The sequence below is a fragment of the Pteronotus mesoamericanus genome, unplaced genomic scaffold (genome assembly GCF_021234165.1).
Source record: "Pteronotus mesoamericanus isolate MK-2021 breed Mesoamerican mustached bat unplaced genomic scaffold, CSHL_Meso_final scaffold_167, whole genome shotgun sequence".
Lineage (NCBI taxonomy): Eukaryota > Metazoa > Chordata > Mammalia > Chiroptera > Mormoopidae > Pteronotus > Pteronotus mesoamericanus.
The window spans coordinates 27,868,751-28,012,929 of record NW_026555308.1 but is presented as its reverse complement, the minus strand read 5'-3'; positions in this window follow the sequence as shown (position 1 = coordinate 28,012,929).

The following is a 144,179-nucleotide window of genomic DNA, read 5'->3' as shown; positions in this document are numbered from 1 at the left end:
TATGAGGACACTAACCCCTTGTGTCATGGTGCTCCACCCTCATGACCTCACCTAAATCTAATTAGCTCCAAAGGCCCACCTTCTAATACTGCCATAGTGGAGGTTAGGGCTTCCACAAATAAATTTGGTGGGGCGGGGGACACAAACACTCAGTCCATAACAAAGAGGCAATGGAAAATTCTCATCTTTTTATCCTCTGGCTGAAAATGACATCTGTCTGCATAGAAAAAGAAGCACTTTTTTTTTTTTTTTTTTTTGCCTTGTCTATTGACTTATATTACTTCTTGATACTTGGTCACTGATCTCCATAATAATGCACTATGTGTGGTTCTCAGTAGTGGTAATCTGGATTAATGTTGTCTCAGGCTAGCACGAATTTCATGCTATTGTGATTTTCAGATTCTCAATCTCAACTAGAAGAACAAGTTTTAGGAAATTTTATAAACAGTGAGTTTACATTTCTTGATTGGTTGTTAGTTTATCACAGATGAGGTATAAAATTTAGCATTTTAGACGATATTTTTCTCAAGTAACAATAATTAAGCATGACTAAAAGTTAGACTTTTATGGTAGAAACACAGGTTCTGAGTAAGTATATTTATTAAATGAATACATTAAAAATTAAAATACTTTAGCTAGCTAGAAGATTTCAATAGTCTTCTTCCAGGTTTGTGGAAAGTGGGTGAATAATATAATACATAGTCAAAAGTTAGAGAATTCCTTATTTTCCCTATTTGTGTTACTATTTCTCTTTATCCTTTTTTGGTCATTTTTTGGGGGTCACAGTTTATAAGCTTTCAGAACTCTTTCATAAAGATGGAATTTTATGGAATTTATACTTCTATTCTTTTGCGTTTGAGGTCTGTCTAGAAAGTATGCATCCATGTCGTATGAAACATAGAGCCATTTAGTGAAGAAGATACAAGTATAAGAAACATTGTACAAAGGACAATGAGGCCACTGTGCCCTTCAAAGTAGGCACCTTGGGACCTCGCAGTTCTTTCAGTTGCCATCAGCTGACCCACAGTATTTCCTGAATCTCACTGACAGTCTGAAAATCTCTTCCCTTTCAAAGGTGATTTCAGTTTTGGAAAAGACTCTAAGTCACAGGGTGCCAAGTCTGGGCTCTAGAGGGTGAGTCACATGGATAATTTGATATTTTGCCAAAAAACTCTGCATAAGACCTGATGTATGAGTAGATGTATTGTTGTGATGAAGCTGCCAATCACCAGCTGCCCAGAGCTGCAGCCTTCTGAATCATCTGAATAGTTTCCCAAGATGAATGTTCAAGCTAAATGCAGAATTTGAGGCAAGTTCATTGCTCTACTCGCTTAGTCACTTTGAATGTGACAGCCACACAGTACACAGGCTCACTCAACAGTGTCCGCTGGCCCCAGTACTAGGACAGTGAAGCCATCATTGTTTGTGCATACATATTCCAGTCCATTCTCCTTGGCTGCCAGGTTACACTGATGTCACCCAAATCGTTCTCGTTATATTAACAATGGCTGGACTTTTTCCAGAGAGACCTTGTCATATATCATGATACACACGAGAACTAACAAGTAGGTGAACCAGGAAGCTGAGAATAGAAAGCAAATGTCAGTCTTTCATGATATTTCTCTTTTATGTTTATGCTCTTTCTCTCTAGCTGTCTAGGTCTTCTGTAATATAAAGTCAGGTAGTTAATTTTTCAGAACAATGTAGTTGGATCAGGATAGAATAATATGAATAGGAAAAAAAAATTCAGAGAAGCCACTTCTATAGGCAGAGCATCCTCTGGTTGTTTTAAACTGTAGTAAGTTGCAAAATATATTCAAGACATTTATGACAACAACAGCTAATAAATATCAAATGTTTATCATGTGTCAGATACCACTGTAAACACTCATGTGTATTACTTCATTTAAAATACAAAGAAAACCTGTTTTACATAAGGGTCCAGACCCATTTATTAAAACAGTTTAGTGAATTATGACTGGCATTAAAAAAAAAGAATGGATTAGAAGAAATCATTGCAAATCACATATAATAATGACAAAAAACGGCTTCCTTAAAATGTTTCTTTCAGTATAAGTGTGAATATTTGTGTATGTATTGAGCCATAATATAAAGTGTATTTTCTACTGATGGACATGAATAAAAATTTTATTTTTATATCATTTTTACTTACAATTAGACATCACAAAACTTGATAAATGATCATCCCAATAAATCTTGCACCCTTTAAAACTCTGCCCATAAGGTAATGTTATTATATTTTAATTTTAGAGGAAAAGTTAAAAGATTTAGCTTTATAACTATAATTTCTGAAATTCCCAAATGAATGAGCTTCTAGAGTTTTTAATGGTGCCTAAGATAACGGTTATCGCAGCACGTTGCTTCCTGTCTCTCTGATGTTTGCATTTACTTAGCATCAAGGCAGTCCTAACACAGGGTGATTAAATCTCCTCAGATCAGGCCATCTGTGCCATTGAGTAAGTGAGATACTTCAAATAAGTGAATGATGAATTCTGTTCCAGACTGTCCCATAAAATTATAATAAAAATAATAATGAAGTGCTCTCTAATAAAAAGAAAGTCGTTACAAATACTGTGCTATTGATTTCAAAGGGCAGTAATTTTAGAAGAGCTCTTTCATCTGTGTTATAAATCTTGGCAACCAGTGGAGAAAATGTCAGGATTTTAAAAGCAAACAAATAGAAAAAAATCTCTTCACTGCTCATCTTTCCTGCTGTTTTGAGTAAAACTAAGGTAGCACAAATATTTAAACAGATGGCTCAATGATATGCTTTTCTCTTTACTAATCATAGTTATTAAAGCACTCACTTTATTTTTATTGTGTTTTAAACGGGCAGAGAAAATCTGAGTCTGATAATGACCTTTGTACATCATGCTGCAAATTGATTTTGATGACCTTTCACTCTCCAATAATTAGGCTGGTTTCATGCACATTCATCCCCCTCCCTCTCCTCTCCAAGAGCACAGTGCTGTTTTTTCCTGCCCGTCTCTTAAAACCCGATTCTCCTCCCCATATCCCTGAGCTGTGTCTCCTTCATTTCTGGGTTGGGTTTCTATCTCTGCCCCGAACGCCACAGAGTCTTGAATAAAGAATAAATAGAGGCATTGAGAAGCTGACAAAAAAAGAAGAATAGTTACTTAACCGATGTTTTGAATGATCGAATATCTGAGTTGTCATGTAATTATGACCATTACAATGATGTCATTGCCATAGTCATTTGGCAATTGTGTACATTGTACAAAAGACTTATTACCACATTGAGTTATATCTCTGTAGTTTAGTGAATTTTATAAGGGTGTTTCTTTGTGGCTAATGTGAACAGATGGTAGAAGTGGAAAAGAAATAAACTATGCCTCATTTTCCTTTACATTTTCTTTATTATGCTCTGAAATTAAGAACATCAGACTACCACACATTTATACACCCATATTTTTAAATCATAATCTTTAAAATACATTTGTCAGATAGCTCCAAATTCCATATTTTCTGTTTTCTTTACACTTATTATTTTAATGTTTTATTATATTAACAGATATAACATATAATTTACCACTTCAACTATTTTTAAGTGCACAATTCAGTTGCATTAAGTATATTCACAGTATTTTACAACCATCATCACTCTGTATTTCCAAAATTTTTCATCACTGCAAATCTTTAGATGTAATATTGAGGCAGCTACCTTTTTAGTCCTTTAGAGAACTTCTCTCTCTCGTCCTTATGTGAGGTTCATTAAATCATATTCCTAACATATCATTTATACATGAACCCCCTAATCTTGAAGTTAATTATAAATATGTTTTCTTCAGAACTACAGAATTCCAGAGAATAGTTTTCTGAGGAATATTAGTACAAGAAGCTTTATAGGTGATACTAGCTAGCTTTTGTGGGACATTTTGTTCTGAATGATGCATTACGCTAATTACTATACATGTTAAGGAGAAAAACACAGTAACAAAAGATTGCTTAAAACATTTCTTATGGCTAAATTGATGTTATTATTACCTTGATCTTTCCTACAAAAATATAACAGCTGAGTTTTTCATGTATATGTGCACCAACCCACAGTAAGAATCATAAGCAAATTGGACCCAGTCTGCAGAGTTTGCAGGTCCCAGGACTCTCTGTTCCCTTCCCAACTACTAGAATGGAACCAGGGAAACAAAAAGACTATCATTTTTAAATGGAAGAAAGTTAATACAGGAAATTGAGTACGCAAGTGATGGAAATGTTGAAAAGCTAACAGGAGGTGGCCAGGCAACCCAAGTATTAGCAGCACAGGAGCCATTACTAGGCCCGAGGACCAAAGAGGTGATTCAGTGTTACAGGGGCCCAGGGCTAGGAGTCACCTCATGGCAGCCGGAGCCATGAAGAATATATAGCCATGGCTGGAAAGAGAGGAAGAGAAATGTTCTTATTTTTCTCCTGTCTCATATGTTTTAATCTCCCTACAATTACTCCACTGGCCAAACCTAACCAGAAACTATGTAACAAAGTAGGGACATGGCTTGGAGAGAAGAGCAACAGCATTGCCCTACCCCAGCCCCTGTGGCGCGACAAAAAACAGAGCAGAGGAAGGGACTTGAGGGCAACTCCGTCAAAGATGGCCCTGACTTTCCAAATCAGGAAATGCTGGACGCTCTTCTAACAACGTTGAGTAGAGGAAAATGTAGAAAGATTTATGGAGGGCATAATGAGCCATAAAATGACAGCTTTGAGGAAGCTTTCCAAGGAACAGGTCATCTCTCTATCACCTTTGTAATCCTTGATTCCCTTCTTTTCCTCATTCCTCACACCCAATTAGAAGCAAGTCTTATCTGTTCACTCCAAGATGTGTTTTCCATTCAACAACGTTCACCGCCTCCATTGGTACCACTATTATTTCTCACTTGAATTTTTGGAAATACGTGCTAACTGGTTTTACTCTTTTAATTTTTCCTACTCATTAAAAAACAGTGAGGTAAATTTTGCACACAATAATATACACAGATCTTACGAGCGTTCTGATGACTGTATCTGCCTATGTAAACAACACCCCAATCGACATAACAGAACTTCTCCTCAGAAAGCCCCCTCATGCCCATCCAGTCCAGTCAAACCCCACCTCTCCTAGGCAACCTCCATTCCACTTTCTAACACCATAAATTTCTTTTACCTGTTATTAAACTTCATTTAAATAGATTCATACAATATGTATTCCTTTACATCTAACATTTTTATTCATCATGTTTTTGAGATTCATCTATGTTGTTATCATTAGTTCATTCTTTTATTAAATTCTGATGAGTATTCCATTTCATGAATATACTACAATATGTTTACCACTTCTCCTGTTGATAGACATCTGGACTATTTCCAGTTTTTTGTTATTTTAAGTAAAGCTGTTATAAACTTTCAAGCACATTCTTTTTGTGGACATATGTTGTCATTTCTCTTGGGTAAATTCCCAGGAGTAGAATTGATTGATTGTATAGTAAATGTATGTTAACTATAAGAAAATGCTTAACTGTATTCTGAATTTGTTATGTCGTTTTACACTCCCACAACCAACATTTGAGAATTCAAGCTGCTCCACAATTTTCAAGACATTGATATTGCCAGTATTTTAATTTAGCTATTCTAGAGGGTATATAGTATTATTTAATTGTAGTTTTAATTTGCATTCCTTGACAGTAAATGATTTTGAGATTTTCACATGCTTTTTGGCCACATATAGATTTTCCTCTGTGAAGGGTCTCTCCAAGTTTTTGTCCATTTCTTATCTATTTCCACCTCTTATTGATCTTAGGCTTGTATTTTTATTTGCTTAAAACTGTGTTTTAGGTTTTAATTTTGATGAGGTCATTTTTTTAAATTTTTCTTTTATGGTGTCTACTATGTCCTTTCTAAGACATCATTGCCTACCCCAAGGCCCTAAGGGTATTCTGTTATGTTTTCCTCTAGATGCTTTAAGGTTTTAGTTTTTACATTCAGGCCTCTAATACATTTGGACTTAATTTTTTGTGTAACATATAAGACAGGGGTGGGAGGTAGCAGGATTTATCTTTCTTTCACACATTTATCTGGTTGTTCCAAAAATATTTGTTGAAAAGAATTTTTTCCACATTTAATTGCCTCAGTCCTTTGCTGAATAACAAATAGACCTGTTTACAAACTCATATATTTTGGATTCTCTACTCTGTTTCATTGAACTATTTCTCTATCCTTGTTTGTCTATCACTTTCTTGATAGTGTACTGTAGCTTTATAATGTCTTGCAAAAATAAATGGTGTATGTCCTCCAACTATCTGTAAAGAATATTTTAGTGTTTTTTTTTTGCATTTCCCTATAAAGTCTATAATCTACTTGTTAATATCTACATGAAAACCTCATTCAATTTTGATTGAAATTGTATCATACATCAGTTTTGGAGAAAATTGACACTTTTACATCACTGAGCCTTCTAATTCATTAATATAGTGTGTCTTTCCATTTATTTAAGAATTCTTCAATTCCTTTGAGCAATGCTTTACAGTTTTTGGTCCAGAGTCTTGCACACATTTTAAGTTTATTTCTACACTTCCAAATATGGTTTTTTGTTTTGTTCTGTTTTGTTTTTGTTTTGGTGCTGTAGTAAATAGTAGTTGTGGTCGTCAGCTTCCAAGAAAGTTCCCAACGATTTTCACTTAGTGCGTTTGCCTTCGTATAAGCATTCCCTCTTGAATAAAGCTGACTGTGTAACCAAGAGGACGCTGGGAGGGTGAGTATGCGGGGCTTCCATGGCTGAGCCATCAAAGAAACTATGGCTTTTGCCTTGATCTCTTTTGAACCCTCATTTGCTTTGGGGGAAGCAACAGCCCTATCAGAAGGAACACAAGAAGTCCTTTGGAGAGACATATGTGGGAGGGAACTAAGTCCTCTTGCCAATATCCAGCATCAACTTGCTGGCCACATGAGTGAGACTTCTTAGAAGTGAGCCCTCTCTTCCAGCACAGGCCGGCCTTCAGAACACTGCCACTCTCACTGACGTCGCGGCTGCAGCTCCCAGAGAGACTTCAAGCTGGAATCACCCAGCTAAGCCATTCCCAGGTTCCTGATCCATAGAAACTGTGTGAGATAACAAATACTTATCGTCGTTTTAAGCCATTATGTTTACGGTAGTTTGCTATGCAGCAATAGAGACTATAATACATTTTATAAGTTTTGTTTTCAAATTTTCTTACTAGTATATAGAAATAAAATTGATTTTTATATATTGACCATGTGTTCTGCGACCTTGCCAAACTCCTTTACTAATGATAGTAGTTTGTTCTATAGATTTATTAGAATTGTTTATATGTAAACAATCAAGCCGTTGGCAAATAAAGATAGTTTTATTTCTTTCTTCCCAGTCCCTATGCTCTTCATTTATTTTCTCCCTACTGCAATGGGCAGGACACAAGTACAACATCAGCTAGAAGTAGTCATAGCACATGTGCTTGCCTTGCTCCTGATTCTGAAGGAATTGTTCAGTTTTTCATTGAACATAGTTAGGATGTTAGCTATAATTTATTATAGGTGACTTTTACTGGATTGAGGGAATTATCATTTATCTATAGTTTGCCTAGAGTTTCTGTCATAAGTGGGTGATCACAAAAGGCAACTGTTGCTGTCTTTTAAAGAAATCATCAAAAATTAAAAAGAAAGTCTTCTTGCATTTATCCACATAGTTACCTTTTCCTCCATCTGGCGTTATTTCTCCTCATGCAGAAGAACAAACAGGCAGATCTACTGGTAACAGATTCTTTCAACTTTTATTTATCCGAAAATGTCTATTTCATATCACCTTTTTAAAAAAGTTTTCTTCAGAGTACTTTACACTGTCAACACATTTCATTTTCTCATGTTTCCTCATACTAGATGAGTAGAGATAAGTTTTATGAGGTCAGAAGCCTTGTCTTGTTTACTTCTGTATTCACTTTACCTGTTCCTGTGCTTGTCGCATAGTTTTGGCCCATTTCTTTGGAAGAAAGGATGGAAGGGAGGGAGGGAGGAAGGGAGGAAGGGAGGAAGGAAGGAAAATTAATTGGTATTGCTATTTATGGCCTTTATGTAAATGTTTGGGTTTGACAGTGTTTTTTGAAATATCTATTGTATTTACCCGGTGTTTGAGTGGCACAAATTAGTTTGCTTATAATAGCAATAAAAAATATTTGGGAGGAAGAGGGGAAGGAAGATGCCCACTATATATAGATCTCCAAAAATTTATAATGCATTTAAAAGTGCAAAATAACAATCTATTATGAGTTTGCTGTTATATATGTGTGTGTTTGTGTGTGCGTATGTATTGATCTATAGGTAGATAGATTACGGAACATATTTCCCATTTCATATTCCATATAGAATATATTAATTGAAAGTTTATAAGTATAAAGGAAGTAGATAAACTTCATTAAAAACACTACTAATATATACATAATTATGCTTAAAATGAGATATAAAAATTATACCACTTATTCAGAATGTGCATACAGTGATTTTGTACCTAATGACAAGAAAATATCCACAGGGCCTGGGAGGAAAAGACTGGTGGAGAAGGCAAGGGTAAAGGTGACAGGCTTAACATTAGAGGCGTGTGGAAGAGTAGGTACCCAATAGTCAATTGACAAAGAAACTTTTGATAGAAAATATTTTGAAAACACACACAATTCTAAACAACTGTTTTAGGCTAACAGTGATTTCTTACCTTGCAGAAGGAAAATAAGTTCTAAATAATGTCATTTATAATGTTCATAATGTTGATTATAAACAATCAAGAATCCTCAGCTAGGAAAGATCAGGCTTAGGCTGCACGGTGGTGAAGTTATATTTTCTGGGAAGAAATGCCATGGAATTCAAGTTATAGGCTCTAGTATTCTGTAAATAATATTCTAGGATAAGACTAGAAACACTGAGGTTTGGGTCATTAAAAGGTGCCTGGGCAGCCCTGATGAGTGTGGTCTGAGTTGGGTATCATCCCGCAAACCAACAAGCTGCTGGTTCAGTTCCCAGTCAGGGCATGTGCCTGGGTTGTAGGCCAGATCCCCCTGTTGGGGGCTTGAGAGAGGCAACCAATCGATGTGTCTCTAGCATATCGATGTTTCCCTCTCTTTCTCCTTCCCTTCCCCTCACTAAAAATAAATAAATAAAATATTTAAAATACATAAAATGTGCCTGGGCTAAAGGCCATAATATAAGCTGTACATATCAACCAATTCTGTGATACAGATGTCAGCCAGGTGAGCAAAGGGGGTTTATTCATCCCTAATTTTGATGTTAGACAATGTTTGATACAGCACTTTATGAGGTTACAAGAAGGTGTGGGTCAGATTCTGAAAGGTAAGTGACGGCAGAGTGCAGGTTTTTGAGACAGAGTAGGTTCAAATGTAGGATGACCTTTCTCCCTTGTTTGCAATGGCAGAATTCGTTTAAGCCTTTTGTCCCTTTCACTCTCAGTAGTATCCTGAGTTATACATTAAATTATACTGTTACCCAACCCAAATGTCAATTCTATTACTGTAAGAATATAGGTGAGATTTTAAGCTTTGAAGTCTCAGTTCCTCCTTACTATTTAAAATGATAGTAATGATATCCAATTCTTTAGCGGGTTAAGAGGTTTAAATGAGATATCTCAAGAAAGAACCATCTTGTGCCCAGCTGGTCAGTTCACAACAAACTGTTATTTCCTTATTGTCTGTATCCTCCTCAGTAAGACAATTAAAGTCCTGAGTAATATAACCCCAGCAAGTCCTTTTCCTTCATTTATCTTCAACTTTAACTTCATCTGCCTAAAACTTCTCAACTTTTTCCAACTCTTAGCCTTGGGCATGCTGTTTCTTAGCTTGAAATGCAATCCTCTTTTCTTCCTCATTGTCTTTAAATTCTCTGTACTTTTTAGGGGTCACCTTTCTTGAACATTTAGAGCCAGAAGTAACATTTCCCATGCATAAGCACTTTTTAAAACTTTATTTTATTGCTTTAATGCTTCAAAATTATTTAAATATTTAATTAAGTGATAACATACTTTATATTATTTAAGTCTGCCCCCATTTTTTATTGATTAGGTTGTACATTATTATACTATCTAGAGATACCATAACTTATTTTAAAAATTTCTTACTGAATGATATGCAAGTTGGTCCCAGTTTTTAATTATTAGAGTTTCCTCTAATTATTCATCATTATATTTTTAATTTATATTATAAACTATGTATATATACCTATATGCTTTTGCTTCATTGTTTTAATTTGAATTTATTTTAATGGAAATGAAGCTGAAACTTTTTCATACACTAGCTAATTACTTTTTTCTTCTTCTTCTTCTAAAGTTCCCCCTTTTGTTCATTTACTATTTGGGGGGCTATTTTTGTATTAGATTGTTCTCTTCTTTAAAAATCAATTTGTAAGCTTTTTCTAAAATTAAGAAAATTATTTTTTGTCATGTGTTTTTTGTTTGTTTAGAGCTTGCTGAAAGGTTTTTCTAAGTGGTGTCTAAATTATTAAATTTATGGTTTCTGTGTTTTTGTTTCTGCTCAGAAAGATCATCCCCATCCCAAGGTTATAAATAAAATCAGTCACTTTTCATCCAATACTTTTATGGCTTCATTGTTTACTTTAAGTCTTTGATCCATCTGGAATTTACTTTTATGTAAGTGGTGATTTGAAGATATGGCCTTATTTTTTCCAAATGACTACATCATTGTTATTATAGATTTACTGAAAAACGTCATCTTTACCCACATTAGTTTGGGAATGCTCTCTTTATGCTAATTTCCATATGTATTTGGGTCTACTTCAGAACTAATTTTCTGCCATTGATATTTTTGTATATTCCTGAGCCATTATTAAAGTAATAAGCATATGTTATATTATCTGGCGTGAGTCTTTTCTTCTTCAGAACATTTCTAACTAGTTTTGTGTGTTAATTTTCCAGGCTAATATGATAACATGGTTTCATTTTGTAGATTTAAAGTATTTTTAATTGCTATCATAACTATATTGAGTCATTTCTAAGAACAGGATAGGTTGTATTTCATTAAAGGCTTTTATATTTTCAACTTGTAATGCCCTACAGATCCTTTATAAAGTTGTTTCAGGAACACCTTTCTGTTTCAGACTATTATTGAGATATTTTCTTCCATTATATTTTTAATTGGTTATTATTTATATCTAAGAATTTATATTTATTTATAATACAAATATCATGTCTTCATTTGTAATAGCTTTCTAGTTTTTTCTTTTTTCAAATAATTTGCAATCTTATATCTGTAAGTAATAATATTTTACATTCTCTTTTCAAATATTGATAGTTTGTTTCAGATTGGGATAATTGATGTACTGATAGTTCTACTCATCCAGGTTCAAATTCAAACATTGCTAAATTAATTAAACATTCTAATCCTTAGTTTCCTCATCTGTAAAATGCACAGACTAGTAGTACTTACCCCATAGGGGTCACGCAAAGGTCAAATTGGTAATGTGTGTAGATCAGCAAAATACCTAGAATATAGTACACTTTCAGAAATGTTAATCATTGTTTTATTTTTCCTCAAAGTTATTAGCTTAGTATTTTATTGTCACCATTAAATAATATTAATAGCCATTTTAAATTACTTTAATTGATGATGTGTGGAATGGCCTAATAGTCTATTTGTAGTATATTGATTATAGTACAGTAAACATATGGTTTAGATTTACCAGGGTTGCAATTATATAATTTTAAATAAACACAATAAGTTTTATGAAACTAAATGGCTCTTAATTTTGTGTTTTTGGTGAGATATGAGAAAATTAACAAATTAAAAAAGAGTGATGATAGTGGGAAGTCTTATTTTATATATCTTAACTTTAATAGAAATATTTATCAATTTACTTTTGTACTGTAATATTTATTTACATTCTCTCTTTCCTGATAGAAAAGGTAGGTCCACACTAAGCTGACTCATCTGCATAGTCAGTTTGGGCAACTGAAAAAACCTGTGTTGAATTGCCCAAGGTAGGCATTCAATAAACATCCTTTAAGTAAAGACATAAATAAATAAACTGCACCATGAAGAAATAAATGAACTCATAGACTATATATTTTTCCAGGTTCCAGTTTCCAAGCATTGTGTTATCCCATCCTCAGCTGACAAGAGACAGTATTATATTTCACCTCTCCCTAATACGTAACATTCTTTAATAGGAGAAAATAATCAGGAACCATTATTTACAAAATATTGACTAGAGGCTTAAAATGTTAAATGCTCTTTCATCAAGGACGATTTTTTACCCCTTAATGTATATGTATTAAATCTTACTCTAACAGCTAATTTTTGTCTTTTGCTTACAGTGGAAATTGCAGATATCTTGCTTTTTCTGTAAAACCTGATTTAGATGCTTCAGCTAAATGCAGGGATTTCATTTATGAATGCTAGTCAGTGATTTATATCACTGTTTTCGTTTTGGATAAGTCACTGCAAAATAATTTTTTCCAAGCAAGATAGTATTAACCTTTTCCAATTGCAAAACCGCTCTTCTAGCAGTATCAATACTACTTCATCACACTGCCAGTTACTTTATTACATTTGATAAACAAATAAATACAGCCCCACATATCAAAAAAGTAAAATGACTATTTTGAGGATTAGCTCTTTGATAACCACCTACAACAGATGACAGAGCCTCTACAATATTTCAAAGAATTGGCCTTTTTCCCGTTGATACCAATATTGGGATTTGAGTTAATTGCTGATGCATCTCAAACAACACAGCAGGTGGTAGTAGAAAGAACATTCCCTGTATTTTCTTTGTTATTTATAGTCAGAGCTCTTCTGCGCTAAACCCTTGAGCAGGCTTTTTAGAGCCCACTGTATAACAATTTCATTCACTTTCATGTCAACAAGCTTTGGCTTGATAAATTAAAACAGAAAAATGCTGGCTAGAGCACCACAGCCCTACATGGTTCATCTTGCTGCAAGGTTCTGGCAGCCGCCCAAGAATGACCCGCTATCTTCCTGGTGTCCTTATCATTTTCCCATCTGGAAGGGGCTGAACCTTACTTACACTGGGGAGTTGAAGGCCTGTCCAGGCTGCATTTAAAGGCCATTAACAATCATAACTCTAGAAATCATCACCTTCTTTCAGGCAAGGTTAACAGTAGTCTATAGGATAGATAGGAAGGCCAATATTTTGCTTTTATTTAAATAAATATAAGGCAAACTGCAGGATTTCTTTAATGATATAGAAATGCATGCTAATCTGAACCATTATATCTTTAGATTTTGGAATCTTCCTTAAAATTATCCAAACTTCTTTTTGAAGACCCTGAAATAAATTAAGGAACTTCTGGTATTAGTTGTCAAGTTACTATTAAACTGAGTAATTTTTCTTTTATACAACTGGATTTCTCTTAAGAGGTCTTAGACTGGATAGTTATTTCCATAATTACATCAGCAATTAACTATTAGAATGCAAAACTCATTAAGGGAAAATATTAAACGTATTTTTGAAAACAGAGGCTAAATGATAGCAGAATCAGTTTAAACCCTAATATTTAATTTTAGCAAAGTTTGAAATTTATGTGGTTTTTTAAGTTATGACTATATGTAGATTAAAAGTAGATTGATGTCAAACCTGATACTGATGGAGCATTTTATCACCCAAGAAATTATCAAAGTTTGACTATAAGGCTGTGAATTCTAAACAACTATAATTTTTAGAAAATGAAAGCTCCCTTACTACCTAGATATTTAAACTAATGACTTACACCTTTTAAGAGTTAACTTACAATGCATGTTGGTGATTGTTAGTGTTATCTGTGAGGTGGAAAAGATGTAGAGATGAACAGAATCCTTGACCAGCCACCACTGCTACATTTAATGAGCAAGACCTGAGCACAGTGGGCAAATACCCACTCCTTAAAAAAGGAGAGACGACAAGAAAAAGCAGTCAGATAGACTCCCCATTCCCTCGCCCCAAATAGGTCATTTGGTCAGGAATATCACCACCTGTAGAGGCTACCTGGTGGCTAGAGAAGGTCAGAAACTTGGATCTTGAACCCTACCTGGCCACTGAAACATCTGGGGGCTGAGGAGGAACAAAGAGGGAGAAACTGCAATTTTAAAATTGTGTTGCTGAAGTTGAAAACTCGAATTCTGCTTAGGAAAATGCTTATATCTGGAGGGAAACTCTAATAGGCTTTTGTTTGTATAAAGATAAAGCCAAGATCTAATTCTGGCATGGAAACTGAGAGTTAAATGCCTGTAAGTAATAACACAAATTCTTTGCACTGTGGGCAGATTTGAGCCAGTGGGGATAATTATATACTCAGGGTGGCAGGTCTGAGAATAGCCTATCAGTCTCTCTGCGAGAATTAAGACTTTTGAGGTGAGGGCATTAACTCCAGTGTCAGAAGAATATAGTCAAAGACCACCCCACTGCATGGGAGATGGCCTGAAACCTGCAACTTTTTATTCAGTCATTACTAATAATAAACTAATATTTATTCTTTGGGCACATACCTTGTACTTACATTGTCCAAGTGGATAAATGTATATTAAAGAGCTCTTGGGGTTAGGGAATGTAAGAGCAAGAATTCTTACATTAATTTTCTTCCTTCCTCCCTCTCATCCTGCCTCTCGCCCTCCCTTTCTCCCCCACTCCCCGTCTCTCCTTTTTCTTCTTTCCCCCTTTCTCTCTTCCCTCTTTCTTTCTTGGTGTGTTTCAAGTCCCCTCTCTCTTCTCAAACCATCACCCAAGTTTTATTAAACTCCAAAACCTCATCTTTGTGGTTAGGGATTTTAAGCAAGGGATATTTTTCAGCCTAAAAATAAAGTGACTTGGCTGTATAATATCACAAGCATAAAGAGAGAAGAGAATCGCTTTATGTGATGGCAATAGATGATCAGGGAGAAAAGGGTAAGATGCCAGCTTCCCAGGGTGACTTGCTCAGAACAAAGTTGTGAGACATACTAGCCTTCATCAAGAGAGTCGCAGAAATGTCTCCAGAGGGGGGGTCTGATGGCTAATACTGCCCTTAGACCCAGACAAGTAGAGTCCCTTTGATGCCCGGGACTGGACAGGCCAACAGCATTATCAGGCCAAGGTACCCTGACCCCAGACCAGAATAGAATGAGCCCTGCCGTTATTCCCTCTTTCATGGTTTTCTCCAACCATTTACACCTGCACCTCGCCTTTAATGGTTAACCAGTAGCTGAAGTTGCTTCAAAACTAGTTGCAGAAAAAGAAGACATTCAAATAGCCATCAGGATCGTCACCTAGGAGACATCCCAGAGCCCTGTAGTCAGGGTCTAGATCCCAAACAGTAGAGGGAAAACAGATTATTCCCACTGGCTAGCCTAAACTTTCTTTGTGGGATTGTGTAAAATTGATCCTGGAGAAGGATGCTGATATGCTAACCTGTTCCCATTGACACAAGACAGGATGAATTCAGGGCCCTGGGCTACCAACCTGCTTGGACTTGAATTGCATGTGAAGGCTTGTGTATTGGCTCTTTGAGTTTCCACTACCATGTCTCCAGAAACCAAGGGTGGCTGTGATTCACTCTGTGGGCATCCCTCCCAGAGGCACCCTGGGCTGTCCCTCCACCTTGTCATCACGCAGTCCCAGGGAGAGCATGCTTATTGCCTCTGCAAGGAGACAAGGGCTGCGCAAAGCCAACAGGCCCTTCAGTTGACATCCACTTTTCTTCTGATTAATGTGGTTGTGTCTTTCTCTCCCTGGTCAGTCTTCAGTTGTGCCAAATGAGGGACAGGCATTGCCTGTGAGAAAGAAATTATATATAAATATATATTTTTTTACTCCACTTACAGGTCTGTACCTCTTAGTTGTGGAAGTCAAGGGAACAGTCAACATTGAAAAAAATCATGTTATAGAAATGCTGTGATACAATCCACAGAGGCATTATTAGAAGCTCTATTATCCTATATTTATATACGGCAAAATTTTGTGGGGTAAATTTAACATGACCAGGAAAAAAGTGTGGTTCATATTTCCTGCATACTCCTTGTACACGTGTATGTGTGGTCATATCTGTGAAGCTTAGTAACCGTCTTTGAAATGGTCTTCGGGAGCCAGTGTTCACAGGCTGCAAGGTGGATGATGCAGTGTCCAGAAAAGTGATGGAACCAACAATAAATAAATAATGTTTGGGATTTACAGAGGTAAGAACTTGTTTTAATAGAAACAAGTTCTGAAGAGCATGGTATTGTCTGTAATAACAGTGTTGCTACCTCTTTTCTCCCAGCAAAAGAGAAGAAATTAGACAGGATGCTGCATTTGACAATAAGGGCCACTGGAGGTGGTTCACGTGTCTTACCTCATCTTGGGCACTATCTGGCCGACCTCATCCTGTGAGGCTGATGTGGCTGAGGATTTTCTTAGCTTGGACCAAGTGGACCACAAACTTTGAATTAAAATTATTCTCATTTCTTCAGGTCCATTTCCTGTTATAGCTCTTGAGGCTACCCAGTGCTGAGAAGGTGGAGGAGGAGAAGGAGCGAGGAAGGAGGAGGGGAGGGAAGGGAGGAGAAGAACATACCAGGGGAAAGAATGGTTCTTCCTAAGTCAGGTGTCAAACAACTGATAGCATCTAAGGGTCTTGACAGGCTATGTAGATGAGCGCAGCTGTGGGCTGTCTGAGATAATAAGGCAGGTGGAGGTGTTGGTTTGTTCATGCCTGTCAATGTGGTGCAGCCCCATTCAGCTGTAGGTCATTATCACCATGAAAGTCGCTGGGCCCAGTTTTGCCAGATCTTTCCGTTTTTCAAGAGATGCCCCAAATCAAACCTTTATATAAAATCTCCCTAGTTTTAAATGTTTGAAATTAATTGAAGTGTTAAAAGTTCTGTGCAAACCATAGAAGATGTATGTAGCTAGTAGCTAGTTTACCGACTCAGCCCCATGACCCGGGGAACAGAATAGGTTAATAAGCCAATGACATGTAACCCTTCCAAGAATAGATATTTTTCTGAAGAAGATATTTAAATAGCCAAAAGGAACATGCAAAGGTCACCAGGCAAATGTAAATCAAAACCACAATGACATATCACATCACACCTGCTAGCATGGCTATTATCAAAAGGACAAGAGATAGAGCTGGCAAGGATGTGAGAAAAGGGAATGCTCATACACTGTAGGGCATGTAAGTTGGTGCAGCCACTATGGAAAACAGTATTTATTCAAAGGAAAAAGAATTACCATCTGGAAGAGATAGCTGCACCTCCATGTTCTTTACAGAATTACTTATAATAATAGCAAAGATGTGGAAACAACCTAAATGTCTCTGGACAGGTGAACATTATTTAGACACAAAAAAGATGCAAATTCTCACATTTTTGACAAAATGAATGGAACTTGAGGGCATTATGCTAAGTGACATAAGTCAGACAGATAAAGACAAATATAGGCAAAACCTAAAATAACCGAACTCATAGAAACAGCACATTGGTGATTGCCTGGGTTGGGGTGCAGTGGGGGACGTTGGTGAAAAGGTACATACTTCCATTGTAAGTAAAACAAGTCCGGGGACTGTAATGCACAGCATGGTGACTGTAGTTAACAATACTGGATTGTATATTGGAAACTTGCTGAGAGAGTAGACCTTCAAAGTTCTTACCATACACACATACAAATTTTAATTAAGAGAGGTGATAGATATGTTAACTAACTTTATTGTGGTCATCATTTCACAACATATACATATATCAAATCATCACATTGCAAATCTTAAATTTTCACAATATGTCAATTACATCACAATAAAGCTGAAGAAAGACAAGACATATGGATCAAATGTATTGCAAAGACATCATTTTTGGCTTTTGGGATGAAGAAGATTGGAGGGAAATCCTCCAAAGCAGCTAGCCTGATAAAGAAAGAAACAGTTGAAGAATCACCCTTCTCCAAGCATTCGCTCAGTGGGACCAGGCTAGCCATAGAAACGGATGAGGGAAAAATTACATTGCCTGCACTCAGTCATCCAGCTTGGTTACACATGTTAATAGCTGACTTATATGCATACTTTTTTCTGTGCATCAAAATTAACTATGAAATAAGCTCAGTGGACACCCTTGGGAAATTATAGCCAATGCTTACATAGCATTACCGTATGTTCTCTGCTGTTTTGCATTTATTAACTCAATTTCCACCACAACTCTAAAGGGTAGGCACCATTTTTGTAATCCTTTTTCAGATGAAGCAACTGAGGAAGAGAGAAATTAATCACTTGCCTATAGTCCCATAGCCAACAAACAGGAAACCCAGAAGACCCAGGCAGGTTTGTGCAAAGTCTGAAACATCAGCCAGATGATTGATCTATAAGAGTACATCTATTTTTTCACTATAGACTTATTTAAGTTGTAAAGTAAAACCAACTGCTGATCAACAATGAGTGAGGTTGGTTAATCAAAAGAAAAATAAGGTCATAAAGTTCTCTCTCTCTCTGACTTAGGTTATTTTTATCCAGGGGGCAGAGACATGGTGTAGGAGCTGAGACTTCAAGGACAAGTATAACTCTTGCTGTGGGAAATAACGCAGTCTTTCCTGTGCTAGAGGAACAGTTCTGGGAAACAGTCACTGCAGAGGCATTTAATAGGCAGAGAAAATTAAGCTCTTCCCTCTTATAAACAAAGAAGAATAAAATAGTAGTCTAGAGCTGAGAAAAAGCTTAGAACAATACTGAAGGATAGAGGTAATGCTAGGTAAGCAGATTTTAATGGCTGGGTTTGACATTTTTCTTCTTTAAAACTCTTCTCTTCCATAGCACACTGTGAAAGATTAAACAAAATATACTTAGTTGGAATAACCATTTGTTGGACAACAATGTTTGTTAATCTTTGCCCTGGCTTTAGAATCACAATACTAGTCCTCATACGTATTGTCCATTTTACTAAAGAGGAAGTGAGATGCAATTTAAGTGACTTACTTACGACCACACAGCTAATAAAGAGCTGAGCTAGAGGCTTTAAGCCTCTAACTACTGGGTCCATGTATTTGTGTTATAATCCTAAATTTTCTAGTGATAGGACTATTCCCTATCCAAATAAACAAGTGGTGTTTTGTTTGGTGGTGTGGGGGGAGTGGATTCAGTTTTTCTAGTAGAAGTGAGTTCACCACCACCAGACCTTATTGTAACAAATCTGTGTGAGTTTTTACTATGGAAAATGAAAGCAGATTTTTAAAAGATTGTCTTCAGATTGTAATTTCCCTCCTCTTCTCTATAGAGAATGGCAACAGATGGATCAATAGTTCATGAAACACAGTGGCACTCTGTCTCTTTTCTTGGGGCAATGGCCACCATTCCAAGCAATAGATTATAATAATTTTCTTACAAATGATAGAATTAGTATTTTGAAAGTGTACACAAAAAACTCTACCCATACAAGTAACTTTCTTGGATCAAGAGCCTTTCTGTGTAGTCTTACAGTGAGGTGTACTATAACTAGAGTATCTTTCCCTTTTGATTCCAAGATACTGTTTTATGCAATGCTTGCTTTTTTTAAAAAAAATGTTTTTAAAATGATTCTTCCAAGTGTCTTGGTCCCATTGCAAATCTTATGGCTCAGGCTTGTCTGTGAAGAACTGATCCAGCCTCCCAGTGATGTTCCCTGATTGCACATAGTTGAAAACCTATTATGGCTGCGTCACAGCCAAACATTTGAGGTCCTGATCAATACTGGAAATGCAAGAGAGAGAGAGAGAGCTGAGGGGACCTTAATATCACCAGTTGTTCTTCACTTTGATTCAGCTCTAGCAGCATTAAAGGAAATTTAAACACCCCCCAAAAGAAGAAAACACTGAGCCCCACATTGAAAAATATATCTTTCCCTATAGCCCTACCTAATCTGTCAACATCCCATATATTTCTTCTTAGTAAATCAACATATCAGAACAGCCTTGTAGATGCAAGCTTAGGTTCCTAGGGGCAAATTATATGTGTTTAGTTCTTAAGGAAAAGAATTCTGCCCTGTAATTATTACTGTGTCAGTTTTGTTATGAAGGAACATGCACCATCTTGCTTCGCACAAGGCACTTGGAAGATTAAGGCCCTCCGCCACCAGGGACTTGACAGAAGACAAGGAACAATCAGAGTTTACAGACTGTAAACAAAACAGAGACATCAGTGTTTGTTATCTGAGCATCAGTGAGATTTACAGTTCTTAAAATATGCAAACAAAACATTTGTGGAGCCGATAGAGAAGACTGCAAAACATCCAAAGAGACTGCTAATATTAACATATAAAAGAAATACCACACTGAAACATGTTAACACTAATGATTTAAATTGCTACTTGCACTTTCAATGGCTGTCTTATGAGCACATACATTTTCACAACCAGGAACAATTACTAGAATTTTTTAAAGTCTGTGTTAAATATGCAGTGTCCGGGGTTACAGAAATAGCACTGTGAATTTAATATCTTGCATATGTTTAAGGATCTGAATTGGGAATATTTGATATTTATTTGATGAGGGTAATATAACACAAGGCTGAGGAAAAGCACATTTTAATACAAAGAATGAACACTAAAGGAAGTGAAATGGAGATATGAAAAAGCCAGAGCACAGAAAAAACTAAAATAAAACAAAATAGAAGTGTGTCACATAAAAATACTAACTTCTGTATTCTTTTTCAGCTGCATAATTGACATCATTTAATTTATTTTTTTGTAGGCCAAAATGTAAATATTTTGATTTTAAACTAAAGAAGATGCTGGTAGTGTTGTTATAAATAGGAAATAAATTTAGATACTTTTCTTCTACAGAATACCTTACTGAAAATTTTAATACTATTTTTAAAGGATGCAATCAACTTCCAATTGTTCTTGTGCTCATTCTACGCAATCATCTAAGCAGAGGCTTTGGAAGGAAATCCTTGGGAGAGGCATAACTTATAGATCTGTGACAGAAAAAAACAAACTTTGTTCTTCTTATAATTTGCATGCATTAGAGGACTCTGGAATTGCCCAAAAGACAGGAGAATGAACAGGGCTCTATTGTACCTGGTAGCATGCAGAGGTGACAATAACAGCAACAATAAATATAAACCTGACTTATTACAGACTTGGGTTAAGGTCTGCATTTCCAAGAAATATAGACCTTATATTTCTTGGGTCTATAGGCATATAGAGCCTTCTGTTTCAGGGACTATTATTTCCTCATTTTTAAAGAGACTCTATATTAGTGTCCAGATTCATGTTGTCTAGGTCAGGACTCTTCCCTTTTACTGTGAATACTACCCTATAGCCAGGCAAGGCTTGACGGACTCATTGGTAGGCATTGTTTTCAGGGAGAAACTCTCATTTATTAGGAGCCAGGCATAATGCCAGGGACTTTACATGTCATAGCAGTCAGGGTCCTAGAAACAAACAGATGGCATGCTCAAACAGGGGTAATTGAGGAGAATTTAATAAAGGGTCTATTTACTAAGGTATCGATGGGTTTATTTTAGGGAAACTAGCAAGGGAGATTGTAGTACAATAGGAGTAGCAAACGTGGGGAGCCTTTTCCACCCCTAGACTTAAAGCAACATAAAAGGGAGCACCTAGCAGAACCCAGAAAGGGAAGGGCTACATAACCAGAACTGCGGTCTGCAGTCGATTAATGCATTTTACCCCCAGGCACCAAGCAGGGAAAGAACTGGGGAAATACCCTGACCTCACTGCCCTGTCTACTCAAATTTCTTTCAGCGTCTTCTCTCCCCCAAGCCAAGTCAGAAGGCAAAAGGCGAGGTCCTTCACTGAATTTAGTTGGTAAATGTCAGTACCTAGGGCACAGAAGGGTATAGAAAATGGGAGAGTAGATTGGGGGGCCAGAGACTGAGAACATCCAGCACATGTAACATCTCACTCACCCTTTACCAAATCCTAACAAGAAATATGTTGTTAGTTTCAGCAATTTATGGCTAGAGAAAAGTTCAGAAGGTCAAGGAACTTTTGCAAGAACACACAGGTGACAGCAGCAAGATTGAAACCTAGAACTTCTCAATCCGAAGCTCTTTTTTTTTTTTTTTTTTTTTTATGACTGCGAAAATTGTGAAGTTTTTCATAGGAAAGTGAGAAAGGTTTGAAGGCAGGAATGGAAATTAGAAGCACACGGAACAGGAGAAAAATGAGCTAGGGAAAGAAAGTAGCTGACACATAGTGAGCTCTGGTTATGTCCGAGGCATTGCGTTAACTTTTCAAAAATGTGCAGGATCCCTTTAAACCTTTCATCAACTGTGTGAATTAGGTACTGTTACCCCATTTCACAGAAGAGGAAGCAGAGCCTTTGGAAGGCTTCGTAAGTTATCAGAGTCAGCCAACCAGCAAGTGATAGAATTTGAACCTGCGAAGATTCTGAGCTCAGATTATAGAGAATGTGGGAGGCGAGGGGGCCAAGATGGAAGAAGTCTGAGTGACTGCCGCAGTTGCCCAGAACTCTCAGCTGTCCTAAAAGTGTTTTCTCATGATAGGAAAGTCACTTTTTAAATTTCTTTCTTTTCTGCTCATTTTGCTATTCATGCATTATAATGTCAGTAGTGGTGGTGGTGGCAGAAAAGGAAATGAAACTCAGTTCAGGCCCTTTTATTATTTTAAGGACACCTATGTAAATTGAGAGGTGTACTCAAAACCGAATTCACCCACCATATTTCCTTTTAAACCTACTCCTTGTTTTATATGTTGTCTCAATGAATGGAACAACCTCCTTTTCATTATCTACAAAAATCTGGGCCCCTTTCCAGACGACTGTTATTAATATTTACTAGATTCCTCTTTGAGTGATTCTTTAAAATTACTCCACATCATCCTAAAAGCATTGCATCCATTTTTGGAATATTTATTTCCCTCTTTTGAAATACATGTATATCTGTTATCAGGCACCATGTCTTTGCAGGGGTTTCTCAGTCCCTCTGCCTGATACAAGTGCCTCAATAAATGGCTCTTAGATGACCAAATGGAACTGGGCTTCTGTAACTTTTCTACATAAATAAAAGCATTTGTCTTGCTATGAACATAGGAATATACTGAGAAGTGGATGCCTCAGAGTTTCCAGACTTTCTTTCCAAGCAAAAACCAGGTAAAGCTGTGATTGCCTGACTTTCTTTTTCATTTTCTTTGATATCTCACCTGATGTAAAAGACTTACTTATTCCAGCTTTTATAAAATAATGTCTAAGGACATTTTAAAATAAAATTGTTAGGTTTCTAGGTTTGTCTATACACACACACATATGTATATATATATTCATTTTCAAAAGAAATTATTATTTTTTATAATAATAAATTATTGTTATAATAATTTAGTAATTACATATTATATATACACACATTCACATGTGTGTATATATTCATTTTCAAAATAAATTATTAAACTTTAATTTGCTTAAAATTTAAGTACTTGTATAAAAAGTGTAACAAAAACTTTTCAGGATCATATAGTCTAAAAAGTTATTTAGTATTAAAAGTGACTTAAGTTTGTTGGCTTAATTTAAAAAGACATGTCTTTAGATTTATTAAAATTTAACATAATATTATAATATAGCCCTGCTGTTCTTCAAATGTCAGACTGACTTGGAACCAGTCTTATAATTTTCATGGGGTTTGCAGATACTGAATTAGGTGCATTTTGATTATCTTTGTTTCTATTTTCAAGAACTCTTCCTAGAGGATATGGGTCAGAACATCCTCAAGGTTAACTGATATTCATATGATATTTTTCAACCAACAAGGCTATATTTTAAACTCTGAAATGCTTTGGACACCTAGTTTTGGCACTTGTCCCTAACCTTAGTACTGATTTCAAACCAGAGTGATTGGCAAAGAATTCTTGAATCAAAGGTACCGAAGAAGAGTTTCTTTAAGATCGCTGAACATAAAGCAAAATCTTTTTAGCTTGCAAAGGAGCGCACAGCTTGCTCTGAAGAAAGAAGCCTTCAGGCTACACTCTGCAGGCTTAGAATGCTACTTACAAGGTCTCTCCTGCCACAGAGGCAGATACATTCTAAATCAATCTCAGTTTCTCTCTCCCCCTGCCCCCACCCCCCTTATTTTTCAGCAAGCCATCTTTCTGAGAGAAGGACCCAGACCACTCTGCCCTGCCTGGGTGCTGTAGCATTTGCGGTTAGTGGATTGCTTTCTGTGTGTGGCAGCCTTTCTTATTGAACTGACATTCCACCCTGCTCGCTGCTCCCAATGTCATCTGTTATATCAGCATTTGTAGCAGTTGCTGCTTCTTCTGGATGAAAAGTCTCAGTGTTTGCCTTTAAAATGTCATTCCTTCACCTGTCTCAATATTCAGACTCACTCATGGTTCATTTCCAGCTGCCCTAAAATGTATTCAGAACAAATGATGCACAAAGGACAGTTTAAACACAGCAAAGCAGTTGTAGGCAAGGCATCTCCAGTTCAAGGGGCTGTTCTTCCTTCACAACCAGTGTTACATTGTCATTTAAATACATTTCTGGCACAGAAGACTGTGGCTGTGGATCTGCTTTGGCAACTGGAGAATGTTTAGCGGTTGCCAGGCAAAGAGGGAAAAATAGAATGAATGAAGAAGGTAGAGAATGATCAGTTAATGTGAGTTGCCTTTCCTTTGTTTCTCAGATTCACTGCCCCCACAACAAGCTGGTCTTTACCATGGCAAAAGCTAGTAATTTCTCTCTCCCCTGCCCACAGCAACTTCACCATTTCTCTCCATGGAACCTTGCACTTGGACTACATTAAGTCTTGCTTAAGATTCTCATGTTTGATGTTTTATCATTTCAAAAATTAGACTATGATAAGGCCAATGGAAGAGGGTTTTGTGGGTGACATATGCATGAGCACCCACATATGAGGTATTACCATGCAGCAAGCATGCCAGGATCTCACCCAGCATTTAGTTCTTAACAGTTCAAACAATGGTCTGTTGTGCAGGCATAGGAACAATGTAGCTCAATTTATAATTCTCCAAGTCTCCAATTCACTTATTAAAATGACAGCCCTGCCTCACTGCCATGAGGACATGACTTGGAATTACTTCTCCAGTGGATAATTGATAAGTAACGCAGATACATTTCCACCGTGTGGTTTGCCTCCTTTGTGATCTATTTGCCCCGTAGTTAGTGAGGGCTGAAGGCTCTGTCTGTGGCCAAGAGCAGGGTGAAGAAGGCATTTGACCCATCTGGGCATTAAACCCATCACTTCAACCTCATTAGATATAACTAACCACAATATAGTCATTAGAAAGCAAAACTTCCATCCTTGTAAGTTCAGTTTTAACTTTTGAAATCAAGAGGGATGAAAAATAATTATTTTCAAGTCTAAATCACACCATAAAAGCTGCCTTGCCTTCTTCATTAGCATAGTATTGTATAGCTCTTACTATGCACTAGAAACTTAAGAGCACTAAATGTTAAATTAGTTAATTCCCATAAAGCTCTAAGAAATATCTACTATTCCAGTATTACAGATGGGGAAATTAAGGCACTTTAGCAATTCAGTAGATTGCCCATTTGCACGTAGTAAGTAGTAGAACTAGGATTTAAACTGAGGTTGTAGCTGAAGAGACTATGCTCTTGACCACTATACCATCCTACTCCTCAGTCCCATTGACCTTGAACTACCCCCATCAACAACAAGTACCTGGACCAACACATGCGTTCTCTTACTTTTCCTTTTTGTTATGACTCTTAGCATTCATGGTCCAACTCAAATGCCAGCTCTCTCAAACTCCTTTGCCTGAGGCCCTCACCCAAATAATAATGATATATTATTATTATATTTAAAGTAAAATGATTATCTATTTTCTTCTCTATGTCACTGATATGCCTTGGACGTGAACAGTATCAGAAGTAGTTTCTGTCTTTCTAGTTACCCATCGTTATCCGCTCATATGTAGACATGAGTAACTCCTCTCAAGGGGGTAGATAATGAAGGAAACTAGCAATCCCTTCTTCTTAAAGATAAGAACACATTTCTATTTGAGGATGTAATTAACAGTTACCCTATACTGGTTAATGATGAAATTTCAAACTTTTCTCTTTTTCTATTTACCCCATATATTCCATTAGTAAGACTTGTCAGCAAAACCTTAAAATATATACAAAACCTGATCATTTTTTTTTACGGCTGTCACACTAGTCCATGGCGCGTCTGAGTTTATAGTCTTGCTATATAATAACCTTTCTCACTTGTCTTCTGGCTTTCACTCTTGACCTCTATTCTCCAATTGCAGCCAAAGTGATAACTTGAAATTATGAATCAAATCACATCACTCTTGTTTTCAACTCTGCATTGACTTCTATCACACTTAAAATAAAACCTAAAGCCATTACCATAGCCCTACATGATTTGACATTGGATGTCCCTTCAAACTTGCTTTCTATCACCCTAACTCTTACTCTCACCACTGGAAATACACTGGAGTCTTTGATGATCCTTGACTGTGCCCAACACATCTTATTCCAGAGTCTCTGAGCTTGTCCTCCAGGTTCCCTGCTTGGAATGCCCTTACCCCCACACATTCATGATGTTCCTGTCTGTTTAACTTGTCACCCTGCTAGAAAATACCTTTTCTAAAAATATACCTCTCAGTTATATTCTATTCCTGTACCTATTTCATGTTTCTTCACACTATTTTGATTTATTTGTTTATTGTATGTTTCCTACTAGAATGTAAATTCTCTGTGATCAAGGGCTGTTTTTTTCATTATTTTATCCCTAGCAAATAAATATTGTAGGTAGTCCAAAAATATTTGTTGAATGAATAAAATTCAGTTTAGTTCTAGATCTAAAATATGAGTTTTAGAAAGCTTCATTTTTAAAAGTATATTTTATTGATTATGCTATTACAGCTGTCTCAATTTTTGCCCCTTTGCCCCTGTTCTTCCCCATACTCTCCTTCCCTCCAGCAATTCCCCCCTTAGTTCATGTCCATGAGTCATGCATATAAGTTCTTTGGTGTGTCCATTCCTATACTACTCTTAATATCTCCCTGTCTATTTTGTACCTACCAATTATTCTTCTTAATCCTTGTACCTTTTACTCCACTCTCCCCCTTCCCCTTCACCACTGATAACCCTCCAAATGACCTCCATTTCTATAACTCTATTCCTGTTCTAGTTGTTTGCTTAGTTTGCTTTTGTTTTTTAGGTTCAGTTGTTCATATTTGTGAGTTTGTTGTCATTTTAATATTTATAATTTTGATCTTCTTTTTCTTAAATAAGTCCCTCTAACACTTCAGGTAATAAGAGCTTGATGATGATGAATTCCTTTAGCTTCACCTTGTCTTGGAAGCACTTTATCTGCCCTCCCATTCTAAATGATAGCTTTGCTGGATAGAGTAATCTAGGTGGTAGGTCCTTGCACTTTGAGAACTTCTTGTCAGTCCCTTCTTGCCTGAAAAGTTTATTTTGAGAAATCAGCTGAAAGTTTTAGGAGAACTGCTTTGTAGGTAACTCTCTGCTTTTCTTTTTCTGCTTTTAAGAATATCTCTTTATCTTTACCCTTTGGCATTTTAATTATGAGGTGTCTTGGTGTGGCCCTCTTTGAGTCCAACTTGTTTTGGACTCTCTGTGCTTCCTGGACTTGTATGTCTATTTCGTTCACCAAATTAGGGAAGTTTTCTTTCATTATTTTTTCAAATAAGTTTTCAATTTCTAGCTCTTCTGCTTCTCCTTCTGGCATGCTTATGATTCTGATGTTGTCTCTTTTGGAGATGTCCCAGAGCCTCCTTATACTCTCCTCATTTTTTGAATTTTTTTTTTCATTCGGTTCTGGTTGAATGTATATTTCTTCAAGTTCCAAATCATTGATTTGAGCCCTGGTTTCCTTCCCTTCACTGTCAGTTCCCTGTGGATATTTCTTTATTTCACTTAGTGTAGACTTCATTTCTCCCCTTATGCTTTTTTTGTACTCAATGAGTTCTCTGAGCATCCTTATCACCAGTGTTTTGAACTCTGCATCTGATGAGCTAGCTATCTCCATTTCATTTAGTTCTTTATATGGCGTTTTTTTCTGTTCTTCCATTGGGCCATATTTCTTTGTCTCCTCAATTTGACAGCCTCCCTGTGTTTGTTTCTGTGTACTAGGTAGAGTTGCTTTGTCTTCCTGTCTTAGCACATGTGTTAAGTTGTATGGGGCAGTGCCTTGGGTATTTGCCAGGGCGGAGCAACCTGCTTTATTGCTTTGTGTCTCTGTATGTGGGAGAGGGGTCAGAGAGGGGACAATGTCATTGCCTGGCTGCTGGAGGCTTGCTCAGCACTTACCCCATTTCCAGGCAATTCATCCACTTCCCATATGTGACTAATGCCCTTCTAGCCATTGCCCTGATGGTGGTTCCCAGAGTAGGCAGGTTTGGGTATGTTATAGGACCATGTGGGCACTTTAAATGGACCCTCCTAAGAGATTGGCTTTTTATTCCACCACACCAACTCCCATTGGTTTTTACAGCTTTACTTTCCTGTGCTGGAACCCTGGACTGCGTGGTCTGGCCTGGGGCTGGGATCACTCGCTCCCAAGGTATTGCCCCCCGCCCCTGAGTTTTTATCCACCACATGTGAACATGGGGCTGCCCATTCTGTTTGCTGCCACTGCCGCCACCTCACCACCATTGCCTCATTGCTGCAACACCACACCTCCACTCCAGCTCTCTCTCTCTACCCCTCCTACCCATCTGGATGAATATGGCTTCTTTAAATCATTGGTTGTTGGACTTCCATACAGTTTGGTTTTCTGGCAGTTCTGGGTGTTTTTCTGTTTTGAAATTAGTTGTGATCCTTCTTGTGGTTACACAAGGAGGTAAAGCGTTTCTACCTATTCCTCTGTCTTGACTGGAAGTCAACAGTGTTCTGTTGGAAAGCTTCTCTGTTTAGTGCCATGAAATTTGAGTGGCTCAATTTCAATAACTACTAGTAGTAACCTTTTTGGAAAATTCATGAAAATATTCATTTTTTTGTCTTTGAAGAATGTTACTGATCTAAAATATACAGCAAAAAATTAGCAGAATGGAATTTGGGTTTAGGGATACAGCAATAGAGAGACAGCAGTTGAGAAAGAGCCTGAAAAATGGGATCCCTCTTATTTCAACAATTTAAAATGTGAATACTGTGTTCATCCACTTAGCATACCAAGATCCATTGAAATCTTGTTAGTATGATCACCATGAATGATAGGATTACAGATTTAGATCTTTTTAAGCCTTATTTGGAAGTCAGTAGATTTGAGGTAATACTTTAGACTTTAGGCTCTGACAAGGTTTGGCAAATTACAAATCTTTTGGAAAATGCTGTATGAGCCTGGGCATCTGGGAGAGATTTACAGAAGTTGAATGCTACAGATAGGAGGAGTTCTCTGCAGTTCTTGGGGGTTGCACTTGGGCTGTGCTGGAGGTTAGAGGCCCTCAGCGTCTTTCACTTTGAATACTTAGTTGCACTTAAACTCCATATAAAATGATTTGTACAGAAGTAATGTGTGCTGATAAAGCCCAAACTCACATAGCTCAAAGCTTTATTTTGGAAGTCTCAATTGCATGAGTACTCAGTGATTTCCTAAAGGAATCTATTTGGTATGCTTATCATATCTTATACTCTCCATGTTATCTATGATGAAACCACAGCTATATATAGGTCGGCAGCAGCCCACTGTTCTGACTCTGGTGATGGCATTGACAATAGTTCAGCAAATGGCTGAAAAATCACAGATATCTTTCACATGCAGATTTGCTAATAGGTTATAATCTTCCACTCCTGGAGAAATGGAGATACATAATTTTGGAGCAATAAAAGACTTTACACTACTCAGACTCCTCCATTTTATAGTTACAAGAAACTAGTCTCCAAGCAGTGCAGTGGCAACCTATGCTCATCAATAAATTAGCTGGCAGTAGAGGTGACAATGGAACTTAGTGTTCTGGTTGTTAGCTAGCCTAACCTTTTTTGGAGGTGGACTTTATTGCAAAAATTTATAATCATGATAGGCAAGATTTTGGACCCTGATGACTATAAGCCCTTGGTGTTATACCCATAAATACATTCTCTCACATGGCTAAAGGGACTTTCCAAATGTAACTAAGGCTGCTAATCATCTGAGATTAACATAGGGGCCTTACCCTGGGTTATCCATTTGTGCACAGTTTAACACACAAGCCCTTAACAGGATAACTCAGAGAGATGAGAAACCCAAGAAAGGTCAGATGTCCACTGACAGTTTGAAGATGGGCGGGGCAGGGGATCATGAGTCAGAGAACATGAGTGGCCACTAAAAGCCTTGGTCCCACAGCCACACAGAACTAAATTTGGCCAAATATCTGAATAAGCCTGGAAGTGGGTTTTTCTCCAGAGCCTCCAGAAAGGAATACAATTCTAATATCACTTCGATATCAGAACCCAGGTGAGTCATGGAAACTGAAATAATAGATGGATGTTGTTTTAAACCAGAAAGGTTTTAGTAATTATTTTTCTTTTTCTTTTTCTTTTTCCTTTTTTACAGCAGCAATAGAAAATTAATACAGTTTGTCAAAATGCTTCTTGCATGCTTTCTCAAAAGTTTAGAGGTTAATGGTGCCCTATGTCCTCATTTTCTTCTCTAAGTAGGGAAATGACATATGTAAATGTCAACTTGCATGATAACTTCCAAACACACACTAATAGGGCTTTTCCCATCCCAGCAAAAGCCCCCAGATCTTTCCAGAGATGTCTAGTGGAAAGGGTCTTTTATAACTTCACAGTAATTACCTCTTTCTCCCCTTCTCTTGGCCCTGCTTGCTTGCCCATTTCCATTGCTTTGCCAGTGCCTCAGCACATGGGATCATTCATATCTAAGATAAATGAAGGTGCTGCAAGATGCTCCCAAACCTTCAAACCTCAGGAAGCTGAAGCTGTGCCGGCTCTGTGCAGAGGCAGACAGAATGCACTGCTCTGTCTCTCTGCTCTCCTCACAGCCGCTGAGCTCCAAGAAGCTCTCCCTGTGCTTGGGGGTCTCACAATGTCCTTCTACTTTCTGTGAGGAATCGCAAGACCCTTCATAGCTTCTGCTTGGTGTAGTCTCTTCCTACAGGGAGAATGAAAACCACTTCAGGGGAGCTGATACAGGAGCCCTGCCACCTTCTTTCCCTCTTTTCTTCCCTTCTTATCTTGGCTCCTCCTCAAGTGAAACATGTATTCTCCCCCCTCCCACATGAATGGAGAAAAGCTGATGCACAGACATATGTGTGTATGTATGCATGTATGTAATTATTTGACCAGCATGAATAGTCCTTATAAACTTATAAATTATTTGCACTTGGTTGAAATCAATCAGAGGTTTATAATCTCTCTCAGCACATTGTGGTAATAGACACTACAGTGCGCTAACTAGTGGTCCTTGAACAGTCATGTCCACCTCCTCACCCCCAGGAACCTGTGAATCTTACCTTATATGGAAAAAAAAAGTGATTAATTTAAGGATTTTGAGAGGAGGGGCTTATTCTGGATTTCCAGGTAGTTCCTAAGGCCAATGACAAGTATCCTTGTGAGAGTGAGGCAGAGGGAAATTCAACAGATGCACAAGGGGGAAGACACCAGGAAGAAGGGGAGGCAGCACAGCTGCGGAGACGGATGTCGGAGGTTCCACAGACCAAGGAATGCCTGGAGCCAATGGGAGCTGGAAGATGCAAGAAACAGAATCTTTCCAAGAGCCCTTGGAAGGAGTGTAGCCCTGCTGAGACCTTGATTTCAGACTTCTGATCTCCAGAGCTATGAGAAGATAAATTTCTGTTGTTTTAGGCCAAGGCTGTGGTGATTTGTTATGGTAGCTGCAGGAAACTAATGCAGAAAACAAACCCTTAGATTCTAAAATTGTGTAAAATACACAAAAATTTGCCTATTTTTAGATGCTTGCTTATAAATAGAGGAGTTCTACTGCATATAAACTAGTGTTCAGTGACTTTGTTAGGCGTTGAACTTACTAGACTATATGGCCACAGTATTTGTCAATGAGTTAGTTCTCCTTAAAACCTGTAACACTGTGTTGTATATCATTAATCAATTTGTATTTATTGAAAGCTTACTCTGCATAAATCAAAGCAGGATGCCAGGAACTATTGGGGAGGGGAAAACGGTAAAGAAAATAAAATCGTAATAATAATATGTAACACTTACATAGAACTCTGTGTCAGGCACCGTTCTAAGTACCTGGCACACAATTCATTTACATATTATAATATCTAACAGCCCTTTGCAGTTTGAGCTCTTATGATCCCACTGCACAAAGAACACCGAGGCCCTGATGAGAGTCAAGTGACATGTCCAAGGTCCCAGGTGTGGTTAGTGCCATTGCTGGGAGGCAAAGTCTGTACTCATTGACTGCCACCCACCTTGGGTGACAGAGTCATACTCCAGAGACCAACTGAAACTGTAAGGTAAGTCCAGATTCTTAGCAGATCTGGTAATAATAGCTTGTCCTAAGTATGTATTTTTCTCGTTAGGGCTCAATTTGGTTGAGGGAGCCTGGTGAGAGTGGGAAAATGCAGCAGCATTAAGTTCTAGGTTTGTTTTTTCTTCTTTCTTCTAAACTACACATGCCAAGATCCCAAAGTTCTCTGCCTTCCCCTGTTCTCAACACTGACAATCAAGGCTCTGTTTTTACAAATGGCTTGTGAGAGTCACACCCAGAACAAGATCCTTTTCATTGGCAGGATCCCTTGGCTGGGAGGTGAGGGAGGAGGGCATGGTAAGAACCGCTTGTTTTACCTCCCTGGGGCCCCTTATTTGGAGCAGTTTTGGATTTCCTGGCTGGTGGCACCAGCGGGGCAGATGTTTGAAGCCCTTGTGCTCTGTGCAGGTGTAGCTAGCAAGCAATCTCCTCGCGAGGCTTCTCTTTTCCACTGAATTGATGGACAAGAGGTTGTGAATTTCGATACAGCAAGAGTGAGGCTTGTGAGGGTTGAAACTGCACCAGACAGCAGCCTGCTTTACTGCCAGGAGGGGCCGGGAGAAGAGCTGCCTCAGTGGCAAGAGAGGACGGAGGGTGTGTGAGAAGGTGTGGCCAAAACAGTTAACAGAAACCAGGAAGGAATTTCTATTCTTATTGTTGGAAAAAAGGGAAGGGAACAGAGGAATGGAACTTTCGGTGAAGTCTGATAATTAAACTCAGGAGCGCTGACAGGGTAGTTGAAAACAACAGATAAATAACTACTTTCCAGTAATTATAAGCCAGAATGGAAACATATTAGACAAGCTGGTTCACTTGGTATTTTCAAGTCTGACATTTCGATTCTAGGGGATATTTGGATTTGTGTTAACAGATTTTCTTTTTCTCCATTCCATTTCCCTTTCCCACTCCCCACTGCTTGCTGGAAAGGAAATGTCATTTTAAGGCATCATTTTCCAGCATGTAAAGGTACCCTTTACATCACCCAGCACTGCTGCTAGAGGGTGTCTGCTTTTCTAAACACTGTTAAATATTATTAAAAAGAGCCCAGGTGTCCCCTCATAGGAAAACATGGTGCAAGTTACATATTGTATCCATAGGTGCCCTTCATTGGTCCCATACTGTGAAAGCTTCTAATAAATAATCTCATAGTGAAACACCTCATTTCACAAAGAAGAAACCGAGGCAAAGAGTCCTTTTCTAAGATGCACTATTTTCCATAGGAATAAAACAGACACTTAGGCCAAAGGAACAAAACCGTTCTTCTCTTTATGAACAGAAAGGACACAGAGACACCATTTTCCTCCTCTCTTTGAGGATAATGTTAGAATAGTTTTAACAGCTGAATTTACATAATAGGATAAAGATTTCACCCTTTCCTATGCGGTGTGTAAACTGGTGGGTGCTTTGGTCTTTAGTCAGAAATGAAAATGAATGCTTTTCCTGTGTCTCTGCGTAATGAAACCATCCCATGAAGAACTGAGAGATGTCCCTGCGGATCTTGAGCCTGACTGATCTGAGGTGACCTGACTCAAGCTCCAGATGGTTTAGATTTTACTTTGTTGACCCCCAGCCCCATGCTTTCTTTATTGTTTTTAATTCACAAAAAGCAGTGTCGTGATTTATTAATTTCTGTGGGAGCATCAACTCCCAGTGCCCGTCCTGTGGCCTGGCAGGGAGATATTTCCCAGCTTTGTTTGAGAAGACTGTCCACCCGCTTGGCACTTGAACAGGCTGAAACGGAATGTCTTTTGTTGTAAACACCTAATTTGTTCATTTTGAACTGTCTGAGTAACTAGATCAAAGACCAGTGTCAAATGCCCAAAGCAGTGTTTGTCAGCAGTGGACTTTTTTATTCTCCTTGTTCTAAAGCCACTGAAAGGGGGAGAAAAAAAGACTCTTACTGTATTTCCACAAAAGCTTCGAAGGGCTCATTGGCAGCCTCTTGCAACAGAATGAATACATGCTACTGAGTACAGACCATTTGTCTCCTGATTACAACAGACCCCAGGGGGACTGGTGTTGGCTTTGAATTCCACCTCGCTTTCTCTGCGAGCCGCCTCGCTGTGACAGTTCCACCCCCAATCCTCACAGCACACAGCACTGGGGAGTCAGATCTCTCCACTGTGGGTTTTAGTCTGCTCTCAAATTAAAATAGGCCTTTCTCGTTTGCAGTGTGTAGACTTGTCTCAAAAAAAAAAAGTATTTTTTAACCATTCTCATTTGGAATTCAGTGGTGGCCATAATGAAAGCATTTAATGTTCATGTGATTTTTACATGCATGACAACAAGGCCTACAATGTAGAGGAAGCAAACAGAGAAGAAGGGTCTAAAACAAGGTTTGCAGCCCCTAATATGGCAAATGGCGGTAGCGGGTACAATGGCATTTCTAGCTGTCCTGCAGCCAACTTGGTTTTTGTGCTTGTTGATTTATAAGGACTCACATTATGTTCTTCTCCTTGTAGGACTATTGTTCAGCAATGAGGTAGAATATGTCTTTACAATCCTGAAAGTACAGCTTTATTATTAGGTAATCTTGAGGGTTGCTGGGGTGTAGTCTCCTCAGTTACACATGTTTTCACTGATATTCTCTAAATTCTGCTCATGCCACCATTTGGGAGGCAAAGCTTAGGCTGAAAGTCCATTTCACATTTAGCAGAATTTGTAGTCATTAGCACCTTTTTCTTGTTTCGTTTTGTTTTATGGTTTACTTTCCTTTTAAGGAAAATATTAAGGAAAAATGTTTGCAAAAGCTCCCTCTATTTCAGATGATCCAAATGTGCTTTATACATTTGCCCTGTCTTCGTTCATATTCGCCCTCTATTTTTCCCCTTCACAATATTTTTCTTATATTAAAAAAAAGCAGAAGGAGGTGAGGAAGAGCAGCAGTCGCAGCGCACTGTCACTTGGCAGGTTCCTTGCCGCTGTGTTTCGCTGCTGGGAAGCCCCAGAACAAAGGCAGCCAGGGAGTTCCTGAATGGGAACTCAGCCTGCTGCTGAGGCTGTAATCAGCCTGTCTAGGAGGCAAGCGCATGCTTGACGGCACTGGGAGATTTTTGTATTTATCTTTGGAATGCATGCTAAGCCCATGAGGCCAAGTGACGTGTCGTAGCCATGTCCTCAGGTGGTCCACCACCTTCCTGAAAAGAGTGGAAGAAGTGGAATGTGGCCTGATAACCCTCAGTCAGTACAGAGTAGTCCAACAGGTGCTTTTAAAACCTAGATAGAGTCCCAGCTCATGGCAGTGTCAATTTTATCAGGGATTTAGATCCTGTCCTGTTCTGGCCAGATATGCATGTGGGGAAGTCATGCCGCACCAGCGGACATGTTACCAGTGAACGGTTCTTGAGGGGTGAGGACAAGTAGCAAGGAAGGGATGAACCAAAAAGGCAGTGGGCAACCTCAGCACTGGAGAAGGCATGGGAGTGGTGCGGTGGTTATTTAGGTCACACCGAAACTCCCTATGTAATGCACACCCCAATCCAGAATTAGATCATTTCCATCACAGGAGATCGAGTTTTCCTGTGTCCATTTCAGTCAACCCCCGCTTCCGATCCTACATGCCACCAATCTTCTGGTTTTTATCCCATAGATTAATTTTCCACATTTGCTTTTAAATTGCCAAAAAAAAAAAAAAAGGGTATGATACAGTACATGAGAAAAACAAATAGTACTGCTTTGAGAGTTGAAGTCTTATGTATAATTTATACAGTAGTTAGATTCATCTGATACTATAAGCTATAATTTCTGTATATTAAAGATTTGTTGATAATTGTTCTGGAATTTTCCCCCTGAACTATTTAGTATTAATGATACTTTATGAAAAATAGAGATTCAGCAGTTGTTATGAGTATTTAGTTTATAAACCATAAATGATCTCTGAAGTTAAGGATCAAAATGGCACAAAAGCTCCAAGTGTCTTAAGATGACAGTTTCATAGTACAGTAGCAACCCTTTTAACCTCACTGGATTAGCCAAAGTTCTCATTCTCTCTATAAAACACAGTGAATGAGCCTACTGTACTCTTCAAGCAACTGGCTAGTGGGCTGTTCTCAGTGAGTCTGTTTATCTGCCCCTCTTGTTGAAAAGGTACCTGCCAGACAGTTATTGTATTTATACTATATGTTTTTACTTCCTATTATTACTATTTAATTTAATGAGTATTACACCAAGTGGCCAAATATGAATGTGAAGAAAAGAATATTGAGTTTCTATGAAAAGAAATTTAATTCTGATGAGTTGATTAAGTTGATTTGTTAAAATAACAACAAAAATGCTAATGTCAAGTTAGATGGACTAAACAACTGTAAAAAGAGGAAAGAAGTTCTTCTTAAATTCTTAGCCATCCAAAGAAACTGAAGTGCAAGTCAAAGCTGATGGATTATGAAAATTTTTATTTTCATTTATTAAATAAGCAATTTCGTGGCCCTTTCAATGAGGAAGGCACAGTTCTAGGTGTTTTAGAAATCTTAACCCACTAAATTCTCATAACTACTCTGCGCTAGGTAATATGCCATTTGACATAGGAGGAAACTAAAACACAGAGAGGCTATGTACCTTCCCATAAGTCACGTGGCTAGTGAGTAGCAAAGCTGAGATTCAGAACCGAGGCAAATTTGTCTAGATTCTATTCTCTTCCCACTGCGTTACCCTACCTCTCTTTACCCATGACAGCCTATGAAACTCTCCAAGGGATACTTGACCTGCTGGAGTATAAAACCAAAATGCTGCAGCCTTCATCAAAAGACTAAGGAAGGAAAGTTAAAACCTAAATTATGGGTTTAAGTTCAAGAAAATTGCTTGTATTATTTTAGTTTCCCTCTTTTTGAATATCGGAATTAACCTATTGCTATACACTGATCCAATTCCACTGGAAAAATGGTCCTCTACTCTGTGAACATTGGCTTAATATATTCACTTCCCATCAAGTTTAAAAGAGCACAGCTGTTTACTACATTTGTTAGTAAGGCCAAGATTATCTGTAAAGTGAAAAAGAGTTGAACTAGATGATTTATCAGATCCTTTATAGAATTAATGTCTTGTGGTCACATATGTCTAGGCTCTTCGTGGCTTCATTAGCTTTACTTTGTTTTATGAATACAGATGTACGTACCTTTAACCTCACCCATCCATTTCATAATTGAAAAAGAGAAAATGAGGGTACTTAAATAAGGCCAAACCGTCTCCATTAGTGGCAAAACAACTGTTGACAAGTCATTTTCTTATGTGAAGAAACAAAACCTCTGTCTCCTTTGTTTTTGTTCTCACTATTATTTTCTGAATTAAGATGTAGTTTACAGTAATTCACATTAATCCAGTGAAACGCTCAGATCTTAAGAATACAGTACTATGAGTTTAAATAAGTATCTACAGCCATGAAACCTATACTTCAATCAAGTTGTGGATAATTTCCATCATCCCAGAAAAGTTCTCATGTGGCTTTTTCCAGCCCAGACCCCCTGTATCCAAGAAGTAACTGCTCTTCTGATTTCTATCCTCATAGGTTAGTTTTCCTGTGAACACATTTGCTTTGCAATTGTCAAACAATATAGTATAATACAATATATCATAAAATAAATAGTACTGTTTTTGGAACTGAAGTGTTAGGTCTAATCTATATATTTGCATTCATCTGACAGTATAAAATGTAATCTAGTAGCCAAATAATGCCATGCCGATGTCATCATCTGCTGAACACTGTTTGAAATAACCTCTGAGGGGGGAAAATGAGTTCAGAGAGCTGGCATTTCCAAGTTTTATCACTGTTTGTGTGTATTTTTCCAAATTGTGGACTCTCACATACCCTCTCTCTTTCCTCGTCTGCAAATTGAGAGGACTGGGTTAATGGCCTCTAATGAAAGCACCTAATGCTGCATTATTTTCTCAGAGTACAATATTTAAAATGCATTATAAATCCAAAATAAAGATATTACATTTAAAAATTGTCCTTTGGGTTTTGTGAAATCTATGTTGCTGTTGTTGAATGAGATATCTATTAAATCACAAATTACTTTCAAAGTCATTAGTTTAGTCAATTTCCATGTATTTATATGTTTTAGGCTATCACACGTCTCTTGGAAAGAATGAATGTTCCTGTTGTTTACTGCTGTGTGAGAAAATTCCACAAAGCTTGATGGCTTTGAATGATATATTTTAAATATTTCTCACAGTTCTGGGGGTTGATTAAATTCAGTGAGGCAGTTCTCTCTGGGTATTTTTCATGTGGTTGCCACCTAATGACTAATGGATCTGGGGTCCTCTGAAGGTTTCCTCACTCACAGGTCTTGTGTTGGGGCTGGCATGGGTGAAACGGCTTGGAATGGCTGGGTATCTCTCTCTATGCAGTTTCCCTCTGTGGTTCATTTGGTCTTCCTCACAGCATGGTGGTCTCAGGATACTTGGACTTTTTTGCTTGGTGACTGGTTTCTTCCCAGGGTGAGTGATGCTATTGGCAAAGGCAGAAACTTCTAGGCTTCTGTACGTTTAGCTTCAAGTATGAAGACATATCACTTATCACGTTCACCACATGCTGTTGGTAATTAAGTCACTTCACATACCCAGACTCAAGGGAAGGAAAATTAGACACTACACGTCAATGGGAGTAGGAGGGGAAAAATTGCAGCCATCTTTAATCTACTGCAATTAGGTTTATATTTTTAGAAAAAAAAATAAGATCTCTCTTTTATGGTCTTAACAAACTTTAACACATAATTCACTAATAATCAAGACATCTGTAAGTCAAAAGATCAGAGATCTCATAATTTTTAGAGATTACCCATCCAATTGAAATTTGAACTTTTTATCTATAAAGCCTGTCATTTCTCCCCTTTAGAAGAATTATATGGATCACTAAGATAACATATGTGAATGTTTAGAACTGTGAAAAATAATATAAATATAAAGTATTATCTTGGTTATCATTAAAATGACTCAGTTTATTCTGCAAAACAATGAAACAAAATAACTGCCTTCTTAAAGGTAGTTGAATTTCCCAAGACAATTCTAGACACTTCATTTCCTTTTGTCATGTAGACTAGTTTTACAGAGATTCCTTTTCTGACCTCTGACTTACTGTTTAGGTTGTTGTAGTTTTTTTTTTAATAGCATGAATACTAATCTCCAACTGAAATTGTACTATGTATTAATTCATCTGTTTGGGTATTTTTGTCTCCTCTGGAACGTAAGTTCCTTGTGGGCAGCGATCCGGTTTCCTCAGTATTTATAAAGGGCATATTTGGTGTCATATATTCAACAACATCATTGAGTAAATGAACTAGTGAATAAATGACTGGTGTTACTACTGTTATCCAATCTGGCATCTTCTTTTGGAATTTCTTTACCTTTATAGCTCTAACAGCTGTCACCTCTATTTGACTTCAACAATGTATCATAGTAGTCCTCTGACTAGTCACTTCTTTAAGTAACTCCTTTTCTCAGTTTCCGCTCTCTCAGTATGGCCTCTTACAGCTGTGATAAAATCCTATCGATCCTTTATGAGGCATTTCTCTGCAATGCGTCTCATTCTTTTAATTTTTACTACTGTTGTCTTGGGCCAGGGATTCATCATGACCTTTTACCTAAACTATTACAAAAACATCCTCCCTATTTTCTTTCTTCATCATTTTCCACAAGCATTAGCATCTTAAAACTTTGGTTTTGTAATGTTATTCTGCCCTTCAGAAAACCCCGTGTGCTCCCCCACTGTGCCTATATGACAAACTGCAGGCTCAAAGATGTTGTAGTCTAGTTATGTCCCTATCCATAATTTCTGTCCATCTTTTCCAGTGGCATGTACATCCAATATTCCAACAATGCAAGTTTTCTGCACTACTGTATTTTAGTCTCTAATGGGCATACAAATAACCTGGGGATGTTGTTGAAAAACAGGTTCTGATTCAGAAGTTCAAGGATAGAGTTTGAGATTCTGCATTTCTAGAAAGCTCCCAGGTGATCAAAGCTCTCTTGGAGTGTTCAAGCCGCGTGCTTCCACATACCTGTGCTGGGTTCTGTTCTCTTGCCCAGACTGTTTTTCCTGACCTCTCTGTCTGGTAAATTCTTATATCCTGGAAACCTAGATCAAATTTCATTTCTTAATGACTTTCTTTCTACCTTCCTTAGGAGGATTTAACTGAATCTTTATCTGTTTTCGTATAGTGATTTTGTTGACACTTGTTTAGTTGTATATGTTTCTTTCCCTTTAAATTATGAGTTTTTTGTAGATGGTTGCAGTGCTATTACAATTTATGCAGGGATAAAAACTTATACCCAAAGTAATTATTATATGATGTATAAAGCATAGAATATAAAAATATATAATATGTAGAGTGGATTAAAAAATCCTATGGAAATACAGAGGTATGCAAAATAATTTTTGTGTGTCAATTATGTGCTAGTTTACTACAAAATACCTTATGTAGCACTTGTACAATAAATATTTGTTAAAATGGTTTTAAAGAATGATTTTAAGTCCAAAAATTTACTACAGAAAATGCTGGTTTGATTATCAGACATTTTTACTCTCTGTTGGAGAATTTGTTAGACTATAAATTACCTTCCTGAAAAATATATAATATTTACTATCTAATTTAATGATCCAAAAATCTGTACTGAATCAGAAGTAGAAATGTTAAAGTAATTACATTGAGAAGTCAATTTAATGAATGCCCAATATGTGAAAGCATTATTTCTGTAATCTTTTTTATTGCCCAATTTATCATTTTTATTATTCTTTTACTTATGCTATATAGTTCTAGAATGAATTATAATCTCTATGCCCCCCATTTTTTCAAATATGATCTCTTAGAAAGCCAAGAAAAGCTTTTATTTGAGTTTTCATACTTGTTCAAGTGAATCTGTTTGATCCTTACGTGCTTTAAATAATTTCCCTAGAGTCTTCCCTTAATTATATCATACATGTGTTTAAACAAGCATTTGGTTTCTGGTAGTCTAAATTCTTTCAACTTGATCTTCCAGGGTGGCCAGAAGACTCAAATTGTGCTACTTGAGATCATTTAATCACTATGGTCTTCTAAGCACAGAATTCTGAGTTAGGAAGGCAGAGTATTTACATGGTATAAATATTTGTATCACACAAATATCAGGGAGAATATACAACCTGGCTGACAGGGCTAATTGCATGACTTTGTCTCCCCCACACCCACCCCAGATGCAAAACAAGAAGTAACATATGACTTGTCACCATGACAATGAAGGGATTCTTCCTTTTAGAATACACAGAAAGACATCTTAGTAAGAATGAATCACTGGCTTGAAGAAAAAAATTGATTCAGCTGCAGCTTTAGACTTTTACGAATTTCTTGCATGATTTTGGCCTAAACTGCAGTACATTACATAATCGTTATAAAAACCTGTAGGTGAAACTTTTCAAAATGCTTCCAAAGCTTTTTGGGTTATCTAACAAATCATACACAACAAAAGAAGAGTAATACTTCCTAGCTCCATGTTGATTATGTTAGAGAATTTTTAAGAATCAACCAAATATAAATTTACAAAGATACTAACAATTTTCTATTTTGAGTATAAAACAATTAATTTGAGAAGAAATTTAACAGTAATCCAAACATTTCTCAAGGTTTTTAAACCTGTTAAGAGTGACTGATGAGGCTGAAGGAAAATGGGAGGCTTTCAAAAAGAAAGCTCCAGAAAAGAGTAAGATGCTATAAAATGAATCAATCCTTTGGATTATTAGAGTTTGTTTTCAGCTTGGTTTATCTTAAAATAAATTTTATTTTGTCAACAAGCTACTATGAAAATAAAAATAATACCTGCCACACAATGTTATTTTAGAATTTGGGGGTGGGGGTGGGGGACAGAGCAAAGTTGTTTGTTGTGTTCTTAATGTGGGGGGAAATTTCTTGGAGGCTTTAGTTTCCAAACTGATTTTGATTAAAGAACTCGTGCCCTGGGTGGGTGGCTCAGCTGCTGGAATGTCGTCCTGTACACCAATAAAGTTGCAGGTTCCTTCCCAGACAGGGCTCATATGGTTGCATGTTCGAACCCTGATTGGGGTGCATATGGAAAGCAACTGATAGCTGTTTCTCACATCAATGTCTCTCTCCCCCCAGCCCCCGCCCCGCCCCACCTCACTTCTTCTCTACCTAAATTCAATTAACATATTCATGGGTGAGGATTAGAAAAACAAGAACTGGTAAGTGCCTTGCCCAATCATATAAACTCCTGATGTATCAATTTGGTTGGGATAGATCTGGAAGTATCAGTCAAGCAAATTACTTGGTAAATGTAATAGCCTGCATTGTGTCATGATGGCAACTACAAATTAGGGAGTGGACAGGCTTGTGTTTCCATAGGAAAACTGGAAATTTTCTTTCATGAATTTGGACAATGTGGACTAGAGTCATTTCAATACTGTCTGTGAAAAGGTATCTCGGTTTAATTGGAACATGCTTCTTTAGCAGCCATAGGAATGGCTACTACCTATGCTGTTTGAGTAGGTTGCTAACTTTCGTGTTTTTCACAGTAATGTATAATAATGCCCTTTTCTGTGCAACCATTCTGAAATTGTCCACAGTTGTTCTTTGTCAGGAACCAATAGAGAATTGTGGGCTAATTAGCATAAATACATCTAGGCTTCTATCTTTTGAGGCTAAATGCAATGTTCCTCTCACGGATAGTGATAGTAAAAATTATTAGTATTATACATGGAAACTATTGGAGATTTTGTTTCACATGTTTGTATATTTATTTGAATAATATATTGGGGATAAGGTACCCTAAAGCAAAGAAGAATGTACATTCCCTTTACCCCAGGCAAGGGTAGTAAAGAGAAGGGCTTCAAGACTGCAACCAAAGTGCCTTGCAGGACATTTAACCCTTTCCAAAACATCCATGGAGACATTTGGTCCATGACAAAAGGTCCTGTTTATAATTACTGGACCAATAAAACATGGTAGTATTTTAATGCATTAATCCTATAAACCAAGGTATAAATAAACATTAGGACTATTTGAACCCAGGGATGTTTTCTAAGTGAGGACTTTTAAGAAAACATATAGAAAGGGAGACCCAAAAAACCAAAATTATCTTCTGGAGGGAGGGCCCCTAGTAATATAGGCTTCGCCCACTAGGTGAGTGTTCTAGGAACCCATCTGTATCGGTGTACCAGCTGGTGTTGCTGTGAGAGGCTGCATCTGACTTCAGTGAATTATTTTTAAAGACTCTTTCAACGTGTTTGCCCATTTCATGATGGATAATTTATGAGCACACCTGCCCACACCACACTGAGTATTCAGCAGTTTTTGACCAAAAACAGCATGGCCCCCATACCCTACCCCCTATTCACTCAATCTCGCACTGAGCGGCCTTTTTGTTTGTTTCCCTGAATGAGAAAAGTCCTCAAAGGGAAAAGTTTTGCTGATGTGGAGGTGGTGAAACAAAAAACAGCAGAAGCACTAACAGGCATCTAAATCAACAAGTTCAAAAGCTGTTTTGAGCAGTTGCAAAAAATGTCTTGATAGGTGTATTGCATCAAATAGAGAATACTTTGAAGGTGACTGAAGTTTAAACATGTAAGAATAAATTACACAATTTTTTATGAATAAATTCCAGGTTTTTGGGGGTCTCCCCTTATATATATTTTTTATTGATTAATTAATTTTAGAGAAGGAGAGAAAGAGAGAGGAGTAACATCTACTTGTTGTTCCACTTATTTATGCACTCACTGGTTTATTCTTATATGTGCCCTGAGCAGGAATCGAACCTGTAACCTTAGAGTACAGGGATGACATTCTAACCAACTGAGATACCTGGCCAAAGCCTTAAGTTTGGACATTTTTGACAAGTAAGACCCATTTGGCATGGACCACATATGCACATAGATATTTTTTAAAATATTTCATTTATTTATTTTTTGAAGACATGGAAAGGGAGGGAGAAAGAGAGTGAGAAAAACACTGATGTGAGGAAGAAACATCAATTGGTTGCCTCTCTCACCAGCCCAGCTGAGGACTGGACTCACAACCCAGACACTTGCCGTGACAAAGAATCAAAATAGTGACCTCTCACTTTGTGGTATGACACCCAACCAACAGAGCCACATCTGTCAGGGCTACACATGGACATTTTTGATGGGACCAAATTTCAAAAACCTTTTGGCACAGACCAAATGTCTCTGCGGGGCATTTTGGACAGGACCAATGTCTGCTGATCAATGATGTGGAAAATTACAGTTTCATTGGGGATTGTGTATTATAGTGACTAGTATATGTGATTAATAATGAAAGAAAGTATGAAGAGGGAATGCCCTCCCTGGGAGTGGGGTTCGGTTTGTTTCCTTCTTTGTTTTATTCATTTGCTAAAGTAAGCACAGTACTGGAGAAAAAGAGAGTTGTTTTCCTCTTTTAAGGTGAAAAGTTTTGAAAGGAAACACTGCAGCTTAGCCTAAGAAACTAAGGAAAAGGTAGCGAGCAGAAGTGGCCCAGAGCTGTTACTAAGGTACCAAGAGAGGGTCCCAAGCCAGAGCATAGGACAAAAGGTCATGTCATACGCAATAGCCATAAGGTATAACTAATGAAGAACAAGAATGTTCTTGTTACTTCTAGTCACTTAGAGGCCCAAGAGATTGGGGCATCATGAGACATTTACATAGCATTTTTGTACTGCATGGTTAACACTGCTTTCTGCTAAATTTCATCCCAAAGCACTGCATTGTGCTTTTTTAAATAGCAAGTTCTGACTTATCCAATAGAAATCATTTCCCAGTTGCTGAGTGGGGTTTCATGTGAAGTGAAAAATCAAAGCCCCTTAAAAAATAACCTTGTCCTTTGGGCCAGGGCCATTTTAACACTAGAATTAAACTATATTAATATTAATTGAAATTCAAGGTAATTGGGTCATGTAATCCACTCATCATCCTCTACCTCTTTTGCCTGCAGAAACAGCCAGACAATAGCTTTGCTATAGGACAAACTCAAATGTAGGGTTCACATATAGTAATTCAACTATATTGCAGAGGAGATCTCTTAATTAATACAAACCATTTGGTTTTGAACTTGTCTCATGAATAGATTTCCTTGACATAAAATTTTGCTACATTGGTACACTTCCCTCCCCCTTCTTTCCCCTCCTCTCCTCTTCCCTTTTTTAAAATGATTTTTGCCAATACAGGATATAAGCAGCTAGATGCCTCACATTAATACCTCTAGCTCTAGCTTGTATTGTAATTCCAAGGCTGGTACTTTGCATATATCGGCAGCCTAATAACACTGATGGCCTCCAAATGGGTACAGGGATCCTGAATTATGGATTATCCTGAAAACTCTACCATCTATAGCTAATGTAATGAGGGAACACAAAACTATAGAAGATTCTAGGTTAGACTCCTATTTTGGAGGTTGGTGTTGGAAAGGAGGATGGGATGATTTCTTTCAATGCCTGTTCTCTTTTTGAAGTAATAACTGGAAGGCATTGATTGAAGCTATTGAATTAAAAAACCCCACAAAAACAACACATAAAACCCCAGAAACATGATTAGTCAGTGGTAAGAATGTTCCTTGTCAGTCACAGGATGCTAAGCTTCAGCCATTTCAAGTACATATAGCTCCTTGGGGCATTTTTTAGGGGGCTCGGTCTCATTCCAAAAAAAAAAAAAGAACTTGAAACATTGATCCTGCCAATGTAGATTTTACGAGGGATTTAAAGTCACCACCGCCTTCCACGGGGTTCATTCACGCTCAGTTGGGACAAATAATGGCTTAGCAGGAATTGGTTTACAATCCTGGTGGACTCCTGCAGAGCTAATAAGTCTAGAAATACCACTTGGATGGAAACCTATGATAATCATATGATTATCCTTAAAAAAAAATCCATTCCGTAGTCTCATGTATAAAAATAAAAAATGCACAGGGCTCAGACATCCCTTTATTGTATCAAATTAAATCGGATTTAATGCCTGGTTGTGTGTCATCCAGCTCAGACCCATTTGTACAAGGCTGAGGAGTGACGAGCTGGTTCAGATGAATGAATAGCTTTCTCATTACTTCACCCCATTCTGCTGTCTCTTTTCCTGTCCTTTGTATTATAATGGAGGACAGCTGTGGCAGTGAAGTGAATATTAACTAACCTCAGTGCCTCAGCAGATTGTGACTTTAATCCCTGCAAATACCACTAAAATCAAAATTTAATTACACTCAGAGTAGCTCTGTTAATGCCTGAAAAATATTTAACAATTAGTGGTTGGCTTAATTAAGCAAACTGTCTTTCACAAGCAACCTGAAAAGCCCTCCCAAGCCCTTCCCTCCTTCCCTCATCCTCTCTCTCTCTCTCTCTCTCTTTTTTTTTTTTTTTTTTTATCCCTTAGACTAATTAGTCTGATTTAAGCTCAGGGCACTTCATTTACTGTTACTGAGTCTGCTGCCTAGCTGATCTAAGCTCTGAGTTTAACAGTCTTTAATAGAAGGGGAAGTTGTAAAAAGAAAGAAATTGGGTTCACTGCACACAGCTACTTAACACAAAGTAATCCTTTTACTAATAAATGTTCTGTGTATGTGTATATATGTATATATATATGTAGCCTCATTCATATATATGTACTTATCTGTACATGTATGTATAGATTGATAGATACACATACAACAAAATCACTATATCTCAGTTACATTATTAATTATGGGATATTAAAAAGGTCAAATAACAAATTAAGACAGAATAACTTCTTTCAAAAATTATTCTCTGTACATAGAGATTGGAAAACTACACTTAAATTTGGAAGGGACAATGTATACTCTTGTTTGTAAACTAAACAAACAAAATCAAAAACAAATGAAGGATGAAAAAGCTGTTAAAATGTAGATTCTATTTTCAAATTGACACATGATACTACAAGACCCACTCAGTTCCATGTCCATTTTCTCATCCAAGCATCAAATGTTTACTGATGATTTAATGTGACATTCTGGGGAGATAAAAATGTTATTGTAAATCTTTGCCTGGACATCTATGCAATGTTTTAAAATACCACCAAAGCGTGGCTTATACTATCTATATGTTTAGTTTCATGTTGTACTCGAATTCTTAGGAAGGAACTTGTCCCTAAATAATTGAGAGAAAAAGATATAGTAATACTTCTAAAGGGGTTCACTCATTCAGCAAACTAAAAAAAATAATAATAAACAGAAATTAAAAATAACAACAACAACAACAACAAAATGTCTTGGAGAAGCAGAACAATTCCCTGAGTTATCAAGGAACTTAGAGACCAGAGAGTCCAACCTCATATTTTACAGAAGAGAAAACTAAAATTCAGAGTTTAAGTGATCATCCAGGGCCACACGAAGATCTGTCACAGAGGTACTATAGAGCCCACTTGGCCCCCACTCCAGACCTGTTTATGGAAAGATACACTACATACTTCCCCAAATAACAGCAGATTGAAAGCCACCAATGAGGTACTGGTGGAGGGTTTCTAGAGGCTTAGAGTTCAGATATGAAATACTAGAACATATGATAAAAGTTGGAACCTGCTAAGTAAAAATTTAAGTAACCTGGAAAAAAATGGTCTCTTGGTAACGTCAATGCCAGATACAAATAAGCATCCGAAAATTTTTTAGTCGCTAATACAACCCTTGCTGTCTCGGCCCATCTCACTCTGTTGCAGACATGTGCATGCGAGCGTGCATTTCCCTCCTTCGAGGCTTTTAAGACAATACCAAAAAAGATTAAGATAATATGTTAATCTAGTTATTTTCTTTTTGAGAACGTTAAAAGGAAAATATTTTTCTCTGCTCTTAGTAAGTTCTCACTGAGAATTTTAGAGTATATGATATGTTAATTTTTAATCTAGCAAAAACAAAATCCTGTAATCTCATTTTTATGGTACATTTTTACCCATATGGAGTTCGTCCTTTATACTTTTTTATTAGTCCTTATTTAAGGCTGGTGCTTGAGTATTTTGGCTGTGTCTTAATTCAATAATTAAGGGGGAAACAGAAGAAAACGAGCATCGTTCATGTGTATGCGTGTGAAAAGGTGTGTTTGGTACACCCATACCCACCTCTGCCAGCAATCTCCAAAGCATACAATTGTGTACATTTCCATGTAATTGGCAGGGTATGTTTCAAGTCCCATGGTTGGCTGGGAGTACATATGGGTTATGATTGAGATACTTGCATTTTGACTGAAGAATTGTGCAGCATCTGGCAGGTGTATAAATCCTCCGGTGGCAGCAATTTCACTCTTCATTTTTTTAATTTATTTTTAAAAAACATTTTATTTGTTTATTTTTAGAGAAGGGAAGGGAGGGAGAAAGAGAGGGCGAGAAACATCAATGTGTCATTGTATCTCGCACACCCACTACTGGGGACCTCGCCTCCAACCCAGGCATGTGCCCTGCCCAGAGAATAGAACTGGTGACCCGCAGGCCAGCGCTCAGTCTAATGAGCCACACCAGCCACGGCTCGCTCTTTAATAGTTGAGGAAATGGCACATTATAATTCAAAATTGATATGTTTTAAAGATGTGTTTTAACATGGTAACACAAATTGATGCAAAACCTTCTTATAGGTTTTGCAGGAATAATTGGTTTAATGGCATGTGCAACTTATGTTCTAAATTCTTTTTTCTATTAGTCACATGCATATATCTTTATTTGTTCTTGAATGTATGCTGCATAACTATTAACCAAATGTTTGTTCCCCATCAAATTCTGTTTCTTCAGTGTGTTTTCTCATTCAAAGAACATAATCATCCTCCTTAATGATACAAATAATCCACTTCTAATGGACTATTATACCTCTTTTCCATTCTTGAAAAGCATTATTGCTTTTAGTTTTTTAGTTAAATGCTATACAGTTTCAACATAGTATAATATACTTAATTGATCTTTAAGTTTCTCTGTAAAAGAGCAGCAAACATTAAAAGACAAACAAAAAAATTGCCAAAGTCAATTCACCTACAACTGCCAAAACTTTTCAGGTGAAAAATGAGTGGAAATGCTCTTATCTTTCAAGTAAGCATATTTGTGGGTGCAGTATTCTCTTTTGACTTTGCAATCATTTGAAAATAGAATAGCTTGTCCATGCTTGTTTTCTGTTTGCAAAATGTCAGCTGTATCTATGATGTGGTCACTGAGCCTCATCATCCTGACTAACAGGGAAAGAACTGCTCTCTTGGAAAGTACATTAAGTCTTTCACCCCAAATAACTGTAATGCTTTTCCTTTGTTTTCCTGATTTTTAACTAGTTTTCAAGGGTTTAGGAGTAAGAAAAATACATTTCTTGAAATATTCTGGGAAAGAATTTCCACATGGGAAAAATAAACCTAAGTACTCTCTTACTTCTTTGAAAGTGATACTCTCATGGTGGTAGTGGACACTTTGTTCATTTTTTATTATTAAAAATATAAAAATTAGAGTGTGCAAAGGACTACTGAGCATACATCACAGGTTCAGTGATTAACATCAGATGACTAATCTTATTTAACTGGTATACTTACCCATTCGTACTATCCCTGTCTCTTGGATTATTTTGAAGTAAATCCCAGACATCATATTGTTTTATTTCTTTATACTCTGTATAAAATGGTAAAAGAATAAGACTTAAAAGACAGGGTAGTACTGGTTTAAGGACAGACTTACAGGTCACTGTATTGAACTGAGAGTTCAAGAAAAAGACCCACATGCATGCATCTGTTGTCAAATGATTTTGAAAAAGATACCAAGACATTCAATGGGGAGAGAGACTAGACTTTTCAACAAATGGTGCCAGGCAACTGACTATCACATGAAAAAGGGTAAAGTTGAACCCTTACTTCACACCATATAGAAAAAGTTTGTTTAAAATGGATCAAAGACTTACATGTAAGAACAAAAACTATTAAAATCTTAGAAGGTCATATGGTATTTGTCTTCCTCTGACTGGCTTACATAAGAGGAAGAATATGAGGAATACTAAATCTTATGGTATTTGTCTTCCAGTCAGAGGGCAGACTTCCTCTGACTGGAAGACAAATACCATAAGATCTCATTTTTATGTGGAATCTAATGAACAAAATAGGATGAGAGGCATGGAACGTGGAACAGCCTGATAGATCTCAGAGGGGAAGTGAGTTGAGGGGACTGGAAGAGAGTAGCTAAAGAACATATATGCTAAGCCCATGGACACGAACAATGATGTGGTGAAGTCTGGGGCTTGGTGGAGGAAGGCAAAAGGGGCAGGAGAAATGAGGGACATCTTTAATAATGTCAACAATTAAAAAAAAACTTAGATTATGTGGTAGTTTCCTAGATATGATACCTAAAGCATGAGCCACCAAAAGAGATAATAGATAACTTGGGCTTCATTACAATTAAAACGTTTTTTCCTTCTTTTGTTAAATTTATTGGGGTGACATTGGTTAATAGAATAATACAGGTTTCAGGAACACAATTCTACAATACATCATCTGTATATGTATTTACCACACCAAGTCAATATCCTTTGAAAAATTTTGTTTTTCTAAGGATATTGTTATGAAAATGAAAAGACAACTCAACAAAATGGGAACAAAATACTTTCAAATCATATACCTGAAAACGGTCTAGTACCCAGAATATATGAAGAACTTTTCCAATTCATCAACAAAAAAGACAATGTAATTAAAAATGGATAAAAGGTTTGAATGGTCTTTATCCATAAAGATATACAAATAACCATTAAGTCCAAGAAATAATGTTCGAAATCATTTCTCAGTAGATAAACACAAATCAAAACCTTAGTAAGATAACTCTTCACACCTAGTACAATGGCTCTAAAAAAAGACATACAATATTAAGTGTTGGTAAGGATGTGGAGAAATTGAAATTCTCTTACGTTGCTGTTGGGAAGGTAAAGCAGTGCAGCTGTTTTGAAATTCATTTTGGCAGTTCTTTAAAAATTTAAGCATAGTGCCACTCTTAGATATATGGCCAAGGGAATCAAAAACATATGTTCACCTAAACACTTGTACGTGAACATTATTCATAAAAGCCAGAAGGCAGACATAATCCAAATGTTCATCAACTAATAAGTGAATGAACAAAATATAATATTAAGTATTATATGGAATATTATTGAAAGATGTTGGAATATATTGAATAATATTCATTCATAATAATGAATGAAGTATCAATACATCCTCTAATATGGACAAATCTCCAAACTTTCTGCTAAGTGAAAGAAGGCATAACAAAGGCTGCATATTGTGTGATTCCATTTTTATGGAATATCCACAATAGGCAAATCCACAGAAATAGAAAGGAGACCAATAGTCACCAGCAGCTGGGAGTAAGGAGGAATTGGAATGGAAGAGCTACTTGAAGGCAGGAGGAGGAGACAATAAGCTTGTATCCATTTTTCCCTTGATCTATATGCCTCCAGGAGCAGAAGACAGTGAAGGTACCAGCTTCTAATTTCCCTCAGTGCTTCCAGCACTGTTTGGTCTATGACTTTCAGTGGTTTGAGCACCGCGCCATGCCTCTCAGTGATTGAAATATCAGCTGTGCTCCCTCTCAATCACCCCATCCCCCCCTTCCAAACATCAGTTTTGCCCTCACATGCTGTCTACACCAGACTGCGCATCCTGGTGAGGCATCATCTCTTAGAGGTCTACATCTGAGCTGTGGGCTCTTCCCTCAGTGATCTGAGCAGTAACCATGGAAGCCACTCTCAGAGTTTCAAGCACCAATCCCACAAGGCTTCTATTTCAGCCTTCTATTTTGTGGTATCATAACTTTGTCCACATGTTGACTGCTTGTACATTGTTGATCTTTCCATATCAGCTTTCCCTCTTTGCCCTCTCAGACTTCCAACACCTACGTAACTAGTTTTCTCTGTTAAAGTCTTCTGTTTATAGTACCTGGGTGGTTTCTGTCTTCTGCTTGGTCTCTGACCTATATAACTACAGTGCCTATTTCAATAAATGTTAGTAGTAAATTTGATATGTTTACATTGAATTATACATCTACTTTTGCACTTTTCCTTGGTTCAGTATGTTGGGTAATATTTTGAAAAATGTCATACCTCTAGTTCCTTATTTTGAATGTAATTAAGATTTTTAAATCATGGAAACTCTTTTCTTTTCTTTCCCCTCTAAATTTTAGTGATTCTGGGTAGCATTATTTCAGCACTATAATCAGGCCAAAAATTAAAATAGAAAATGTTTGTTATTCAAAAATATTTTCCTAAATACCAAGTTAATTTTGTATCTTATCTCAGGGTAAGATGATTTAGAAAATAGCTATTCCTTTCTTAGATCATGGTTTAAAAATCTCTCTGGGGTTAGTACCTACCAGCTAGACCAAATAAACTTTCGCTTGAACATATGTAGGAGATAGGCACTTTAAAAGTTAAAAACAACAACAACAGGACAAGATATCCATATGACTTAATAGGATCTAAAAACATTAAGGAAAATTGGTTTAAGTTTAAATGAGAATAGATAAAAGATTCATGTGGCATTTTTGGACATAATTCAGACACAAAGCAGAAATAGAAAAGCAGTCCAAAATTGGAACAAAATGTTAAAACAAAAAAATGTACTTTAAAAATTTCAGTAGTTCTACATAGGTAAATAGCATAGTATGGAAGCACACTTTCATATAATATGTATGTATTCTTTTGTAACTTAAAATTATAAATAGTATATAAGTATATATGCTAAGATTTATATATGGATTAAGATTTGTTAAGATTTAAACATTGAGATATGTAATAATAATAATATTTAATATTAAGATATGTTAAAGTATATAGGTAGATCTCCAATCATAGGCTCAGTAGATGTATCAGCAGATTTTGATGACGTGTACAAAGCATTAAGAAGTAATTAGGAAGATATCCAAAGCTAGTCAGTACATTAATAGGTTTAGAAAGTTCACATTGGATTTTCTTATATTTGCTAAGTACTCTCATTTTCTGGGAATGGATTAGCTCTTTCAAAAGTTACCAATCAGCTTAATGTGTAAAATAATAAGACAGGGCCATGAATACATACAAAATAGCAATTGCCTCACTTTTACTTCTTATTTTTAGACTATTCTCTGTATATTCATTTCATACCATTTAGTATTTTTTCATTAAGTTGACATTCATAAATAGGTGATTAATCTCCTTTTTAAAAATTTGAGGCCCTAGAATCCAAATGATTCATTAATGGCCAACTCTTTTCTCTGACACTGAGTGTAATAAAAGCTTATGGCTTAAACCTGTGAGTTGACATCTTTTCTACTTCAAATGAAAAAAAAATTTCCTTGGGAAAAGGTAGCTATTACTAAAATAACAGCAGACTCTTTGTTACACATAATTTGTAGTATTTGCTCAAAGCACAAAACATGACCTCAAATGATTTAAAATATTATCATGAAACAGAAGAAACAAGATAGGGGAGATTTCTTGAACATTATCAGTGTTACAAAATACTTGAGAGTGAAATGGAGCAATTCTCGATTACTGTTATAGCTATAAATTCAGGACAGCGTTTTATAATTAACTGGACATTCAGTTCTTAGAATTCCTGCTTAAAATCTGAACAATGTACAGTCTCAAAATAGGTAAAATAGATGATGTCAGAAATTCCCAGGCAAATCTCTGTATTTGGTGGGAATGTTAAAATCAAAATTGTTTATCAGTATTAACCTAGAACATTCATATTAATTGGTAAATCCTTACAATCATTAGAGTAATTAGGATAATTAGTTATAACTCAGTTAAAATATACATTATCTTGAGGTTTCTTGTTATTGCTTAACTTTTCAACTGTTCACTAATCAGATGAGAGGGTCACAGTTTGAGGAAAACTGCAGTGTCTACCAACTGTTTACAATACTGAGGGGTGAACCATGGAATACAAGAGGCATTGAGACATGGTGATTATCTGGCTAATTGTATCAATGTAGTCTGAAGACAGTAATTCAGGAGAGGTGAAAACCTTTCAGATGGAATATATTGAGTTTGTCTCTCTATTGAACAAATTAATTAGATGATCTCCAAATCTCTACTGTACTGAACATTTTATTGACATAAACTTTGACCAAGAAGCATATAGATTTCAAAATGTCTTTTCTTATAGACAGGAAATCAATTTGGTTATTTTAATAAATACAATTGTTTACACAAAATATTTGTCTGGGCAATTAAAGGATATCTACTCTCCTTACTTGGTTGGTGTGGAACAGAGAACTAGTGCTGAACATGGAGAACAAAAGAGGAAAATGTTTTTGAAACTTGAAGTGCTATGAAGAAATAGTGATAAAGTAAAAGGACCAATATGATAATTTTGAGTTTATGCAGGAGTGTATATCATAAAAAACAGGGTTAGACTTTGAACATTTCTTATAATTTTTTAAATAAAATTCAATGTCATATAAGACAAAACAAATTTTACACTCAAACACTTTCTTGAAAAGATAGTAAGTTGTCTAAAAGATTGTTTCGAGTCAGTGCTGACTTCTTGAAGATGATGCAAATTGGTCATTAAGAGCCAGACTTCATGGGTTGGAATCTCAGTTTACCCTTTACTAGCCTGTTGTGCCTCAGTGACTTCTTTTGCAAAATTTGGAAAATAATAGTACTTCCCCATGAGGCTGTTGTGAAGATGTAAGGCTAACATACATAGAAATGGACACTTGAGAGAGGTAAATGTTTGATAATTTTAGTGATTATTATGTTTTCATCTTGAAATAATAAATGTATACTCCATTAATTTCCTAATTAATTATCATAATATCCTAAAAGCAACTTTCTAGGAAATAATTTTAAATTGAAAATGCCCATTTGATGGTTTTAACTATTTCAGTGTTAATTTCTTTTCATTGATTAGAAGACTATAATAATGGTTGTCTCAATTAATAGTTTGATCACATGTGAGAACATTAAGCATAAGAAAATTTAAAACCACTTAAATTTAACTTATATTATCATAGCCTTTAAAGTTACACTGCACATCTATGACAACCATTAAATATAAACTTAGCCTAAGATCTAACTCTAATTCAAATATTTAAAGGTTGTCTAAAAAGAATAATGAATTTTCTGATTACTTCTACTTTTTTGTTGGATGTGATTTAACTACATTTAATCACAATAAATTACTTTAAAAATAATATTTTGAGAAATACTTGCTTCTGACTGTAATTTGAGAATTCCTTAAGTCTACAAATTAAGCATTCATATAAATGCGAGCATTTATTTGAAAGCTTGGTTAAGAACAATAACACTAAAACTAAGCTTATGCTTTTAAATTCCATGTCTCCTCAAAAACATTAAGCATATTTGTTCCAATGATATTTGTTCTGCATACTGATAGTTCATATCATCATGTAATTCTTTCAAAATGACCATATGTGAATATAATATAAACTGCTATTTAGTGATGTTATTTTGCATAATTAAGTTATCATGACTGTTCTTTCAACAGAGTAATGAAAGCATATCTACACTCTATAACAGATGACCAATTGTGTCTCCAAATAAGGACAGAAGCATTGGTATGTGTACAGTTTTATTAGAGCAGAAGGGATTCCAAAATACAATCTCTTGAGTTCAATTATAAAACCCATATGCTTGAGTGAATGCATGGTAAAAATATGCAACTTCATTACACATTAGAGGCACTACAAATTTCAGCTTTGATTCAATACACACTCAGATTGCTAACTTGGCATATACTCTAAAAGGCTAATATCATTGCTGCATGGAGCAACAGGCAAGTGGAAACATCTGTATTTTCTCTGCTTTAAGAACATGGCCTTTTAATCCAAGGGCATATTTATGTGGAGGATAAAGACTGTAAAAATAAGGAATACTTATATCATAATACCTAGTGAAAAATGATAGCAAAGAAGAAAAAACAGATAGGGCTGCTTAATCTAAACAAATTATAGCTTAATCACCATTACTATAATGGAAAGAAAACTTTCCAAAATAATAATAAAAAAGATTTTTTGAGCAACTATGCCAGAACAGAAGCTAAATTATCTTTCTAGTCTCATTATAGAAAATAATATATCAAAATCACTATTATGTGAAGAAGTAATAAAAAATATGCAGCCAAACCTATAAGAAAAAAGTATGAAGGGTGGTGGTATATTTTATATTTGGTGTTGGTGGCATTTTTGAGTTTCTAATGTTTATATTTTTATGATTGATGTATTTTAAATATTTACTTATATATCTAATATTAAAATTACAATTTTTATTCTTTTTCTTAAATAGGGTAATCAAAATTGCGTAAGTTTCAAGCCTCCCAAAACCTAACTTCACTTCTGCATGCAAACCAGAAGAGGAATGATATTTTAACATGCTGCTAGCAGTTACGGTAAAGATGAAGGCTGATTAGGGTCCATTAGAGTTGGCAATATAAGATCATTGCTGATTTGTTTCCTTTATGTATACTCTGCTGATTTTGACAAGAATTATTTCAGAGAACTAATGTGGTCAGAAAACAGAGAGGATTAGAGTGTGGACGAGAAGGGCTAACAGCACGGTGACAGTGGTTATCAAGAAGTCCTGCAATGTTTGGTGGTGAGATTTGGCAAATAGATTAGATGGCAGTTGGAGGGGAATGCAATGCCATGGAAGTGTGCTGTTTGCTTGTTTGTTGGTTTGTTGATAGGAACAACTTCGTATGCTGACAGCAAAGTTCCAATAGGAAGAGAGATATTTATAATATAGGTTGCACAATGGTAACTGTGTATGGAGTAGCCGTCCTCCAAGATGACTCTCAGTGATCCCCCCTCTTGGTATTCACACCCTATATATACCTACCAGTTGTAACTGGATAGGACTATATGACAAAGAAGGACAAACCTCCACCCTCCTCCTGTGTTTCTCCTTTACTCTCACACTATTACAGTACTCACAACACTTCTGAAACCAGATGTGTATGGAGTTTTCCCATACCAAGCAATTTTCTGGGACACCAGCTGTGTGTCCTTCAATGGAGCTCAATTTGGACACCATTTACCTGGAGATAGCATCAGATCCCACAGGTTAAAGGCTCAGTTCCTTAAGACTGCCCCAATCCCACTTCAGAAGCTGATCTCAAATCCAGGTTGTCATGTGTGCTTCTGAGTAATTGGCTGTGTAAACTGGTTCCCATGATCCCCTCTTCAGGTTCAATTAATTTGCTAGAGTGGCTCATAGGACTCAGGAAAGGAAATGACGAGGGACATCCAGGTGGAAGAGATACATAAGGCATGGATCTAAGTCTCCCAGTCCCTCCAGGTATTTACCAACCTGGAAGTTTCCCAAAGCCCATATTTTAGGGATTTTTGCAGAGGCTTCATCACATAGGCATGATTGATCATTAAATCATTTCTATCTCCTCTCCCCTTTCAGGAGGATGGGATGAGGGGTTGGGCTGAAAATTCCAAGCGTCAAATTATGGCTTTGTATTTCTGGTGACCAGTCCCCATCTAGAAGCCCACCAAGAGCCACCCCATTAGAACAAAAGACACTGTTATCCTCAGGAAATTCCAAGAGATTCAGGAACTCTGTGCCAGGAACTGGGGTCAAAGACTAAATATTAATATAAAAGATGCTTGTAATGCTTTTATCACTTAGGAAATTGCAATGATTTTATGAGCTCTCTGCCAGAAACCAGAGGCAGAAAACAATATGTATTTTTTTCTATTACCTCACAGCCACCAAGAACATACAAGAGAAGAGATGGCATGTTTGCTTCCAAATTATTTTATAATGGACTACAGCTTCTACTTGTTTCTCTCTCTCTGTACTACTCTCTTTTCCTTTCTCATTCTCTTACTCTCTCGTTCTCTTTTCTTGTTGTAGGGGAAGCAAAGTGCCATATTGTGAGTAGTCTTATGGAGAGGCCCAAGTAGTGGGAAATTGAAGTCTCCAGCTCTGAGCCAGAGAAAAACCGACCAAAAACAATGTGAAAGAGACTGGAAGTGGTTCCTTCAGCCCTAAGCAGACAAATGCAATGACTGTGCTCTCAGATAGCTTGACTGCTAACTTATGAGAGACCTTGACTTGTATTTACCCAACTAAGCAACTCTTGGATTCTTAACCCTCAGGAACTATGAAATAATAAATCTTCCCTATTTTTAGCTGTTATTCTTCAAAAGAATTTGTTAGGCAACAACAGATAACTAGTATACCGCAGAAGCAAGTCCTCAAGAAGACAAAATAGGAAGCGATATACAGCACAAGTAGATAGATTGGCTATTACCAGAGGATGTGTCTGTTTTTAACAGGAAAGAAATAAAGCATATGGGTACAAATGTGAATTTGTGGATATTTTGCTCAATGATTAGAAAATTTTAATTTTATGGATTTTCTTTTCTCAATTATCAGGCAAGATTTTAAGTTGTAAGTAATGCAAAGGGGAAATGAAAGGAAGGCAAAGCTTAAGACTTGTAGAGAAAAATTATGAAATAGAGATCATAGTGACTGAGAAAGAACTCTTAGTAAAAAGATATAATAAAATCAGGATTAGTGTTAAATTCTATTTGAGATTTTTATGTTGTATTTAAAGTGACTTCATTCAAAAAATTGTGTGATTTTTCTGCAGCAATATTTAGCTGCTTGGATTCAGCCATAGAGAAGACAGATATATAGGTTTAATGAAAGCCAGTATTTGCTAAGTGAGTGCAATGGAGGGAGAAATGCCAGAGAATTGAAGGTACTTGTAAAAGAAGGATTTCAGTGGTGTCCCCTAGAATCCCATCCAGGGAAGACAGAGAAAACAACAGGGTTGTCAGCAGTGAAAAAGAAGTGGTGTAGTTAGTGAATCAGAGCTCTTGCCCAAGAATCACTCCACAAGACAGTACTTGAGTAAAAGAGGTAAAATGAGCTAATGTGGTAATGAAATGTGTAGCTGAGGCGGTGAGGTGGGTGGGGAAGTGTACTGAGGTTGCCTAGGAGAGGCCGACTATTGGAGTTAAGTAAATAAGTTCAAGAGAAAAAAAAAAAGTAAGTTCAAGAGGAAAAAGAAAAAACAGCTCCTGAGTTCTTGAGCTGCTAATACTTGCAGAAAATGTGGAATGATGAGCATTACTCGACCACAAGAGTGAGGGAGCCAAGCTTGTTGTAGTGCTCTGAGCAAATGGAGTCCAAGTTCTCAGTGGAGGCCAAACCATGCATAAAATGATTCTTGTTATCTTGGCAGTGGAAACCAAACCTTATTTAATGCCTTTTTACTGAGGAAACTCACAGACAAATACAATACAGCGTCATTAGAGGCCTGGCCACACAGTACTTCTCTAGTTTCCCATAGGGTGGCAGCTTACCAAGCAGCTTGGACACACAGAACAATGTCAGGAAGGGAAAGAATCTGAATGATAATAGTCAAGGGTTATTTCAAGTCCGTGTACTTGAGAGTTCTGGGGGCTGCTGACCAAAGCTTTTCTTTTGATTTTGACTAAGTCAGTGTTGCTCCTCTCAGCAGCCCTGAACCCAGTGAAAATATGCTGAGGTTGGACAATCTAGCAACCAGATAATTAGATCACTTTCCTGACTGCTACCATTTCTCAGAAAATCTGGGCTCCACTGCAAGGGGGTGGGGGGGAAGGGTGATAAACACTGTAAAGTAGTTTTGGTTAAGCTCATTGTTGACACTTAAAATTGTTAGATGATTAAATTAATGTAAGTGTAGATTGGTTAGAGCAGTGATTCTCATCCTCATTGGGGACACATTAGTGTCTAGGGAGAAAAATAAGTGTAACTTGAAAACATATGTTGAATCTCATAGTATAATTTTATACTTAGAAAATAAAAATATATTTACTTTTATTGTTATAAAATTTTTAAGTCATGTAAAAAACTATACAAATAATATAACAAACAACCATGTATACATTACCCACTTAAGAATTAGGGAGAATAAATATTACTGAAATTTTTTGCCCCATGAACCCAATTGCTTCCTTCTGAGAAGTAGCAATTTTCCTAATTCTGTTTGTTATCTTCCAAGTTCTTTTTGAAAATTTTGAATTATATGTGTATAAAAAAATATTCTGTTGTCTCACATGTTTTAAAATTATTTAAATGACTTCATATAGCATGTAGCATTCTGCAACTTGTTTTTATTACTCTCATTATTGTTACATGTAGCTCTGGCTCATTCATCTTGATTGATGAATAGTATTCCACTGTTTGCATCCATCATAGTTCATGTATTTGCTCCTCTGCTGATGAACATTTAAGTTAGACTCAGTTTTTCCATATTACTAGTGATACTACCGTGGACATTTTCAGAATGTGTCTGGGTGCACATGTATGATAGTGAAATTGTAGGGTTCTAAGGCATGCATATCTTCATTTTTTTTTCACTTTTTTAAAAATCTTCACCCAACGACATTTTTCATTACTTTTAAAGAGAAAGGAAGGGAGAGAGAGAAACATAAATTGGTTTCCAAATGCACTGGACAGGGGAATTGTACACTCCTGGACCAGAAATCAGGTATCAACTACTCAACCTTGGTATGTGTCCTGACAAGCAATCAAATCCACAACCCCTTGCCTATGGGCCAATGCTCCAACCAACTGAGCCACACTGGCCATGGCACAAATTTCTATTATTTTGATAAATTGCTCTCTAGAGTAGTTGCATAAGTTTCCTCTTCCCTCCACCAAGCAATTTATGACTGTCTCTGTTGCCTGGTGCCCTCTTCATTACTTTCAAAATTTTAGTCTGATGATTGTGAAATGGGATCTCATTCCTTTAATTTGAAGTTCTTTGACAACATGTAATTGTAATAAAGACAAACTCCAGAAAGCAAAGCTCAGCAAATATTTTTTGGCTGACAAGGTAACTCAATAGTCTGTGTCTGAGATTCCCAAGGAATGGGAGGAGATGGCATGCACCCATAGGGAGAGGTATGGAACATGCTGAGGTTGGACATCATGCATTTTGCTCATTCAAAGATGGCTTAGTTTTAAAAGTGGGGAATGCTGGGTAGAGGAAGCAAGGCCAGTTGCAATTGTATTGGTTCTATTACAAGATGAAAGAAAGGCAAACAGGGCAATTCAGGATGAAAGGGAGAAAATGAGAACAAAAGAGCTGCATGAAATTAGGAATGTTATCTCTGTTTCCTTAGAAATTGTCTTTTTGTATCTTACTCTCTTGGTTTACCCTTTAAAACACCAGGGTCTCCAGTTATGCCCTACTTAGAGTAAATGGCTTGTTGATAATAATCACAGCATTTTAGAATTATAGAGTGGATAAAATATTAGGCACTATTTCTTTTTATACACGAGAACCTGAAGTACAAAGAAGTTACACACTCACAATGAGGTTTTAATGAAACGATTGAAGAAGGAGACAATTGGGGACCCTGCTTACTGGTCCATGCTTACTGCGGTATTTGCCTGATGACCGTTGCAGATGAACAATACCCTTCTATGTTAAAACTGTAATATGGTGGTTGAGAATATTGACTTGGGATCAGAGAGGCTGGGCATGACCCTAGCTCGGCAAATGTTAAATGTGTGCTCATGATCAAGTAATTTAACTTTTTTAGCTTTAGTGTTCTTATTTCTATAATAAGGAAAGTTTTAATTCCTACTTTTTTTGCATGTTTTAAGGACAAGATTAGACCATATCTTAGTTTATAGCTCATACAAAGCAATTAATAAATGGTAGACATTATATTTTTATTTGAACATCTCAGTGTTTTAGACACAAATCAGTTATTTATTATTCTGACTTGAACTTCCAGTAGAACAAAGAGGAAGGTCGTGCCAGAGCTAACTAGGTCAGCAGAGCCTGGCCTAGGTCTCCGTCACAACACACCATTCCTGAGATGCTTTTGAGTGAGTGTATATGAATTTTTGCCTGAATTTAAAGATTTTTAAAACTATATGCCTCTCTTCTACTGACTCTCTATGCAATACCTTGGAATCCTCACAGGAAATGGAAGCAGAGTAGTCTGTCTCCCTACTTTTCTAGATTATTTCTTTATGGCTGGATTGAGAAGGCCCAATTTATCTATTTCCTTTCTATTCAAACATTTTATTTTCAAATTCTATATATGCACACATTATTTTTTTCCATTATTTTTGAAGAAAAAACAGTGATTATTTAAAAGCCTATTATGACTTGGTATCCTATCTCTTTTAACTATCATTCATGCCATCCCCTACTACATACCTTTAATTTAAATAATTGATTTTACTGTTATTTTTCTCCTGCTTTTATGCTTGTTGCCAGCTTCCACTTCAAGATGGTCAACTAAGTACATGTGTCCATATAAAGTTACCTTCCCTCTCTCCTAAAATTCTACTGGGAAAAAATTAAAACAAAAACGAAAAATAAGAAATATATAGTAGTACAGAAAAAAATCATGTCAGTGGACAATAATATTGGGAAAGTTAAACAAAATCTCTAAAGCTGATAAATTAGACTATTTTTATTTTTTATTTGATCCCACAAAGTCAAAGAACTGCTGACATCATACAAATATAACAGAGAACTGCTGAAATAGTGGGCTTTCCCAGAAGGGCCCCGAGTCAGAGTCATGATGAGGGAGAAGTGAACCAAGAGAGGGAGGCCCCTGCCTTGAATGCAAAATTAGAGGGGATGCTTAAAAACTCAGTAATTAAGATATGTAGTATTTAAAAAATCAAAATTAATAAAATATTCCATGTTTAAAGATCAGTACTACTGATTTTTTTCTTTTGCCTCATTCTCCAGTTGTAGCTAGGCATGGCTCTGTGAGTGCTTCTGTCTTTAGTGTTTTGATATTTTGTCCATCACAGGTTTTTGCATCATTTTGATTACTTTTCCTTTAAAACACTGCACTAAAATATTATTTATCCTGATTACTGAGTGCTTCAGAACCTGTTTAAATTTTGCTCCTGAGTCCACAGCCTCCCTAGCCTTGAACGTCTCACCTTAGTCTCGGTTTGTGTGCGGCGTTATCTTCAGATCACAGGCAGCAGGAGTGGACTATGGGATGGGCTTTGGGTGTGATTTAAGGGATTGTGAATCACTCAGCCAGACTCTACACTTAAAGCACTGGATCTGATCTTTGTTCCCAGGATAAAGTGGGAAGATATGTTCATTAAATTATATGGCAACTTTTCCATGGAAATTTTACAGAGCAGGCCTTGAGGTTAGAGAGAGAAACAAAGCAGGAATCTAAATAACTTTCACAGAATATAAGAATAACCTGTGTGCAGAAGATAAACTCCCAGGTACTTGGACTAAAACTAATTGAACAATATGTTCAACTGCTCCCCATACCAGGGCTTTTCCCAGGATATTTACTATGGATTATCTGCTACAGCCAGATGATCTGTGAAGGAAGGAAGACCTTTTTAGTCTACAATATTCATCAATCACCAGGAACATGAGAAAAGCCAACATAGGATAAAGCTATACCTAAACTATTTAAAAGGATAAGCTTTCATCTAAGTATATAAAGTTGACACCAGAAATAGAAGAACACTTTAAAATAGGTGTTCATATTCCTAGAGAGATTTGACATGTGACAGGATACTAAATTTATAGAATTCTGGATTGAAACAGGAGCAGTCAGACTTTGAGAAAATTTAGTGCAAGTTTCATTATAATTTAAATACAAAACCAGTAAATTGGTGGCGAGGGAAAGTCACAACCTGGGTGTGAGTTTCATTGGTTCAAAGATAGTTTTGCTCCTTACAGTATTACCAGCATCCAGATGAGTTCAGTACATGTTGATCTTGCCTTATCAGAGACACAGGCTAAAATTACTGTACTAAACTGTGCTTTGTCATCATTCCCATTCATTCTTGACTCTCTCTGTTGCATGTGACTTGGAAGCACCGTAAGATTGGAGGAGAAGGCATCACAACCCCCTTTATGCGATGTGCTTTGGCCAACGGGAGGTGAGCAGACATGAGATATACCATATCCAATCAAAAGCTTTGACAGTTTGGAGTACCTTAATTTTTCTATCTTGTTTTATTATTAATTTTTTTCTGTTTGCCAAAACAATGGCATGTCTTAAAAGGAACTGCTCCTTCAGCCTAGATTCTGGATGGAGGAAGATAGATGCAGAAGAGCCAGTCAACTTTCAGCCTTCACAGATGACATGAAACATAAGACAGAAATGAACTTTTTGTGGTAAACCACTGACGTTTGATGGTTATTTGTCGTCAAAGCAAATCTGACTAGTACAGTTAACTGGTTGATTTTTATGTTGTTAAAAAATGTATCCAAATCGTTTTGTGATTAATATATGGTAATTACTGGTAAAATATTAATAAAGTTAGATTCACCTATTAGATAAAAAATGAGAATGAGATAAAGTGTGACCAACCAAATAATTATCAGGGAAGGAAAAGTTAATAAGAATCAGGAAACAGAAAAGGAGAAAAAATATAACAGAAAACAGTAAACAAAAGCATAAATATTTTAGCAATAAAATGTTAACATAATAGATTAGAATTTCTTATTAGAAGATAAATAATCTCAGGTTGAGCAATTGTTATTGAGAAACAAAAACTAAAATCTGCTAATGAAAGCACTTAATTATGTTGTCTGAAATTTTAACTCAGCATTCCAAATTTAATTTTAGTGAGCATTTAGAGATACTTAGGCAACATCTGTGTTTTAAAAAAGTACTCAACCTTCGTCATTTTCATTGCTTTCATCAATCTTCTTAAGACAAGAAAAATATATGTACAAAGACATGTACACACACACACACATACCCTGAAAAACCTCTAAAGATAAAAAATTTCCTTATTATTATTGTGTATTATTTGCTTGAACATAGCTGGCTAATCTACATAGTTCTCTCAGAGATATTAAGAAGTAAAGAGAGATCTTAACCCAGGTGGTTCAGTTGGTTGGAGCATTGTCCCATGTATCAGAAGGTTGCAGATTCAATCCCTGGTCAAGGCACATATAGGAGGCCACTGTTCAATGTTTCTCTCTGACATGGATGTCTCTCTCTCTCTCTCTCTCCCCCCCTTCTTCTCTTTCTAAAAGCAAGAAAAAAAAAGTAAAGGGGGAAAATGCCTCATTCTAGTTAAGAGCAGAAATACCCTCCTAAAACTTACCCTGGTAAAACAACCAAAGCAATAAACAAAAACCCTCACATACATTTTTTTTAAAGGATTCTCACTCTTGTGACAAAAGAATAAAATATAACTGGAAAAAAATACACACAAATTATTTTGGTCAACAGCTCGTAGTGAGTGTGATCATATAAGGTCCCTGCATAATTATTAATAGCATCCCCTTTCACTATAAAAATTATTCTGGTTTTTTAATAAATTCATACTGTTCATGTACCAGCCTTACTATGACTTATTAGTATATATAATAAATGTAAATATAACTACAGAGATTGCAGCCAGATAGTTTTCTCTTTTTCACAATAGTATGCTATAGAATGTCAAATGATTCTGAGAGGAAAATGGTAGGTACACAGAATAAGGCCCTAACTGACCTGTAGTCTAGATCCATCACCATTGTTAAGTTTCTGTTATAGTTTAATCATTTGTAAAGTAGAGACAACGCATTATTATAGCAACTTTGTAATAGTTATCTAAAATTTGGATAATGACATGGAATCATTTTGAGTACTAGATTGTGCTTTAAACATTATAAATACATCCTTATTGTTAATCTAAACTTTTTTATTTAGAATACTTAGTATTGTCCTTTTTTCTCTTTGAAACTATATGTAAACTCATCAAGATCATAATATGTTGAGGCAATAATTTGAATAGGATAACATTGTATTTAGAACTCATTTTTGAGCTTAGTTAGTTTATAGTAGGAAGAATCATGTGGTTACTATTTCAGTCCTATGATTTCCTTAGAAACCATTTTAAGAAAGAACCTGAAGAGAAGCCTAAAAGACCATGTTATCCTCTTCAAGTCTGTTAGTCCCAATGTGAAAACAGCTCCCAAACAGTTCAAAATTTAGTCAACCAAAAGACATCCGGAGAATTTTTCTAATTTTCCAGAAAATGAATGGTTTATAGCATAAATGAATTATAGCATTCAATGAATTCTAATTATAATAAAATATACCTCATCGTTAATGATTTTTAAATTAGAAAGATGCAATAAAAGCAACAAGTAGCAAAGAGAATCAGAATTTAGTTTTCATCTCCCTATCATGACTAATCCCCAGAGTTTTAAATTAGTTGTCAAAATTATTATAGTCTAACTTTCCACCTACCAAAATAGCATGACTCTCTATATGTAATGAGTAGCCTGTTTTAACAAGACTTTTAAAGTACTTCTTAAACCCAGAACATTCCCACTTGAGGTGAGACTTGATTTGAATCGGCTCTGTCTTTGGCAAAGCCATCTCTGTTTCTCCTGCTGGAAGAGTACAGTTTCTGTGGATTTGTCTCATCCTGAGTATTCCAGGAGAAAGTTAATACAGAATAAGCACGTAGAGATGAGGCACGTTTGCCTTGTTCTTGACCATGCACAAACCACCAGTTTTAGTAATAGTTCCAAAACACTATTTGTATTTTATAAATAACAATGCTACTTTTTCAACATGATTATGAAGAACCTTTATAAAACAGAGCACTTTTTAAAAATGTAGCAATTGCTGCCATTGTGTGCAGTGATAGAGCAAGCCATTGGCATTGGTAAAATGCTCCAGAAAGCCTGAATAAACCATCTTGGTTGTTGAGGAGCACAGAGAAAGAGAAAACTCTTTCCACGTGATGTCATTTCAAAGCAGCACAGAGCCCATCACAAGAGAGGCATTTTTACCATTTAGGAAGGCCAGAGAAAAGACTACAAACCAGCTACCACCACCAAGGCAATCTTTATAAAGTAGTCCATCCCCCAGAATAATGAATGATACTAAACAAACTGTCAACAAATCTTAAGCCGTTTTCTGGTAGCTCTCTGGCTGAGAGTTAGACCTACGAACTCTCTCTGGTGCACGAGGAATTCCTTTAAAATATGGCAACTTCAACAATGAAGGACGTTATTACATCATCATTGCTGTAGTGCATTTAATGAGAGGAAGGAAAATGCTGTTCCTAAAAGAGTTAATTCTGCACCTTTCTTTACACCTAATTAAAACCAGGAAGGCTTTAGGCAAAAGGGAAAATAGGACTCTTGAGATTAGGTACTCTCATCTCAGACTCCAAGTAAACCTAAGGAATATCTATCTGTCAACCAGATAGACAGCAGTAGCAGTTAAGATTTGCAACCTGATTTTTACGTCCTCCTGTGGGGAAACGGATGTGAAGGCGGAAAAGGAATTTGCTTCAGTTAAGCTTCAGAGTTCTAGAAGATCATTAAATTAAATTCATAATCTCTGAGAAACCTAACAAATATTTGCTTTTGCATTTAGTAAAATCTCACTAATTTGGACTAAGAAAGAAGATAAATTTTAAATTAAACAGTATCTTTAAAGATATGATGAAGACTTGAAACCAGGTAAATAGAATGTGGCCTCAGGGGATTTAAATAATAATGACTTATCATTAGAATGTCAAGGTATAGTTAATTTATTACTTTTTACAAGGGCAAGAAATGACAGCTATCTACGTGAAGTTGTTATCCAGTAACAAGGGCCAACTTGTTTTACATTGCTCCAGAAGGCAAAGTAAAAATCCATGAGTTGGTTTCAGTGACCTGATTTTGTCTTTCTACTGAATATGAATTTATTGTTTTCCATGAGCAAGTGTCATGTAATTCCTGTCATGTAATAGTCTCATTACCCATAGACCATCAAAAAGGAATGCTGTGTAAAGAATTCTTGCATTTGGTAAGATTTTCTATTAGATCAGTACAATTTTTTTGCAACAGAAATTTTTAAAAATTGAAATCTTACTCAGAATTTCAGTATATAAAACAGATTAAAAAGAAAAACAGATGAAGAAGCTGAAATCATTCCTGGGCAAGTTAGAATTTTTACTACTTGAGAAGAATACACCAAGGTTCACTTGACTCTCCAGCATTTTATTGGGACCTCCATGCTTCATAGAGGGCAAAACAAAAGCTCACTCCAGGCCACATCTCTGATTGAGGAAAATAGTTTCAAAGTACAAGGATGATTATTTAATTGAAAACAAACAAAGAAACAAAACACCCAATATTCCTTGAAAATTCACTCCTTCAACTTATCAGATTCTTTCTTCTAAGTAAAAGAGCAGTTAACTTTAATGTATTGGTGAACTAAATGAGCATTTCAAACTGATGACTATGTCACAAACTAGATTCCAAGATGTGCTGATTTTCTAAAGAAAGGCTCACTAGTAATTGCAGCAGCCAGCCTCCAAGGTGCCCTCCCCCCCGCAATGGTTTTCACCTCCTGGTATGTGCCCTAGTGTGGTCCCTCTTCTATTGAATCAAGGCTAGTTAGTAAAACACTATGGATGGGATCACGTGTGTATTGTGAGGAGAGGTTATAAAAAGAGTCACAGCTTCCAGCTTAGCTTGTGGGATCACTTGCTCAGGGAGAAACTAGTGCCATGCCATGAGGACACCCCCAGCAGCCGTGTGGAGAAGCCTAGTGGTGGGAGCTGGAGCCTCATCCCAGCAGCTATGCATCTGAGAGAACTTACAAGCAAATCCTGTAGCCTGGTTGAGCCTTCAGAAGACCACAGGCCAGCTGACATCTGACTGCAACTTCGTGCAAAGCCCTGAGCCAGAATAGTCCTGCAAAGCTGCACCTAAGTTCCAGACCCAATCAAACTGAGATAATAAATGATTATTACTTTTTAAAGGCATTAAATTGTGTGGTGCTTTGTTATATAACTACAAAAAAAACAAAAATCATAATACATAAGTACCACTTCTTGAAGATTTTCTTCTAGACCCACTCGCTGTTCATGATGATTAAGAAGATGGCCTTAAAGATCTCTGAGTATCATGAGACTACATTGGTTTTTTTTTTTTTTTACCCCTGTATCCTCAGTATCTATCACAGTTCTATAGTTACGTAGATTCAATAACACTGTATTGAATAGGTGAACAAATAAACAAGATTAAATATTTTCAGGAACCAAAATTAATGAGGTCAAATTGAGCTATTTAATTGCTGTTTTATTATAAATTCCAAATTTCCATTTCTAAAGAAAGTACATACTTTTTTGAAGGAGGTAGAGAATTTTTCTAAATTATTAATTGAGTTTCTATGAAATATAAATAGCATTTGTATTGTAGTCAGCAAAGGCATTTCGAATGTGGTATGATTTAAAATCAAAGCTAGAACAACATATGCTCTTCCCTCTGCCTGAAATGAATCTTGCTTCCTTTCTCCAGGCTAAATTCACTTATCCTTCAAGACTCAGCATAGTTGTAACATCGATCTGCAGGGTAGCCTTTCTGGATTCCTTTTGTCTAATTTTGGTGTCGTGCTGCATTTGAAAGAATGACATTGAAAGAATTCAGGGTTGGGTTTTTTTTTTTTTTGCTTGTTTGTTTCTTTCCAAAATAGCTTTATTTTTTTTTTGTAAAAAATAAAACATTGTAATAATAAGAAGAGTAAAATAATATATGACATGAGAATGGATACTAAATTATTCTCTTCCTGCTGGTAAAATATTTAAATGAGAGACTGTCAAATCATAAGTTCTCACACCAACAGGTCTAAAAGCAGAAAAACAGGTGGCTAAAGGCTCTTGCACAGGTTTGTGTGGAAAGTCCTATTCATGTACATTACTATAGACAAACATTTCCAAGACTAGGACTCTCCTAAATGCCTGAGATTCATTTCTTTGCTTGTGCCTCATAATCTTCCTTCCCTCCCCTGACATACTGATTTATCTCAAACTGGTATATTATTTTAATCCCATTTTAGGGAAATCTATATTTTTGTAATATGAATGACATTTTAACTTCTGAACCTCTGTTTAGACCTCAGTAAATTTACAAAAGGAATATTCTCTAAGGAGGAACGAATATTTTCCCATACATGTAAATCGTGTACAGTATCTCTACCACTTCAAAGTGAAGAATAAATATTCAGGATGCTGTGATTATGTAGGTCAACAAACATTGACTGAATGCTTACTAAGTATAAGTCATTGTGCTACATCTCAGGTTAGGAAGATGAGGAAGGTAAATTCCCTTCCTTCAAAGAGTTCAGAGTTTAAGTAATTGAAGTGGAATATATCAACCAAGGCTGTGTGACTTTTATCTTACAGACTTTTGAAACAGCTAGACATCCTCTGAGATCCAGGTCATGGCAAGGGAATTTTGTCTGCTCATAAAAATGGTACAAAATAATTTCCAACTGGATTGTGTTGGCTAATTGACAATGGCAGGAAAGTCTCAATTCAAGCCCAGCTAGACTGTATGTTAAAGAACTTGAATTTTTTGAACTTATTCAGAATAATGATGGAAAAACTTCCTTAAACTCTGTCAGGTATTTAGGTGATCATTTATTGTAATGAACATGAAAGTTTATTTGATTAAAAATAAATTAGACCAAGTCTGTCATTGTCTCAATAGCTAAGGCTATAATACAGACCAGAAACATCTTTCCCTCCTCAGCGTGTTAAGAAGGCCATAGCAAGCTGCTGTACTTACTTTTCAGCTCTGAAATGATTTTATCAATACTCTACACGTTTGGCCTGAAATAAGCAGGGAGTTTTGTTTCGGTTTTTTTTGGTTGTTGGGTTTTTTTTAGATGGAGTATTCCTAAACAATATGTTATAAGGTGGAGTGTTGAATACTGAAATCAGGATAGCACAGCTGTCTGCCTGCACAAGGTTAGAGTGGGTAAAACAGTGAGCAATCAAATATATATTTCCTAGGAAGCACTGAGAGAGGGGATGGAATAGAGAAAGAGAGAAACATCAATGTGTGGTTGCCTCTCATGTGCCTCCTACTGGGGATGTGGCCCACAACCCAAGCATGTGCCCTGACTGGGAATTGAACTGGCCCCTGTTCGGTTTGCAGGCCAGCACTCAATCCACTACTAAACTAACATCAGCCAGGGCTAACATGTAAGTTTTTAAATGAACCAACTATTAGGATGCAGGACTAGCTAAAAACTACTGTGTGTGTGTGTGTGTGTGTGTGTGTGTGTGTGTGTACACACATATGCATATTTCTAAAAACTTCTATATATACACATATATATTTCAGTGTTTTTATAACTAAAGCAAATGTAATTCAAAAATATTTCTGTTCATTCTGTGGATAAGAGAAATACTACAGGAACATGTCTGTTTCTTATTTGGAAAGCTGTGTTTAGCACAACAAAAGAATAAGCCCAATCCTATATTTGCCATTATAGTAAAGCTGGTAATAATGGCTCTTAAATGGTCTTCTTGTATGTAAGGCTTATGATCCTGATTTGTCACGAGTGATAATTTGAATCAATATCTAGAGAAGAGAAAGTTTCAGCTGAGGGAAGCCTTCTATCTTTATTTTCACAGGTATATAAAGATGTGCATATTATTTTCATTCTTTCATGTAAATTAAATTTAATATGTAAAATAGAGTATCTGAATAAATAGCTTGTCAGGAAGAAAAATGTAGCTTGATTCCTGATCACTATAGGAGAAAGTATTTTAAAGAAATCAGAAATAATACAATTGCAAACTATTTTAGATCTAAAACATGACTCATGCTTTACTCAGTCATAAGGTAGGCATTTATGGCTGCAAAGAATAGTCACTGAAGGAAGTATATATATTTTACATTAACTCTACAGAATTTGCAGTAATAAGGAAACTACAGATTTCCTTCTTAATGTTCAATATGGAAACAAAAAGACTCATACTTTTATCTATTAAATACCATCTATTTGACTATTGAGTCTCCTTCCTATATTTATTTATGGATGCAAAACAATACAGGATTTAAGGAATACAGGAATCCTACAATTTTAGTTTTGGAAGGACAATATGATCATGCTGGCTCACACTGACATGTCACAGATAAGGCTCACAGAGGTTAAATGAGTATCCAAAGTCACTGAGCTAGTCAGGGACAAATCCAATGCTAGAACCGGGGACATTTTCCAGTATCCTAGGCTTGATCTAAGGCAATACATGTGCAGTTCAGTAGTTCTATCAATGGAGTTAGATAAAGCTCCAATACTTGTTCTGGTTCACAACAATGAGACCATCTGAGGTCATATTATTTCTGTCTCAAAGCTTTGTGGATCAGCACATTACCGAACTTCATTAATCTGCAAGGGGTGAGGAAACATGAAAAATAAATAATTGACTGTTTAGGGACATGGGGAGAAAACAAAGCTCTCTGGGTCAGCTGGAACTTTCGTCAGCCCCTGGGTATACCCTGCTAAGACAATTCACATGCCCATTGAGAACACCACAGTATTTTCTCTCCAAATTGTGCATTCTTTGAAGGTTATAGAATGTAAAACTGCTTAATCCAAACATAGAGCTATTTGGCAATGGCAGGCATTTAAAAGAGTTGGGCATTAGACAACCCACCAAGTAATCTGCTCCCCCAGAACTGGATGTACCATATTTCAAGCTATTTGTGTTGCTTGAGAAAGGGAATGAATTTTTGTCAACCTCCTTTAATTAATCTCGCCATAAGTCCTATGGTGGGATGGGTGAACTCTCAAACATTAAACAGTGGAATTACTCACCGGGTGGCTTTTCCCAAACACCCCCACCCCCAATTAAAGAGCTGTGTTTGGTTTGGGTTTCCTCAAATGGTGCTCTTGTTAACACTCATCAAACACAGGAAAAATAAAACAGCAATTTAACTGCGCTCACAGTGTGAAAGGCTTGTGCAAATAATCAGCACATTTCTAACTGGTTAGTAATAGGCAAAGTGCAAAAAAACAAATGACCAGATTTATGTCACTGGCCAGGTCTGAAAGCAACATTATAGCTGAAATATATTCATTTACAATTTAAAGCAAGCTTTTGGTGAACAACTGTTTACATAATAGTGAAGAGTGCTTGTGCTGCACAACTGAGATCCATTTACAATGTGTTAGCCAAATAATGCATGTTTACTAAAGATTTTGAGTTTGTTTTAGGAGAAAAGAATCATGGTACCCATGCCAACAAAAGCAGAGCAGTATGTACAGTTAGTAAATCTTTTCTTAGCTGTAAAATTAGTGTCAAGTTGCTTGAGCCTGTAAACTACGTCAGCATAAGTCCCTCTCATTAAATTGATGTTTGCAGGTAGCATGCTCAAGTAGCAGGTTGTGCCATTCTCTCTCTCTCTTTTTTTTTAATCAGTCAAATAGTGAGCCGGGGGTAGGGTTGCTTAACCAGACCTAGAGAAGAAGAAAGCAGAATCATCTTAAAACGGCCATCCTGGATTTAATAGCCTACAACAAAACCCTAAGCAGGTCAACTTCATGGTTCAGCAATTCCTAAAAGCCTTGTCTACTCTCCAAAGCTTATCGGTGATGGCTGGTGTATAAGAGCTCCCAATGAGGACTGATTTACAGCACTGAAGGGCTTTGTGGTGATAAAGGCAGGCCAGGGTCCTCAAGAGCTTTCTGTAGTTTTTCAGATCCCAGAAGACGATGTGGTTCTGTGATGGGAATCTCTTACACTTTACCAATGACATAAACAGGTCACGGTGCCTGCAAAGCTTATGCAGGAGTCAGGAACAATCTCTATCTCTCTCTTTCTCTCTCTCTCTCTTCTTTCTGGGTCAGAGTCAGATTTTATCGAGTCAAGCTAATTGAACACAAACCATGTGAGAGGACCCAAAAAGTGTGCATTAAGAAAGAAGCAGATTGGGGCCAGGTTTGTCTCAGGCTAGTGCAATTCCAGGGATAAGTTTCAGATGTCACCTGAACACAGAATGATTTCCTTTTGCTGAATTAAAAAAAAAGTCTTTCATTCAAGAAGGAAAAAATAAGTGAGAATTTTTTTTTTTTAAAGCACATAACACACAAATTTAGTTTCACGCTAGATGTATCTGCTGTGAAGCAATATGTTGGCTAAATAGAAAAAGTCAGGTGAGTTGAAGTCCTGTGGCAGCCTGATTTAAACCACGGCTACACAAAGCAGAGCCCAGTCCAGATCTCAGGAAAGTGAATTATATATAATAACACTTACAGTTTCCTAGTACTATTAGATTTGCCTTCTTACATAAATGCTTAAGTTATGATAAAAAACAGGGCCATGTCAGTTCCTTTCAGTCTCAGCACATTTGCTATTAGCATAAGAAATGCTGCTTATGGCAGAGCTAGTCGGGCTTGAAATTTCTGAATTAATGGATTTGATTTCCTCTTGAGACAAACCATCAGCCTTGCAGTAATGGAAATAGATATAGTTGGTAAAACAAATAAAAAGCTGGCATGCAGATAAAATGGGTTTCAGTTTAAAATAGTAATGTTGTAATTGAAGTGAACAATTACAGGGTTGCTCCTAGGCACAAAAGAAATACCATGAAAATGAAGTAATGTTTTTGTTAAGTATAGTCATTTCATGAAAATGTAGAGCTGCAGATGTCATTGTCTGCCAAAGGGAAAACTATACTTATTCTTCTATACAAAGATCATTTAATAACATTTGGCTAATTTTAATAATAATTGCTAATATTAACCCTATATTTCCCTGGGAGTTTGAAGACAAAGGCCCCCCGCCCCGGCCCGTTCTTTCCCTTCAGTTGGTAGTGAGCCAACAAGAGCAAGTTCCTGTAAAAAGCTATTGGCAATGAACTATCAGAAATCCCCACTGCGGCAGCAGCCTTCTCCTTTTTAATGTCTTATTTCTCTTTCTTTGTCAAGCATCTGTTATCAGAAATGGAGCCTGTGAGCTGGCAAAGGAAGTGCAGGAGGGACTGAGAATAAAGAGGAGATGGAGAGTGGGAACCCCCGGACAGGAAAGTAGGCTCTGGAATGTTCGCATCTGATCTCCTTCACTTTTTACTTCTCCTTCTTCTTTTTCTTTTTTCCTTCTTCTTCTTTTTTTTTTTTGTCTGTTTCAACTTGTCTGTGAACCATATGAAATTCAGAACAGAGGCTTCCATATTTAGAACTTGGTATCTCTTCATGTTCATACACACACAAACTGAGGCAGCCAAGGCCACAGGATGTCACAAGAAACCTAAGTGTCTCATTGAATCTGAAAGGCAGTGACACAAATACACTTCAACAAAATGCTCAGCTGGGGCCCAGCCCACCATTTGGCCTCCCCTCCCACGCCTCGGTTTTATTGCATTGCAGGAAGAGCCACGCACTATGTTCCCTCCTCAGGTTTTCGTAATTAAAACAATATTGTAGCCCAGTGAAATTTTAGTTGGAAATATACTGCGCTTTGTTTCCTACAACGCTGACTGCCACAGGCATTCTGTGTGGCTTATCTCTTTATCCAAGGGAAGCACTGTACCCTGGTTTGATGTTGTTTTTGTTTGTCTTTTTTGTTGTTGCTTTGTAGGGTTTTGTTTGTTTGTTTGTTTTTATACTGAAACCCTGAAGAAGCCACAGAGAAATGAGAAAATGAAAGTCCCCCCTAACAAAGGATTGAGCTGTGACTTAAGAGAAGAGGTTAAATCGACCAGCTTGTGTGTCTTGGAGTGAAACAGGGAGAAGAGCTGCTCCTCTTTTTATTCAGCCAGTTAGAATAATTCATAGCCTACTGCAGCCTACCTGTGACAGTCACAGGTGACCTCTCAGCCTGCTAAGCTCGGATGATTTCCCCTTCGCATCGCCCAAGTACAGCTCCTGCCAGAAGACAAATGTACTGCTGCAAGCCGGAGACGTATCTGTAGTGCAGAGGAAACGCAGCCTGTCTACATATGTCATTTTAAAGCCTCGCGTGGAGATTTTACTGCTTTCTTCACACTCTCACACTTACATAAATACACCCACACAGTACAGGCAACTTCCCGAGACTCCCAAACATTTCTCTTCCATTAGGAGACATTTTAAAACAAATTAGCACCCTCCCCAAAAGCCTATTGGCCTAAATGTGTTTATTACGTTGTTTGCTCTTTCAAAAGCTCTTCCTAAAGGCTTCAAATAAGACTGGGGAGTTCCTACAGAATGAAGCACACCCTTCGTCTGTTGAGGAATATACACATGTGACAAAGACTTAAATCTCTCTCTCTCTTTTTTTTTCCTCTTGACAGAGCGGCTGGTGACACATAAATGTGCTTTTTTTCTTTTGACAGAGTAATAAAAATCTCATTATCTCTGAATAGGCAGCAATTTCGTTATCTAATCTTTTTACCAAAAGGTTAGTTAATTAATCAGAAACAAATCCTGATTATTATTTCAATAGAATTAGAAAGACAAATCACCCGAGTACAGCTAAATAGGGCAGGCCTGCGGTTTCACCTGCTTCATTGCCACGCAGGCCCCTGATTGCCGGGCTCCTCCGGGCAGGCAGCCTTGGAGCAGCCGCCAGCAGATGGCTGCTCAGAGCGGCCAGCCTGCCTCTGCTCTAATGCCTGTGATCCCATTACCTCACTGAATCCGTTACCAGGGTAACTGTTAAATTGCTGTGAAAGGCATGGTAATAAAGTAACCTGTCACACTGGCAATAAAAGGAGCAGAATTTTCCTGTTCACTGAACTTTGCAGCTCATCAATACTCACTTGATGGAGAAATTCCCCACTACTCCTGGGTCAGCCACAGGAATCCCTCCACAAGGCTTCTAAAATGCAAACTAAAGTTCATGTAAACACAAGGAAGGTATAATTAAAAGCTGGATTCTTAGCTGCACACAGCTAATGCTTCCCCCTTTTCTGTGGAAGGTTATGGGAGCTTTAAGAACATCAGATTGCTCCTTTTGTTGTTGTTTTTTAATTTAAAGCATGCTAGATAAAAATAACCTTTGCTGGTGAAAGGCAGCTGTGATTAATTCAGGGCTGAGAAAACAAAGCACAAGAAAAAAATCCCTTGTTCCTAAAACCTGTCCTGCTTTTTCAAGGTCCTATTTTATTGGGTGTTTTCATTAAAGGGTCAAGCTATTTTTAAAAATGATTTGGATTGGAGCATTTTAAAGGGAAAAATGGAAAGCCTCGGTTTTCATAAGCATGAGGAGTTGAAAGCCACAACCTCCCCTCCTTCTCCCCAACCCAACAGGTAGTGTCCATCAGCCATAGCTGTGAAGAGATCAGCATGCACAGAATGTGCGCATATGGCTGTGTCTCCCTGTCCTTCTGTAAATGCACTTCGAGAGTTTCTGTGCCAAGGATTCTAGAGGTGACACTACCAGCTGTAAGATTTGTAATAATTAATTGAGGTTCTTGGAGGTAAGAAGAGAGAATAGCAAACACATTCTCAGCATTAAATTAAAGAATAGGAAGGAAGCAGAAAACTCCATTTACTTCAATTACATTTTGCAGCCAGCCCTATGAAAATACATGGAAAGTGGAGTGTATCTATCTAGCCCTCATTATTAGCCATTTGCAGACTTCACGCTTTTGGCTTCATTTGGTGCTGTCATTAATTAGGCAGTATTAACCTTAGAAGACTTTGGAGCTTGCCTATTGAAATAACTTTGGACACACTTCTCTTTCTCCCTCCCTCCCTCCTCTTGACTCGCAAGTGCTTACAGCTTGTTATTCAGAAACTGATAGTATTTCTTTGACCAGCCAGCAGCAAACATGAACCGCATTTCTGGTGGTAGGTGCAACTCCGGAAATGCCTGCGAGCAGGAGCAGTCCCCATTACAGGGTGCTCAGCACGGGATTGCAGCAGAGCCTCATTGGCAGCCACGTCAGATAGGGACTTTGATTGGTATCTTAGAAATAAGGGTGCTTTTCAGAATGAGGTGGCGATGCACTCCACACGGAGAAGGGGATGCGTTTTGAACCAGAATCAGAAGAACGAAGAACACAGTTTCATGATATCCAAATTTGTTTAAAAATCGAAACGTTTTCTGTCCTGAGAATTAAAAGTAATTCTCAAACATGGAGTCACAACACATGCACACATACACACAACATAACCTGTAAAATGTGTGTGTGTGCAGATACTGGATAGGACAGAAAGAAGTAGAATTACAGACCTGATTATGAACAACCCAAGCCCACCCATGTGTACCCATGGATTTCAATGGGTATCAGGGCTGTGGAAAATCTTTTTCTATACCAAAGACTGTCTAGCTAAGTTTGAAAGAATAAGAACCAATATAAATAATTATCCAAAGTGAATTAGACCTTTTGATCAGATGCCATAGATAGCAATGGGGCCAATGAATCAGATGTGAGAAAATGGGAGATGGTGGTCTTGTGGTCAACTGAATAACCTGTTCCCTATGTAAAGGTAACTATTTATTTTTCAATTGCCATATATTATTTCCATGCAGATGAGGGGAGTCCACCATTGTTAACTCTCATGATTTTCAAGGGAGTTCCCAAATAAGAACTTTTATTAGAAGTTTTCAATTTTTGAAGTCCAACTGAAATAGTGTGCTAGGCTGTCGTGACAAATTACCACAGACTTTGATGTTCTAAACAAATAAATTTAATTGCTCACAATTACAAAGGCTAGAAGTTTGAGATCAAGGTGTTGGCAGGCTTGGCTTCCTCTGAGGACTCTCTCCTTGGCTTGCAGACGTCCACCTTCTGCGTCTTCACATGGTCTCCCCCTAGTGCCTGTGTTCTACTCTCTTGTTAAAGGACTCCAGTCATATTGGATTAAAGCCAACTCTAACAACCTCATTTTAACTTAGTTATCTTTTTAATGACTCTGTCCTCAAATACAATCACATTCTGAGGTTCTGGGGCTTAGGACTTCAACATGTGAATTTTGAGGGGAACACAATTCACCCTATAACATCAGTGTAGGCCAAAAAAGAAAAACTTTATTGCAAGATAAATTGTGGCAATGATAATAATTATACAATGCTTACAGTGTGAAAGGCCATTTTGATTTATTAACTTATTGGATTCTTCCAGCCTCCCTAGAAAGTACATAATATTAGGATCTCTCTTTTACAGATGAGACACAAAATCAGAGAGAGATTAACTCACTTATCCATATCTGATGGAGCTAGGATTGAAATCCATGCGATATCCAAGGCCTTCATATTGCAGTTTCTGTTTAGATGGTTCAGAGCTTTCGCAGTGAGAAAATGTCCCACCATTACATTGGACTGGCAGAGTAGAAGGCACTTAACAGAGCCAGAGTCTTGTAATCTCTACAAAGGCAAACCCTCATAAAATCAGGCTTATATAAAGATCCTATAGATGCACACATATTCTCATACCAGTGGGTGCTGTCAGGCCTTTCTGCTGAGTCAACCAGATCTGAAATCATAAAGTACTCTATCACCTATAGAAGGTCCAGGGACTGAAGGAAAGCAGTTTGGTTAACTTCATGTGCTGGAGCAAAAGATAGCAAGAGTCTCTGGGTACTTAGGGTAATCACCCAGAGTTGGAAAATTTCTAGATACATTGTTTGTGTTTGTGTGTGTATAATTTTGCATTAGTATTTACAACTTCAGCCACCATTAACATATAAACTGACACTGAAAAAATAAAAAATCTCAGTCTATTTATTTATAAAATCTCTAAAGAAAGGATAACTTGGAGGTAACTAGTTAGAAGCTTGACTTGGGAGACCAGGACCCCAAGACTCACTAGTAGCCCTAAAAAGTAGAAATCTGCCCAGGAAATGTAGACAAAAATTAGAATTCTCTGAAAAAGAGGTTGGGATTTTAGAACTGGCAGCTGAGGCTTAATCAGGTGAAGAAGAAGACACCTTTCAGTGTTATCTCTCTCATAGCTTTGTGGAAGGGTAAAGCAATGGAAAAGTTGGGTTTTTCACACTTTCTCTTTCTGTTCCATTGAAATGAAGCAATTTCTCCACAGGGCCCATTATCCTTAGTTAACTGATTTTTCTAATCAGGCATTTTAGAAAAACAATTGAGATCTGTGAACTTTTGGATATTTTCCTCACTGAAGGCTTGAGAAGGCACACACCCACTGTTCTTTGTATTTTTAGACTGTATTATTGGAGCACAGACTAAGGCAATATTTTTCATGCCTTCTATTTACATGTAATTTTGTCCCCTGAGTAATATTTTTTCACTTCTTGTATGCTTGCATTAAGACATTACAGGGAATTGCAATTCTGTTTGGGGCCTCTGAAAATTAGCAATTTGAGGTTATAACGTCTAAAACTCTTATCACAGGCCAAACGGGACTGCCATAACTGTGATGTGTACCAATTTAAAGCAAGCTCCTTTCCCTTAATGTAAGAAAACACATTTGACTTGCCAGTCAATTATTTGATCATCCTAATCAGCATTTACTTTAACTTGGCTGAAATCATGTGTGAGGCTGAAGAGGAGTAAGCATGGGGAAGATGGAAGGAAATAAGTAGGGCAATTTTGATTGTATGTATTAACCTAATATACAGTGGTGTTTGTGAGTTGCATTTTATTTTACCTCTGATCCTCTTTTAAACAAGGTATACAAAAAAAAAAAGCAAAACAATAACAAAACAAAAAAGGAAACTTATTTACTAGCATTTAAAATATTGGAATTTGCAAGGGCGTTTTCCAAGTCTGTTATTTTTTCCTCCTAGCAATGATGACTGCAATTTGGTCACAAAGTGACAAATTAACCCTAGGGCTTTAGAACAAAGTTGATAGTAAAACACCTTAGCTGCCTGCTTACAAGTTTGTAAAACAGAAGAGTTATGCATTCAAGTGAGTGGCTAAAAACCACATTCATGCATGTGTATGTGTGTGATAAAAAGGCTGGATGGAGAAATGTTATATTACACTAATTTGGTTATTTTATGATAGCTGGATTATAGGTAATTTTTCTTTTATTTTATGCTCATTTCTTATTTTAAATCAGTAGATATAGATGGAGATATGAATATAGATGATTTCCCCATCAGTATCTCTAGTCTCAACATCTTTAAGCCATCCGCTCTTTCCATCTCCCATCTAAATGTCCCAACCTGGAAGTTCAAGTAAACTCAAAAGACTCCAAACTGCAGTTATTTTAGTATCCTAAAATTCCTGTTTCCCGTATTTCTGTTCATGTAACCTTTTTCCTTTTGGTTACCCAAATCTAAAGGCTGGCAAATATAAGTCACTCTTGACTTCTTAAAAGTGACCAGGCAGGTCTAGCTGTGTCATGTTAGGGTCCATACATCATGGCCTTCCCCTCTCTTATCTACAGGACTAAGTCATACTCCATTCTCTGCTATTTCTTATACGAACTCCCACATAAGCAACCAATTATCCAACTGGCTCTATGTTTTTAAAACATACTTCCCTTTCAAATTAAGATACTTGAAAAGGTTTTTATAAACAGTTCTGTCACAACCTCAGCTGAGGGTAATTAAACACATATAAAGTATTTTCCATAGATGTGTTAAATAATGATGAATAATTCTTCCAATTTGTAAGTTTTTTGAGAGGTGTAGGCATTTGAGTTGTAATCTTCGTTCGGGATAACTGTCTTCAAAAAACTTAATTCTAGTTGGTGCTAGTTTCCTGTGCTTGGTATTCTAAATATGTTCTTTCATGGATTCACACTGTTTACTTGAATATTCTAGTAAGATAGTTGAACCAAAGATTAAAGAAAGTATATATAATAAGTTCATCCATAGTCATTCCCAGTAACTGTAGTAATTGAAATCATTTTAATGTTCAGTTGGTTTGATAAAGGAAGATGAATTTGCTGAAAATCAACCATGGACATAAAATCGACTATGACGTGGTCACCATGTTCCACATGAATTGTTAGGACCATCCTGGGAGCAGAGTTTTATCTGACCAATATAAGTTTTATTTATAAAGAACTAGATGGGTCAAGTCATAGCTTTTTTCACCTTTAAGCAGTTAATGACAAATGATTTATTTAAAAAAAAATTTTTAAGGGGAAAGTCAAGGAACATATAGCAAGGACTTATGGACAAAACCAAAGGGGAAGAGCTGAGGGAGGGAAGGAGGGAGGGGGCAAGGGAAAGTGGTGGGGAGTAGGCAGAGACAAATGTATTTGAAAAAATAAACTAAAATAAAATTTAAAAAAAGAATTAAAAAAACAAAAAATTAAAATAAAATAATTTTTTTTATTGGACACACTTATAACCTTCCTAATCAACAAAAAATTAAATCATTGAATGATTCAGAAATTGAATGGTTATATAATAACCAAAGATAGATATTCTGGCCACTTCATGTGTCGCTAGTGGCTATGCAGCAACCAAGGAGAAATGTACCCTCCCTGTGGAACACACTTGCAACTTTCCCAAGAAAAACTGCAAAGGAGCATATATCTGCTTTCCTGCCTCAGAATCTGCTGACATCATCTGAATGCAATGAAGCCACAAAAGGCAGATCTTATTCCACATTGATTAAGACTTAGCTAAAAAGAGGCTCTGTAATTACTGAATTCCATTCTACCTTAAATTCTCCACAGTTTGCTTTCAAATTTAAGCATAAGTGTTACTTACAAAACCACTGAAATATTCAAATGCAACTTATTTTACCTTTCTTTCAAACATAAAAACAAAAATCTTTAGAAATTTTTGAAATTCAATCCAGTAACAATTATTGGGTTATAACCACACTTAGAGAACAAGTTTTTACTTAGAAATGCTTCCTACTTCTGTTTAACAATCCAGAAGTCCAAAATGGTGGGGAGAAAGTTGGGAGGGAAAAAAAAACTCCACAAAACATGCTTGGGGCTTTGAGAATATTGCCTTGGTATACTTATTTATTAGCGTTCATTTGAAACAAAAAGGGAAAAACCCTAGATGATAATTTGCTCTTTGAGCTGTCAGTGAATTCTGCCCAGATTATCTTCCATTAACTTATATTTTTAATTTTACATCTCAGGATTGCTGGTAACAAAACTTCTTTTTTCTTTTTCTTACTTTATTTTTAAATCATGTTTATTCTATTACAGTTGTCTCAAATTTTCCCCCTTTGCCCTCCTCCCCCCATCACGCCCTGCCCCCTTCTCCCACAGTCAGTTGTCCATGTCCCTGGGTCACTCATACATGTTCTTTGTCTAGTCCCTTCTTCTTCTTTCCACCGTTGTCCTCCTTTCCCCATCCCCTCTGGTCACTTTCAGTCTGCTCCATGTTTCCACGCCTGTGGTTTATTTTGTTCGTTAGTTTATTTTGTTGAATAGATTCCACTTATAGGTGAGATCATATGGTATTTGTCTTTCACCGACTGGTTTATTTCACTTAGTACAATATTCTCCAGTTCCATCCATGATGATGCAAAAGGTAGTAGTTCCTTCTTTCTTTCTTTTTTTTAAAATGCAGATTGATTTTATTTATTTTTTTAAATGTCAAGATCCATTATAAAATTTTAAAAATTTAAATCCATTATAAAGTCTCAGCAATTAAAACAATATGACACCAGCACAGAAATAATCAAGTAGATCAATGAAATAAAATGAGCCTTCTAGAAACAAATGTAAATATCTGTCTAACAATGTAATATATGATTAAATTGTTATTTCAAATCAATGGTGAAAATAAGGCTTATTCAACAAATAAGGTGCATGGGCCACTATTACTTGAAATAAAACAATTATAGAGCCCTATTTCACACATTATACAAAAAGTATTCAGGTGAGTTAAAACTTAATATGTAAAATTTAAGCAGTTTTCAGAGAAAATACAAACTAATATTTTTCTTACCCTTAAGTAACATATTCAAACCCAGAAGCTATAAAGTAAAATATTGATAATATGACTATATTAAACATTTAACTCTATATAGTAATATGTATATAAAAAGTTAAAGGATAAGTAATAGAATAGGAAAGTATTTGCAACACATCTAAAAACAGGTTAATAGGTGTTTTTATTTTTTCTTTCTTTTAGGGCAAAAATTCTACAAACATTTAATGGATAAAGAATACCAAAAAGTCATTTAAAGCTTTTTAAAAATAATAGAAATAGGCAACAAATATACAAAAACATGTTTAGTTTCAACAAATAATAAAGGAACAATGAAAATAACACATCATTGTCACAATCAGATTTATAAGTATTAAAAATACTGGTAAAATTAAGTATTGGTGACTGTGAAAGGAACTGGGTGTTCATAGTCTCCTTTTCTCCATCTTCTTAAAGCAGTCCCTTTAGCATATTTTGCAGTGCTGGTTTGGTGGAGGTGTATTCTTTTAGCCTTCTTTTGTCAGGGAAACTCCTTATTTCATCTTCCGTTTTAATTGAGAGCCTTGCTGGCTAGAGCAGTCTTGGTTGCAGGCTTTTGCTTTTCATGATTTGGAATATTTCTTGTCATTCCCTTCTGGTTTGCAGTGTTTCTGTGGAGAAGCCAGCTGCTAGCCATACCGGGGCTCCCTTATATATTACTACCTCTTTCTCCCTTGCTGCCTTTAGGATTCCCTTTTTGTCTTTGATATTTGCCATTTTAAAGATGATGTGTCTTGGAGTGGGCCTCACTGGGTTCCTCTTGAATGGGGCCCTCCGTGCTTCCTGGACTTGTGTGACTTTTCCTCTCCTCCAATTAGAGAAGTTTTCCATCATTACTTTATCAACAGGTTCTCTATCCCTCCCTCATCCTCTTCTTCTGGTATGCCTATTATATGGATATTACTATGTTTCAGGTTGTCCTGCATTTCCCTAAATGCCTCTTCATTCTTTTTGAGTCTTTTTTCATTTTCTTGCTCTTTCTGGGAGCTTTTTTCTACCTTGTTCTCCAGCTTGCGGATTCGATCCTCTGCTTCATCTAGCCTGCTTTTCATTCCTTCTACTGTGTTCTTCAATTCAGAAATTGTGTTCTTCATTTTCTCTTGTCTCTTACTGATGGTCTCTATGTCCTTTTTCATGTTGATATAATTTTCAATAAGTTCCTTGTAGTTTCCCTGTAGTTTTTTTTAATTCTCTCTGAGCTCATTGAGCTTCCTTAGAAGCGTTGTTTTGAATTCAATATCTGATCACTTGGTAACAAAACTTATTATTTTCAGAGATAATGTTCTTCCACAACAACCTAACTTTAAAATGTATAGAGATCCTGGCTGTGTCCAAATTGTACTTTCTCTGTGTTACCTTTGGAAAGCATTGGTTGGGAGCTATAGTTTTTACTGTCCCCTTTTTCCTATATAATAGAGGAAGTAAAAGTCCATGAACATGTAGGCTTGGAGGTATCTCTATCTTACAGAAGGACCTCGTGTAACCTGTGATCTAAGATAGCCAGTATGAATGTTATGGGTTGGCCAAAAAAGGTTGTTTAGTTTATTATGTAAGATGGCTCTAGGAGTGCTTAGTTGTCTTTAACTTCATTCAAAACAATTTTGTTAGATTGCTATCATGACATATCAGCATGCATTTTTAAAAAATTATCAAAATTGGTTAATTTTTGTATAGCCATTTTAATATTGAAGACAGAAGAAAATAAGCAACACTTCTGGTGTGTTATGCTTTATTATTTCGAGAAAGGTAAAAACACAACTGAAAAAACACACATAAAAGATTTGTGCAGTGTACGGAGAAGGTGATATGACCGAACAAATGTGTCAAAAGCGGTTTGCAAGTTTCTTGGTATTATTGGCATTTTGGCCAAGTAATTCTTTGCTGTGGGGCTGTCTTATATAATGGAAGATGTTTAGCAGCACCTTTGGCCTCTACCTGCTAGAAGCCAATAGCAGGAGATAGCCAACATACTCAAAATATCCAAATCAGTAGAGTTACTGGTGAAAATGAAAAATGTGTCTTTTATTTCGTGGAAAAATCATATGGAACTTTTGGCCAACCCAATAAATGCTAGTAATGCAATTAAAACATTACTTTCCCTCTTTCACTACTTATTTGAAAAAGTGCTGGAAATAATTGGTAGCAAGGTCATAGAAGGAAAAAGGTTAATAAAGCCTCTAATAGTTTTAAACACAAAGGGTGCTAATTTTGTGTGTATACACAAAAATTTATTTTAAATCATATACTTGAAAAAGTGTCCATATTTTGTATTCAGTATACAGTGTTAATTTATACTTGTGTTTTGCATTCTAGAAACTAAAGTACACACAATGCCTTAGGCTTGAAAGGATTCTGATTATTAGTGATTGTCAGGATTTTTCACTCATACTATCCAATATTGAACAAGAAAATATAAATCTTAGATTTGTATTGGCTCTGCTGTTTTACAATATGAATTCAAGCTCACTAAAGAAATGAGATGTGTCAAGCAGTACTTTAAACACAGCCTCCCAAAAACATTGGGAATGATTATTTCAGCAAGTTTTAGTTTTCAACAGCAACATATGCGGTGGCAGCTGTGCACTGGAGCTTGGAGACTAGGAATCCTTTAGAACCCAATAAGTAAATTGTGACTTGCATGCAAAGTGCAAAAGAATTGCTTTTTCTTAGTTCTAAATTATGCTGAGACTTCAGCGGGATACAAAAGACAAAGGAACATATTACAATTTCCATCTGATGATCTTCTATAGAAAGCTAAGCAAATTAAGATGAAATTAATTATGTGGGAAATATCTGCCCCCCCCAATTTTTTTTCAAGTAATATTTAATAATCTCTTTCCTGCAGCAGGCAGCGTAGTGCCTACATTTCTTTGCTCATTAAATGATATCATTTTCACTGTGTCTTCTCAACATTATCAGAATATTCAAGGCCATGGTGAAAGATGACAGACAAAATTTATTCCTCAGGTGCTGACTCTGTTCTGGAGTCACTCAAGCATTGCTCCATTGCTCTGTGGCCGCCTCAGCGCACTCTATTCAATTACAGGCTGCAGCCATGGGGGATCATGTTTTAATCTGTGTATAAACAAGGGGATAAAATAAAAACAGCACATTTACAAATTCTAAAGATGCCGCTTTTATAATCTGGTACCAGGAATTATTGCAATCATTTTACTTGTTTCCCATAATGAGAAGGAATAGGGCATATCTGCATGGAAAGCCAGGCATCCCCATTACAAATGATATGCAATTAATGTGAAAATCACCACCCTGTACTAGCAAAAAGGAGAAATCGAAGAATGCCATACGGTCATGTAGTTAATGTTAGCTTTCATTTATTAAAAGATGCACATTTACACATATTGCTTTTCCAGAGAACCTGATTCATTTTGTTGCCTAGAAATAGGAAAAGAATCAGAAAAGGTGAGCGCCACCTTCTATTCACAGATTAATCCCATTTTAGGCAGGCTCCTGATATCTAAATGAGAGGCCATAATTTTGCATGGTTTGGTTTTTTCGAAAATGAAAATTGCTTTGGGGAAGAAAAATTGCCACAGTGTGCTAGTATCTAGATGCAAACAAGAGCCAATAAAATCCCCTCCAAATCTAACGGGTTGTGGTAACCCACCTGGCAGCTACCAGAATCGTTTGGTGCACTTTAGTAAAGACTGTGGTACAGTAACATCAAATGTGATTAAGTCTTTACGCTGGCATTTACTTAAAGCTCTCTGCATTTTGTTGTTTTTATTGCATTTCCTTTGGGCATCAATGTTGTATGTTTTTAAAATAAGCTAACTAAATATCCAGAAAGAGATACTAGAAATAGTAAGACATCACTTATAAATAATTATTTTTTAAATTTGTGGGACAATAAATTTTTTTCTATCAGCCTCTATTTCCCCGGAATATACTAAGTGAATTCTTACATCAGAAGATTATCAGTTTAACAAACAATCCAACTGAAAAATGTGCAGAACTGAATAGACACATCTCCCAAGAAGACATATAAACAGCTAACGTATATGAAAAGATGTTCAGCCTCACTAGCTGTTAGGGAAATGCAAATTAAAACTACTATGAGGTACTACCTCACACCTGTTAGAATGGCTATTATCAACAAGACAAGTAATAAGCATTGGAGAGGTAGTGTAGAAAATAAAATCCTCAATCACTGCTGGTGGGAGTATAAACTGGTACAGCCACTGTGGAAAACAGTATGGAGTGTCTTCAAAAAGTTAAGAATAGAGTAACATATTACCTAGCAATCCTTCTTCTGGGTATCTACCCAAACATTTAAAAACATGTATTTGCAAAGATACAGGCACCCCGTGTTCATTGAAGCATTATTCATGGTGGCCAGGACATGGAGACAACCCAAGTGTCCTTTGGTAGAGGATAAGATAAAGAAGATATGGTATATATTACACACACACACACACACACACACACAATGGATACTACTCAGCCATAAGAAAGGATAAAATACTGCCATTTGTGACAACAAATGAGAATATTATGCTAAGTGAAATCAGTCAGTCAGAAAGAGCTAAGAATCATATGATTTTACTCATATGCAGGATATAAAACTGAAGCTCTTGGACATAGACAGCAATGTGGTGGTTGCCAGAGGAAAGGGGGTAGGGCTGAAGGGGGTACCAACATATGGTGGCAGTTTGACTATAGGTGGTGTGCACATAGTGCAATATACAGATAGATATAGTATCATAGAAATGTTCACTTGAAACCTATATGATCCTATTAAGCAATGACACTGCAGTACATTTAATAAATTTTTTTGATAAAGATTATCAGCTTGCTGTGCTGGCATATGGGTGTTTGACGATAAAGGACTGAGGATTCTGATTTTGACATAAATGTGCTGGTCTTGGATCTCGCCTAGGGTCAGTCAGACCAATTTACTGGGAATATTTGCATGTCAATAATTCACATGTGAGATTATCTCAACCCTTCCTGAGGCTTGTATTTCATTCCTTTTCAAATGTAGGGAAATGGAACACCTGGGGGGACTATCCAGATATACATTTTATGTCTTACAGATGAGTACTATAAGGAGATGTACCTCAAAACAACTTTTTTATAAGAAAGGGCAATTCAATTCTGTTCACCCTATAGAGATGGAAGACATTTTATCTCAGTACCTATTTCTTTTATATGTATTAGAGATAATGTTAATGTCCATACTCGATATATAATGTGAATGACCTAAATTAATATAAGCATAAATGATTACTGATGCTTGTCCTCGATAGAGGAAATGAATGATCTGACTTGCTTTATTAATTGGTTTACAAATTATGTTTACTGTCATATCGAAATCATGGCTGCCTTGAACACAGCTATTTAATTCACTAACATTAATCTGATAACAACAGAGCTTAAGTTTTCTGAATTTTATCCAAAGTAAACATGTTTGAATTCTCCACCACTATGGCAGTTCTGACATGCTTTCACTTCAGCAAAACTATTCGTATCTATTGCCTTAAAACATAATTATTGCAATAACACCCCCACTAGTCAATTTAATTAGAATTTCCAGGTAGAAGAGAGTATAATCTTAAGTATAATTTAAACCTTTCAACATGGCTTAAAAATCTCAAAAATCCTGCTTAAATAAAACATGTGATTCAAAATTACCTTCTTAAGATCTTGCTATAAATAAATATTCTATACCTGTCATCACCAAATGAAGTTAGGACTGAAGCATGTTGCTGGGGAAGTATAGTATAAAACTGACTGTAATATACGAAGGCAACTTTTATTGGAAGTTGGAGATAACCTTTGAAAATCTTTACTTGTAAACAGTCTGAAACCTTTGCCCTTCCCACTGAATACTGCTGTCATATATGCAGCACAAAAGATAGACTGTCATCAAAAACTGAAAGCTGTGAGCTTCGCACAGTTAAGTACAGGATATGTAATCCAACTTCTTTTGGTTGCTGTTTTACTGATAAAAATTGGAAAGTAAATCTTCCATGAACTTGTAATTAGTTTACCATGCAAAGTGTTGACAAAAGCTTTAGTTCAACGCCCCGCATTTTCCCTGTGCTTGGCTGAATGAGAACAGTGCCTAGTGGCAATCATGCTGGGTCATGGAACTAATTGTGCTTTGTGAGGGTGAAAATTCTCAATTTCCGAGCAGGGGACACTGCCCCATGACAGATGACTGTTAGAAATGTGGTATGCTGTGCTCTTTCATCTCTGTCACTGGATATTTATTCTGACTCGGCTTCTAAATTATTCATTTTCTTTAAGCAATCAATATTAATAATCTGATTTGCTCCCTGGCATTTTTAGTCACACTTCTGTTTAACTGACTGTAAATAAAGGTCACTTGGAGGCTTCCTGCTGCTGTTCGGAAGGTCCTTGCCTAATTAATTCCCAACACTTTTTTCCCTATGACTGTGATTAGCAGTTGCAATCAAGTTCGGCAATTAGCTGCCTCCTTGCGCTGTGATTTGCTCAGTGCAGCCCGGAGATGAGGCTTCGGTCATTCAGTCATCACTCTAAAAAGAAACCTGAGTAGGGAGGATTTATTTTTCACTTCAAGGTTTACAAATTTGCAGATAATTATAGAGAAGATTATTGAGCCCATCTGGCGGCTGCTGTAGGGTCCTTAAATCCTTAGCACCTTGGGAAGCAGCATATCTCCTTGGAACTGTGCAAGCAGAAAGGTTGGGGTTCCAACCCAGGTTTCCCCACTTATCAGCTCTTTGACCTTGGGCAAGTTATTGACAGTCTTTGTCAATGAAGATTAGTACTTCCTCAGGGTTTGCAGTCAAGATTCCCAATGAATGGTATTAAAAACCAGAAGAGTTCTAAGTGTAGGCTGTTTTGAATACAAAAATATGTAGTGGGCAAAGAGGATAAATATGTAAACAAAGCAATAAATCCATAAATTTTGACTAACCTTGTGAAGGAAAAGAACTGGATGCTATGACAGAGGATTTCACTTTAGGTTGGGTGCACCAGGAAAGCCTTGCTGAGGAAGGACATTAAGTTTTATGTCCTAGAAGTGGAAGTGAGTCTATATGTCTGTGGCACACACAGCTTGATAGGTGGAGGTCATGACAGGATGGGAAATTGAGGTGGTACCTTTGCCCAGTTTACTCGTTTGGGTAACAGGATAGGAGAGTGGTTAAGTGATTGGGTTCAAATCCCAGCTTCGCCACTTATTAAATACATGACCCTGGATGAGCTGTGACCCTGGATGAGCCGTTTAACCTCTTCTTGCCTCTTTTTCTATCTCTTTGGATTGTGGAGGGCATGAAATGTGATAAACATTTATCATATTTATCACATAAAGCATTCAAAAAAGGCTTAAAAATAGTAAGCACTCACTGCTGTTAAATAATAACTTTGGATACTGATAAAGAGTCTGGATTTCCCTAAGCATGGTGAGACGACTCAGGAGTGATTTAAAACACTTTTAGAAGTGAGGGAGAAGATAGTGTGGACAACAGAATTGTAAGGGCAAAAGGTAAAAACAGTGATTCTGACTGAAAGGCTACTTAAGATATCCAAATTCTTGATCTAAGTTGACAAGGTAGATGTGAAAAGAGATGAACCAGGTAAAGTATTATGCATACAGTAAGAGTTCAATAAATATTAATTATTATGACTGATCATTTAATGCTTACTAATTGCTCTTTTATGTACTTGTACCAGGTGATGATAGGTAATTGCTTAATATATAAGTATAATCATTCATCTAAATTATTAGTTTTCAGGGAGCCTCCCAGTGTCAGGCATAGGAAAGCAAATGGGTTATAGGATTATTCATTTTGGGCAGGTTTTTAAAAATATGAAGATACCGGAAGGGAGTCTAAGAGAAACATTCTATGTGTTATGCCAGGTTGTGACTGGCAATGAGGCAGATCAAAACAGGCAGAGCTGAAGGTGGGAGAACCTTCACCGGACACCACTAGGGAGGTGTCCGGGCCTGACCCAGCGCGCATGAGGTCCGAAGCAGTGAGGGTCAGTGGTTCCGGCCAGGAGTGAGGCGAGGCCTGTCAGGGTTAGCGGCCGGTAAGGCCCACGAATCAGGATAGCAAAACCAAGTGCAAGCAGGCCCCAAAAATTGAGAGGTAAATTCACTCATTTAACAGTTATTTATGAAATGCTTACTGTATGTCTATTCATTCTTCTAGGAATTGAGGCGTCTGACATAGGGACAAAAATCTGTGGCCTTGTGTAGCTGACATTTCAGAATGGGAAAGCAGATAACTAGATGATAATTCAGTAAATTACTGTATTAGAAATCGTAAGGAGAACATAGAAAAATAAAGCAGGAATTGAATACTGCTCAATGGTTTTTACACTGCCTAGTAAGACGGAAGCAGTTAGAAAGTTCTCAGCAAAATGATTTATCTTTCAAAAGGATCTGCCTGGCTCAGAACAGACTGTATGGGGCAAAGGAGATTGGTTAGGAAGCTATTGAAAAACTCCTGGTGAGAGATGATGGTGCCTGGGACATGAATGGCACAGTATAGGGGCTGAGAAGGAGATGGAGTCTAGATGTGGTTTGCAGGTAGAGCTAATCAGATTTATATTGAGTTGAAGGTGGCACAGGAGAGAAAGAGGCAAGCGGCGGGTAGCATGCTGGAGCGAGCTCACAGCAGGCTCGGAGAGCCGATGGTGCCATCACTTCTTACTTCTCTCCACGGCAAAGTGGGTGCCCTTGAGGGATGCATGGTTTCAAAGGTGAACCATGTCACCAAAGTGAGTCTGATTATCCAGAAGAAAATCATACTTTCTGTCATTATCTTTAAGATGCTCTCCTGGACCAGAGAAGAAAGTGTATTTTGGGAGCTGGGGATGGTTTTGAAGGTTACTGGTCTTGGTCTGCATGGGAGGCAATCATAGTCCTGATGAAGGTATAACACCCACAGGTTTACACCAGTAAGTAACTGGGCAGCTCTAAGGACTCTTGAGTTCCTGAAAAGCACTTATTTGGTTGACAAGGTCTGCATATTGCCAAAGCAAGCTAAAGACAAAGCAAATTCTTTTGGGTGAAATACTCTCTCCAGAATGTCTAAATGAGCATGCCCGAGAAAATTATACTTTCCTAAGAAAATCATGTCATTAAGCTGCTGAAGGCGGAGCCCATTTTTACTGCTGGCACAGAGTTCCCTCTCTCCCTGACAGCTGCAAGCCAAAGCAAGTGTGCCCCCACGAACACATTTCCTTTTGCCTTTCTGTTCTGTTGCGCTTGTTCATTTAATCTCACAGGGGATCTGACAGCTTTCTCCAGCTCCTAAAGCATTTCTTTAGCAATCATTGAAAAGCACAGTGAGAGAGAAGAAAGATGCTGATGGAAGCTCACATGTAGAGACCTGCTATGGACTATGTGAGCAAAGTCTGCCTGTTTCCCGAGTGTCTAATGCTCAGAATTAGGACTAGACATAACAATTCCAACACTCTGTCTTTATGACAGCTCAGCTAATGAATGCAAATGTTCAGCATAACCCATTTACCGGACAGTGGATGATTCATATCATGGGGATGTGTTATAGCAAATGTCAAGTGCTTTTAATTTATGGACTGCATACACAGTTCATGTGGCTATATTCTCTTCTTTTTGACATACAGAACAGTTGATAGGTATCTTCCCAAGTATACCCTTTGTGCACGAGAAAGACATTTTGACAATCTACACAATTTTGCCCTCAGATAAGCTCATTTTTGTGCTCACTAGATATTCAAAAGAAAATGTTCACCTAATTGGACATTTCCTCCAGTGACAATCCAAGGCAGAAGACCCGATGAAGTGACTTCCAAAGAGGACCCTGCAACCTATGGAACTCATCACCACTCCCTTGAAAATTCTGTTCATAGAGCTTATTTCTAGAGAGCCCCTCCTCTTCTCTCCTAACAGTCTGAAGCACTGACTGCTCAAGTCTGACCATTTCAACCTTCTGCTGCTGGCAGGCATCTGACAAGGACTTGCCCCACCTCTCCACTCACTAAACCTTCCTAATGAAACGTGAAGTTGTCCACAGGAAAATAACAGGCCTATTTAAATTCTAGATTACAGGACTAAGATAAATTTTTTTGTCCAACAATGTTTTCTGTGAGGGAAAAAAAAAAGTGCTCTATATTTGCATTGCCTAATATGATAGCCACTAGGCAGATGTGGCTATTGCTTAATTGAAATGTGGATAGCCTGGCTTGAGGATTAGAATTTTTATTTTATTATACTATAATTTAAGTTATTAATTACCACATGTGCCTAGCGGTTATCCACCTGGGCAACCAAATAGATGCAAAGTCTATGAGGCCTCTGTCTCAAGCCAGAGAAGTCTATCTCAGTTCTTAATGGAAACTCTCAGCGTGGAGTTATCCCTGAGGAATCTACTTAGGACTTGGCTCAAAAGAGAAATTTGTGGTCCCAGAAGCTGGGCTCTAAGGACTTTCTGTCCACTCCATCTCCAAGGTCACGTATCTTAGTTTTCTTAGCATTAGGTGTTTGGACTTGAGGTTATATGACTCTAGGGATCCTTACTCCTGTCTTATTTTATGTCAATTCACCTCCTGGGGCCCAATTCTGTACAATGTAAATGAACAGTGCCCCTGGAGTTCTGCAACATTGGTGTTACACAAAGCATTTGATAAAATTTTCTAGACTTGAGAGAAAGAGCTCTTCTGCACCTGAGGGGGCTTTCCTGTTGTTTCTTGGAGTCATGAGTCAGGGAAGGGAAGCAGTGCTAGAGGCAGAGAAAGGGTGGGGAATCCCTGCTGGGCCCATGCTCCTGCTTCAATCTGGACGTGTCAATTTCTGGCCTTTCGTGTGCACACATCCTGTCTGATTGCCTCGTCCCATGTGTTTCTCAAAATAAGAGATGATCAGAAGCCAGTTATGACGTGATGTGTTACCCAAGGCTAATCATTCAGTTCTTTTAAGTCAGCATCTCTCCCTCACTGAGATAGCCTTGGTCCATGGACTCATAGAAATGTACTTTCCATGAGTTCTCCAGCCTTGATTTTTCCATTTATGGGGTAACTCAGCCTCCCTAAACTTCAAGTTGAGAGAACCAGGCAAAATAATGGATATATATTATTATTAAGGATGTGATTAAGAGTAGACAAAAACAAATTTCCCAGGGCTATAGGCTATGCTTACTCTCTAGGTCCATGATGTGAATTTTAGGGTAGGATGAAGAGGCTGGAATGGAGCCAGGATAAACTACATTACCCTTACTCTCTCCACCCCTTTTGGCCCAGAGACTGGTTGTGGTTTATTAGGTGGCTTTAGAGTCTCCTTTCATTATAGCTTTCATGGGGATCCCTTCACCCCCTTTGATTCCTTCTGTCAACCTCTTCAAAATCTTTGTCCACAGGTGTTCCATTTGGTCCTTTAACTGCTTCAACTGTTTCAACTGCTTTGACCTAGGTGACATGGAAGTGGTTGAGGATGACAAATCATCTGGTGACTTTTGCTACTTAAATGTAAATGGTCTGAATAGGGTTAAATACTTGGTACAAGGTACGGGACTCATCTGTGGGTCATGAATTGTGATTGTCCCTGGAGGAGATCCCCAAGTCTCTTTCAAGTCAATGAAGATCACAATGTGGTACCCGTTCTGATGGTTAGTGTTTGCATAAAGAATAAAACGCTAGATCCAGTCGAGGTGGTAGCATAAGTAAATGCATCCTCTTACAACCAAGTCAAAATTACAACTATACTACATACAGAACAACCAGCATTCAGAATGACCTGAAGTCTACCTGAACAAAAGTTCTACAACTAAGAATAAAAAGAAGAAGCCACATGGAGAATGGTACGAGGAACAGAGACACAGAAAGGGCTGGTTCCATACCCATGTGTGGGAGTTAAAAATCAGGAGGAATATCTCAGCTGCTGAGGAGCAAGGGACCCTAAGGCTACACCAGGATCCCAAGCTCAGGGTTTCAGAGCCAGAAACAGAAGTCCCTATACCTTCCGGCTGTGAAAACGAAGGGGGGGTTGTGGCTGAGTGAGATGAAGGGCGTCTGGTATCCCAGGTATTCCTCTTAAATGACCTGCACATGAACTTACCCCTGAGCTCCAGTGCTGGGACAGCAGCTGAAAAGGCACTTTGGACATTCAAGGAGGAAATGAATTGTCTGACATCAAGGTTGGAGGGACAGTTTTCTCCTAGACAGAAGTGCTACCATAAGCTATTGTTCCTTTGCTGAGACTTTCCCAGGCAGAACCTCATCCGAGTCTCCAGAAACCTGGCTAACATGGTTAGCTCCATCCTGACAATTCCCTGAGACCCTGTCCCACCCAACATGTGGACCCACCCAAGCTGCTTCCAGTGGCTTTTCCATACAAATGGCCTGTCTTGGCTCATACTGTGGACCTTCCTAAACTCTCTCAAACAAGCAGTACCTGGACTTAGCTTGCCCTGTACCTTTTGCTAAGTGCCCCCAGGCCCAGCACTCGCAACTAGCAGCAGCCAGCTTTGATCCTCAGTTTGGCCTCTCCTGGGCATCTCTAGGAGATGCCATCTGCAAATTGCTATGTAGCTCATGCCAGATAGTCCTGAGTAGGACACAAGCAGTGGCTAACCTTGGTCTGTACCTCCAGGGATGTCCCAGAGCCAGCACAACTGGTGGGCAGCTTTAGACCATGCTGAAGTACCTCCACAAGTGATATACTCAAGGGGCAGACTCAGCAGGCACCAGAGCGCCACTGAAATGAGTCCTGCTCTGTGGGGCCCAACCCTGCACAGTAGATCCTACATGGTTGTCATGGCCAGTCCTTGCATCCAACTGGCTTGGGGGTAAATCCCTCCTATTGATGTGTCAACAGCAATCAAAGCTCAACTACAATAGGAGAGTGCACAGCTCAGGTGATTGGCGAGGCTGTGCCACTGGACCCTACAGGACATCTACTTCTTAAGGTCACTTTACCAAGACTGGGAGACACAGCAGCTCTACTGCATACATAGAAACAACCACAGGGAGGCAGCCAAAATTAGGAGACAAATAAATATGCACCAAATGAAAGAACAGAACACAACGCCAGAAAAAGAGCTAAACAAAATAGAGACAAGCAATCTACCGTATGCAGAGTTCAAAATGCTGGCTATAAGGATGCTCTGTGAGTTTAGGGAAAGAGTAGATGAACTTAGTGAGAACTTCAACAAAGAGATAGAAAATATAAAAATGGAGATAGAAAACATAAAAAAGAACCATTAGAAATAAAGAATACACTAACTGAAATGAAGAATACATTACGGGGAATCAACAGTAGACTAAGCAGAAGATCAAATCAGTAATTTAAAAGATAAAGAAAGAGAAAACATACAATTAGAAGAACAAAAATAAAAAAGAATGCAGAAAAATGAGGATAGTTTAAATAGCCCTTTAACTATCAAATGTACCAACATTTTCACTGTGGAGCTGCCATAAGGAGAGAGAGAACAAGGAATTGAAAACCTATTTGAAAAAAATAATGATAGAAAAACTTTCCTAACCTGGTGGAGGAAATAGACATACAAGTCCAGGGAGCATGGAGAGTCTCAGATAAGATGAACCTAAAGAGGCCCACATCAAGGCGCATCATAATTAAAGTGCAAAATGTTAAAGACACAGAGAATCTTCAGGCAGCAAGAGAAAAGCAGTTAGTTGTCTACAAGGGAGCTTCTGTAAGACTGTCAACTGATTTCTCAAAAATGCTTCACAGGCCAGAAGGGATTGGTATAAAATATTCAAATGATGAAAAGCAAGCAATTACAATCAAGACTATTCTACCCAGCAAACCTATCATTTAGAATTAAAGGACAGATAAAAAGTTTTCCAGACAAGAAAAAGGAAAAGGAATTCACTACCACCAAACCAGTATTACAGGAAATTTTAAAGGGGCTTCTTTAAAAAGAAGAAAAAATGAAAAATATGAATAATAAAATTGCAATAACTACATATCTATCTACATTATTTTAAATATAGATGGATTAAAAGCTTTATCAAAAGACATAGTGTGGCTGAATGGATAAGAAAACAAGACCCATAAGTGTGATTCCTACAAGAGACTCACTTCAGATCAACAGACACACACAGACTGAAAGTAAAGGGATGGAAAAAGATATTACATGAAAATAGAAACAAAAAAAACAAAAGCTTGGGTAGCAATACTTATACCAGACAAAATAGACTTTAAAACAAAGACTATACCAAGAGACCAATGAGAACCAAGCAATTCCACTTCTGGGTATTTATCCAAAGAAATTCAAAACACTAAATCAAAAAGACATATGTCTTCATTTTATTATTTACAGTATTATTTACAATAGTCCAGGTATGGAAGCAACCTACATGCCCACTAACAGATGAATGTATAAAGAAGTGGTGCATATATGTAATGGAATATGACTCAGCCATAAAAATGAGAGAAATCTTGCCAGCTACAACAACATGGATAAACCTAGAGGATACTGTTGCTGAGAGAAATAAGTCAAGACAGGTAGAGACAAATACTATATTATGTCACTTCTATGTGGAAACTAAAAAAAGCAAAATAAATGAACATGCAGAAGAGAAACAGATCCATATAGATACAGAGAGTATTTTGATAATCAAAATCAGAGAGGGATCGGGCTAATGGGTGAAAAAGGTGAAGAAATTAGTAAGTACAAATTGGTAGTTACAGAACAGTCATGGGGATGTAAAGTACAGCATGAGTAATAGCACTTTGTAAACAGGCAAGCACTCTACTCATTTTGTTAATTATAATAATAATATTGCACCAAGACAGTTTTTATTTTCACAGTTACCTGTCTTACCAGACATGAAGTCCAATTCTTATTCTTCTTATTAAAAATATTTCAATTCATATTTTGCATATTTTACATAAACAGAAAACCAAGAGAAATTAATACGAGACACTTGAGATAAAACAAATTTTAATATCATGTCAAATTTGCTATAGGTCTCTTTTTTTCCTTTCTCTTTAAGAAATATTATGCTATTCATAGGATAAAAGCCCTACGTTTGTCCATTTTCCTTCCTCCCCTTGAGGAGGTAACTAACCATTATCATCAAGTTGGTGAACATTACACCCGTCAAGAGTGCCCAGCTTCCATGCGGCAGCCCAGCACAGCAGCGCAGAGCACAGACTCTGAAGCCAGCTCTGCAACTTTTTAATTGTGTGACCTTGAACAGATTATTAAACTTCTCACCTGAAAAATGAGGCTAATAAGAGAGTCTAACTCATATGGTTATTGTGAGAATAAAGTGCATTTTAAATCTTTTTAAGGGTCCATGTTAAGTTCTGCATAAGTATTACCTAACTTTATTATCAATACAAATGTGTATATATATGTATGTGGTCAAGAATTATACAAAAAGCAGCATTTTTTCCCCTCAGTAACCTATGTCTGTGTGATATACCCATGTTGATACATTTAAACAGATTGAATTGATTTTGACTTATTTGTAACATTCCATTGAATGTTTATATCATAGTTTATTCTTTCTCCATTGACAGACATTTTTGCTGTTTCTAGTCTTCCGTTATTGCATCCAAATCACTGCAGTACATATTTCCTGGCATATAGGTACACATTCTATTCATCTTCGTATCACAGGAATGAGTGCCATTCCAGATATAACAGATGTTAATGAGTCACTATTAAAGTGAATTGACTTTTCATGTATCGAGATCTTGGCTCCCTAAGTCGATGGTGAACTCCATGGGCCACGGGGGATGGGCACAGGGCAGGTCCTCAGTAAGCTACCAAGGCCCTGGTAAAGTGAGGTCAGGAATGTGGCTAGTATAGCATATCTCCCATGTGTCAGAAGTTAACACAATGAGTCAGGGACTGGGGGCAACCATTCAAGAACACAGCACTGAATGTCTACTGGAGAAAGACAGGCAGGGAAAAGTTTTTAAAAGGCAATCGGTAGTAAAACACATACTGACATGCTATTTACTTGGCCTTCTTTAGTGTAAATTTTGACTCCCCTACTCTTAAAGAAAGGAATATTGCTCAAGCATTCAGGACAACCTGGAACCGGTAAGCCTCAGCACTCAAGAGTGCTTCAGGAAAGTGACAACTCTTCACAGTTCTGCAGCGATATTATTCCATTCCACAGTCCTACTAACTTGACGGATTCCAATACCTAAAAATGCCCCTCTCCCTTCCTCCCCAGCACACCTCTAAATATTTACAATGCTCTGTCATAGGAGGAGCCTCCCAGCCTAGATTCAGGTTTCTTCATATCACATTGTATTGTTCATATTATTAGTTAAATATGCAAAGAATTCTGCTTCTGGAATGGATGGACTAGCTCATAGCCAGCCAATTATCCCATCAAGAATAACTAGAAGAGCTGAAGAAAAATTGGCCAAATAAGGAAACTCTCTTTGAAGGTCTTGAGGAGCTCCTGAGACATGAAGGGTAAAGGTCCTCAGGAGAAAGAAAACTCATTACGGTGAACATGACATTTTGCACTGCTTTTCCCTTTGCAACATTCACCAATTTTATCTAATAAAACTATAGAGAAAAGTAAGGAGACTCTGAAGACACAATTTAGGCTATTGGTTATACGCGAAGGGAAGATAGGACATGTTGAGGTAGGACAACAGGGTTTTTCATTTATTTTGTTTTTAAGAAAAAGGCAATATTCTACTTCTTTAACTCGATTGTATTTATATAGTTAATTATTTTTCTTCAAATTTACATGTATATGTTTATATTTATATATGTGTGAGAGACATATATGTATCACATTCACTTGCATTTGTATTTATCATGAAAAAAAGAAAAAAGGAACTGCACTAACAGCTCGTATCCATAAAGAACATATTCCAGCCCCAGCATGATTATGTACTTCAGCGATTTCCTCCAAGCTCTGCTAGAATGCCTGCTCCTCTCATTCATCTCTAGTAACTTGTTATACCCCAGTGATAAAAAAAAATCTCCAGGGCTGAAGTGTCCACGTTTCTGATGGTCCAGTTCTCATCCTTAAAAAACTGTTATTTAGTAACAGTATTAAAACTGGGTGCATGGCTTCACCCTAGGTGAGATTAAAAAGAATATGAAGGAGGCAAAATTTAGGTAGGGGAATAGAAGAAATTGTGAGAAACCAATTTGTTTTTGGATTTACCCAGTATATAAAACTTTTCCATTTGTACACCTTTGTACGTATTTACGTGTATGCACATATCAGATTATAGGTGTGAAAATCAGGAAGAACAGATAAGAACCGGGTAAGTGAGATCAGGACAGGGAGTGGAGACGGGAGTGGAGTTCATGAAGGCATACAGGTTTTGAGTCACAGACAGAACTGGAAGCATGGGGGGAATAAAATGGAAGAGAAAGAAGGAATCAGGTTTTCAAATTAACATCCTTTGAGAGAGGGGGGACCATTTAGAACAGATTTCTATTTGGAAATGAGAATAAGAGAGGCTGTAATTTCATATCACAAGTTTCCTGTTGCTTCCAAATTTCCAAACAGGGTTTCCCTTCATGTCTTGCCCTACAAAATTTATAAAGAATGGCCTCAGGAGAAGAGTATTGCTAAAAGGCAGTTGCTTTTTTAACTCAGCCAGCACTAACTTTTGCAGCCACTATGCCTACTTAAACACAATATGATTTAATATACAATGTTTCAGATAGGAGGATGAGAAATTCAAGTGCGAACACAGGGGAGAGTAGTGGAAATCAACTTGAACTATTGTGAATAAGGACGAATGCTTTATTTTAAACAATGCCTAGAAAAAGCATTAACACCTAATATTTCAGATATCTATCAGCAATCTCTAGGTAATTCAATGGCCAAATTGGTATTATTCTTGGAGAAAATATTATAATAGATCTAAGAAATTCAATTAAAAATCATCTAAACTGAATGATTTTTTCCCTTGAAAAATATTGGGGGAATCCTCAGAAGTTAAAATATTATACTGAGGATAATATAAAACACAACATTAAAATTGGATAAGGGTAGACAGGAAAACAATGAAACATTCAGGTCGGTAATAAAAGTACAAGCAGCGATCATGCATATAAAGCATCAACATACATAATAAATAAATGCATATAAATGCACATGTGCATGTGAACGGGGAGCTTTGATATTAATTTCTGACTGCAGAGAGGGCCACATCATAAATTAATTCTCATTAGATTTCCCCTATTAGGTCTTGTTGGCATTTTCCATCTGTAGGATTCATTACAGGATGGGGTAAAAGTAGATTTACAGTTGTTCTTATGGAAAATAAAACAATAATTAATAAATAATAAATAATAGTACAAGAATAAACTCTGTTTGCATACTTCCAGCTGTAAACCTACTCTTGCCCCATCCTGTATTCCATGTTATCATATATACTTTCTCCTTGTTTTCTTAGGTACCTGAAGCAAGGTCAATGAACTAGCATTGCTAATTTAGTAATTACTTATTTTGTTAATGATTTCAAGAGGTATTATAAATTTCTTTAGCAATTTGAAACAAAATTAATTTACATTTGCTTTAGTTTTTTAAAGCATTTAAAATATTTTTCACAAAACTCTTTAGGCAGGAAAATAACGAAGCCATCCTCCCAGCGGCATCTAGCAGCAATTTCCACAGCTATTTCCAAAATAGATCTGTATCCATTTGATCCAGCCACTTCTGTTTATCCAGCCTAACCCGTTGTACATTGTAGCCAGAGTTGCTCCAAAACCTGCTCACTAGTCTTTGTGTTTTTCCCCCTGTTCTCTTTAAAATATAAAGTCGAATACTTTATATGTCTCATATAAATTAATTTTATTTTATATAAAATATTTGAACAATTTTTCCTTCACATAGCATCAGGTGTTTGTCTTAAAATGTTTATCAGATCTTAATGCTTATTTGTTCAAAAACTTCCAGTGATTAGTAGTGCATTTAGTCTAAGGTCCAAACTCCACACTACAGCCTCCAAGGCCTGACATGGTCTCATTCCTGTCTAGTTCCCCACTGCCTCTTTCCTGAAACGGCTCTGGTGGCACTAGCTTCTCTTTTATTATTAAAGAAAATAGTACAATATTTCAGGTACTATTAGTATTAGTTTCAAGTATATAAAATAGTTATTCAACATTAATAATGTACCCAGTGAAGTGATTTCTATGCTATGTCTGGTAACCATCTGTTTCTCTTCTGTTCTGTTTTGTCAAGCCTTTTCAACGTGCCTGAAGATAGTTATCATCGACTTTCCCACGTCTAGTGCCTTCTCTTCCTACAGGTCCGGACTTAAACCTCATCACATTGAGGTCTCCTTGGCCTCAGAGCAACTCCGTTCATCCATCCCGCCCCATCCTGCTACTACTACCTCTCTTAATTTCCTTCCCAATCTGTCACAGTCTATATCTACCTTGTTTTACATTTAGTTTGTTTTCTTCTTAGTATCATGAACACTGAATTGTAAATTATGTTAAGGATGTATATTGCTTATTATTCTATCACAAGTCGTACCTAGCTCAGTATTGGCCACCAAAATGCAATTAACAAATATTTGCTAAATTAATAAAAGAATAAATTAATTTTCTTTTTTTCCCTTTCTCCTTAGTACATATGCCTATCCTTAAGACTGATCAATGACATTCATTTGAACTTGTAATAAAATTTAATTTCTTATCACAGTCTGCAGTTCCCTGTATAATCTATCCCTAAACATCTCACTAAATTCGTCATCTATTATTCTCTATTTTTCTTATAATGTTTCAATTGCACAGGTCCTGCTCTTCCTGAAACCCTGTTTGTTATCTATTGCTGCATAACAAATTGACCCTCAATATAGTTGCTTAACAATAAACACTTATTATATCATAGTCTGTTGATCAGAAATTTAAGATGGTTTCCCTGGGTGTTTCTGTCTTGAGAATTCTAATGGTATGGCAATTAAGATGCTCGCTGAGTTTGCACTCACTCAAAGGCTTGACCAGGGGTAGAAGATCCACTACAGCTATCAGTAGCAGGCCTTTCAGTTCTTCACTGAGGGCTGGTAGAACCACCTTCCTCATAGGACTTCTTAAGTAGTCTCACATTATGGCAGCTGGCTTCTCCCAGAGCAAGTGAGGAAAGAGAACAAGACAGAAATTATAATGGCTTTTATAATCTAGCCTCAATAATCACACTCTGACATTTCCAAAATGTCTTTTTGATTACAAAAGCCAGTCCTCGTCAGAAAGGAAGGTGCTACCAGGAGGCAAGGATAATTGGAGTCTTGAGGGTCGCCTTGCACATTTTGCCCTACATTTGAAGTATACTCACACTCTCAGGTCTCAAAACCCCTCAAAAGCCCCATTCTACTATAGTACCAGCCTCAAAATCCAGAATTTTGCCATCTAACTAAAGATCCCAGTGCAGATGAGGCTCCTCAGGTGTGATTCCTAAAGTATAGCTCTTCTAGTACTGTTTCTCTTGACCTTAAGATCTATGAACTATAGCAGTAAGTTATCCATCCCTCTTTACACCAAGCATACGATGTTGGGATAAACCTAGGATAAGCAACCACTTGAGAAAAGGTAAAACTGGAGGTACACAGGAGTCACTGAAATCCAGCCAGACAAATGTTGGAAGTTCCTTCATCAAGACTCAGTCTCACTCCTGCCCAGGAGTAACTCCATGTGGCTTTCTGCTCTGCCATCTACGCTCTTGGTTCCACCCTCTCATTCCGTGTCCATAGATGTAGTCTATGCTGCAAAGCTTTGTCAGCCTGCTTACACCTAATGAAATTTTGAGTGTCTTCTTTTCATTTCACATTATGTCTATCATTTTCAGTCCAAGCTGGTAGTGTTTCTGCCAATATAATAATTTTTAAAACTCTATGGGTTACTTGTGAGTCACATTAGAGTTAAGTCCTTTTAGGTAAAATCCATATTCAGGAATTCCTTAATGTAATATCTTCTCTACTTTAGCCTTTCCTGGAGACGGCTGCGTGACAACACCTTAAGTGTCTTAGAAACCCTGTTGTTTGACTGAAGGTTCTCTGAGGTGCCACTTTAGCTCTTTCTAAGAGCTTGGCCAAGGAACTTTACTGCCACCCACTTGACTTTATCCTCAATCCATGTTTTCCAAGTAGGACCTTGGGTCATCTTTTCCTGGAAACTTTCTCAATTTTAGCATTATTTGTCATCTGGAAGAGGCTTGGAATTTTTTAAACCAGTAATTCCTGCCTCTTTTTTGTTTGAAAATTTTTCCTTTAGGTTATCTGTTATCTTTTTCATTTTCTTATAATCAGTAAGATGTTCAGAAATGACTTTAGCTAGATCATTGATGCATTAACCACATTTTCCTCATGGCTACAGGTAAGAGTGGTGCTGCACTTTCTACCAATACATAGTAAGGACCCCTTTCCTTCATTCTGCTGTAAGCCTTCACTATCAACCTCCTCGAAAGACATCAGGCTTCTACCTACACTCTGTTCAAGGCACTTTAGGGTTTCACTCCCCTGTTCTCCAAGTCCGTGTGTCTTCTTCTCACTGCCTGGACTAAGAGCCAATTGCACACATTTAGACATTTAGATATTTGTTATAGCAGCCCTCCACCTGAATTACCAGACTGTGCATTCATTATCTATTCCTGTTACAAATTATCCCAAACTTAGTGATTTAAAAGAACAAACACTTACTATCTCTCCTTTTCTGTGGTTCATAAATTTAGCCATGACCTAGCTGGTTAGTTCTGGCTTCATGTCTCTCAGAAAGTTGCTGTCAAGATGTTAATCTGGGCTGCAGTCACAGGGAGGCTTACCTGGTGCTGGATGATTCACTTCCTCTGTGGCTAATTCATATGGCTCTTAGCAGGATGCTTAGTTCCTTACCACACGGCCCTGGTCGTATGTTTGCTTGGGTGTTCTCACAACATGGCAACTGGCTTCCCCAAGAATGACTGAGTTCAGGACAGCAAGACAAAAGCCTCAATGTCTTTTATGACCTAGCTTAAGTCACACACAATCATTTCTGCTTTGTCATATTGGTTACACAAGTTAACACTATTCATTTTGGCAGGTTACTATATTAAAGGCATAAATACCAAGAGGAAGGGCTGGACAGGACAAAGATATTGACATTTGCTTTTGTTTCTACCTGGGTCACCTTTTTACAGATTTTTGCAAGGGTGACATCTAATCCTTTGAGTCTCAGATCAAATGTCACCATTTTAAAGCATTCCTCCTTTTCCACCATATCTTATATTTCTCCATACTTTCACTTTCTTTTATATTATGCTATTTTATTTTCCTCACAGTTTTCATTATTATTTGAAATAATTATTTAAATCTATTACCTTATTTATTTGTCATTGCTTTCTGTTTTCCACTCCTAGAATGTAAACTTCCTGAAGGCAGGAGCTTGTCTTTTTCACTGCTCTAACAGCCGTGCTTAGAGTACGGCTGATACATAAGATTTTCCAATAAATATTTTCTCAATTAATAAACAAATGCATTGTATTTCACAAGGGCTATGAAATACTTCTATTTGTGTTTAGAATGGTCTATTTCAAGAAACGCTATAAGCCAATATGGAAATACCATAGAATTCCAATATGGAAAGATATGTAATTAACCAGGAACAGGTTCTAAGCTGTTTGGCGGTGAAATGTTTTACAGTACTGTTATACAGATTGTCCATTTTCAATGAAAGACAGTCTCTTTTCAAAGTGGAGCCACATAGGAAGGGATTCTTTTAGCTGAGCAGAATTTGAAAGGCCCCACCTAATCCTATATGAATATAGGACACAAATAAGGGAACAGAATGCACAGGTTACAAACTCATGTAGAACTGTAAGGTCATGGTGACATGGCAGAGAGCCAACATTGTTCAGCAGATATTAGAAGGCCACCGGATACAGTCTAATTTTTTAAAGTGATTGTTTAGGAGTTGGAAGTGCAAATAAAATCAAAACACTACAAACCACTGCATAGCTCTGTGATAAGACCAAGGACCTACTAAAGAGGATCAGCAGAACTGAGCAATGCAAGTATGAGAGGAAATAATTTTTATGTGTTTCTTTCTCACACTGTATTGTGTTGGATAATTCTATTAGCCTAGAAGTTGAGTTTTATGTATTAGCACGTACAGGTTTTCTTTTTTTTACTACTGTAATTTGAAAAGACACCCTGGGAGCTCCTTACTTTAAAATATAATAACAAAAAAAAAACCCCTCAGGAAACAGAACTTTGAAGATTGAGACTTGAGGCTTTATGCCAAGCGTTTGTTATATTCATCTGCCTTTCTTCTCTGTTTGAGTCTGCTTCTTTTTGAGTGGTATTCTCAGTTTTTCCTGTCTTCAAATCCCACTACCACTTCTTAGAGAATTTTTTATCTGATTCCTTGTGGTTTAGATAACAGGCTAAACGACACTCCCTGATACACATAACTCTCAGTGTCAGTTAAAGTACTCAACCAACATGATTTCATCTTGAAAATCTGGAACTGATACACAGAAGTTCCTTCAGTGCCTGTTGAGTATTGGACTTGGAAGTGATGAAGCTCCAGAGAGGCCATTTGCAGCCTAAATTGAGAAATAACAGAAAACATTGACACAGTGCAAGAAATAATGGAAAAGAGGAATTCTGCTTCTTCTGGTGATAGTGGATTAATTTGCAGGACGTCAATCTTCATAATAAAGACAGTTACAAAAACTGGAAAAAATATATTAGTTATCTGTTTGAAATATCACTGAGATATCAAAATTGCTGGTGCTCAGTGGGTCAACATCTCTGAGAAAGAGAAACTTATTGAGGTAAACATGACATTCCATACTATTTTTTGCCTCAATCCACTTGTTAATTAGCCTTGCCTGAAACACTAATAAATCAACAGAAAGAATTGACTAAGGGGTATAGAACCTGAAATACAGTCTTCAAGAGTCTCATGCATCTGGAGACAAAGACTCTGACATTCAGAGCTAGTAAGGCAGCTCAAGAATGAGGGGTCAATATTTTGAAGGAAAGGGAAGTTCAGAGAAGTAAACCTGACAGCCTGAGCTGGTTTCCCTGAAAGCATTTAAATCTAAATGAAACACACCGAAAGTCTGGGGGACCAAAAAGAGAACAGTTGCTAAAAGGCTGAAAACTGCCCTGACCGGTATGGCTCACTGGGTTGGGCATCATCTGCAACAGAAAGGCCACTGGATTGATTCCAGGTCAGGGCTCATGCCTGGGTTTCAGGACTGGTTCCTGGTTGGGGGCATGCAAGAGGCAACAGGTTGGTGTTTTTCTCCCTCTCTTTCTTCCTCCTTTCCCCTCTCTCTAAAAATAAATAAATAAAACCTTTTTAAAAGGCTGAGAACTTAAGTAGAACTATCAGTTTTACTGTGCTGAGAGATAAAAATTGGAGCTAAGAGCCTACTGAAGTCCAAAGACCCTAGTAAACAGCTCAGCCTTCAGTTGGGATATCTAAGCAACCAGATCAATTTTTAACAAGGCTAAAGTTCAGTACCAAATTAACTCAGAGTAATACGGAATAAGGTTGGCCTACTCCTACTCTATCATTCTGCAGTTAGATAAAGAAAATCCTCTCTTGGAAGAAGTCCACATTTCCAAACTCTCTCGATATTTTTTTTTCCTTAAATCCAGGCTTCAGTTTAAATTTATACAACATACTGAAAGATAGGACCAAGAGAAAAAGCAGACAGTAGAAACAGTTATACAGATGATCTAGATATTGGAGTTATCTCACATGGATTTTAATATAACTATGACTAATATGCCCCCAAAACTGATGAAAGAGGAAAACTTGCTGCTGAGGAAAGGAATCTTCTTTACAGAAGAAATTGAATGAATATTGTAGATTTGAAAAATGCTATAATTAATTTACTCTTACTTTCATCCTGTGTATGTACCACTATAATATAATGTAACTTTATATTATCTTAACATCTTGTTGTTTTAATTTACAGTTCCCTTACTGCAGTGTGAGAGTATGGAGCAATCAAAGAATCCATACGTTATTGGTATATCCACTTTGGAAATTTGTCTCGCAGTATCTACGAAGGTGGATATGCACATGACTTAAGATTAAGAATTTCTACTCCCAGGTATACATCCAACAGAAATGCATAGATATCAGCACCAGAGTCAAACTGAAGTATGTGCATAAAAATACCTTGTAAAATAGCTAAATATGAAAACAAACTGAATTTACAACCACAGTAGGATTGCTAAATGGAGGCATATTTGCGCAAAGGAATACTGCACAGCAATGGAAAGAAATGAGATGACACATAACATTTTAAATGACTCCCACAAAAATAATACTGGCTGATAGAGGACAGACAAAAAAAACCCCTACATATTGTATAATTCCATTTACACGAATTCCAAAAAGGGTAGGCCTAATTTATGTGAGAAGTTCACCATTGGGAGGAGAAAGCTCATGAGTGTGAGGCAAAATGGGGGTTTCCGACAGGAGTACTATTCTAGTTATCAGTCTGGGTGTCGATTTCACTGGTGAGTTCATTTTGTGAAAATTCATTGAACTATAAATGTGCTACTTTTATACATCAATAAAACAATTTACTTAGGGAGGGGAAAAACTAAAGAGAGAAGCAGATCCAAGCTGATGCAAGCCCAAGAGGAGAGCCAGTGGGTATCGTGGCTCCTGGTGGCTCTCCTGTTCTTCCTTTGGTTTCACTGAAGTCTGACTGTTGTCTCGACCTTTGGTTCTGTGAGATAGTTTTCCAACAACTTCTCTCCCCTCCATTCTATCTTTTTTTTTATAGGCTACCCCAACAAACCTTGAAAGTATTTCCTCAATTTGGAACTTTTTGAAGGAAAAAATAAAAATGATTTGCTGAATGAACATAATTAAAACATAGCACATATTTTTAATTGTACCATTTAATGACAAGAAGTTAAGAATTCTTTCTTTAACATACGATCTTCGAATAACACAATTTTTAAGAAACTTCAATGGAAACATAGCATCAAAATAAAATTTTTTATAGGTACTTTTACAAGCAATTTAATTGCTTTTTAAGAGCAGATTAACTAAAATAAATTTAACTAAAAAATCACTATATTATTGAGCTTTTTAATTCAGAGAATGTGTAAATTAATTAAAAAATAAGCAAATGTCCCATTGACCAAACTTTAAAAAAAATGCCTGCAAATGCAGTTCCAGAATAAAACAACAATGCTGATCAGACAATAGATAAATTAGATACTAAAGTAGCTAGATATATGTGTTTATGATGTGAGGTGATTAGGACTGATGTCCTTGAAGACTTTCAGAATCAAATGATCAGCTACATTTGACTGTATTTGGCCCCATATATCTATTTGAAATAATTTAATTTCAAAGAAGTTTTCAGTGAATCAAGTTTAACTTATATGGCTTCAATATAGATGACTGTAGGAAACCCCAATTGTTTTGTCTGTACTAGACAGTTACAGCACTGAACTAACTCCGGCAAGAAACAAAGGTATGTGAAAACCTTACTACCTTAAAATTCTTGAACACCAGGTCATTTCTTTGTAAAGGGATTAGATGGCTGGGTTATAAGAGGCTTATTTGAGCTTCTTATTAATTTAACATTTCAAATTTAACATTTCAAAGTATTTATTCACAAGACTCTGTTTAATTGAATGTGACAGTGTAATTGTTTAAGGTACCTTCACATAAAATATCTCTATCAATCCTTAAAAATTGCTATAAGAAAGGAGGTATGGATATTATGTTTTTTGATTCAGAAAAAAGTTTGGCTACTTTCTCTAAGGATATGGCATTTGTAATGGGCAGAACCTGTGGCACCAGTTTCTTCCCTTTTAATAAGGTGTTCTTATCAGTGGATAGTATTTTCAGATTTTTAAAAAAAAAATTTTACAGAGGTGGGGAAGGCAGGGAGAAGTAGATGGAGAGACACATTTGTTGCCTCTTCCACAACCAGCTGCAACCTGACCAGAAATCTAACCAGCGAACTTTTGTTTTGCAGGATAATGCTCAACCAAGCCATACTGGTCAAGGCTCAGTATATAGTATTGATAAATATTACCTAGATATTGGACAAATTAATTTAGACCCGGCTTCTTTATAAGAAGAGACTTTTTTTCCTATGTAACCCACATCTGTTACTGCCATTTAAAAAACAAAACTATATATTAATATGAATTCATACAAATTATTTATTCATATGAACTACCTAAATATTAGAATTTAAAACCTCATGTCAATAAGTAATTTACATCATGTATCTTCCCCATCTAGAAATAGGGTAGTTTTATATTCTCTATCAATGGCAAAGATTTCTTGTCTGTTTTATTTTGGTCCCAACTGAAATTTCTTTGTGTGTGAAATTAAACTCCTAAACCCCTAAACTAAGGTTCATGGAATGAGGAATATTAGAAGTTAGATGTTGATCATTTTCTTCTTTTTTGGCAAATTGCTAGATCTCTGCACTAAGCTTCTCTTTTCAACTGTTAATTTGTCATTTAACTTTTTGGATCCTTAAGTTTCTCCTTCCTGTTTCTCACTGAGCACTTCCTCCCTTCCCTCGTCTATATTGTAGTAGGAACACAAGGATAGGGGACAGAGAAAATGTGTTAAATAACATCTTCAATAATAAATTAACTCTCTCTTTAATACAAGAGGCTCCATTTTGAAGTAAATGTCTTGCTCAATCTTTTCACCAGTTGGATTTCCCACCTCCACCAAGAAGATTTCCCCACCGTTAATGGTTTGACACTCTCTTGGCTGAACTTGGTTTTCCTTATGTTTCAGTTGTTTACATCTGTCCCATCCCATTTATTTGATGGTGTAATGCCTAAAGGCATGGTTTTTTTCATGCTCATTTTTATATCTAACAGAGGGCCTGTGAGAGAAGCTTTAACCATGGCCCCTTCTTTAAGACTATTGCTCAAGGCCCAGTGAGCTCGAGGTCTGTCCAGACATTGGTTTGCCACCATTGTTCACTCTCTCAACTCCTTTTCGGACATCTGGCTCAGTATTTATATTGGTCAATTAGAGTGGCTTGAACTTACTATTTAATTCTGCCCAACCAAAGTTTTATTCTGGAAATTAGGAGTTTATTGAGAGTGAATGCTAGTTAGAAGTCCTGAAACCAGAAAAATTTAACTTTTTGGCACTACTAGGAAATTGTAACTATGCCATATCCAAGTGAATTCTTAACCTCCTAAAATGTGTTTTTCCTTTTCCTAATCACAAAACCCAGTGTAAACTATTTAATTCTGCAATTACAGGATGAAGAACTGATAACAGCATAGCCTCAGGCAAGAAGTGAGCATCCTCACACTGTATCCTCATTAGTGAGGATAAATGTGCCATCTTTGGGCAACCCGTTATGTGTCCTTTATTTGCGTATAATTAAAAAGAAAGCTTGGGGTAACATGAATCTATATGACAGAAAATCATATAATTTCTAACTTAAAAAATAATATTAGAAAAGCAGTTTTGGGGTATAATTAAAAAGGCCTGTAGTTTAGTACTACACTGCATTATACATATGTTCATGTCTCTCAGCCTCCCATACTGCCTCTGAAACACATTTTTGTTTCATTCCAGAGACATTATTGCTGTTAAAACACTGGTTTTTGGATGGGAATCAGAGAGCAGAGGGAGGAAAGGAACTTTTTCAAGAAGAGGAGAGATGCCATTGTTTCTAGGAAACTGCTAAAATATGTGTCTGTCTGTGTGCCTTCTGAGCATTTCTCACAGGTTTTCAAGACTGTTTCTACCTCTGATTTTTTCTCTCCATTTTTTGCTTAGCCTGCTCATTGCTAAGATAAACTGATGGGACCCTCCCACCCCATGTGAGGGGACATGATTAGAGAGTGACACCACAGGAAAAATGGAGGACTTCTTTGCAAATGGGAGATAAAAGTTTTCCTAAACTCAGTTCAGAAAGCCAGGGTAGAGTTTTACTATGTTTTTCCCCCCAAATGGTGGCAATTAACTTAAATATAAAACTTGGCAAAGTTTTGTTCTTATAATGATGCATAAAAATTAATTGACTTGTATGCTTAAAGGTTATTTTGAGACTGTTTTCTTCATGACAATTAGAAATGGGCTGAAAGGCAATGTGTCTGAGAGAGCATATACTGGAGTTAGGCTGAGAGAGGCTGGGAGACACCCAGAAGGTTGGCTATTGCTTGCTGACTCTCCTCCTGTGCTTTTAGCTCCTTACTATGAATTTAGAAAGCTTTTTATATTATTTTGTGTGGTGGATAGCTGGTCTTTGTCATACACATGATTTGAGCTTTAGGATGAAGAGGGCTCCCCTCCACCAATTTTTATAAAAGAAACATTTTGACATAAGATGAAGTGTGAAGTATTACTCCCTTATTCTTTCCAGACCCATTACTTACATTCATTAGCACAGGTAATTATGGTTATGTTAGGACATCAACCATTTTGGCAAGTGGGAGCTAAGTGCTTTTTTCCTTAAATATTTAAATAAATGAATGGAAACAAAGAAAGAAGCATATTTTCTAAGTAAGTAAGATCATTTTTAAAAAAAGTGTTCAGCTGCCCAAAGCTACAGCCCAAATTTGTACAACTTAAGCATTTTCAAATTTATGGCATCTTTTGAGCCAAATCATTTTGTTTTCGTGTGAAACTTGTAGAGGTAGTTAAAAACTTATCACTGAAGAAATGATGGTTTCTGTCCATGATCTCATATTTAGGAATGGAATGGTCTATTCCCCTGATACTGATTCCATCTCCCCTAGAGTAGAAGTAAAACTGGCAGTGCCAGACATCTTTGAGCTTCAAAATTTCTGAGAATCAGCCTAGCTTACAAGTCTACGCATGCCTCAAGATTTTAGGCAATAAGAAAGGCATTATGCATTGCAATATTTTGAAGGCCATTCTCCATGACATTTAATTTCTGTTTCTGCTCACCTTAGTACAATATTTCTTTCAGGCCAGTTATATATAAATCAGCAAATGTAGATAATTTAGGAGCTGGGATATTAAGGTCAAAAAATAAATATAAGGCTCAAAGAAGACATATCCCCCCCCCCACACACAAAATTATAGCAATTGTTGAGCGTTAGCCACATGCAGCTCCACCTCTTGTACTCCTCTTCCTCCCTACGCTTGCCTCAAGTGTTTTCATTTGTAATGGCAACAAAAGAGAGGGAGCAAACCTGAACCCAGAGTGGGCTCTTACTGTCCCTGCACCGGTCCAAAGAGAAGAAATGTGATTCCAATTACACTAGTAAATCTTCATATTTTCACTTCTTTAAAACCCACCCTCATTACCTTTCTGGAATGTCTTAGTAAGGTCACCCATGTCTTTGCAGGTACTGTTTTGAGATAAACTCTTTATAATCATGGTTATAAAAAGAATCATCCCCCCCTCCCCCAAGAAATGATTTGCTGAATTGGTGTAGTCACATTGGATTCATTTATATGGAGCCTTTTTTGATTCAAAAGAGTGCTATTGTTCAAAAAATATGAAAATTACTAGCTACAGGTTGTATCTTATAGAATAAAAGTCAATCAGTAACATCGTCCCCTTTATTTCAAAGGCAGTCCTTGTAATTCTGGCAAAAAGAACTCTTAGTAAGAAGTAAAACATTGCCAAATTGAAAGCCATGAGTAATTATTGTCATTTTACCATTTATCTTCACTCCTAAAGACGAAAGCAACAGGCAAGCCTAATTTGCTTTTGTACCTATTATCACATAACTATGGGGAAGGACTAAACTCAGTCACACGGTCTGTTCTTTTCCTTATGTAAGCTGTTTTATTGCCATCATAAGCACTGATAGTGACCCTCTCTCCCATCTGTTGATTTTTTTCCCTTTGCTGAAACAGTGCTTAGATTTCAAAAATACTGATCTCAAAATCATTAACCTACAAAGAAACTGGCCTTCATCCACTCCATTTATGGAATGTTAAAGCAGTCTCAAGGGTTTGCTAAAATAAACTAACGGGCTGTAGAGGAGAAGAACACACCATCTGGCCAAGCCAGTTGCAGCTGAGAATACATAGCCTAGGTAATTACTTTAGGTGAATCTATTACAACACAAGGAAATGACAGGAAGCTTGGATTTTTTTTCTCTTTACCCTGTGAATCTTTTTACAGTCTGAATGTTGAAATAATCAGTTGGAATGAAGAAGGATCCAGGGCTAATATACAGAAATGATATATGAGTGATGGGATGAGCAGTAAGACATCAGTGATTTATGATTCCTGTAGACCGGTACTGTTCAGTGAATATAGAAATTCTCCTGGTTTATGGAACAGACTTGTCAAAAGAACTGTGTAAATACATTTTCATACATTGAATAATTCAGTCCATTAAGGAATCCAGGAATGTGGTAAAATCTATTTATGCCCCGTTAATTTATATTTTATAAGCATGGATGCCTTACTCTCTCTCCCTCAGATTTTAAGGAAGAACTTGCCCTGACTGAGACCTAGGTTTTATCAATTAAGAGATAGTTCTTGAGGCAAAATAGCTTATAAATGGCCAATTAATTTCCATCTTTCAGAATTAGAGCATATTCCTGTTCACACTGCCTGCATTTTCTCATCTCCCAGCTACTTATCAACCCACTCTGTTGGCATGCTGTTCATTTTTTCCAAATACACATTCACACAGTTTCACATCATATTGGTGAACTACAAAGTTCATATGGTTTTTTCCATAAAATGAAAGACACGTTTTTCATTTTCACCAATAACTTTATTGATTTGGATATTTTGAGTATGTCGGCTATCTCCCACGTGGGAATGTCAGTTGTTCTCAATTAGTGTCTCGATTTGATCACTCTCAACTTCAACTGATCTACTTGACCGTGGAGCATCGTCCAGCAAGAAATCTCCAGCACAAAACCTTGCAAACCACTGGCACAGTCGATCAGTCACAGCACCTTCTCCATACACTGCACAAATTTTTCTTAGCATTTCATTTATGTTTTTACCTTTTTTGAAATAATAAAGCATAATAAGCTAAAATATCGCTTATTTTCTTTCATCTTCAATATTAAAATGGCTACATAAAAATTCACCAATTTTGACTACGGCTCTTTTTTTTTTAATGCACACTGATATGAATTAAAAAAATGCACAATACAATCTAACAAAACTGTTTTGAATGAAGTTGAAGACAATGAAGCACTACTAGAGCCACCTTACAGAAAGAAAACAAATGAACGTTTTGGCCAACCCGATATTATCTAACTTCTCAGGATCATCCAATGTAATTGTTTTCTCTTCATAACATTATCTCATTCTGTTTTCAGGGTGCCATACCCACGTGCTCCTCTCTACAAGCTTTGTCAGGTCTTTTCCTCTATTCTATCCCCTAAATATCTATTTTCTCAGGATTCAGGTTATTGGCCCTCTTTACCCTTTCACTCACCTTTTCTGGTGGCATTAGAAACCATGTTATGCAAAATTGACGAGGTTCAATAAAAACCTGGCAATTATAAATTTAAAAGGAAAATGCCTGTATGAATGTGTGATGCACCTCCTAGCTGCAGCCACAGTGATCAGCGCAGGAACAATGGGCACCCAGACTGTGTTCTCAAAATACTATTTTCAACTAAAAGGAACTAGGGTTCCTAAGAGAAATGATTGATTTCAGGTATAAGCAGAAAATATGTCCAAATTACCCAGAAACCAAATAGAAGTGGCTTTTGGCAACATTAAATGAAGTAATGGATCTGGGCTATGATCATCAGCAGCTGTTAACGTCAGAAAAAATCAAGACCACCAGATATTTTGTGTTTTTTTTTTAAATCACCACCCTAGGATATGTTGATATGTTTATTGATTTTAGAGAGAGAAGAAGGGAAAGAGGGAGAGAAAAATTGAGAGAGAGAGAGAGATCAGTTGCTTCCTGCATGCTCTCCAACCAGGGTTCAACCCACAATGTAGGTATGTGCCCTGACAGGGAATTGAACCTGTAAACTTCTGGTGTGTAGGATGACTCCAAGCAAGTGATCCACCTGGCCAGGGCTTTTATGTTTCTTGATAGGAATACATACCACCACCCATGATATTCTTGACCAAAAAAAAAAATCAATTCTGAGACTGGAAAAAAACATGTAGACTTAACTATTAATTTATAAGAAATAATGAGAAAAGAGAATAATGGGGGAAATGACACCAGAAGTTTGCAATCAGAAGGGTATGGATTATGAGAATCTCTATAAGACAATAAATTTAGTTTATCAACAATAAATTGCAAAGGGAAAAGAGAGGAAAAAAAAGAGAAACAAGAGGAAAAAATCACCTAATTAAAATACATAGACCTTATTCAGATCTTGATTCGAAGACAATCTGTAACAAATAATTTATAGATAGTCAAGGAAAATGGAACACTTACTAAATATATATTAGGAAATTATTGTTATTTTAGCTGTGATAATGATATTTTATTACATTTTTTAGAGTCCTCAACTTTTAGAAATCCAGTATAAACTATTAGTGATAAAAATTATATGCAATCTCGGATTTGCTTCAAAATAATCCAGTAGTGTTAGTAATGGTGGTAGGGAGGAAGGAACCAGGGAATGGGTAGATATAGTTGAAACAAGATTGTCATCATGAGTAGATTTTTGCTGAAGCTGGGTGAAGGACATATGGAGGTTCAAATTACTAGTCTTCTGTGTACATATTAATCCAAAAGAAGTTTATAAAAATCCATATGCTGATTTTGACTGAAGCTATATGAGTTCTGCCTGTCTTCTCAACATAGGAGATATGTATCACTATACTTTGATACTTAAGTATAATTAATTGGCTTATAGAAATCTCAAACTTTATATAGACACAATGCAACTCAAATTCCACAAATATACTGAAAAAATAATAACAAGATCAATAAAACCTGTTTTTCTACTAGTCTTTTCCTTCTCAGTAATTCTTATAGCACACACCCAAATGCTCAAGCCAGAAATCTAGCATAACCGTTGATTCTTCCCTCCTCCAAGCCTCCTCATCTAGTCCACTAACATGACTTCTTAGCTCTACCTCCAGCAACTATTCAAATGAATCCAATCAATTTCTTCTGCCTCCTTTGTAATCTAGGTAGGCTACCATCATGTTTCACATAGGTTGCTGCCACAACCCATTAATTATAATCACTTTAAATATAATCATTTTCCACAGACAGACATAATGATGTCCTTAAAATATGAATTGTATAAGATGACTTTCCATTACATTTAAGTAAATTCTAATGTAATTCTGTCCTTTAAGGTCATATTTACCTTTCACTCTTGTATCTTACTCACTAGCAGTTCAGTGAACTCCAGTCATGTGAACTTGAACATTACAAGTTCTCTCATCCTGTTTCAATACTAAAAATGCTAATCCCATACGCTATCCAACTGGAGCTTTTTAATTTGCAAACATCTAAAATCTCTTATTCTTCATCTTTTATTTGCCATTAGAGAACATTTTCCATTTCCTTCATTGTATTTGTCTCAATTTATAATTTTGCATTTATTTGCTCATGTATATTTATTTGCTTATATTTTTAATTACCTGTATCTCTCACTAGACTATGAATTCTATAAAATAATACAATATCAATTTAGTGTATTGATGCTGATGGTTGCCTAACATATAGAAGCCACTCAATAAATATTTGTTTAAAAAAATTGAAAGATGGATAAATCCCATTACAAATGGAATTTGATGCTGTGTTCCATGTTTCAGAAAGTAGACCATTTGCAAATGTAAATATTTAAGTATTAATGTACAATTTAAATGTGGTGAGCATTTTAAAGGAACATCTAATTGGCACTTGAAATTAAGTCTACCACTCACAGTAACTCACATTTTATGTTAATGATTACCATAAATTTGGGTATGCTCAGATTAAAATTGAAATCATATTTCCCATGTTCAGCTTAAAACCCTATCTTAACATCAAGAAAATCTTTATTTGGGAAAGGAAACTACAGGTGCTATTAGAAGCTTGGTAATTTGCTATTTTAAAAATTTTGTGAAAAAGTAAAATCTGGATTCTACCAATGATACCATAAAGTAGTGTTTTTCCAGGTAGGTTACATAGCTATATTGCAAGAAAAAAATATGAACAAAAAAGTTGGGGAAAAAATCTTACTAAATTGTTCAAGCCAGTATTTTTTCACACCCATTTGATTACAGACCTTTAATACCAACTTTTTACATTGCTCAGAGTTATTCTCTGAATATCTTAAGAAAATATGGCTATAAATACACCAAAATATGCAAGGCTCCTACAAGAACAGGTAGGCTACGACCCAGGACTAAAATTTCCATGAGAATGGGCAGCCAATGGAAAGCAATCATCAGAAAAGTTCAAGTACCAACGTTCAAACTATGATTGGGACAGTACAGCTCATTGTGTGTGAGTGCAAGCAACTCAAGTAGCAAAGAACTATGAAAACAAAGTGAAAATTTCACTTCATTTGCACTCTCTGGGTCTTTATACAAGGGCTAGAGACTATGCCAGTTGATGAAAGGACCAGGGCCACCAACAGGAAAATTAAATATTGAAGCAGTCCCCCATTTCTGTGCTTATTTGTCTTTAGTTCTCTAAACTAGAACCCTGAAAACATATAATGAGCCAGGGCCTGCAAATAAAAGTAACAATGCCTCTCATTCTTTTACTCTTCAATTAACAAGCAGTTACAGAATGCTTACTACTGTTTTGGTAAACAAGAAGTCTCAGTTCCTTGTCTTTGTAGAGTTTGCCTCAGTAACAAGCATTAACAAAATAATTGCAAGTATGTATTAGCAAAGAAGAGTAGTGAATGCTACAGAAGCTGATGGGGTTCAGGACATGCTACCCCAAAATATGGCACCTTGGCATAATGCCTATTTTAAGCTAGAGGAGCCTGAGAAGGTGTCAGAAGCAGGACGGTAACTCTGACCTCCTCCTCGACTCGCTCTTCCCTGAAGCTGGTCATAAAGTCCTCATGTGAGAGATGCCCTCATTATGCCAAGGGGAAAGGGGCATCTTCATCTTTGAACATAAAAGGACCCCAGGATGAATCTAACAAGCAGAAACTTGCTAAATTTCCCCAGTTTACTACAGTTACCTCATACTCTTCAACATATCATGTCCCTCCATGCCTGCCACACACTTCATCAAATCTAGCTTAAAAATACATAGCCTGTTTCTTTGGGTCTTCATTTCCTTATGAAGGCTCCCATACCACATAAAACTGATATTAAATAAACATGTATATTTTTGTCCTGTTAATGTGTCTTTGTAAGTTTACTTTTTAGACCCAGCCAGGGACTGTAAGAGTGTTGAGGAAAATGCTTTAGTCCTCTATAGAGTCTAAAGTAGTTAGTGACACCTGTTATCCTAACAAAAAGTTTTACAAGTAATATAACAGAAATGCATAAGTTTTAGAGAAGAACAACAGACTATACAGTAAGAGAAAATCCAAGTTTTTAGTACCTTAGAAATACATTTCTTCATGGTTAATTAGTGTTCATTATTTTTACAGACAGGACTCTCAGAATAAAGGATTTGACTTTTGGTATGCAAATGTAAATTTTTACCAATCAGAAGCCTGGAGTCAAAAGCAGAAAAAGTTTGCATTAAATTGTTGAAAAAGTGAGGGGGGTGTGTGTGTACTCATTAAAAGATAACAATGCCTATGTTTGGCCTCTTCTAGACCAGAAGCAGCACCCAGTGACACAGGCTTTGTCCCTGTGGTGACATGAGTTTATTTTAAGGATATATTTTGAAGTAAGGAGGCACAGAAATGACCTCATCTGCTGTACAGTAAGTTTTGGGGAGCCTTGGAACATGAGCCTGGACACTCCAAAGTCCTAACAAGAGTCAAACAGCCACTCCCACGCACCTGCTCCCCTGGTGTCGGCCTCTTGGCTCTGTCCAACCTTCTTCTATTATTGCATGTGTCCCTATGACTTTTGCTGTTCGCCGCATGGTGTTACTCCTTCGTTGCTTCTGTTTTCTCATGCTTTGTGCTTTCTTTCTACTTTCGGCCTGGCTCCATTTTCTATGCCACTCTATTATCAGTCCTTCCTTCTCTGTGGTTCACATTCAAACATTACACAGGAGGATCACATTGGGTCCTTTCTGTTCTCTCCACAAGAGGATGTACCTAGTAACCAGGTTCTCTAGCCAGGCTACCTCTCACACCTCTGATGTGACCCCAGCCCAAATACAAGCCAGGGTAGTGGAGGGGGGCGGGGTGACAGCTGCTCCACAAAGCACTGGCATTAGGCTCTGGCTTCAGATGGAGATGGTGACCTGGCAAGCAGTCAGAGCCTCGGGGCCTGTCCAGGAAAATGCCATTGTTTATTAATCATATAAAAGAAGTCCAATCTTGGTTACCATGGCTGCCGGTTGGGAGAAACCTGAGTCAGGATCGAGCAGGTTTGGATTGTAGATACGTAGGGCAAATATGCCTGTGGGAACCCTTAGTGTGACTTCATTGGTCACATTAGGGAAAACGAGGCTGCTTATTAAAAAGTGAAACATAGTTTTCTTAATTAAAAGATTAAATGGATTAAATCTATTTGATAAATCTATTATATATGTAAGTATCTATTTTAAGAGATAAGGTAGTGATCTATTAAAAAAATCACTAATGGTAATAAAGTGAGTAGAGACAAAGACTATGATTAGAAGCACCTCTTGGACATGACAATTTTAGGTACATATCAAGGCTTCCTTCCTCTGCTGTGAATAGTAGAGAAGTATGGAATTCTCAAAAGTAGAAATTTTGCACATAGAAGTAGATTAAAAGGAGAATGTGCAATGAATTTCTAAGTTCACTAGAGGAATTAGAATAAGAGCTAGAACCATCCTAACCTTCGCAAAGTTTTATTTATAAAAAGAAGAACAAGCTATGTGTTGGTTGTAATAAACAGAAAAGTAGATAAATAAAAATGTGGACAAGTCTTCCCTTCTCCATCCCTGACCCTTAGATTCAATAAGTTGACTGTGCTAGCATTCTTCATGGTGGAGGTGGCTGGCCTTAGATCCTACATTTGTGATCTCTGTTAGCCTCTAATTTGTCCAATGCAGGGCCCACAATACTACTTGCTTTTAATAAGAGAAGACAAATCCTGAATCAGGTATAATCTGCAAACAAGATGAACATTTTTGTGATTCTCTAACTTGATTAGGGTCTGGGGTCCTTAGAGTGTCCAGTCTCTGTTCCTTTCCATCAAAATAGGTCTTTACCATGTCCTGACTGGCTGGAGCATTGTGCTGTGCACCAAGGTTGCGGGTTTGATTCCCAATCAGGGCACATACCTTAGGTTGCGGGTTCGATCCCCAGTTGGGGTGTATGCAAGAGGCAACTGATTGATGTTTGTCTGTCACATTGATGTTTTTCTTTCTCTCCCTTCCCCTCTTTCTAAAATCAATGAAACTTCCTTGGGTGAGGATTAAAAAACAAAACAAAAAAAAACAAAAGAAAACCTACAAAAAACAGATCTTCACCAGTCCCTTCCCCTAGAGTTTTACATCTGAAATACAAGAATCCTACTATTATTGTCTCAGTTGCTTTATCTTGCTTAAAGAAAATTATATTTAATTAATACTGGATGCCAAAAATATTTATGGCCAACTTTGCGAATGACAAAAAAAAAGCATATCTAATTTCTTTTCTCAAAATATTAAAAATCCAAGCCTATTCAATATCTTAACATATACATATTTAGTATAATTATAATTTTACCTTTTCTCAAGAGAAATAGTCACAACAACACATCAGAAAATTTCTTTTTAAAGAATTAGGTAACACTATGAGCCATGAATCATGATTACAATTTATGAGCCATAAAGTGTAATCATGGGACATTGTAAAGTCCTATAATTCTAAGGACAGTCTTTAAATCCAGCTCTACTACTCACTAGCATGATTCATTTAGACAAGTTATATGAATGCTTTTTGCCTCTATTTCCTCATTTGTAAAATGAAGATAATAATAAAACAAATTCACAGGTTTGTAGCAAGAATTATACTAATTAATAAAAGTAGAATGCTTATAGCAATGCCTGTCTTTTAGTAAGCAGTCAATAAGTGTAAGCTACTATTAGTTGGAGTACCGCCTTAAAAGTATTTAAGAATTTTATTAAAGAACAAACATGATAGGTCATGACCCTTGTGTTATTGTCAGAGAAAATTGATTGGACCTAACATCTGATACAATACCGTAACTCATGCTTTGCTAAGTTTCCTGACCTGAGGCTTTACATAGAGTTGTCGGTGCCTCCTGTCAAAGGAGAGGTTGGTATTGTTGACTTGCCTCAACAGCGGTGAATACAAAGACCCCACGGGAAAGAAAGGGTTTGGGGATTTCAGAGGTAGCTCATGATATCAGAGCTTATATCCCTACAGAGCTATGAATTCCCCTCTTAGGTCATTCTGTAGATGAACGGACATGTGCAGAAGCACCTTGCATAGATTCTGATGTATCTCAAGTGCAGAATACAATGGGGCATCCACTGTTTTCCCATTCAGTTTCATTTCCTGAAGCATGAATGCACTGGGAGCCTGAATAGCCACAGCCTTTTTCAAAGCATGGTCTGAGGAACACTTCCCCTCTTTGTCCCCGATCTTCAATTCAACCCTTACCTCTGCTGGCAAAGATTTCAAAGGTTTCTTCAGTTCAGGAAGAATTATCTTTGTGTAGGACAGAATTGATAATGCTCAGAAGCAAATTAAATAAAGTGCTAGAGAAAGGAAGCTAGTTTAATTTTGTCTGAGTTATCTGTTTATCTGTTGGCTCCCAGCTTCATTCCCTGTCTGTCTTCTTTGTTCTGCTTTGCTAGGGCTGCATTGGCAAGGCTTCCTTGCATATGGGAGAGACTGTTAGAAACTTAGGGGAGAATCCAGCGTATTCTCAATTCCCTTCAGTGGTGTCTCCTTAGAGGCTATGTCGCCAGTGATTACAGACGCATATGGTCCCAGCCCCCAGAGAGAGTCCCAGAATGGGTCTGGCTCCACTGAATGGCCCAGCTCTGGAAGGACCACCTGGTGGTGGTGGCACTTTCTTTTGTTGCTAATCTCTGGGATGCTCCACAGTCCGTGTGTGTCTCTCAGCTATTCTACAACCCGTGTTAACAAAGTCCTATAATGAAGTCCCTCTATTTTTTCTATTTTCCTATTAAAACCCTAATAATGCCATATTTCCCTATGTATATAACTATGAAAAAGTTTTATTCCAAAACAACTGTTTTTATCTTTACTGGAGGTAGCTTGAACTGTTAGGAAGTATCCAAGTCACTCAGAAGACGTAACAGATTTGGATGTCAGACATTTTTTTTTAAATACATACATTTACATTTTTTTTTTCTGGCTGATTATTTGCCTTGATGAAATTAAGCAATTGCTGAATACATTCCACCCCACTTTGTCCTATGTAGTCAGAGCCTTCATCTCATTTCAAATAATGGCTTTTCCCAAAGGAAGTGTCTCCTTTCAGGATATCATAATAAGCTAATGGACTGAGTGATCAATGTTGTGTGCGGTGGAACATTAGAAATGTGCCATAAAATATGGAAAACAATTTAGCCACTCTCTAATGCAGGCAATTCTTGTAAAAACTATACATGAAAAACATGTACCCGGCCATTTTTTTCATGCCTTATGACAAGATTAGATGCAATAAAAACCTTGTCTTAGCAAATCAGCACGTTAGAGGATGCTGTCAGCAATAACTTTGCAAAGACATGTCCATTACCAAAGAGGGGCATTATCCTAAATTTACTCTCATTGAAGATTGATGTCTGCTATAAGCCACCATCTGTCTCTAGATTCTGTGGTATCACAATGCTGTCACTCTGTAGAGTGGGAGCGGTTTGTGGCTTCTTGTTTTCTTTCCATTTTTTATCTTTACATGTTTCAAAATGGACAGGCAATTGTCGAAACAAAACAATAAAGTATGACTGACCGTGTGAAGTATAAGGATCAAGTCCAAACAGACTCCTTGTTTATCATAAGATAAAAAATACATCAAATGAATTGTTTGAATGTGATTACCTCACAGTGATTTATCCTAGTGGATTATCAGCTATTTTGTGACAAGAAAGCATATCTCAGCATGTCTGGTCAGTTTCACAAATTCTCCAAACTAAATGGCTCAGTGACATTTTTGCCAAGCAAATAAGGATTTGCTTGATTTGAATATATATATATATATATATTTTTTTTTTAGGAGAAGGCTAAATATTCTTTGTCTCAATGCTTCTTATTTATTGCATAGAATCATTGTCTCCAACTTTTTCGATTCCTCTCCCTGATGAGGAATAAATGTTAGATTTTTCATTTTCAATAAATGTACATTTATAAATTATATATAAATTACATATGTAAATATCAATTGTTACTATACTCATATATTACATATATTGTAAAATATATACAATACTATAAGTATAAAATTATGGAATAAAAATAAATGTACATAGAAGTTGGATTACTTTGACTCACAATCTATAAATCATTTCAACTAGACTGTTAAATAAAAGTTCACTGCAGTCAGGTCATGTTGAAAATTCAGTTTAGATGCAGAGGTTTCACTTAACAAAAGTTAACAACTGCCTGTTGGAGGTAGACATACCAGATAAAATACTGAACACAGTTAAATACTGATAGGAAATACTTACACTAAAAAATTATTCATTATTGATCTGAAATAAAAACTGACAGGGCATCCAGTGTTAGTTAGTTAGTTTATTCATTAGATCTATCAACTCTGGCTGCTATCCAATTGTCTGAAGTTCCTCCTAACACTTTTCCTACTTCATCCTGCCTATTCCTCTCCTCAACTTCCTTACCAACTCTGTAGTTCCTGTCTGTAAGCCCAGGGCTGATAGGAATAAAGCTGTGTATTTTCCTATGATTTCATTAAATAGTATTGTCTGTAATGGGTTCTATGTTTTCAGGTTTGTACTACATGATACCTTCTAAACTGGAAGTCACAAAGCCAGTCTTTGTGTATCATTTAATTGGTTGTATGTGTGTACATACAGTGATGACTGAGCTGGTTCATTCATCAATCATTTACTCAATGTTTAGCATGTTTTGGGCACTGGGCCAGTACTTGAGGAAGCATAAGGCATGATCTGTTTGCCTCAGAGTAAAAGTCAACATTCTAAAAGTGATCTATGTGCATCTATATGCCTGGCCCTATGCAGCCATGAAAATGCACCTCTTAACTCTTGGGATATAAGATTCTTCCCATTGCCTTGCATCTCTCAGATCTGATTCTCAAATGTCATTTGTGTGTGTGTGGAGAGGGGGTGGATTTCAATTGGCTTCCTAAAATTACAACCCTCCCCAAACTTATTATCCTTCTTTATTACCTTTTTTCTCCTTAGCATTTACCATAAACAAATTCTATTGGTTTATTTGTTTACATTAGTTTTTACCCTATGGGAATACCAATTCTAGGAGAGCAGGGTTTTGTTTATTTTGTTCACAGCTGTAGAAAAATGCCTGTAACAGTTCACTTAGAACAGTGCCTAGAACAGAGTGAATTCTCAATTATTACTTGTTGAATAAATGAGTATCTAGCCTCAAAGGATTAAAGGTCTTATGGAGAAGATATAAATTAATGAGATATTTTACTCTCACCTCTTGGGGAGGGGAGGGAAGACAAATAAGGCAAGGACGATGCCTGTGCTGAATCATAATATCAGTAGTTTAGTCTGACCCAGGTATTTCTATGCTGGTAGAAGTGGCTGCCACAGTCAGCAAACAGAGCCCAAGGCAGCCTGCGGCAGAGGTAGGCAGTGTCAGAGTGGGGGAAGACAAAGACAGAAGGGGCAAAGACAAAGGGCTGGGGGAGCTTTTCAAAAGAGTCTATAAGAAAATCTTCAAGAAAAAACTGCCTAGTAAATAATTTGATATAGAACTAGTCTAGGTCTAATGGCTTCTGAAGATATTAACATGTGATCATAACAATGCTACATATCGTTTATTCGGTGACTATTATGTTTCCTATTTATTGCTTTATATACATAATTTTTTTTCATTTCTTCCCAAATAATTTAATGTTGGTAACTCCAAATTTATAGGTAAGGAGACTGAGACTTGGACACCCTCCATAGAAAAACTTTGAGATAAGTGTTAAGGCACAGAAGTAGTATTTAGATCCTGAGGACTTACTGAAAATTTTCCTTTACCTTAATCCTTTCTCTGGGATTCCTACAACATCCTGTATTTACCTTGTTCACAGTTACCTTGAAGCATACTGTGTAACCTCTTTCTTATTGTCCTCTGGTTATAAAGTGATGAAGGCTGGAGTTTGGCCTTCTAAAAAGGAGGTTGGTATGCTTCACCCAAACTGCATGAGAATGACAAATCATGCATCTGGATCCCAATTCACTGGCTGCACCCTAAAAACAAATTCAGCATTTGAATTCAGCCAATGTTTGGAACACTTCCTTAAGATCTTAACCATGGACTTTAGTTAAGAGCAGTGTTTCTTGATCTTTTAAAAATCATTGACTCTAAGGAATTCTTCAAGACATTCTTTTCTTAGTCTTTCCTTTTTCTACCCAACCCTTCCCCTCACCTTGAAACTTGGATGCCATAGATTTGTGGCCCTTAGGAAGGCCACAAGCCATTTTGACACCTAACATCTAAGATTTTTTAAATTTCCCTTTGGGGATGAGATGACCTTTTTTGAGAATGCACTGTCTAGGAAAATATATTCTTCTTAGAGTTGACTTTCCATACCTAAGAACACCCAAAGGAATATAAAATTGTCACAGCAACTAATTATTGGTATAGTAAACTAGACTGAAGTCAGGAGTCCTGAGCTCTTGTCCTGGCCCTGCCTCTAACAAGCTATGCAATCTTGAGTACTTTAAATTTTCTGACCTTCAGTTACCCTAATTCTAAGGCAACAGGCTACGCTAAATTAACTGCAAAATCCCTTCCTGTTGAGAAATTTTGTGAACTTGTATAGTATCCTGTTTGTTGTCTACTTTTCTCATTTGCCTTTGGAGACTACACAGTTCATGAATTTAGGACATATATGAATGGCTTCATCTGATGGTGAGAAATACATGGCACTTTTTTCTTTTTATGTGCGAACTGCCTTTGCATTGTAGGAGAGCAATAGTGTATTTCTATAGATGCCTTGGTGAACATAGTGAAATTTTACTTCCTTGAGGGCCTCTGTGGTCTCACTGATGGAAGCCTGAATGATTTGGCAACATCAGAAAGATGGATTTTCCTTACGGTTCTGGGTCAGAGGTAGAGATAGTCATGGGATCTTAGCTGTGCCACAACATGAATTAAAATGGAGTAATGAATTTGCACTGTGTTCCATGGCTTTAAGTTAGACTTGACCTTCGAATCACATTTAACAGAGAGCAACCATAGGTCACAAATCACAGAGGTTTAAGTGATGTTCTCTTCCATCAAAGAAAATTGATTTAATCAAATTTGATTTTACATGGTGCTCAGAATTTAGGGAACTTTACATATCACTATGAATTACAGAAATATAATGTGAGAATGTTAGAATTTGGAACATTTCACAAAATTTTAACATGTACATATACACATGAATTTTGTTTGTATATATTATTTAATAAAATCATATTTACAGATATAGCTCATATTAGGACCTGGGAATTAAAATATTAAATAATCAGAGAATGAACTATTTTGAATGTGCCAGGGATCTTCTCTACTAAAGAGAACTGTTAGTGTTTTTGCATAACAAAAATTTAATTTTATACTATGAACAATTCTGTGTATTTCATTTGTTTCAGAAATTTGTGTTTTGTGGCATTTGTTTTAGGAGAATGAGTTTCACCCTCATAGTTCTCCAGGGTTTTTCCAACTCCTCTGTTCTCTTCTCCATTTCCTGCTTTATTAGAATGGGCTAATAGCTTATACTATTTCTTGGAGTGAATTTATAGAGTTTTTAGATTATTCAGAGTAATATATCCACAAAGCAAATAATTTTCTTATTAACAAATATTGACTCAAACATTTTCATAGAAAATCTTCGATACTTTTACTGTAAGTCTCTGTCTCATTATGGTGTCTTACAAAAGGCATCATCTCATCAAGGGTGAGAGGTAAAGGAAACAAAAGTTTACAAAGAGCATATTCCATTCTGCCACAAATGTACTGACTGCTGCTCATGATATGTCTGTAATATCTGGGATTTTCTTTTAAGTTATAGTATGCTATTAATATGTTCTACTCACCACAAAAATTAATATATTTATTAATATATTAGAATATCTTTTAACAGTATATTACTCCACTCCATTTTGCATAGTTGAATTGGGAAGGAGAGTTGTGTGTTATTTAAATGTGACACAAGGACAAAAATCTTCCTAGAAGATTATTCCTATATGCAAAGAGATTAGACTAGATACATGCATTCATCCATTAAACAGTAACAGTTTTTTGTTTTAATCTTATAAACTTGTTTCTATTAAAACTAAACCACTGACTACTTTGGGAAATCTGTCAACTTTTAGGTTAATTTCAAAGCCATAAAACAGTATGCTGAATAGTACCTTTGCTGCCTATAGAAGTTAATGTAAAACATAGATCAGTTATACAAATTTAGCAAAACAGTTTGACGGGGAAAAAAGGAAGACACAAGATTGTGTGATTATTTGGGAAGTAGCAGGTCCAAGGGGAAACTAAATTTATTTTATTTTAAGTGGCATAAAGTAGACCAAAGAAAATTCATAAAGGGAGTGGTACTTCAGAAAGAAGGCAGTTTGATACTTAAGTGAAAAAATAAGTAACAGTTGCCTCAAGTTTCTCTACTGATTGGGATGCAGATGAGATCAAGGGTCAAAGAGAGGGGTTGGTCTTGGAAGAAGTATCTAGACAGGGAGGTGGCTAAGTGGAGAAGAGAGGGATTTTGAGCAGGAAAGCAAGTCTAGTTCTCACATGACTCTTCCCAATAGTGGGCTGAGAGTTGAGTTTAAAGACTCATAGTCTGCCCTGATACCCTTAGTGTACAAGTATGTTCTACTTGTAGGAGCTACAGGACACAGATTTCAATGCATCCCTTTGAAGCTCTTTCTAGCAATCTGATCTAACCATAAATAGAAAGAGTAGTCTCAGAAGGCATGGGATTCAATTCCTGCCTGGAAACCTACTTGGCATTGCTGCTGAGAAGATGCAATATAAACATGGAATGAGAAAGGCACACACCAGGCTGCATGGATAAAAGCTTTCTGCCACCAGTAGGGACACTCAGAAGGTTCAGTTAAGGGGCACCCACTCTTCTTGTGATGACTTTTTTCGGTCAACTTGAAAAAGGGACCAGGAAGTGAGTAGAATGGTATAGTTTAATTAGAGGAATGACCAAGTGGGTAGAGTAACAACTGGAAGGGAAACAATGAAACGAGAAACAAAATGATGTTCTGGAAGAATGGGATTGGAAGAGTTAAAATACCAGATGTCACAAGGATCATAAGGTTCATGAAGATTACCTCTCTAAAAAGGTCTTTCTCCTCGCATCTTGCAAATCCTGCTTCCAATCTGCTATTCCTTAATCTACCTGATCAGGTGCTGTTCAAGAATGTATATTGTTCATCTACCCAAAATCAACCTGGAATAACTCTCTGATCATGAATATGGTCAGTTAAATTCTGCCTTAAAAACCAGACCTGAGGGGCAATAATCTCATTATAGTATCATAAGTCATGTCAATTAGTTTAAAAGAGATAATCCCTCCTCTTTTTTTAAAAAAAGTCATTGAATGTTTTGATAAATTCTCTGATTAAAAGTTCTCATGTTTTGCAAGTCAAATAAAGTCTCAATAAAACCACTATTAATTTACTGCTAAAATAAGGTGGCAGTTATATAATATTTAAATTGTAAATATACTTTTAATCACCTTTAGAACCTATTTTCCCTTTGGTTTAATCAAGCTTATTAAATTGAAATGAGCAGAATTGAATAAAATAGAATTTGTATTGATTAATTATTTCATCATTGATGTACCATTAAAAGTATTTTGGATTCCAACTGAAGACAAAAATCTCTGGAACAATAAAGTGTAGTCAGGAGGTGCTTGTGAGAACACTTCACTAAAGGGGAAAATACATTAAGGTCAAGGACTTTCATCAAGAAAGTGTCCTCCTCAAGCAATTGCCTGCTGAGCTGGTGATGGTATGTGGAAACAACTCAAGATAAGACAGATTCTCATGCCTTTATGTCATTAAAAATTATTTGGGCAGATACCCCACCTAATCAAGTTAGACTTTTACTATTACAGAAATAAAATTCCATCTTTTGCAAGATGCAAACAGTCTAATTTTGCAAATACAAGGCGGGGGGGCCCAAAAACCCCCAGAATAAGCTTCTGGGGTGTGGGCCCCTTGTAGTACAGGCTTTCCCTCCTAGGTGAATGTTCTAGGAACCCATCTGTATCGGTTGTCAGAGGCTGAGTTTGGCTTCAGTGAATTTTTTTTTAAGATTCTTTCAGTGGGTCTTCCCATTTCATGAAGGGTGATATACAAGAGCACCTGCCCACACCATGCATGCTGAATGTTGGGCAGTTTTTGACCAAAAATGGCATGCCTGCCATGCCTGACACTCCCTTTTCACCTGATCTAACCCTGAGCAACTTTATTTTCATTTTCCTGGATGAAAGAAGTCCTCAAAAGGGAAATGCTTTGTCAATCTGGAAGAGCAGAAACAAAAAAAATGGCAGAAGCACTAAAAGGCATCAAAATTGATGAGTTCAAAAGCTGTTGTAAGAAGTAGAAAAAACATCTCGATAGGTGTACTACATCAAATGGAGAGTACTTTGAAGACAACTGATGTTAAAACATGTAAGAATAAATACACAATTTTTTTTATAAATAAATTCCATTTTGCCCCCCTCCTCATAAAATGCCACAGTCCATAAGACCAACAGCTGAGGGTAAATAATGGACCCTATAATATATGACCCCTGCATCCACAGGCCTATAGATCACATTTGTCATTTTTAAAACTAATGCTTTGCTGGTGGAAAAGATAAGAAACATGATTTCTATAATAGTAAGTACTAGTGTGTCAGCACGTAATCAACCATGATTTATACAAAATGAGAGTGGGGAGGGAATATACTGCCAATTTGTCTTGAAGCTGAAGAAATAAGCCTGCATTTAAATCATGAGGTACTCGGATTTTATCAAGACTACAAAATCACAGTCTTTACCCAGAAAAATACACGTGCCTGCATAAGAGAATGAACATTTTATAGGAAAAATGGAAAGTTGTTGCTGGGGCATTCAGTTGTCATCCTGGCTAAGCTCCTTTGTTTCTTCTTTTCTGCTCAGCTGAAAATCCATTATTAAAAATAAGAGATTACAGCTATCTGAACACTTCAAAATAACAGAAAACTTTCTGTCTCCTTAGAGGCAGTGGGGAATTTGGGTGGACAATAAAGAGGTAGAAAGGAAAGGGATGATGGATCTAGGTAGCTTTTATTCTGACCATATTTATCAGAAATCACCAAGTGTCCATCTTACTTGGTATTGTTTGAATCCAATCACTACCACAGGTATTCAAAGGAAGGTACTTCCTGCAGTAAAAACTGACTCTGACAATTTGTTCAAGGGAGGCTCTCTTCAACTAGATTTTGATCCTTTCTAGGGTAAATACCTAATCATGCATTCCCCTGATGGTCCAGTATAATCGTGTTCATAAAAAGAAAATTAGTTGAAAAACACTTGTAGACTAGGTTGGAGAGCCTGCCAAAGAAAACCCTTCCTTACTCACTATTTCTTTGGTGTTGTATTATCTTTTAGTGAAAGTAAAAGCAAACAGTCTGCTTTTTATTTTGAATGATTCAGGTGAATTCTTTAGTTTTCCAGGAGGGACAATTCATTAAATCCACACCTACCTCATAGACCAAATTTTTAAATGCTCCAAATCTTGCTAGTATGTTCTCTAGCCTACTGAGTATGGCCATCACAACTGAAAGCCCCCTTAGGATCATTATCTCTGACAGTGAAGAAGTGCACACTTAACACTGCTAAGAACACTCCAGCTTCTCTTCCTGCTGCACTTTGAGGATCAGCTCTTTGCATCTATTAGGAAATGTGGCCCCAGAAATCTTGGTGCTTACTGTGCAGGTACAGGATCTTGCAGGTACGTGAGGGAAGCCAACGCCACAGGTAAAATGAGATTGGTGTTTAATAATGAGGAACTATTTTCTCATCTGAACTTAGCACAGAAGCCACAGTTCTTTCTGTCTAACATGCGATGTACTTTTTAAAAAATTAATTTGAGAGAGAGAGGACGTGGGGTGGGGTGAAAGAGAAAGAAACATTGAGTTGTTGTTTTACTTATTTATGCATTCCTTGGTTCATTCTTGTAGTTCCTGTAATCCAGGGATCGAACCCATTACCATGATGTATTGGGACAACACCCCAAACAACTGAACTACCCAGCCAGGGTAATATGTTATATACCTTTGGCCACATGTAGACTTATTCTACTTTAGAATGAGTTATTTTCAATATTCTCTCAGAATTTTTTCTGTCTGAAGGGCAGGCTGCAGTGCAGTCTGATTCCTGGATCAGGTTAACCACGTCATCTGAATGAGGCATCGTGAGAGCACTTCAATTTGCGGTGCCAATGCACATAGCATTCTTTATACTTCCTTCTTATGTGCAGAATATCATTCTATGATTAATTTCCGTTGATTCATACATATAACATCATAACTCATTATCTCTTTAGGACCAGGTTATTTTGGGGTGATGAAAAGGTTCTGAACTTGGATGTTAGTGAAGCCTGTACAATTTTGGAAAACTTCACTAAAATCATTATAGTGTACAATTAAAACAGTAAATTCAATGGTATGTGAATTATATCTCAGTAAAGCTGGTTTTAAAAAGGAATTTGGCATTATTTCCTACTTGACTTGGGGATAAATGAGGTTTTTTCAAAGCAGACTTTATACTAGGCTAAAATCCGTGCCTGTTTATGTTTTAAATAGAAGTGGATGTTCACTAAGTGTCTCCTATTGCTGAGTTTCCTTTCACATATCCAATCTAATCCAATTTAAGAATTCCATTAAACAACCACCAGAAAATCAAATAAGTTCATGAGGTATCTGAAGCAACTCAGGCACCATGGAGAATAAAGGTAAAAATTTTCAAATCAACCCGATATAGCTATGTAAAGTGGTGACGAGCAATCCTTCCCCATTTAAACTAACTCCACAAAAGAAAATAAGGAAAAAAATTAGGGTTTTAAAAGAAAGATAATGGATCATGCTGCGTATTCAGATGTGCAATCACCTGCTTAGGTTTAACAGGGCAGACTTTGTTGCATTGGTAGACTCAGCTGTAGCCCATAGAGAAGCATCTGGACAGTAGGTGGTCATCAGTGGTTAGTGCCAGGTGGGTCCTGACTTTGGGCTCAAAGCTGCACTCTGGGTATTTTAAAAAGTAATATATGAAGACTAACAAGGTAGTCCACTGAAAGACACACTCGAGGACAAGAATAAAAAATAGGAAGCCATTCTAAGTGAATTAAAGGCCACTGAGAGGCTCACTACAATGAACAACGGCAGAGTCTAGCCTCTAATCCTGTGGCAAAAGGTCAAAGTAGCTAAGCCACAGGCTGACCTGAAGTTGATTTGCCTGTGAGATTTACCTAGACTTTCTTGAATTTTCCCTGATTTGTTCCAGAACCCTGGCTGAGGGTTCAGGTATGGGCTAAGTGGCCCCAGCTGCAGGAAGCAGCTCTAATCCCGGGTGTCTGTGACTGGAATGTGCAAGCATGCACGCGAAGACTAGTGAATCACTGAGGCTCCCCGGGACCTGCATGCTTCTCTGCCCTCCCCCTTTGGATGAAATTGAAGCTAGATGCTTCTCTCCCCTCCCTTTTACACATGTTTTGTGTTTGAAGTGTAGACTCTCTAAAACTGACTTACCTGCAGTAAAATTTGGGTTGGAAGAGATTGTAATTATCCAGCTGAATAGTCTCACTACTTTCAGATAATTGAAACAAACTTTCTATGACATGATGTTCACATTTATACCTAAAATCTAAATTTTAAAATTGAGAAAGCTGTAACATTGAACAAATAGTTTGGCAATTTATAGACTAAGTTTAAAAAAAAAAACAACCTGTCAATCTCTCATTCTCTCGCCCCACACTCTGAGCTGGGGATGGTGACAATGAACTTCAATAAGCACTACTTTTCAAATAGCTCTGTTCATGCCCACAAACCCACAATATGTCATGCTTTCAATCAAATTTTAACAAGATGAATTCCAACAAAGTAAGAAAACAAAGAAAAAAACTAAAATCACAGTAGAATGAAAATGTTACATGTTTACAGACTGTGAGTCCCCCAAACCAGAATGCGAATGCGCAGGGTAAGTGTCCAAAAACAATTCTGCAAGTCAATACAATAAATCAGTCCCAGATGTCACAAACACAATAAATCAATTGAAACTGCCAAGCCACTTTTCTCAACCTACTGGATTTAATTAAAACCACCACTCAGTTCATGAGAAGCCTTCTAATAGAGCAGATAATATCACTCAGCCTCAACCATCCACCCAAACCTGATGTGAGAGACAGTCTGTTAAATTTCAATCTATAGGCCTGTTAAACATGGCAGGGTTTAGTATACATTTGTAGTACTGCACTGCCATCCCTTCCGTACCCTCATCCTTCCGAAGCCCTCATTGACAATGCCATCAATCAGCCTTTGCCATTGTAATACAGTAAGTGCCAGATAAATGCTGCAGGAATATCGACTTTTTGGTCCTTATTTTTGTGTTAAAAATACAGCAGAGTCATTGAAAACAGACTATCATGCTCAATCAAATGCATAAAACAAGGGGTGACACAGTGCTTGGTAGTTTCAGATTCTCTCGTGAATATTCCCAAGACATCCCAACTCTAGCTGAGGGTCTGTGAAGACTTGTTCCCAAGCAACCCATAAATGTTACTCTGGGGAAAGACAGAAAAGATGAGAAAGAAAAAAAAAAAAAAACGAAGCACTCACATGCTGTTATGAATTCACGAGGCTGACAAGGGCACAGGTTCCCAGACATCTTCTAGGACTGGAGGTTAGGAGTCTCACTGCCCTGAAATAAAAAAGATCCCTGGAGTTTGGTACAGCAAAGAACCAAGATTCCCACCACCGCAGTTGTTTTAACTTTCAGGGTCACATTATTCATCATGCTCAGTCTCTAAACTCAGTTGGCAGAAGCTTTCCTGGCACTTTCCTTGTGTGTGCTTGGCCCCATTTTATAAAGGCAGACAGACTGTGTTTGGCATTTTTGCCTTGAGTTATTGACATATTTTAAATTATGCTGTTTTATGTCCATTCTTTAATAGAACAGAAATCTGCTACAAACGATCTTTATTAGCGGACTGCCTCAGGTGCTGAGACTCTCGATTTAACAGCGTCTCCAAACAGACAGCCAGGGAGCTTGTTAATAGGCTTTTCCAACCCTTTGGCTTCTGTGAGATGTAAGTGGATTACGGAGGTTTGTTTGTCAGGCTATCTTTTTACATCACTGTCTGAATAATTGCCACAAAGTCCTATTGCTTTGGCCTAATTTACAAAATGTACAAAATCCTGAGCATGGAACTTCTGTTGATTAGGCATCTCCCTGGGAAGCCTGTGAGCCCCATGACTCCCACCCCTAGACAGACGCTCTTCGTGATGTTGCACACTGGACTGTGGCCTGTCACTACACTGAGGACTTTGAGTTACTCAGAAAGTACCACAAGAAACCACACCTATTGGTTGCAAGTTAAAAATCAGTATCTTTGGGATGAGGCAAATTCTTAGTCACATTTCATCATTTGTTTACTATAAAACTTAATACTATCAGATCCATTTTTCCCCCATAAAAACACATTTGGAGATGTGGCTTCAATAGTAAACAAAAAAATGGTTAAAGAAACAAAACAATATGTTTTGTCTGAATGAGGAAAAGGACAATAAAACACAACAAAGGAAAAGTCAGAAATAAAGAGAAGAAATAAAGGGTTTATTGGCCAACTATTATTTCATGAAGTAAATGATTATTTCAACAAATAGTTCAGCCCTGGGTGTCAGAGAGAGTGTTAGGGACTGGGCCTGAACTAGGGGACGAAAAGGCAGCCGGGACCCGTCTCCGCTGTAGCTTCTAACATTGTGGATAACAGATTTTTGAAAAGCCCAGGTTTTGAGGCTCCACAACTATTTCTGCATGGGACTGTACTTAATTTTCCTTAGGAACGCGATAAAAAGCCCACAGGATGAAAAATTCTGTTTGATGACTTACAGAGTTAGATTGGCCATGGGAAATTAAGCCGTGCGCATCATTTGATGTAAGTACAATTTGAAAAATGTGCTACAGACTTTTTTTTTTAGTTTGAGAAGACAGAGGACTGGATTTTGAAGAAGTCCAATCAAAAATGGAAAGCAAGACAAATAAAAATTTTTTGTACTTATACACACAGGTAATTTCAGAATTTTTGACTAAATTTACATTTTTGTTTTTTAAATCCGCCAAGTAACTAGGTAATGGCTACATAGCAACTAGTAATAGCAACTGCACAGCGAACAATTGAGTAAGCTTTAGTTGGTAACTCAGCAAGAACATACATGAAATTGAATTAATTCAGAAAGCTTAAAGGCCCTGGGAATTGACTGTATTTTTTCTTTTTGCTTTTCCAGTGTGAAAGGGGGCAGCAGCAATTTTTTTTTTATCTGAAAAATATATGCTGCTGAATCTTGGGAATTTATGGTAAATTTTTGAGAAAATTTCACCCTAGAGAAGTGTATACATATAGTTACAAGAAAGTACACATGGGCATCTGTTAATGTCAAACTGAATTCATCAAAAATGTGATGAGCACCTGTCATGCATCAGCCTCTGTGCTCAATGCTAAATATCCAATATGAGTGTCATAGCAGCTGTCTTGAAATATAAAAACAAACGTTGGAGTAGAGGAGGATCAAAGGTTAGATAGGTCAATGTCAATGGCTGAACAGAATATGATAGTATTAATATTCTTCAAGTGTGGCTAGATTATGCCAGGAAAAGGCAACCTCTCTAGTACAGCTGCTTCTTCTAGAAGCCACTGGAGAATTTTTAAAAAAGCAGAGATTTTTGTCTTTTGGATCAACAGTAGTAATAATAGCAACACCAATAATTAATAGAAACTATCGTTTTTTGAGAGCTCACCTTATACCCCATTTACTTTGTTAATGGTTTACATTCATGAACTTCATTGATTGTAACTCTGTAAAAGTAGGTATTTCTATTATCTCTAATATGTAACAACACAGATATTATGTAAACTTTCCCATGCCTGAGAGACCGATCAAAGAAAAAGGCTGATAACTCCATTATCACATCAAGAGTTTATTAAGGGAACTTTCATATGAGGCGCGTCTTGGGCAGTGGCAAGATGACATGATATCCTCCATGTTTCATAGCTCTGCTAAAGGGCAGGATGCATAGAGGTACTGGGGTGTTACCCGTCCCAGCCAAGGGGAAAATGCCTTACCTGTTTGCCTGGGGAAAGACAACAGCCTGTTCCAGGAACCATGGGGCATAGGGAAAGGGTCAATCAGACAGTCTCTGAAGGCACTGAGAGGTGGAATCAGCATTTAACTCTAGAACCACCTCCAAAGCCCAAGCCCTTATTCACGAGCTTACGTTTTCCAGCGCCTTGACTGATGCACGGGCATTTTTGGTGGTGGCGGAGTAGGGAGTTGGGGGTGTGGGCAACAATTCATCATTCTGTGCCCAGCCGGTTGTTTTCCCTGGATTTTTGCAAGAGATCATGTTTAAGGTAAACTGCTTATCACCTGCCTAGACACCAGTGATTTATAATTATTTCTTTATTAAGAAAATGTTCAGTGTGAGTGGTCTCTCGCTGAAAAAATGCCAACAAAGAAGCCTTGTCAGTTTTTTGGCAGAGATACATCTAAACACATAAAAACAAGTTTAAACACTATCATTTATGAATAATTCTTTCTTGGCTTCGTTCCTCACTCGCCACAATTTGCAGCCAGAAAACACTTATTTCTACTTTTCTTACTCTAGAAATAATCCAGCCTTAAGTGGATCTAATTCCTCCCCAGAAGAGAAACAGCCCTGTCAGGACTTGGTTGTGTGTGCTGTGTTTGAGACATCAAGGTTTCCATTTACTGCCCAGCTGTACGGACTCCGAAAGCTGGTGCTACGCCAGAGCTCCATACCCACTGAGCGCTGCAGTCTGGAATGATAAACACACAGCTGCCTGTGGCGAGGGCCACGGGCATAATAGATGGCCAGGTCTCAACCAGAGTCAGGCAAAGCCAACACAAATCATTAATCCAACTGCTTATACGTTAAATATCACAAAACATGTACAAAATGGTGAGCTGTCTCAATGGAAGGCAGTGATAGGAGGCGAAAAAAAGGCGGAAGCAATTTAAAGGAACCGGAGAGAGTAAGTGGCTGAGTCCTTTGTAAAGTCCCACTCCAGAGCTGATTTACTGCCACAAAGCCCTCTTGCTGCAAATAGTTCATAAAGCCTATGACCTGAGTACTTGCCCACAGGACCACAATAACATTTATCCAGCATAAATTAATATGTTTCAACCACTAATTCAATTTGGCCGCCTCATTCTTCTGGTTTTGGCAAAGCCTAGCCTTGCTATAAAGTCACTTGGTGACTCACAAGAATGGCTGTTTGTTAAGGAGTCACACACCACGAGGAACAAAGAGTGCTATTAGTTGAGTAGTCATAAAAATTTACCTCCAGAGCACATTTGGAGCTGTGCTAATTGAAACTTCCTCTTTAGAGGAGCCTGATCAAAACCAGCTGTAGGAGTCAAGCAGGAGCAGATTTCAGCATCACATTAAAAACCCAGCAGATTCAGAAAGAAGAGGGAACACGGGCTCTAATTGGCTCCTGACACGCTGCAAAGAGAGCGTGTGACCTGCTCCCAGGGAGCAGAGGAAAGAAGCTTCTCCACAGCAAGTTCTGAAAACAGAAACCCGTAGCGTAGTTCCCCTCGTAAAATTCCAGATCTGCCAACCTCCTCAAGGAACATGTGGGAGAAACCACAAAAGCCTAGTGAATTTAGAAAAATGAAGTGGGATATTGTTCTGAAAAGGGAAAAACAAGAATTTAAGTCTTTTCATGGGTAATATAAGAAGATCCTGTTAGTATTAAAAACAATAACAAAACATCCAAGGCACAGAGAACCAAAGGAAACAAAATCAAAAATAAAAAACAAAAATCCTGAATGCATTACAAAAACACAGGCTATATTTAAAGATGAAAATGAGAATGATCTCCTCCTCTTTGGCTCTCTGTGAATTTCCTATTCCAAGACATAAGGACTGCATTCTGCCAATGCGTGCATCCATAGGTTTGGAGAAAATGTGTATAATCATGCACATTCTGTGTTTGCTTTACTTGAGGGTGGCTTAACCATTTGTAAAGGAAGCAGTCACGGATACGTAAATATAAATAGCATATTCTACCCATCAAACATGTGAACTTTATTTAATTCAGATGAGTGGAGTGCCTGGAAATATTAAAAGCAAGTTCTGTTTTGTAACACCTTTAGATAGCATATAAATTAGGAAGGACTACTGGTCTTTTTAATTTATTTATGCATCAATTTAATAGAGTGTCTAGCTTGGAGGCTACGGCACAGTGATTTGTAAAGATACAGGGTGGGGAGATTTATTTACATAGATGTGGAAAGGATCATTATGTTTTTATGCCACAAAAGCATGAGAGTAACTATAGGTAATATATGAATTATAATGATTACTCTGAAGGATACAATTATAGCCCCACAAATAATAACCATGAGAGTTGAAAATTTGCTTCTTTTTCAAATATTTTTAAAATGCATTAAGTGGCTAACCTTATCTTATGTTTTTTTTAAATCACAGATAAAACATAATAAATTGACTCACTGATTTAAAACAAAACATCCCTTGCAAAAGAAGTTACATAATTATGTAATTCTGTCTCTGTTCTCTTGTTATTCTTAAAAACTTGCATCCAAAGTGTAACAGTCATTGACACAAAACATGGCCTCTAGCATGTGTGATACGGTCTGCTGAATTTGTGCAGATATGAGTAGTATTTCTAATGCTTCTTTATCATTCATATGACTTGTCAGAGACTGAGTCATTCTCAATGCATAATGCAGTTCACGGTTGCAGTGCTATGTCCTTGATTTATCTTGTTTGTCCAAGTACTAACGACATTAGGGAGGCTTAAATTTAGTGCTTTTAAACCTGATGAAGGAGGTTGAATTTTGGAAAATTTTCTGAAGACAATTCAAGTTTAAATTATGAAAAATAACATGTAAAATAAAGTCAAAAATGACAATATTCTGATTTAAAAAGGGATGTTAAAAGGAGTCACTGACGCAGCTTATCCCAATTTCCCCACTAAAATTTTTCTCTATATTTCAGAAAGGATGATACTTATGTGTTGTCATCAAAACTGGACTTTACATGGACTCAGCAGAATCTAGGAGTGTCCAATTATCTAAGAATTAAAACAACAAAAAATAAAATGACTATCATGTTCTGCACAGTTAGAAACAGTGGAAATCAGTCCACTCCAAAGTGATTTGAAACTCCTTATTTCTTTCCTACTGCTTTACCCTGGCTCAGAAAATTGTCTGTTCTCAAAATCAAGCCAGCAGCTTTCTCAGGACAAAGAGCACTATATTCTGAAGCAGCACAATAGTGTCTCCTCCTTCCTTTTCCACTATATGTCTGTGATTTCTGACTGAACAGAAAGAGATGGTCCACTGGAGCACAGAAATCCAGGCAGAGAGTCAGTGAGCTGCTTTGGGAGGCGGTGTTGCACACTTAGGAATTGAAATGCAAGAGCAGGCTCAGGACCAAGCAAAGAACTCACCTCAGGCCTGCAGGGCTGTAGTGGAAAAGCTCGCTAACCTCTGGGAACTAGGAGTTGAGCATGATCTCTCTCTAGGAAAAGGAATAGGCCAAAAGCCATGTCAGTGTACAAAAGGTAAGTCTAGATGTATGTGTCCTTATTACAGAATAAATTTTTAAAATTCATCATGAAGCATCTAAAAATTATATAACAAAAAAATATTTATCATCCTAAAGGTCCAAATGAAGAGCAGATGTCTGAGTCAATGAGCAGTAAGAATCCGAATACTTAGAGCAGTGTTCGGTAGCTTCATGTCACAAAGGCAGTTGGTCTCTCATTCTTCCCAGGCTCTGCGTGGACAACCACATTTCTCAGAATCCTTTAAAGATGGGTGGTCAATACAGATTTACCCCAAGAAGGTGAGCAAATGAGTGTCAGTGGATTAACAAAACAAAACAAAAACTCGCTGTAAACATCCACATATTTTTCCTGGTATTTAGAAATGGCGATGACTAAGGCAACCTCGGAAGATGAACGCTGAAAATGGCAGAGCTCCTTTGCATACTGGGGGAACAGATAACTTAATCAACTCTCATAATGAAAATGAGTAAAACATTTGGGCTTTTCTATTATTATTAAACCTGCTTGAAGATACCTGATAGCTATCAAAACAAAGAATTATGGGAATGCAATGAATAAAAAGACAAGAAATCTAGAGAAATGAGCCCCATATTTGGGGACAGTTTCTTCTAAGGACCACTAATTCTGGAATAGGCAAGCAAGAGGCTAAGAAGGGAGTAGAATTTGTGACCAACTTGCAGAGCTGTAGGGACCACCAAAGATTAGGAGACCCATGCATTTATGCTAGGACCCTCAACGCTATACTTCAGGAATAAGGCTGACTTGGCTATAGACCAGCTGTTGCAGGGATGGACACCAGTCTTGGGTCTTTCTTCTTTCCCTGCTCCCTGCCTTCCTTCCTGCCTTCCTTCCTGCCTTCCTTCCTTTTGTTTATTTATTTTTGAGGACAAGTCAAGGACCAAAATCTCAATGGATTGAAAAAATGCTCCAGAGAGGGGCAGTTTTGCAGCTTATTTTATACATTAGAATGGAAAGAGAGGATGTAAGGAGAGTTACGTGAAATCCACTGGTGGTAGATTAAGGAGACGGGAGGTTTGGATAAAAGGCAAAGTGGAGAAACACATACTTCTTTTACATTGGTGGGTACAGAGTAGTTAATAATTAATATTTACAGCCACATAGCTGTGGTATGCAGGAAGGTTAGTTGTCTTGTGTTCTGGGGCCTATGGCTGTGCCTTCAAGGGGCCTAGAAAAGAAAATTACTTTGACAGGTTCACTTAAGGTAAAGTCTGACCCTTGTTAAGGAAGCTATAGGCCCGGAATGTGACTACCTGAAAGGAATTAGTGATCAGACCACCCTGTGTGGTTACTTTGATCACTGAGCTTGTCAGGCCTGCCACCCCACTCCCCCCAACACCAAGTCACTTTAATCCAATTTTAATGACTGAAATAATCTCAGATTGCTAGTGTCACTAGTTGTCTACTACAAACAAATGTAAAAAGGACATCACCTTCATCCTTTATTGGCTGATTTTTTTTCAAGCAAAGTTTTATTGAGGCACAATTTAAATTCAGTTAATTTTCTCTTTTGAGTGTACAGTTCTGTGAATTCTGACAAACACATACACCCATGTAACTATGATAAATATATAAAATGTGTAAATCATCCCCAAAAGTTCTCATGTCTCTTTAAGAGTAATTCCCTCCCCTTACTCCTTGTCCACAGCAGCCACTGATTTGATTTTTGGTACTGTGGTTTTGTCTTTTCTATAATGTCATATAAATGGAATTTGTAGTGTGCTGTCTTTGGAGTCTGGATACTTTCACTTAGCATAATATATTTAAAATTCATTATCTCCGTGCTTGCATAAATTCTTCATTTTTTGATTGCTAGTATGTTGGAAACAATTGATTTTCATATATTGATTTTGTCTGCAATGATCTTGCTAAATTTACCCATTAGTTCTAATAGCTGTTTTATAGATTTTTTGTGATTTTTAATGCAGACCATCATGTTATTTGTGAATAGAGACTCTTTTATTTCTTACTTTCCAATCTAGATGCCTTTTCTTTTTCTTATTTTTTGTACTAGCTAGGACCTCCAGTGAACAGAGATGGTGAGAGTAAACATAATTGCCTTGTTATCAATCTTAAAATTCATTCTTCTGCCAGCCATTAAGTATATTAGCTGCAGGTGTATTTTTTTAAGTGAGTTTGTTTTTCTTTTTAAGATTTTATTTGTATATCTTTAGAGAGGGGAAAGGAGGGAGAAAAAGAGGGAGAGAAACATCAATGTGCAGTTGCATCTCATGCACTCCTTACCAGGGACCTGCAACCCAAGCATATGCCCTGCACTGGGAATTGAACCAGCAACGCTGTGGTTCTCAGGCTGGTGCTCAATCCACTGAGCCACACCAGCCAGGGCTGCAGGTGTATTTTTTGGTTTGTTTGTTTGTTTGTTTTAATCTCTCATATCCTTTGT